The 144,179-nt window shown below is 42.4% G+C and overlaps 2 protein-coding genes across 2 annotated transcripts; one reads left to right on the top strand and one right to left on the bottom strand.

Moving 5' to 3' along the window:
- Positions 1–11,331: 11,331 nt before the first annotated feature.
- On the bottom strand, positions 11,332–12,498 carry LOC104554484 (histone H2B 5). The gene has a single exon (XM_010197547.2). The coding sequence runs from the start codon at positions 12,491–12,493 to the stop codon at positions 12,113–12,115; it is 381 nt and encodes a 126-aa protein (XP_010195849.1). The 5' UTR covers positions 12,494–12,498; the 3' UTR covers positions 11,332–12,112.
- Positions 12,499–27,765: 15,267 nt separating this feature from the next.
- On the top strand, positions 27,766–108,820 carry GRAMD4 (GRAM domain containing 4). Its single transcript, XM_062018484.1, has 19 exons — positions 27,766–28,015; positions 53,292–53,502; positions 62,602–62,722; positions 76,866–76,986; positions 84,626–84,687; positions 86,202–86,331; positions 86,789–86,814; positions 88,762–88,853; positions 90,694–90,785; positions 91,785–91,833; positions 92,701–92,772; positions 94,072–94,115; positions 94,222–94,331; positions 95,599–95,753; positions 100,423–100,570; positions 101,025–101,118; positions 102,247–102,331; positions 104,105–104,173; positions 105,080–108,820. The coding sequence occupies exons 1-19, from the start codon at positions 27,987–27,989 to the stop codon at positions 105,179–105,181; spliced, it is 1,812 nt and encodes a 603-aa protein (XP_061874468.1). The 5' UTR covers positions 27,766–27,986; the 3' UTR covers positions 105,182–108,820.
- Positions 108,821–144,179: the final 35,359 nt, after the last annotated feature.

Raw genomic sequence — 144,179 nt, 5'->3', positions numbered from 1 at the left:
AAAGAAATGTGCATTCCTGGGGTGTAGGTGATTTCATCCCAGAGCAGGTCAGCTGACTGGCAGCATGGAAATTGTTCTACACTCCAGTGAGGAGAGATACCAGCACCTGCACTACTCATCCAGGCAGTGCAGAGTAAAGCAAAGTGATGTTATTTCATCAGTGCTGGTTTTTTTGCAGCTGCCAGTATGTGTGGGGACAACAGCTTCCCTTTCAACTGCACTGCAAGTGTTCAGCCTCCATTGCAGTGGCTTGATGAGCACTCTTTGAGGCCTTTTCACTGTGCTTTGTGGTGAGGGGCTTCGAGACAGATGAAAATCTCATTTCTTCAAGTACAATATACTCCTGGAGATGAGGGCTCAGAGAGAGGGAAATAGTACTTCCTTGCCTGTTAGGGGAGAGCTGGCCAAAACCAGCACTCTGCAGTGCGGAGCAGAAGAAAGAGGAAGTCTTGAGAAAACACTGCAGAAAGGATTTTGAGCCTGACAGAGACCCAGTGAGGCCAGAACTTGTCTGGAGAAGATGGAGAGCTGGGGAGGACAAGATAGGATATAAGCCGCATATCTGCACTGTGGTTTTGTGTTGAGTGAACGGACTGCAACAAGGAGTGTCACACACATGTTAGAGACCTGTAGAATATGAAATAGAGGAGGCCACCAGGATCTTCTCTGAAAACTTCCCCAACACACTAGAGTTGTCAGTGCTAAACCAGAGAGGGGCATCTGTAATTCTAAGCTGGAGGTGGCCAAGTTTAGCTGGATGCCCCATCCTGCTTTACGGATGAACTGGAACAGCCACCAATCCCCCTACCTTCTGAGCCCTACCTACAGCCTGCTGCTATTGCAGACCATGAAATACAGGAGCAGAGGTCATGGACAACACCCTCTAGGGCTAGTTTTGCCTAGAAATCAGCCATTTTTTGTGCTGAACAGACCAGAAGTCACCTACAAACAGCAGCAGGTGGTGGTGTCACAGCCACTCACCACCAGCACAGTATGGAGACAGAGACCTCCTCGGTGGGCACAGCGGGACCTGCCGAGGGCTGAGCAGAGGGCAGTGAGTTGGGAAGGGGCAGACAGTGAGGGCAGCTGAGCCAGGGACAGGCACTTGCCTGCTGCTCCTCTCCTGCTATCTGGCACGCTCCTTTGGCCTCCTCCTTGCTGTGCCCTTGCTGTCCCCCCAGCCCTTCCCTGGGCCGGGCAGCAGCCTCTCTGACATAGAAGCTGTTTTCTTTGCTGTCAAGACCTGCTCTCATTTGAATTGTTTTAGCACTGTTGAAATAAAAATAAAATAATTGGGATGGATGACTTATTCTTTTCAGTTTTATTTCAGGCCTGACACAAGTTGGCCGAGTTTCAAAGAACTGATTTATACCAAATACTGCTCTGCCATATCCACAGATTATCTGTAAGACTGAAAATAACTGTCAGCAGCAGGTTGAAGCCAGCTCATACAGGAGCTGCTGGAAGGAGCTGTGTGTGTGTTGTCCTTCGAGGCTCGGGCTTTGGGCTGGATTGTAGGTGGGTGTATTTTCTGTGCCCAAGGCCTCTCTCCCTGTGTCTATCTCAGTGCCCCAGCTTGTCAGCACAGCATAGGCACTGTTTCAGCTCAGGGTTCAAAATCCAGATGACATCACATCCATTTCGGTAAGGATAAGGTGCTTCCATCTTAGGCTGTGTGACTCAGCACTCTGGTGAAGTGTCTTAGTCACTGACCCTAAGGAGAGAACTGAGCCTCAGACAATGAAAAAGGACTTTTTTCACCTTGATAAAAATAAGTTCAGTTCTCAGTGAAATCTCACTTAATTATAACCTGAGAATCCAAGTAGGATCTCACACTGGAGCTTATGGAGCTTATTGGTGGCCAGACCTCCAGCAAGACACACAGGATATAATACTTGGTGTGGTTTAGACAATACACATCCACAGCATAAATCTTGATTGTGAGTGCCCAGTGACTGAGACAGTGCTGATACAGGAGAACAACAGTCCTGCACAATGAAACACAATCTGATATGTGCTGTGCCATGAAATCCCACAAGTGATCAGAGATGTCAGCTCAACCACACGTCCTCTGATAAATCTTTTACAATATCCAGGCAAAGCTCATACCTGGCTGACTCCAGGGGAATGAGAAAACTGTCTTATATGGCTTCTACATCTTCTGAGTCATCATCTGATAAGTGCAGGAACTTGATATAACCAAGATATGGAGGGGATATTGTTTTCAGGGCTGAAATAATAGCAAGGGTTTTACAGTTAAACTGCCTTCAGAGACAGGCAAAACACCTTTAATGACAGTTAGCAACAAAAAGAGATGCTGCTATCACTAATGCCAGGATCCTCAGACCCAGCTAAGGAGACTTATGTTTTGAATCTAGAACAAGAAATGAAGGTTGGATTTCCACCTGTGTGAAGGAATTTAGCTTTGTTAAAGAGACATGTGGGAGATTTAAGTAATACTGTTGTGCCTAATTTCTAAGGAGTCCTTGCTTTTGCTCCCCTCCTAGATTAACCCCTTGTCCAAAAATATTAGAAAGTGAAACTGTACTTGATGCTGAGCCTGGAGGAGATGACACTGAGGAACAAACTGCTACTACAAGTGATGTGCACTTTTCTACAGACAGAAATTCTTGCTCCTCCTAACAGCTGGGGATCTTATTTCAAGCCCCCTTTTCCACTCATCCAAAAAGAGAGAGGAAAGAAATCAAGATGTGCTCTTTTTTTCCTGAGCTACAGCATGAAGTGAGAAAGCAGTGGCTCCATGCTCTTGCTTTTCTCAAGGTAGCTTGCTAGAGAGAAATTAGAAGAACATCAGGGTTAAATATCATTGCAAAGTTGTTCAGCCTTGTAAAAGCACAGGTGCTTTGGCATCTTTGTGCCCAGAAGCAAAAGTGCAGGTATTTAGGCTGACTACACATTTTCTCAGGTCAATTCTAGAGCTGTTGCTCGCAGGAGTGCATAGCTGGGTGTCAAAGTTATCTACAGCCAGGCTGAGCCCTGAAGAAAACATGAAAGAGATCCAAATGGTAAGCTACAAACACACACAATAAAGGGGAATTTCCAAAAACTGATTCCTTTCTGAACAGTCTGAACTGACTCTGTTCACTCAGGGCATGAACTTCTGGTCTGCCTCTGCCCAAGGGAGGCTGCTTGCCAGGGCTGACAGATCCGGGCTGTTTCTGAGGATGCTGCAAGCCTCGTGGCAGCTGGCAGTGTGGGATAAGCCTCATTCCTGCTGTTCCTTTGTGCCTAGTGTAACTTTTCTATAAAGCAGAGAGCTATTGTTGCTTGCAAACTTGCATCTGTTTAGTCTTTTGTTATTAAAATTCTTCCAGCCATCTATCCACCTCTAATCTCTTTAAAATACAGCTGAGCTCTCTGGGTTGCTGACACCCTTCATCATGGAGGACCTCAGGTTCATCCTTCATGGTGTGCAGCTGCTTGCATCAAACTTTCTGCTGCTGCTGTTCAGTGTTGCTCAGCATCCTGCCCTACAAATGCAGAGTGTCACCAGTGGTGATTAGCTCATGCCACAGAAGATGCTGCTCTGAAAGAGAGATGGTGTATGTGGTGTCCTGTGATTCCTAAGAGCTCTATCTTTTCCATTTAAAGATACTTAAATGCCAGAAGCAGCATTACAAGCATATGTTCAGGGAATTAACAGAATCAGGGGTTTGTAGGTACTTTTGTGCCCTTGTATTTAAAACTTGAGAAGAGGCGTGATGACAAGAGGCACGAGGTGCCTGCTACTGAGCTATACAGGCTTCTTAGTGCTGAATCATCTGGGCTAAAAAGAGCTCTGTCTCTCTCCTGCTAAGTGGTCAGAGGCTGCTGGTGGACCTCACAGAGACAGCTTTTGTTGGCTGATATCAGCTGCAGTGAGAGGTGTCTGGGTCCTTTTGCTACAACACAAGCTGCAAAAGAGGTGGGGCGATGAATTTGAATTTTCCCCTTTTTCTCTCGCACTGAGTTTTCTACCTAAAGCTGCAGTTGGCTCACTGTAGGCCTGGGCCAGCATGCACATTGGCATGGAAGCAGTATGGGCTTAGTTTGAGTTCGTGGATCTGAAGAGTGTTTGTGGAAGAGAGGGGAGGATGCTGCATCTCTGAAGCCGGCACTCAGATGTGACATTTTATTACCTTGATGACAGCAGAAAGGACCTGTGGGATAAACGTTCATTCCAAAAAGGTAACCTCTCAACAAATGCAACTGCCTACCTCTCAAGGTGCTCAGGCAGTCCTTGCTGTGCAGTCTTCCCACTTTCCTAGAACCAAGTCATGCCTCAGAGAGCTTCTGCAAGGACAGGCTTTATTGAGAGGGAGTGGTTCAACAGCCTGTTTCCATCAGTGCCTGCAAGACCAGGCTTCCTGGGATCCCTTGAATACTGCAGCACTCCAAATAAATTGAAAACCTACAAAAAGAAGATGATACATAGCCATAGCAGCCTCACTTTACCTTCGCTTTAGTGAAATTGGATGTGGTGCACTTATGTTCCCTGCTTTTGTTGGTCTTCCCAGACAGTCTCAAAGAGAGAAGACTGGAGCGCTGGAACAGGCTGTCCAGATGGGTTGCTGAGTCTCTTTCTCTGGAGATATTCAAAACCCACCTGGACAAGCTCCTGTGTGACCTACTCTAGGTGGTCCTGCTTTGGCAGGGGGGTTGGATCACATGATCTTTCAGCATCCCTTCGAGCCCTTGGGATTCTGTGATTCTGGGAATGCTTACATCATCCTGGTTTATTTAAAAGGTTGTGCTGGACACTTTTTCCAGTGTTGGCAAATATGGATGCACTTTGTATAAGGAATGTCCTTCACATGTGCACAGCAGGAGGTTCAGTGGCCAGTAATTTGGAGAGGTGCACACAAGATGAGATACTCTACCTGCTCCAAGGCTGGATGCACACAAGTAATAGATGAGCAGCCACCATGTAGCAAACTCAATGCAAGTCTCTATAGGAGAGTGACTTTATCACATTATAGGCAGGGAAATTTATTTTAAAGCAGTATTGATTTGATTCAGTTCTGCTCATATTCTTGCACCCACATACTTAGGACATGGGTATATTCCAGCCATCTGACCAGCATGTAGACACCAGAATGTGTCTGTACATCCTCCTGATGACTTTGAGGGTGAGGGATGGTGCCATCCTGTCCTTATCAAGTTTCCTGGGTTCCTCTTACGTTGGTGACTGTGTGCTGGCTCTGGATATGCCTTTTGTACCCTTTACTGCTGGAAGCAACTCCACTGTCTATCCTTCACCTCTGGAAGATACCTGGATTTACTCCCCGCCCTTCGTTTCCTGTGTCTGAAGCAGCTGTACAATATATGTCTGCTAGTATCTTGGTGGGCTCCTCGTGAAGGTCCCATCAGCACCTTCCACTCTTATAGCATTCACTTACAGTCTCCTGCCTTTGGTCCCTCTGGTGCCTCACACCCAGCCATTGACATTCCTTCCCTGCTCAGATCAATTTTCCCATTTCACAGACTCACAGAATCATTTAGGTTGGAAAACACCTTTAAGGTCATTGAGTCCAACCATTAACCCAGCAGTGCCACTAACCCATGTCCCTCAGCATGACATCTACATGTCTTTTGAATACCTCCAGAGATAGTGACTCCACCACTTCCCTGGGCAGCCTGTTCCAAGGCTTGGCAACCCTTTTGGTGAAGAAAAAATTCCTAATAGCCAACCTAAATCTCCCCTAATGTAGCTTGAGGCCATTTCCTCTTGTCCTATTGCTTTTTACTTGGGAGATGAGATCTACATCCACCTAGCTACAACCTCCTTTCAGCTAGTTGCGGAGTGGTAACATCTCCCCTCAGCTTCCTCTTCTCCAGGCTACACATTCCCAGCTCCCTCAGCCACTCCTCATCAGACTTGTGCTCCAGACCCTTCGCCAGCTTTGTTGCCCCTCTTCGGACATGCTCTAACACCTCAATATCATTCTTGTAGTCAGGGGCCCAAAACTTTTCTCTTTAGAAGACAGTTAAATCAGTATGACATTTTCTTCTGAATGAATTCTGTAAGAGATTTTTTCTGGGGGGAAATTAGCATTATGGACATTAAAAGGCAGGAAGTAGTGTATATTTTTTTAAATCAAATTCTTCAAGGGAGAAAATGAGAAATGTTTTTGAGAACAGCTTTCCTTTATACAAGGAAGCAGAAGCTCCATTCCTCTCTCTTTCTCACACCATCTGTGTTTATTAACTCTATTTTAGAAACAAAACATCTCTCACATCTTTCTTGTACGCTAGGCTAACACAATCCACATAACCATCAAGGCAAGTTGAAGGAGCCACGTAAGAAGGGAAGATAAAAAGCTTTCTTTTATGCTTTTTCTAGGCTTCAGAGGCCAAAGAAAACTGCCTGAAACTCTTCATGCATAGTACATGGCAGACGTGAGTTTATGTAGACAACCTGGACCAGTCCTTTGGTGCATCTAACCAAAAATCTTGTTTCCAGCAATGGCCACGACAGAACATGCAAGAAACACTGTAGGAATAGGGCAGCTACATACAAAACTTCCTCTTAATACTCTCCCAACCTCTAATTATTTTCAGCATAGTTTATATGTTCTTAGCAGCTCTCAATGGTTTTCTCTGCCATTAATTTGTCCTTGAACCAAATTCTAGAATCTCCAGTAGCTGCTAGCAACGGGCTCCACAGGTGGACTGTTCGTTGCATGAAGTGCTGCTCCTCTTATTTTAATCCTTAGTTTAAAAACTTACAGTTTCTTTTGATGCTCCCGAATTCTTCTATCTGGTTCTGCCAACAGCCTTAGCCATGTGACACCTGAGTCCAAGTTACAGTCTTTGAATAATCACTCAATAGTAACTAAATAATAACCGAGTAACTGGAAAAAAATTAAATCAGTTATGTCCCACCACCCTGGAGAAGCATGACCATAGGTTATGGTCTCCCTTTTGTAATCTGTCTTGGGTCTTCTTAAGGCCCAGGTATCAGCTCTGTTATGAAAGTGCATTTTGAGTGCTGCTCTGCAAAGGGGTATTGAAATGGAAATCAGCATTACAAGTAGCATCATTTATTTCCTTGGAAAGAAACACTTCAGATTGTTGTAAGGGGTTTTTTTTTTCTCTCCAATTGCTGCTTTTCCCCAATTACATAAAGCCTATGAGTCTGTCTTTAGAGAGACTCTAAACCTTTTTAGCTCTGATTTCTGTTACACGCCGTATCCAATCCTCCAGCTCACAGCACACGCATTTCCCATTCCAGTGAGTGCATTATGATGCTGAGGTCCAGCAGGTAAGGATTTCACTCAAGTGTATTTACCAATAATTCTTTAAAAGGAAGATCTTTTTCCTCCTGGGGTTTTCAGATGCTATGTCTTATTCTGTGTTTGTTACCTACAAACATGTCTCATAGTCCAAAAAAGATATTTCCAGTGGCAGCAATCAGCTAAATGGTAATTCTGCATGTGTATGGAAAAACACTTTTCCAACCACAGAATCTCACAATGCTTCAGTCTGTACAAGACATAGAACTGTTGCCCCTTGGGGGTTAAATGATGGGTGACTCCCAGCCAGGCTCCATCTCTGCTGGAAGGCTGGCTGCTGTAACCCCAGGTCTGGAGGAAATATGATGGAGAAATAGAAATGCAGGGCTTGGGGGGCCCTGGTGATAGGGCAGAAGCAAAGACATCCCGACAGTTAGGTCTCATCTGTATTCCAACAGGTTGGCATTTACATTTTATTCTTACATTTAACAGAAAACAGGTAATTAGCAGTAAGATAGGTCATAAACCAGCAGTAATATAACATAGATCATACTTGATATAACACTTACTGTCAGAAAAACCGTGTACAGAAGCCCACAAGATACCATGCATGGAGAGTAAGCATGAGAGGTTGCTCCTCAGGTGCTGGTCCCGGGGAACTCTGGACATTCTGGCAGCAAGTGATTTTTATGCTTTAGTTCACATTCTTTCTTTCCCTGTAAACAATTTGGTCTGGATGCAAACTGTCAGGAGATGCTACGATGGGACATACGCTCAGGGCTGTGCAGAAGCCATGCCAAGCTTGACTGCAGGGGTGGCCGGGACTTGGGGCTACCTCTGCGTGGCTGCCTGTCACCAGGGCAGAAGGGCCTGCGGCTCCTCTGCGCAGGGCTCGTCAGCAGCCTCAGCTCAGGCATCCCTTCCCACGACACACAGTGCTGTCCAGCACAGGCACTTGTCCTCCTCACTCGGTTTTACTCGTTTTCCCAATGCTTGACTAAAGCCCTGTGTGTCCTGAGCAGCAGCAAGGCTCTATAACTGTGGCCACTTGGATCTGCTGTAGGCCGAGCTCTGCTGTGAAGGGTGGATGGACTTTAGGCCCTTCTAGGGAAGCAAGGTGGAAAACCAGAAGTAGATCTATAGCAGCTAATTTTGCCTCTTAAATTGTCCATGAAAACAACTCAGTGCAGTGATGCCCGTGAGGTATGAGGTTAATATCAAAGCTGTATTACTCTTTTTCATCTTCCTTTACCAATTTTCAGTCTGCAGTTTATTGTTTAATTGTCAAAACACAGGAATGGCCCAGATGCTTCTGGGATTGCAGCAGGAACCAGGTAGGGACAGTGGGGCTTCGTATAATATCCTGGAAATACATATTTTTTAAAAGCACAGACCCTGAAGTGCAGAACTCCTCTTCAGCAGCAAATCCCCTTACCAAAGAACTGTGCAGTATGCCACAATTTAGCTTACTGAGTGGACAATTGATGCTTGAACTTTTAGACCATTTTCTGCTGCCTCTACTATTATGGCTCCGTCCAAGCAACTGGTGAACCTGCAGCAGCAACAGACAGCTGTGGGAATGGCAGGCTGCCCCATGTGCTGCACGTCTGCTGAACAAGGAGCCTCCAGCCACCACAGCTTAGTGGCTGTATGGGAGCAGAGCGTCCTTCCCAACCTCCTCCCTTTCCCTTGTGCAATGCTCGAGTCCTCCGAGATCTGCAGGAACGGGATGTGCCTGGTTTCCACCATCAGGACTGTTAGACAAGCTGCCTGTGGGACACTGTGGGGGGGTAACACCCGTGGCAGTGTATTTAAAAGCCACATCTTCGTTGGTGCCTGCACCACTGCAGGAGACAGATTCCCTTCTTCACTTTCTCGTGACACTAAGGCTATTGATTTCCCAAATGCTTTCTGCAGCAGTCCTAGCTTATGCCAGCCTGGCCATTCCTGGATCAGCCCTTCCCTTGGCTGGCATGTGTGTCAGGGACAGATCAGAGCAGTCACCAGAGAACTGGGTTAAAACAAAGCTTGCAAGAGAAGAAAAGCCAAAAAGGTTAATTTTAACCTGGATCAGCTCCTCAATCTTGTGCTCCACATTGCCAGGGGCAAGTAAAGCAATGATACAAAGGGAGAGTGAAAAGCAAGTGATGTATGAAATAACATCCTAAACTATAAATGGATGGATGTGACCCAATCTCAGTCACTCATCTTTAGACAATATAAATTCACTGTTTCTCTGGAACAATCTCCAAAAATGGAAAGTGGTAGCAGTGGCAGAAGAAAATGAGACCAGTACTGTAAATACCTGTATGGGGCCAGCAGCTCTCATCTGAGTGCTCAGCCTTGTGCTCAGCTCCCCCAGCTGCCCAGGAAACCCTGAAGGGACAATACCTCATTTTATTTTCTGGACTTTTGCAGCCTGTGTACAGCTCTGCTTGAAAGAGTGAGGATTTAGAGGCTGTGCCAGGTAGTCCTGGGAGATCTGTGTCCTGGTTCACACACACCACTTGGACTGGGGTGGATTTATTCCACTCTGAATTCCTACCTTCAGGAGGACACCTGGAGGGGATGAATTCTAAGCTGCAGCTCAGACTGATGGGAGGAGAAAGCTCCTGCACTACCAACCAGCCCTTTACTCTCTATATTCTCCTTCTGCATCATCTGCTCTTTCTGGTGGGAGAGGGGTCAGTGATGGTGGCTCTAGGTACCTGAAGGTACCTTTTCATCTTTGGCATTGGATTTTGATTATTTGACTGGAAACCAAAAGGAAGCGCTAAGCTGTCACCTCCCAAGTGTCCTGGCCAAGTGGTGCAGGTTACCAGTGCCACTGAGTGCAGGTCCTGCTGCTGGGAGCTGCTTGTTCTGAGTGCTGACACCTGAAGGCTTTTGCTCCTTCTGTAAGACATCGCCAGGGATTCCTGCTGGCATTAGGGTATGAAACGTGGTTGTGTGCCGTCACTGAGGAAAGGCTGGCAGGAAAGTCCCTTGTCCAGTGTGGGGTTTTCAAACACAAAGTAGGAGGATAGGAGCAGACCATAAAGCAACTTAAGCTTCGCTCCAGCAGAGGCCACACGAGACCCTATGCTGTTCTTGGGTTTCTGAGGTGCTCTTGGTTGAGCAGGTCTATGCAGCCCTTTCCTCAGACCAACTGGAAAATGACTGCAATGTTGTTTATAAAAACAAGAAAAAAACCTGAATGTTCTGGAGCTGCAGAGTTCTACAGCTATAAAAGCAATACACAGTTGTCAAGGATCTCACCACTCAATGTGCAAAGAAACAGGATAGGGATAAATGCAGGGGAAAGTGACAGAGGTACTGCAAGGTTACTGTTTCACAGTGTGAATTGACCTTTGAATTAAAAGGAAGGTCTCAGAGTCTGTGGAGAACCTGTGCTTAGTTCTGGATCCTGTGTCTTTGCTGCCTTTTTATTTACAGAATAAGCTCCAGAAAGCAGTTGTTATTTTAGATATGAGTAATTTTTTATCTGAGTGCTATTGCCTACCAGAGATTTTGATTTTTTTTTTCCAAAATGTTGGCTAATTTTGTGTTTTGAGTAGGAAGATTCAATTTCACACCAGTTCTACACATGCTCTTCTGCTATCCAGTAGTTTGGGCAGGATAAACCTGTAACCAAGATTTTCCTCCACTAATCTCTATGGCTTTTATTGGGATTTTATTATTGCTCACCTTACTGTGGACTTTCAAATGTGGGGAGTATCTGAAGTAGTTTAAGATTATTTAGTCTTTAAAATGTCACTGGGATGCAAGCAAGTGTCCCTATATATCCACCCAGCTAGAGTTTTTGCCTTTGCTTTCCAACTGGTGAATAAAGCAGGGAGGGCAGGGCCAAGTGAGCTGCCTGCAGTGGTCTCTGCAGGCAGCCTGCCTGACTGCAAACTGCAATAACCACTTCTGCTCCCACTCCAGATGCCTTTCCAAATCCTCCGTCCCCTCCCAACACCTCTGAGTTGTTTGTCCTGAACAACCTTAATGCTCACAGGAGAGGTGACCACCATGGGAACCACCCCATCTTGCTCACACTTATGGTGAAAGGGAGCCTCCAGACAGCATCGAGGCAGGAAAAGTCTCTGAAAAGCAGCAGCATTAGCAATGTCTTGCACACCAAATTAAGTCCCAAAGCAGGCAAAGCAGCAGCTAGACCCAGCCCAACATCCCTCCGTCTGCCTGGCACAAGTGTGAAGGCACTGGGCAGCGTTGGCACCCTCGGCCTGCTCCACGGCTCATCCACCAGAGCGAGGAGGAGGAATATTTCTCGGTGTCACCCTGGGGAGCTGCCTGCCTCACTCTTTAAAGAAGCTGTCAAACACAGAGAGCTGTTGAATCAGTATGGATTTTACTCTGTAGCCTGTGCCTGGTAGCTGCTGACAGCTTGCCGATGCCTCTTCTGCTGGCACAGACTGGGCTGTGCCGTTGTGCACCAGGACAGATCCAGGCTAGGAGGGAGAGGATACCAGCGCTGGCTCTCTGGTGCTCATCTTGGGTGACTGTGAGAATGCAGCCAAATGGGAAGACTTCAGAGACAACTTTCTGTTGCTGCAGCCAGCCTCTCTCACCAGTGCCAAACATGCATGTTTGCCAAGCACAGAAGAGAGTTTGGATGCAGGACAGCCAGTCCTTCGGATGAGATGTGAAAGCAGCGGCCTCCTCCACTGGCCACATTGAACCCACCGCATGTCCTGAATCAGACGACATCCAGATCATCGCCTCCTCTTCCACCAGGCAGCTTCCCATGCCCGTCCCAAGGCTGTAAATAGCTGTGGATAATGGCTGTGATGTTGATCCAGACCACGGCTGCCTACCCGTGACTGTGCGGAGGGTCTGGTGCTCGACGGCCCCATTGGAGACGTGACGTCTGGCTATTTGGAGCTGGTGTACTTGGTGACGGCCTTGGTGCCCTCTGAGACAGCGTGCTTGGCCAGCTCTCCTGGGAGCAGCAGGCGCACGGCCGTCTGGATCTCCCGCGAGGTGATGGTTGAGCGCTTGTTGTAATGGGCCAGGCGGGACGCTTCCCCAGCAATGCGCTCAAAGATGTCGTTGACGAAGGAGTTCATGATGCCCATGGCCTTGGAAGAGATGCCGGTGTCGGGGTGGACCTGCTTCAGCACCTTGTAGACATAGATGGAGTAACTCTCTTTCCTGCTCTTGTGCCGCTTCTTATCGCCCTTCTTCTGGGTCTTTGTCACAGCCTTCTTGGAGCCCTTTTTGGGAGCAGAGGTGGACTTTGCTGGCTCTGGCATCCTGAGAGCTCTTTCTCCAGGTCTTCAAGCTGTTTGGAAAGAACACCAAAAAAAAAAAAAAGAAATTCTTTTTTGTTGTTCTACAGTATAGTTTTAATGGAAGATGAGAGAGCCTGAGCTGGAGACCAGCCACATCTCTGAATTTGAGATGAACACCCCACGACCCCATGCGAGCACTTCTGAATTGCCAGTGAGAACTGCTCTGGTTTCTGCATGCTTTGTTATTGTTTTCTGTTTAAATTCCCATAAGACTGGCCTTGTAAACATCACTGAACTCAGACCTAATTGTCATCTACTTAGTAAATATGGGCTGGAAGGGGAACATATTTCTGAGAAGAACACTGCAGTTCCAAAGAAAACACTATCTGCAGCACAGATTAAATTAAATCCTCCTGGAATGGGCTGGAGGGATTGTTGCAAGATGTTACTGAAGCCATCTTTATAGGATACTGGTCAAAATACAGTTACTACAATCTTCAAAAGACCCTTATTTTCTTTGCATGTAGGTAAACATCTGTTTTGAGGGTGCTTGCATTTCTGTGGCTATTGTTTTATGTACAGTTTTAAGCTAGCTGCCTGAGCTACAGGAATCTCTCAGTATTCACCTCAGCGACAAAAAATATCAGAGAGTAGAAAAGCTCAGAGGAGGTGGCAGGAATCACCTATCAGAGGAACAAGAATGTGGGCAAGAGGAAAAAAATCAAAGAGCTTTTGGGCCACATGTTGATGGAGATAAGCTACACGGACTGAAATTGTTTCCATCTATTTGGTGCTTACTGCTTTTGAGAGTGAGCCCCCACTGACCAGTTTACATCAAAGATGTCTTAGAATCATAGAATCATAGAATGGCAGGGGTTGGAAGGGACCTTTAGAGATCATCTAGTCCAACTCCCCTGCAGAAGCAGGTCAACCTAGATTAATATAGATCTTCTCTCCAAGTTTTTCTGTTAGGCCACAATGTGCAGAGCCCTGACCTACAGCTGATTGCTGTCATCCAGAAGTACAGTAACAGAAAGACAGTGTATAAACCACTCATAAAACTGGGTGCCTCCCCATACCATAAATTTACATGTGTTTTACTATGTAGGTCAGGGGAGTAACTGTCATAACCTGATGAGCGGTTTTAAGTGTTTCGAAGGACACTTTGAGTGCATCCTTGAGAAGCAAAGCTTCTCCAGGCTTTGCTGGAGGATCGGCTTCCAGCAGCACCCCAGGCCTTGGGCTTCTACTGCTCTGTGCCTCCTTTGAAGATGACCTAAGCGCTGCAGTCTGCTGGCCAAGACAGACTACAAGATAAAAGAGTGCTTCAGGCTGATGGAAAATGGATAAACAGCAGCAAGCTGCAATGTAACATCTGGTCTGTATACACAAAACATCAGAGAGGGACCTAAACAGTGCCTGTGCCAGAGCTGCAGCTGCATGCTCAGCCCTGCCTCTCCACCTTGGGGAGGAGTGAGATGCTGCCCTCCATCCTGGCCTGGTTGCTTCACTGCTGCCCACATCTACAACCAAAGCCAGAAACAACAGCTGCATTACAACCTAGTCTATAAGAAGTTGGTTCCCTGTGGAAGCAGACGTCTTTGATGATGAAGCTTGATTTATGTGTCCACATCTTAGTAGATACCAGCTCCTGCTTTCCAAACTGTGCAAGAAAGCTTGACAGCTTCAAATCCTCAGTAGCTGTCTGCTACCTGCAGCAAGCCCCAAGGCCACCGCTGGCTGCTCTGTCCCACAGGGCACTGACATTGGGCTCTGGCAGGCAATGGGCAAGACTGAGCCCCTTGAGTGAGAGGAACAGCAGCTGCAAGGGCAGGTGGACACTGCTAGGGACGCTGGCCAGTGGGGAGGATGCGGCTCCACCCCCCCGCAGGACAGAAGCAAATGCTAGCACTGCTGTCCTCAGCATGGAGTTCTCCCTCAGGCAAAGCAGTTTTTTCCTTGCCATTAATGTCAGTTTTGCTTATGTGAGGCCTCAGAGACCCATTCAAGTCTCATTTGCTTCACCTTGCAAGAAGCAATATTTTGTCCCTCCTAAACGGGATATTGCCTAACTAGGTGAAAAATGCCAGCATACAGGAAAGCTGCATGCAATAGCAAGCATGCTACCAACTCCTCCCTGCACCAGAACCTCAAGCTACTCACGACTAAAGCATATGAATATTTAAAAAGACCCAGCAAAACTGGGTAAGTACATCTAAAGCCCTCTCAAATCCCTGGAATAACTAACAATCTAACATCAGGTATGGAGAACAAGAAGAAGAAGAAAAGAAAAAAACCCAGACAAATGTGTTGAAAGCTGTTGATCCTTTCTTGTAGTTGGCTTCAGTTTATGAACATCTTCTCCTAGTTTCAGGAAACCTGTACTTGTCACGTACGTGGTTATACGACCTGCCAATCACTGGTGTATTTTGCGGACTCTCTGAAGTGAAACACAGTTCCATAGAAAGACAAAGGGAATGGCCACATTGGAAGAGTGCATCACCTTCAGGTGAGCTCATCTCCTGGCAAAGCTTCATGGCCAAGGGAGCTGAGCTACGTGGAAAACCATGGACAAAGGCCACATTCAGAGACACACAGGACAGTTCTGATCAATGCAGACTCTGACACTTGGCATGGAAAAACGCTCCTTTAGTGCATGTGAGTAAATAGAATCACAGAAACGTCAGAAACTTGCTTCTAGAAGGAGCCTCCAGAGCTCCACTCTTTGCTCTGAGTATGAGGTATTCAGGTGTGCTTTCCTAGATGAATTTCTTACCTCTCCAAAGACATGATTTTGATGTGCTATGTGCTTGACCTTGACACTACATTCCCTTTCTTAATTTTCCTGGGCGTTCCTCTCAACAGAGGTGTTTGGAAGTGCTGATCTGCCCCAAGAGTTCTAGACACCCTTGAAAACTCGAACATTTGCCCCCTTAAACACCACAGCTTCTTCCTCTGGTGAAACCATAATTTTTCTGCCTTTCTTCTTGAGAAGCAATATTGGGAAAAGAAATCCCCTACTGCTCTTGTTTGCAGACTTGAAAATAAGTCTTTTCAATGCAAAGGCATTTTTCCAAAGGAAGAAATAACCACACACTTACTTGCTTCTTTTTCTCTTGAGCTAATTTCCTGACTGAAAATCACCACAACTGAAAAATGTAAATTGCTATTTCTTATGCTTTTATCAAAATGTATCTTTCTAAAATGAGCATTAACTGTTAAGTGCACTTGTACTGTAGCTTTTAAGAAATGAATGCAATGCCCAACAAGTACCAGAGAGATTTCATGACTCCAGAAAAGGTTATGCCTACACAACATCTCTGTCCATTTGACTAGCCAATGCTCTTAGGTAGCACGGCCAGGACCTTACTCTTTTCCCGTGTAGAGTCATAATGAGGGAAGCAATGATGCTAGGGTTCAAGGATTAGCACAAAAGGTTCAGTGCCCTTGATTCCCTCCACCCATTTCTTGCAACCTACTGTTTAAGAGGTAAATAACAGCTTCTTTGGCAACAGGTTGTCTTCCTTCCAGTTGGTTTGGGCAGTGCCTAGCACACAGAGCCTGACTGTGCTTGGCAGGTGCTAAATAAATAATGCTAATAATGGTCAACAGTATCACCAACCCTTCTGTCAACAGTGCAACACAATCCACAAGCAGATGTTGCTCTAATAGGAAAGCAGAAATAGTGGGATTACTGTCTAAGTGTGCATGTGGAGAGTTGGCGAGGGAAAACTAGGTGGCCTTTAAAAAAAAGAGGTTTATTTTTATTAAAATAGTTGTATTTCTTCCTATAAAGCCCCAAATCCAAACCAAACCAAACCTAAAAAAGTTAATTATTATTAGTTTTCATATTTGGAAATGCTGTCATCATGACTGAATTCTCTACTGTGAGGATGACCAAGCACAGGCACAGGTTGTTCAGAGGGGCTGCAGGGTCTCCATCCCTGAAGATAACTCGAAATCCAACTGGACGTGCCTCTGAGCAACCCACAGCAGCCGGCCTTGCTCCAGAGCATGGTCTGGACGAGATGTTCTCCAGAGGCATCCTCAGCCTCAACCATTCTGTGACTCTTGGATACTGAAACGGAGTACCTCTTGCCTAGAACATGCTTTAGGAGCTGTGTTTCCCTGAAGGACATTTCCCATGGCATACCACAGCCAGAGACTTCCATCAGGACTTCTAAGGAGGGAAGCTGGTGCTCATCTCTGGGGCTAAGCCACGGAGGTCCTTGGCACATAGGCTATGGCCATGCAAGAGGAGGCACCCTGAAGCATCATGGTGACATTGGGAAAGTTTCAGGTTTTTGAGGAAAATCTTTGGACACATTTTTTTCTTTATTTTTTTTTTTGTACACTCTGACTTAATCAGGTTTCAGTGCTGGCATTTTTTTCTTTCCTCATAAAATCAACAACAAAGCCAATCACCGTACTTTTTGTAGCCAGCTCCAAGCAGCAGCCTGCCTGCTGCTAGAAACCAGAGTGGTGAGGAGTGACAGATACATCTTCCTTTGTGTTGACACTCCTTTCTTCAGCATCATTAAAAAGAAAATGAACTGAAAACATATTCTAAGATACAAATCACCAAAGTCTCTCAGATCTGAGATGAGAGAGGAGCCCTGCTGAGAAATCCCACGTGAAGCATGATCCTGTCTCTATTTTCCCCAGGCCTGATGTATTGATGGAAAGACAGATGGGCAAGGAAGCTTTTGCAGCACTTAATTTTCAGCCTTGTTGCCAAGTCTGTAGGACCAGTGCCAAGTTGGTACCAGTGGTGTGCATGGGTGACCACAGTTGGACTATTAGCTGATCTTTTGGATCTCTTCTCATTCTGGGATGGAAGCAGCACTTGGATTTCTTTCCTGTAAAAGCCAGTCCATGATGAGCTCTGTAACATTCACTGTAAATCCCTATGTCCATTAGGCTGCTCCCTTGCTGTGATTTCCTAATCAACCATAAAAGTTACATTTCTAGAATCAGCACTTTACTCTTGGGAGGTTTTGGTGAAAAATTAAACATTTGTAGGAAAAACTCAAGCACTCATCTTCTGGACACCCAATAGCCTGGTATTTGCTAATCTTCTGATGATCTATTTTAATCTTGCTAGAGTAAATCATAGCCAACAACACTTGCTGTCTATTCTGCCCCTTAAATAGGAATGTCCCATCAGTTCTGTCCAATTATTGTCCCTCTCCTTAGTTTCTCTTGCTGTATAAAATAAAGAAAAATTGGCTTTAATCCTACACATCAAGAAATGCAAAGTAAACTTGCTGCTGCTTTTTGTTTTACCCTCTCTGAAGCACAAAGGACAACAAATTGGGGAATGTTCCCACCGAAAGGAAAAGGCTTTCTAAAGGCTTCATCTGCTCTGAAATGTTTGTAAGAGCACAGACGGCAGATCTAGTAAATACAGTTTACAAATCACCAGATGTCAGCAGATGACTGCTGTTGGAACACAGTAGTTCTGCAAACTGCAAATCCCCTCCCTTTTATAATGTATGCCCATCTACTTGGAAGTTATTAATCAAGAATTTGCTCATCCAACAGGTAACATTCAATAGTAACAGCTGAGAAAACAAACAGATGTTTTATGGTTATTTGGTAGCAAGCTCTGCCTTAGGTAGTAAAGCTGATCAGAAGTGTGATGAGTCATCATGAGACATCGGTGATGCCGCAAAACCTGATAGTCATATTTTGGACTGGAAAGAATTTTTCTCTTGGCATATTGTCTAGCATGTGATGATGAGGTAATATTAATGAGGAGGAGAATTTCCTAGAATAAAGTAAACTAGGCTGAAATGCCTGATTTCTTCCAATGGTGGAAGGGTGCAGAGATCAGTTTTGGAATCTCAGGTCTCCTTCCTGGTAATCCAGTATTAAAAACACAGTCGCACCCCAATCCCACATGCTCTGTTGCATTTTATATGACTGCTCCTGAAAAGTTATAATTTAAATAGCTAAACCTTGGATATACAGATGCAATTCTTCCTGTGAAGAGACTCATGCTTGAATATTGGACCATGAAAATATATTAAAACTGAAGATATCCCCTCCTCCTTACAATAGAAAGAAATGCTACAATACTCTGTGACACAAACACACTATGTTCAAGGACATCTTCAAAGACATACAAGCAGAACAGAACATTGAGATATACTGGTATCCGAGCTCTCTGACTGATCCTTGCCATTGCTTGTGTCAACACATTGCCTGGGGTTCAGTACAGAACACTCCCTATAGTAACCTTTTCTTTTCTCTTTTATTTTCTAGCATTTCCATTTATGATTTTAGAAAACACATTTTTGATCATTAGCAACAGTTGTAACTTCTTATGCTACTTCTGCCCAAGCTGTAGGTATCTCTCAGGGTTTTGTGGGTATCAGAGATGCTTACGTACAAACTAAGGAGCAGAATCCTAGACCAGAGCTCTCTGCAGAGAAGATATGTATTGAAGTTTTAAAGAAAAGAAAATCTTCTCCATGAGCCAACCAGAGCAACAGAGAGACACAGTGCTGCAAGGAGAAAAACTGTCAGGAGGCTAAATACTCCTGTCATTACTCTGATTAAAGGAGTGCCTGAAGTCAGAGGGGGTTTAACCTGGGTCTGAAACTGCAAATAGGATGTTCAGAGATGCTTAGCACCAACAGCCAACATTGATTTCCACTGGAATCCAGGAGGCTCAGTACTTTATAAAAATCACACTCCATGTTTCATCAAGGTTTTGTTACTGTGAATAGACAAGTATTTAAAAAAGCTTTAGTATGACTTTTATCTGCTCTCTCAAAGAACACCCATTGTCTTCCTGCTTTGGAATATCTCTGATCTTACATGCTGGACCAGTAGAATCTAATAAACACAAAAAAAGAGAAATTATGTTTTCTGTAGATCAATACCTGTTAAATGCTGACAAGAGTACACCCAGTGGCACTACAATTACACTCCTGTCAGTTTTCCCACAGCATGGCAGGGTTTAAGGGAAACCTGTACTATCATGGCCATCATCGGAAGGCCCTCGGTACTAACACAGTCCAACAGAGAACACAGTCAGGCTCACTCCCTTCCTGGAATCCATCAATACATCAAAACCTTAACACAACATAAACTTCAACACACAAGCTTCCTCTCCAAGTTTGACAGTCACCAGGATTTGCTGCTTCTGCCATTAATCCTTTCCTCAAGCAACAGGCTTCTGTTCCCTTCACATCCCACCTCAACTCAGCTGGACTCAGCAACGTTGCTCTGAAGGCAGGGAGAAGTCAGAGCCTTCTAACAGGCAGATGATTTCCAACTGACCTGAAGCAATCCTGCTGGGCAGGAACAAGCAAGACATCAGAACAGCTCAGCTACTTGGCTGCATCACAAGCTCCAGATGCCTTCCTGGTGATTTGAAGAGTACAGACTATCAGAGAAGGGCGAGAGAACAAAAATCACAGGTGACTGGGGTCTGTAATACTAACGACCCATTACACATCAGAAAGGTGCTCTACTTATTCTGTGATGGCCTATGCTACTGAAAAGAAAGTGTGGATTCAAAATAAATTGTTCTGTGTCACATAGAAAACGAAAACCTCTTCTTCTTTGACCTTATCGTTTCAGTTTCTCTGGAAAATCAGAAGACCATAAACTCATCAAGCCTGCTGTATCTAAATAACCCCTTCTACAATGGAGCCATGGTCTCTAAACTAGTAATGACAATAAGCCTAAAGAACTGCTATAGCATTTAAGCAAACTATTTTTAGGGATTTTATGGAGGAACTGAGAATTATCAAAATTTTAGACTATTTTCATTGGTGCTGAAAAAGGCATCTATTAAAAATATGCTAACTCAGCCATGGCCAAAAATATGAGAGAAGCTACAGCCCAATACTTGCAGGCTATAAGGGGAGAGTGGGTGGGAGAGGGAGAAGTAGCAGCCCCAGGAGATGAGTTGCTTCTGAGTTAAGGCGGGAGTTATGTGGGAACCAATGCAGATGTGTGTGGGACTTCTTCCTCCCACACACCTCATCTCTAGGTTTCAGTAAGCTTCTATGACCTTTTTCAGTGCTACAGAAAATTCGTGTAGCAAAAAAGAAATAAAAGCAGGGATCCAGAATGTTTAGTCTGGTTATACCATGTTGACTGGAAATAATACGCATGGATATAAACCCATGCTGAGGTGAAAAGCTATGTTCCCAGATCAGAATGAAGATCAGACCAAGGTCATTGGGGCTTTTAAGCATGATGAGGGATATACTGAGGGATATGGTTTAGTTCAGTCATGGGCTTGGCAGTGTGAGATTAGTGGTTGGACTTGAAGGACTTAAAGGTCTTTTCCAATCCTAATGATTCTAGGATTCTATGTGACAGGCACATTGCAACATGTTACCACATCTCCTCAATGGCGTGGAGAAAATAAGCCCAGCAAAAGATTTTAACAATCTTCCAGTGATGTAGTATGCACAACAGACCTGGGCAGTATCATTAACTCTCACCCAACATGGCGGGAAAAGACCCAGGGGAGGGCATAACATGTGCCACTGTGATCAATCATCACTAAAGTTCCTTCTAAATGAGAGTTTCTAACTTCAATTGTAGTTTCCCAGTTACATTACTCACACTTCACCAAATCCAGAAAATTACTTAAACAAATGAGTGGAAAGTATGCAAATAATGAAAAAGCCTGGAATACGTGAAAGCTGCTTTATCATGGCTGTAAAGCACAGGGGCCTGGGAACACGAAGTGTAAATGCAGAAGTCCTGAGTGTGAGGCAGGTACACCTGAAAGGACTGCACATCCTGCCACAAGCTAAAGGGCAGTGGTAGCAAAGAGTCAGACTTCATTACTACAGGATATACTGAAAATACTGTAATATCTGTATTAATAATTAATTTGTCAGGGTAACAGCAATTTTACTGTAAAATGGAGATGTGTGCCTATTACTGGAGCCTACAGGGAAACAAAGGCACATGTCCTTCCCCAGATCTCCCATCACCCAATAAGCAGGCCTGGAATGCGATCACGACTGCTGACACCTTTCTCTGCTGCAGCCACTGGATCACATTACCACAGGCAGAGAGTCCTCTGAGCATTAGAGGTCATCTTCTGTATGAAGCAGGAAAATGGAGAGCCTGTTGGAAGTAGAGGAGAAAAGTATGGCTGGGACAGCACAGCAAAGCTCTGCCAAATAACGGAGCTGCCTGCCCTTCAGAAATACATGGAGAGGGAGCACTAAGGACAGAAGAGTTATTGAAGGTAAAAGTAAACTCTGGGACAAGAACCAACAATAAACTGTTTTAAAATGTCCACGGATAAATCTGCACTGCCGCTGAGAAGAGGGAACCTGATGTATGTCCTTACTTGGAAGTGGGAGGATGAGGTCAACAGAGGAGGGGGAAGGATGAAGAAATCTACACTTTCCATAGCTCAAACACGAAAACTGATTTTTTTCTTTAAAGGAAGATTTCTAGGCTATGACTCTGGCAATAGCAAGAAACTGCTCTACATTAACCAGACAATGCCTTTCTGTTCCACATTGCTGTGCTACTGGGGTTGGAGTGGATGATCCCTAGAGGTCCCTTCCAACCCCCAGCATTCTCTGATTCTGTGAAGAACTGTTGTCAAAATGTACAGAGGTCCTTCAGTTTGCACTTCTCTTTCCTTTATCCTTTTCTTTACTGTTCCTTCCTTCTTCTCGCACATCCATTACAAGTTCAAGACACTCAAAGCCCCACCAGGTTTCTGGCCACTTGGTCCTGTCCAGCATGTAATATTTATACAGAGACTAACACGTTATTTGAACAGCCACAAAGTTTAAAAGCTTGTCCTTCTCCAGAAAAATTGAAAAAAATGACTTTTAGGTCAGGTTAGCCCATGCCCAGATTCCCTGTCATGAAAATTGCTTGTAAATGGTGTTTCAGTTTAGGTCCAATTTGCGATAGCACCATTATCACAAGGACTTAGTGTGCTTCTCACTATACTGATACAAGCTAAAAAAAGGCCATCCCCCTTCCAGAGAAATCAAAGCATAATTAGGATACACCAATATCTATATCAAGCAAGGGTGCAACAAGCTCTCTGCTGGAGAATCGGTTGCAACTACTGGAACAGCAGTGAAATAGATGGGGGTTGCTGGACAAAATTACAGTCCCAAAAATGCCAGTGGTCCTGGCTAGTTAGTGGCAATCAGAACAATTAAATATAAGGCTTGCTGCTCAAAACATAGAACGTTTTTTAAAGGCAGCAGGTTTCAAATGTCAATGGAGTTCCACAGTATCTGTACCTACCCTACCATTATTTTTAACTATCTGTGGCTCCATCCTCCTACACTCAATTTTCCTTCCACACCTTTAGCTTCCCCACTGACAATAGTCTCACAACCTGTTTCTTCCCTAGATGAAGTCCTTGGCCTTTGCTCTTCTCCCTCCCTGCTGGTGCCTCTCTCAGCAGGCACCCTCTGCAAAGGTCATTAGTGCCTTTACTTCAAGGAGCTCATCTTGGCAGGTGACTCCCAAGGCCTTATCTCGAGCTGTGCAGGCTAATTGATTGGAAGGACCATCCGAGCTGGGCTGAGGACCCACAATGCAGGAGAGGAGATAACATGGGATTAATTCTGGTGTGGCAATAAAAAGGCAGCGTGACAGGAAGGGTGAGACAGCTGCTGCAGCACCTGGATCTTCAGGGCAGACCTGCTGTGACTGCAAAGCATTTTAAGGCTTATACACATCAAGAATGGAAATAGCCCATCCTCATATTGGGTATTGTCAGACAGCTTGTCCCTGATGGGATGGCTCCCTGCCTCCTGTCACATAGCACCCCACTGGTTACTCAATCATTTTCCAGGTCACACAGAGCACTTCTCCCTTTCTGTTAACATGGCAGCAGCCTCCCTACCCTTCCTTCAGCCATATCTGTCAAGGGTTCACTTCAGTTCTTTTGTTTTTTTCCCCTCTTTCCTTCCCATTCCTTGATTCTGCCTACCCTTGTGACATAGAAATGAAGAAATTCTTATCAAATGCTTTCCCTGCCCTCCTTCACACTAAGATTTCTCTTTAAGTGCTGAGGTCCAGAGCAGCCTCAGCTGTTCTTTCCTCTCTGCACCACATTTCAAGAAGTTATTTTGCAAAAAAGGTCACATACTTTTCTGCTCAAGTTTCTTCTTACTTTCCAAGGTAACCCATGTCCCCTTTGTAACTCTTCCTGATCCTCCTGGAGATGGACTTTCTGTTCTTCCTATCCCTTCTTCCATTGCCTCCTGCACACACCATACTCAGCACACTGACACCTTTGTGTCTTCTTATTCCTATCTTCCTTCATGCAGTATTTTCTGCTTGACAAGTACCACTCTACTCTATGCAATCTCTCTCCTCACAAGAGATGGGGATCACACAGGTTATACAAACAGGTTATAAGGAGAGATTTCAGTTGCTCAAAAGCATGTCCATTTTTCATGTCTGTTGGTGTAATGTAAATATTGCCCCTGATGACAAGACTTTTTTCTCTGAAATCCTTGATTATCATGGCTACAACCTCACAGTTTCTTCCTTAGCACACATTTGCAAAGGTATACCTATGGGATGGTCCTCTACCTTAAGTTGATGCTCCTCTACCTTTGGCTGATGCATCTCAACTCTCCAGGTGGCCCAACTCATGTCAGAGATGAGTCCTCTGCAAATGGATACTCTCCCTTCCCTGATCCTGGGGTAAATGCCAGTTCTTAAAAATAACAATCTTATTGCAATGGATTGCCTGTGTATTTTCACTAAATTAGGAAAAAAACCCCCACTATTCTGTAGGAAGGTTTGAGGCTGGTTTGAAACAGAAACAATCCCCTCGACAGATCGTATCTTCAGGAGGGTCGGTGAAATAATATGACAAGGGTGGTGATTAACTCTCACCACAAAGGAAAACGTTGAGTCGATGTAGGTGGCATATAAAATCCCCCACTCTCTTTATGAGTCAGGTAAGCTGCCAGAAAGCGGAGGTGGAACCCGTGGGATGGAGCTGTTTTCGTTCCAGCCAGTTAGTAGTATGCTTTTTGAAAGACAAAAAAATAGTTTAATTATTAAATGTGATTTTTTAATACTAAAAGCCGAATTTAAATAGCAAAATCCAGCATTTGCCCTTTATCCCCAGTGATGCTCTTATTAGTCAGAGACAATCAAGGGGAAATATTATTAAACAACTCCATGCCCTACCCCCTGAGGTTAACAAAGCAGTTTTGGGTAATACATCTATTCAAATATCTACCACCCAAAGCATGAGATCCTGCAGTCACAGCTCTCTCCTCTCTCCCTCTGGCTCCAGAAGAAAAGGAAGCTGACGAGCTGAGATCCCAGTCTCACCCAACACAGGGCCCTTTTCAGAAGCAGTGCTTAGCTTTGAGGAGGAGGAAAGCATTTATCTCCAACAGCTGCCCAAAAATGGCTAAACAAATGTATAAACCAAAATAATCAGCAAAAAAGTATTTTGTGGAGTCTTCTTTTGAATCAGTCCAGGGTTCAAAGGATGATTCAAACAGATGGGCGTGGCCCTTATCTAAAGTTACAGACTCTTTGTTACAAAACTCAGAAATGTGAAGAAAATGCCATTAGTTCCCTGTATTCAGGGGGCTTGCAATCCTCCCCTAGTACTGTCAGCGGGAGCACAAAAACTGCTCAGTTCACAGTGCAGCCTGAGTGAACTGCTTTCTCAAGTCCACTTCTGAATATAGGCACATTTCCTAAATATTTAATTCTTTATCCTACATGTGTTTGAGGATGGGCAGGAGTGGTCTATTTCAGGTGCTGAGAAAGGGATGCAATAAGATCAGACTATTATCATGAATCATTTGTTTCACATGGAGAATGGAAGATCTGGAGTGGAACAGAGATATATGTATACACACACACACACACATATATATATATATATATGTGTCTGTAAATATGTCAGGAGAAAGGATGGAGGAGGACAATGACCAAACAAACAGCAAGACAGAAGGGATGAGTAGACAAAAGGGGAGGGAAGAAGGGAGGTAAAGTAACCAGCACAATGTTTGGCAAGATGGAAATTTTGAGTAAGACTCAGACAGGAGAGACACAGAGGGTCATAAGAAGAGGCAAAGACCTTACACAGCAGTGAAGATGTGAAATAAGCAGTGGGAGGGAAAAAAAAAAACCAATCATGCCATAACTGTAATTCTGAGAGTCACAGGTGAGGGACAGCCAAGCCCTGGGAAGTGACAAGCTAAACCCACGGAGAACAAAGGATAAGGCCAGGAAAAGACAAACTAGGTTGCTGCCTTTTATCTAAGATGAATTCTGAAATGATCATTGATAGTGACACTTAGATTGTATGTCTGAAACTTAAAACCCCCCTTATTTTATCCAACACAATCCTTCTTCTGTCCTGGTGTTGAATTAATTACTGTGCACTCCATGGTTATACCTTCCCACTAGGGAAGAAAACCCCAGACACCATTACGCCTCAAGCAGACTTTGCTCTCTGGCTCCCTTTGCATACAGAGGCTTCTGTGGGAGTAGTTCAGTAGACAAAGCTAGATTTCCTGTAGCTGAAAAATTACCATGCTGTGGTTGGGTATCATTAGCAGGATGGGGAAAGAAAGAGGAAGCAAACAAGAGTGCATGGCTCAGGGCAGAAAAGGCTTTCTTTTCAGTTTTATAATTAGGAAATCTTACCAGTAGAGAGGGGAAAAAAATGCTGCTGTTAAATAAACTGTCACTCCTTTGCAGATCGAATAATGGGAAAGAGGAGGGCATGGGATATATATTCTCATTATCAGATTCTTTCTGTAATTAATATGTGTTCAAGGTAACAAAAACATAATCAGGAAAATAACACACTCTAACAAAAATACTATGCAGGCTATAGAGTAAAAACCCCAGGAAGATCAGTGTTCCCAGGGTAGCACCAGTCTGAGAAATCACAGCTTTATTAGTAGTAACAGAAGCAACATATGGAGATGAATGGAATGCTGTTTGTAAATGTGATATGCAATTGCATGCTCTCGCTTGGCTTTTCCTCTCCACAATCTGACTCAGCCTCCACATGGCTCCACTCCCCCATCTTTTGATTCATAAATCCTTGATCTCAAAAAATAAACTTACAAAGCCAGCATGCAAAGGGCACGCGAAGACGTGACACATGAGGATGCCGGTGAGCACACAACGTGCCACCAGTCACCACCCTGCCAAGGGATAAGCCTGCCGAAGAACAGCGGGGGGCGGTCCGGGGCCGTCCGCTGCGGGGGCTCGCCGGAGGACGCCGCACGGCAAATCGCGGCTCCGCTGCACCAGAGCCACGCACCGAGGCAGACAAACGTATTACAAAGCCGTGTGCTATTGCTTACGCTGCACAGCAGCCGCTCCGTTAGCCAGTCCCTGCACCGCCAAACCCAGGAGACGGGATACGGCATATACCTATGGCATATACTGTCTCTACTTCTTACCCTTGAAAAAGAGAACAGGGTTAACAACGAGCAGTGCAGACCACAGCAAACGGTGCATGGGCAACTGTGTACGACCCTATGTGCTTAATAACTGATTAACAAACAGGCACAGCGTACGCACAGGTCAGACCCGCTCCCCACGGGCCTGAGCTACTCAGTGTGAGCGTAGCGAGGCTGTGGATGCCGGCAGAGCCCAGCGCAGCCACCCGCGGAGGGGCTGCAGCCCCTGGCCCGGCCGCGGGCACCTGACCCGCCTTCGGCCCCCCGGTTAACCGGAGCGCTGTTAGCGCCAGCGATACGAGCCCTAAGGATTACAACACAGGCAGGGCTGCCACCGCAGCCGTGAGTTTGTCAATCCCGGAGCACAACGAAGCCCTGCTCGGGCTGGGCTGAGGATGCGGCCACGACGCACGCTACCGCTACCCGCACACAGCATCGCGGTATAGAATTCACAACGAATAGCATACTTGGACAGCGCAGTCCCCGCTGCAGACTACTCCGGTGTGCAATGCATATAGCAGAGAGCAGCACAGGCTGCACCGCAAACAGCCGCCGCAGTATGGAGGATCTTGCCTGCTAGGCGTCTGGGCTCCCTCCGCAGGCAAGCTCCAGGCACCGGTGCGGCGGTGGAGGCGGTGGAGCCGCTGGCGGCCGCTCGGCGCAGAGCCCGCAAACGCCGCGCCGACCGGGGCACGAAATCCCGGCCCTGGTTGCGGCCGGCAGCACCCCTCACTCTGCGCCGCCGCGCTCCTACGGGCCGCCCATAGGCCACCCCACTGGCCCCGCCCGCCCCCGCCTCTGCGGGCTCCCGCCTTGGTCCCGCCGGGGGCGGGGCGGGCGTGCGGCTCGGGCGTTGCGGCGGTGGCGGCTGCGCAGGGCGCTCGGCACCGGCACGGGCGGCGGACGGGCACCTGCTGCCGGCCTCGCGCGCAGTGGCGCCGCGCTTCGTCCGGGGCTGCGCGGGCGCGTCCGGCCCCGGGGGCGCCCCTTCCCGGACCCTCCCCCTCCTGGCCCAGCCCGGCGCGGCGCGGCGACCGGCGGCTCGTGGGGCGTCACCTCCTCCGGCGGCCTGGGCACGGCGGGGAGCGTGAATGAGAGTTTGCTCCGATTTACGAGCAGGGTGAGTGCCCCAGCGGGCCGCCTCGGGGCTGGTGCTGGGGGTGAAGTGGGCAGGAAGAATAGATATTTTTTTATTCTGTTTTTTTCCTCTTTTTCTTTTTTTTGTCGAGCCTTCCCTCCCCCAGCCTGTTACCGACCTCCCCGAGCCGGGGCGCCGGGAACCCGCTGGCCCCGCGGGCTGGGGGACAGTTGCAGCCCCGCACCCCGGGGCAGGGCTGTGTACGGGTCGTGATGCCTCCTGTCGGACCGGGCAAGGCAGGACAGAGCCCACTGGCTCCCCGGGACCGGCATCCCGGCAAGGGATTGCTAACCCCCGTTCCCTGCGTCGCCTTTTGTTTGGCTCTTCCGAGGTGGCGGGGGGAACGGGAAGAGAGTGGTGGGGAGCGGACTACGAGGATGCGATGTGAGCCACCTGGTAGCTCGGCCAGCGTCTCAGCCTTTTTGGGGCCGCCTTCGTCCTTTTACGGGCAACGGGAGAGCGTCCCTGTGTGCGGAAGGGGTGTCTGTCCGCCCCCCACCCGGGGCCGGGGAGCAGCGCTGCCCTCCCCGTGCCCCTCCCGCACGCAGGGGCCGTGCCGGGCCGCGGGGCAGGTGTGCATCACCGCCGCCATCCCGCTGGCAGGCGGAGCCAGGAACCATGGCCTGGAGTAAACACGGCGCAGGGAAGGGAGGGTGGGCGGTGAGCCCGGGAAAGGTCACATCTTCATGTTCTGGCGCAGCTCGTCCGTCCTGGTCTCCGAGTTGAGGTTGTCTTGGGTACCTTGTTGCGGCTGCTGGTACTGCTGTCCCAGCCGGACCTGCTCCTCGTCTTCACGCTTTGGTCGCGGTAGTATTTCCTGCAGCTGCTTGCAGGGATCTCCCTTGGCGAGAGGGGAGCAGGGGGAGCTGCACCACACCCCTGCTTTGCCTCTTCCCGTTTTCTGGCCAGGGTGGCATCTGGTTTGGAAATAAGACCTGGGAGTGTTGTTTCTGTTGGGAGGTTTGCTTCTGGAGCTTTAGCTGAGTCTGACTGAGTTAAGGGCTGGCTACATGTTTTTGTTAAACAATAGCCAGCAATGTACAGATCTCACACAGTGTGTGGTGGCTGGATGCGTCTTGATGAGGCATGGGAGTGTTGTAGGAGTAGGAACAGAGAGGAGACTGCTGGAGGCTGCTGGAGAGGAGACTGAGAGGGTGGTAGAGCCGCGGTGTCAGGCTGCTTTACAGTCCAGGCAGTCAACCTGCACTCCTTTAGAAGAGGTCTGGTAGGTGTGTGTGTATTTTGTGGGTCTCCACGCTTCTGTGTATCAGAAACACGTGACATACAAGGGGGAAAATCGCTGCTTTTTTCACATTTTTGTGTTATACTTCATTACTGTAGCTGCAGAGTTTTAGGCTGAGTAGATGTGGTACTGTGAAGCTTGTGTGAATGTGGAATGCATGATGGACAAGTTCTCGGGTGTTGCATTTCCAGTGGTGTTTGAGATGTGGGTGGGAAGGGGAAATATTTAATGAAGTAGGGATCTATAATGCCTGTGCCCTGCATCAACTCGTGGTATCCTGCCTTAATTTAACACATGATAAAGTAGTTTCTTTCACCAGCATTAGAACTGTGAACTGTCTTAAAACCTTTTTTTTCCCTCATTTTTATAAATGCCATATCTAGTTATGTTACTCAGAAAGGGAGGGCTTTTTTTAGTCCTAGTCTATGTTCTTCTGAAGCTGAGCTTCTAGCTGTGAAATGGGTGATAAATATGAAATTAATTGATGGTGTTATGATACTGAATTGTGCAAAACTCCCTGAGAGCCCAAGTTATGTTTCACTGTCTTTCATATGGTGGCCACAAATATGTTTGCCTCATCCCTCTGCTATAATAAAGGTGGTTTGGGGCTGAGATGCCAGACTGAATTGAAGATGAGCCATGTCGTGTTTCCAGCTCTGCAGGTAAGCTCTGGGAGATGGTTTTGGTTGGCAGCAGGTGGGATTAACCTGAACTAGCCAGATTGATGGGCTTGTTTGGGTTTTTTTATCTTCTCTCTTAACTGTGGCACTGTATGACCTGGTCTGCTCAGCACGTTGTGGGTCAGAGGGTGACTGTTGAATGATGTGGAGGAGGCGGCACCTTGGCTTGGTATAGCTTCTGCTCTGGGTGGAGGCATCACCCGGGCTTTGACCTTCCTCCTGGCCTGCCTTCCCACTGTGCCAGCATTGCTGTGGCCTGGTGACCTGACGTCAGTGATTGTGGGGGAGGGAGGAATTAAAGGCAGCAGCTGGGAAAAGCCTGTCCTGGCTCAGCTCTTCAGTGGGACCCAGTTTCAGAGAGACTGGCAGAGGGGAGATCCTGATTGAAGCAGGCAAATCAGAGGGCTGACACACAGTCCTGCTGTCTGCCCGGCTGGAAACTAATTCCTGGTGATTTACAGCAGGTAGCCAATGCAGAAGTTGTTCTCTGGCCCTGCCACTTCCCCTCACAGTGTGTGATATTCACAGGTTGTAGGGACTGAAGTTCATGAAAAGAGTGAATGGGGCAATATCGGATGCCAAAGGGGCTCAATGTTGTTTGAAACCTGAGGGAAAAAAAAAAACCTCCAAACAATCCAACTTTAGTATTTTCTTTTGATGAGGGAACTTCTGCAGTGTCAGCAAAGTGATTAATGCTGTTAGAGGTCAGGTGTACTTCTATCTGTGGATATATATGACGTACGTACATACATGTTTTATGCTACAGATGTGTTGTGTCTTCAGCAATGTTCTGATACTTAAGTATTCAGTTCTTAATAGGGAGACTTCAAAGCTAAAGAAGGAACGTTAACTGTGTAGCCCCCAAAGAGATGACAAGTCTCTTGGAAAATCAACAAAGACCCAATTTCACCTCATTTTGTCTGATGAAAAGTCATGCTGTTTTTTGATTTGGTCACCGCCAAATCTATAAGGATTATTGAAGATATGAGAAATGTGTTGTGTGTAACATATGGTCCCATTAACAGTTTTATGGTGACTGTCTTTTTATTTAAAAAGCAATAGATCATGCTTCCTGATGTTTTGTTTCTTATAGGTCTGGAAAACTAATGCTATTCAGGGCAAGTCAAGGGCAACATGCACCTTGCTGAATTTTTTCGGTTAAGGCTATGTAGCTATTCAATGTCTTGTCCTAGTCTCTTCCTCCCCCTCCATACCACCAGTATTTTTCAGTCTTTTCAGTGATACTCACCAACTTGGAAGCTCCCAAAGCCCTGGCTGTTACTAAAATGCCCCAGTATTACATGCAGAAAAATCTGGAGGCTCTCTTGTCTAAACTTGACTGTGCTGGGCACCAATAAAGTATAGGATTTTCTAGCTTTATCCTGTAACACTGTTGCCTTTTATTTCCTGCACAGATTTTTTCCAGATAACTAATACTGGCATGGTAGCATCTGTGCTAGGAGGAGAGATGGCATCCTCTAATGTGTTCACTTTTATGATACAAAATTTGATCAGAGGGAAACCTTAAGACAGCAAGTGTTTAATCAGGGTCTTCCAAAAGAGATTATCTCTCTGCCCACTGTACTGGCCTTGCATAGTGGGAGGTTAATTTGTCAGATAATCTATCTGCTGACATATGACTCTCAAATGTAGCTTTTTGGGTCATAATGTTGAGTGCTTCCAGGGTTTGTGTTTTGGGCTTTCAAGTTTCTGGACAAATCCAAGTTTTCTCTTTTCATCTTATGGTCATTCCCATTGATAAGGGACACATACACACACAGAGACACACAAAACAAAGAAGTTAGGCCTTTTCCTAGGAGGTCAGAGTTGTTAAATCAGTTAAAGTTTAGTGGCAAACTGAGCTTAAAATTTAATGTTAATGCTTCTTTTTGTTATGACATAAGAAAATGAAGTAAGGACTCTTTGAAGCCACTTCAGACTTCATAAATATTAACAGGCTCTGCAGTCTTTACAGAGCGTGAGTTCTGGATGTTTTTTCTTTGCCTTAATAGTACACTTTCTTTTCACAGTAAATCTTCTTGTCTTGACTAAACTGAAAGTGCAGTTATCAGATGCAAACCAAAAATACCATCTTTGTGGTTAGGAGCTCTCTTGTTGGCTTTCGCTGCCTCTCTTTAACACCCAGTCATTTTTCCTGGTGCATAGTCTTGTAGCAGTAAATTTAATTCCATGGCTTACAAGACCAGATCTTCAGAGGTGCTTAAAAGATTGAAGATGCATTTTTTTTTGCTTCTCAAAACAGTGGAAGGGAAAGATTCCCAATGTGTTCACCTGCCTTTGAAAAAAGTTCTTTCTGTTTGCATCTTGGGTTGCCTCATGTGTTTAACAATTGTCTGTGTTAATGAGGTAAAGAAGCTCTGGCAGTATTTTCTAATCATGCCTTGAGAATCATAGAATCCTAGAATGATAGGGGCTGGAAGGGACCTTTAGAAATAATCTAGTCCAACCCCCCTGCTAAAGCAGGTTCACCTAGATCAGGTCACACAGGAATGTGTCCAGGTGGCTTTTGAAGACTTCCAGAGAAGCAGACTCCACACCCTCCCTGGGCAGCCTGTGCTAGGGCTCCCTCGCCCTCACAGTAAAATAGTTTTTTCTTATGTTTAAATGGAACTTTTTATGCTCCAGCTTCATCCCGTTACCCCTTGTCCTGTCACTAGATACAGTAGAAAAAAGTGATGCTCCAACCTCCTGACATCCACCATTTAGATATTTGTAAATATTGATGAGATTTCCCCCCCACAGTCTCCTCTTGTCTCTTCTAATTTAAAAACTACGTCTGTATCTTGATGGAAACTGAAATTCTGTTTAGTTGAGGCTTCTCACAAAAACTGAGTTAGTGCAGCAATTTCTTTGGGGTGGTTTGTGAGGTGCACATCACCTGTTCTAGATACACACATTAACAAGAATGCATCAAATTTACAGTAAAACTTATTCTAGATGTCTCATCAGTGTCTGAAGAGAACTAGTCTTTTTATTTCACAGAATCACAGAGTAGGCGAAGTTGGAAGGGGCCTCTGGAGGTCATTTGGTCCAACTCTCTGCTCAAGCAGGGCTACCTAGAGACAGTTGCCCAGGGCACAGTCTAGACACTTCTTTTAATATCTCCAAGGCTGGAGACTTCACAGCTTTCCTGGGCAACCTGTGCCAATGCTTGCTCACCCTTAAGGTGAAAAAGTGTTCAGAGAGAATGTCCTATGTTCCAGTTTGTGCCCATTGCCTCTGGTCTTGTCAGTGGGCACCACTGAGAAGAGCCTGGCTCTGTCCTCTCTGCACCTTCCTTTTATGTGTTTATATACAGCAATGAGATCTCACTTGAAATTTCTATAGATCTTGCCTGAAAGTAACTGCACAACGTGAAAGGTCTGTACTTATCTTGATTAAAGGGAACAAAGGCATGCACTCCATGCCGGCCTGATGTATGCAATTAGTGACTGAGTGCAATTAGTTTCCAACTGGTAAAACTATCTTATCAGAGCTCTCTATAGGACTTTCAGCGGTTTGTATTAGTAACTAACATTACTAATGCTTGGCATTTTTTACCATGTTGTAAAAGCCACTTGTACCTTCAATAGTTGTTTCAACTATCAGGTTACTTACATACAGAATGTTTCAAATTCACTGGTTTGGAAACCAACCACTTCTCAGAGAGTAAGAGTTAGTACTCTTCAGTGAAAGATACAGTCATCATGAGATCCTCAAAGCAGAGTTTATTTAATAACCTGAAGTTTATAATTAGCTTAAATTATGAAAAGGGGCTACTTCAAGTTAGAAATGTGTATGCAAAAGAAAACTTCTTAAAAGAGTTTTAGCTCTAGATCTACCTTCATAAAAAAGTCCTCCATCCTCCCACCACAGATTTTGCTACCCGAGGCTCCACATCTCTTCTAAATCCAGGAGATGGTTTGCATGTTTTAATTCTTCTCTCTCTGGATCTCATCTCTGCATTCCCAGTGTGCACAATAACTGCATTTTAAAATCACTTACTATGCTTTTCAAGGTTAACAGCATGTTGTAATTCCTGGGGAAATGTAGCAGGGCCATAGAGAGGCATGTTGGATTGCTAACCGTCAGCAGTATTTAAGCAGTGTCGCAGTCATAGGGATGGGGAAATGTGAAGCCTCTAGAGAAGGGTCTCTTAAAACATAGTTTGCAGGCCATGCATAGTCCATGATGCTGCATTATGATCCTGACAAGGATATCTTTTTTCCATCTTACTTTTGTTAGTACCAGATGATGTCTTGCAGCTATACAGCTTCGGGGTCCCTCCTAGTTATGTTAGCACTGACGTGAGTATCTAAATCCATAATTTACTTCAGATCTGAGTCAGTTTACTTCAGATTTGAGTGCTGTGTAGTTGCATGTTTCAGGCACAAGCTGGTTCCCCAGACACTTCTGTAGTAGTGGGACCACTACGAGTAGTAGGTTTTGTTCCAGGGAAAGCATGCTGCCAGGAACAATTTGAGCCTTAGAGACCTCAGAAACATAGATGAGACTCTTCTGAAAATATCCATAACCTGATTCTGGGAGGCAAAGGAACAGTAGCCTGGGCTCTGAGCAGTTTGTAAGATGCAGAACTATTGCAACAAGATAGCATGTTCAGGACCCAAAGATAAAATGCTGTGCATTGCTGGTGAGATGTTGTTTGCATTTACATGGCAGTCAATGAACAGGACCTTGGGTACTGGATTAAAAATCAAGATGCCATATGACCTCTAACTCAGGATCCTGTCTCTGAACTCACTTGGGTTTGGGGCTTTCTTCATCTTTCCTCTCACTCACCTTTTCCCTTGTGGATAAGGGACTAACAGCAAGGGAGTTGCCTGCATATATCATCGTTGAAGATCCTGGCTACTTCCTCTTGCAGCTTGTAACTGAGAGGTTTTATTCCCAGCAGCTGCCATCCTGTTTGTGTGGGGCAGATAGCTGCGAAGCATGGGACCTGAGAGCAACAAAACATCCAAAGCATCCTTGTGTGACTAATATTAGGGCAACTTTGAACTGTGATTGTCATATGCTAGTAAAAACCAGTACCCTAGACTACTGAGTCTTGTATCAGCTTGCAAGGGTCTTGTCATCAGAAGGAACAGGAGTAGAGTGGAGTCTGTATAACTATGTTCGTTATGTAGTCTTAACTTTTCAAAGCATTAAAGCACTCTTAGGCATTACGAACTTGATAATTCTTTGGACTTCTGCAATGCTTTTATCCAATATCTTAATGTTCCTCTTAAAGGCTAATCTGCAAAGCAACCCAAAAGGTATTGCCAAGTGTCTGAGATCATCTTTTGTATGAAAATGTGATGCAGCTTGGTTTTGAGTGAATCCCTGCATGATCTCAGCAGCTCTGTGGGATCCACAGGGATTGTGCAATGAGGAATGTACTTCCCAACAAGCCACAGAGCATCTGGCTGGACACTCTGATCCTTTGGGAGAACCACCAGCTGCTGCAGGGTGCTGTGCTCCCAAGATTTTCTTCAGCTGTAGGAGCTTCGTGGAAGCTTGTGGTAATTAAAACTAGTGTCAAGAGTTTGTAAAACACTGCAGAAATGAGGACTGTGGCCTCTTCTGATTGTCTGGAGCTAGCCCTGTTTTGTTTCAGAGAAACATTCTGAATATAAAGCTTTTGATGCTTACAAAAGTGTCTGGGCCTATTTAGAAGGATTTTTTGCTTTTGCTCCCCAGTGGAGTTGCTTGTAGGGACTGATGAATGTACACATATTCGACAGTTCTAATTTTTACTTTCTGTTATAGGAATAACCAGCCAAAGTGGAATCATCCTAATTTTCCCCACAAAACTCTGTTAACAAACATTTTTACAGCAAACACACTTTTTGTTAAAGCTACTCCTGCTTCTTTTTGTTAAAGCTACTCCTGCTTCTTTTTGTTTTTCCTCCACTAGCAGCTTTTCCTCAGCTTGTGGGCTCTGCCAATGATTTCCTATAATGCTGGATCACTTATCCCTCTACCACAACACATTGAAAGCCAGTGAGGCACAAATACCATTTCTTTTTTTGCCAGAGGAACATGGAGCTCGCTTTGCTTAGAAGTTTGAGTTTTGGTGAAGCTCTCTGGCCCTCAGCAATGCTCTGTTTAAGCAGAGCAGGGACAGCATATGCTTTTTGAATAAGAAACAATGATTGGCATTTTCAGTCGGGTTTTCTTGGTGGAATGCAAGCCTGGCTGTGTGCAGTATCCGCTTCGGATTTCACTTGGATGCATATATCTATCCTGAATGCTGATTATAGGAGCTATTCAAAACTCATTTTCTGTTTTGTTGTTAATACTTAGAAATTGCATAGATTTTTTTTTTCTTTACAGATAAGCTTCAAGGATTAAGCCATTGTCTGTGACTCATTAGTCTACTGTTGGTGACAGTTTATTGTCTTTGTTAAATCATGGAAAATCTTTCTATGTAGTTTGTATTCCTTATTGTCTGAAGCAAACTGCATCTGTTTACTTTAGCCTGAAGGTGGCTTTCTTCTCAGCTGGCTAAAAGTTCATCGTAATATCTGAGAGTTAATATGAAAATACATCAGACCTCACTCATTGCACAAAAAAAATTTAATGTGCATATTTAACTATTGAACAGTGGTATTAGATGAGTTTTGGAAACACTACATGGATTGACACAAAAGAAGATTATCTGTTTGCTTTAAAGATGGTGATTTGCTTTTTAAAAAAATTTTCTCTTTGAAAAGCTCCAGCTGAACCAAGTGTTGGTAGTTACACAGACTGATGTTTTCTAGAGCTTTTTTTTTTTAATTCAGTGATTTAGTTGCTATGAAGTTAATACTGCATTGTTGTGAAAGAACAAAAGCAGGTCAAGACAGAAATACTTACTGGAAATGCTAATAAGGGGCTGTCTGACCACAGATTGCTCGTTCTCTGAAATGGGATATGAAAAACTGTTTTTAGGAAGTAGATGCATCACTGATGTTTCCGAACCAGGGAGGAAATGCCAGACAGCAGCTCTTGAAGTAGATTAGCTACAGACATGCAGATTTCCTTTCTTACAAGTTGATAATAATTTGAAGTAACTTCTTTTTTTTCTTTTTAAATAAAGATGAATCACTAGATTCAACTCTTAAATTAGAAGTGTTTTGTAAAACATGGTTATAACTATTAATATGAGTATTGCCACTGGGGTATTGGGGAGAGAGAGCAAAACACTTTGTCTGGCAAGGTGGAACCTGGTAAAGCTCACTTGGTAGCCAGTCTTGTTAAAGAAAACACCTATAAATAAAGATTTGGGAAGACTGTGACATTCACCAGAAGGCTGTGTTGCCATTCAGTGAGATCTCAACCGGCTTCAGAGTTGGGCACAGAAGACCCTCGTGAGGTTCAACAAGGACAAATGCAGAATGCTGCATCTGGGAAGGAACAACCCCATGCACCAGTACAGCCTGGGGATTGACCTGCTGGAGAGCAACTCTGCAGAGAGAGACCTGAGAGTCCTGATTGATAATAAACTGAACATGAGCCAGCAATGTGCTCTCATGGCCAAGAACTGTGAGAGAGGTGTGGAGCCTCTCTGGAGGTTTTCAAAATCCACCTGGACATGTTCCTTTGTCGCCTGATCTAGGTGGACCTACTTGAGCAAGAGGGCTGAACTAGATGAGGTCCCTTCCAACTCGTATCATTATATGATTCTGTGTGAGTCCTATCATTCCTGAAAAGAGACATTTTCTCCATCCCCTGTGTGTTGTTGTACGCACTGTTGTGTAGGAATTCCAGTATGGTCTGTCATTTTCTGTAGCTTTGTTAACTTACATACCAAACCTAAAGATGTTTTTCTGTACGTGTGTGAGCCCTTAGCCAAAAATCTTAGGGATAGTTACACACCAATTGGACCCAGGTTTCCAATATTACCGTTTGTTGTGATTTCTGGGCATCCAGAAACCATTGCACTGGCTGCAAGAGAGTCTTGTTGATCAGAAAAACTTGTTTTCACGTCTTCTGTGTTGTGTGGCTGCCTCTTCTGATGGAGAGGTTGTAGCAGGGTATGTTTTTTAGTCTGCTTGTTACAATACAGCTCTTGGAGGCCTGATGCCACTGGTATGCTGTTGGGTATCAAAGTTGAATGCGGTAATAAAAACCCAGAACAGCCCTTGTTTAAGAATGCGGTTTAGTTTCTGAAGGTTTTGTACTATCCAATAAATAGAAGGGTTTGGCAGGAGTTTCTGTAGAATATGAACTATCCCTTCATTGTGTATTTATGTCTTTTCACCCTAAAGACAGCCTATCCCTGTTTCTTGTCATGTCATCTTCTATGACTTAGGTCTTGCTTAGAACAGACACCCATTTAGAGCCATCCAAGTCCCTGCTGAAGTTTAGTCAGCCTCCCTGGATCCTGCAGCTGGATGAAGGCCCCAGATGCCTATCACAAAGAAATCCAAAGATGGCATCTTTTTTTTTTCTTTCTTTTTTTCCATCAGTAAATTTGATGCTCTGTAGTTTACTTTTGTGTGCAGATGGGAGCCTCTTGGAATCCCTAAAATATTCAAGAATAATGTGGCACAGTGAGGGGTTTTTTGATGTTTTGTTTGGATTTTTTTAACATCAGTGTCAATTACATAAGTGAGAGTTTGGTCCTAGCTGGTGGTTCAATCATGTCCCGCTGTCTTCAGCAGGCTTCTGTCAGTAATGGAAAAAGTCTCATAATTCCCTCTTCCCATTACTTTGAGAGACTGTATGTGTTGAAACATTATTGTAGTGTAAGCCAAAAGGCTTGTTTCCCTCAACTATCAAATATTTGAGCCAGATTGCTAATTGAACTTGAAAAGGGAAATCCATAGTTTGATTTTTAAAATTCCAAGATATGTGAATATTAATGAGGTATCTGGGAATAAGCTAGAGATGGAAGAAGTCTTGGTTAAGAGACTGAAGGAAGTGTAAAAAATGCTCTCTGCCTTTGTTTCTACTCCTTCCCTCAGATCTTTTAGGGAGTTTTCAGAAAGTCCTTTGGAAATCTGTGGGTGGTCTCTGGGTGTCAGCTGGTGGTAGAGCCTCTCAATTTTTCCGTGAGGCACTACTGGCTTCTCTCTGGCTTTGACTTGGAAAAACAAACCATTTCTTAGGAGTGGTTGTACGAAGAAAGGTGAGATCTCTACACAAATCTCCTTTGTGAACTTTGGAAGCTTTGAACTGGGCACAGCTGAAGAGATTTTATGGTGGCTTGTAGGACAGGTAGGTGTGCACAAGGAAAAACAATCCCTGTTCCTTCCTTCCCTACACCAACAGTAACTGCAAGAAGATGTACTGCCTGTATATAACCCTTTTTCTTAAAGTATTGTGACCTTTGGGCCTTTATCATTGCTAAGTGAAGTGTCGTTGTGGCATAAATAAATCCATCAGCTCAAGTAGTGAAATTTTGGCCATTGTCCCAGTCTTAGAGACAGACGTAGATTCTGGCCTGAAGCTGTTAAGTTGCTTGTTCTGATTGAAATGATGACTGAAACAATCTTATTTCTTCTTCCTTGGTTTCTACACTTCATTACTAAACTCTCCGTCCTGTTATCTTTGCATTAATTTAAATCTGTTTCAAGTCTGAGGACTTAGTGATGCACCAGGTTGCTATTTACTATCATTGCATTTGTATCATTTTAGCAGCCTGACAGGCTTTGTGGCATATTTGTGACATTTTGAGATGAGAAAATACTTTGTTTTGAAATAGAGCATGCAAAAAGTATGGTAATCAGAGTGCTTGTACAGGCTTGGTTAATAAAATGAAGAGCTGATCCATTAATTGCAAACACCATTGGATTCATAGATTGTCTCACGTTTAGGATCAAAAACCCAAACTGGCAGAGATTTTTTTCTGCCTCTTTATGTCCAGTGCATCCCACATTGACATACAGTGGCAACCTTACTAATATGGCTCTATGAAGAGAGGGGCTGGCCTCTCTTGGGAGAAATGCCATGTTTCAGTGATGTTGCCAACAGCAGGCTCTCCCTTGGTAGAGCAGGGGAGCTGGATATGTTACTGTGCCATGGTTTATTTAAAGACGTGCTCTAAGACACCTTGTTAACTCCTGTGTATTTTTTTTTTTCTCCAATTTTCCATCTGCAATTATGAGACAGTAGGATCTAACAAGTGCCATAAAAGTGTCTATTTCCTACAGATATGGCGAAGTCAGTAAGAACTGGGCTAGTTTAAGGTCATAGCCTCAGCTGACTGGTTTACTTGTTTAGGAAGAGGCTTTGTACTTTCCTTACAGACTTATGTAACTTATTTCTGTGCTGTCTTGAAATTGCAGGCTTTTTTTGTTTAATTTTCCTCAACACCATGCATGCTTTAATGAGGAGGCAAAATTGTTCATAGAGTATAGCTATGTATCTCCATCTTTCCTCCCCATTCCTCCATCAATCGTGCATGCAGCCATGTATGCCAGGCTGCTGAAGGTGGGGAGCTGAGCTGCTCTGTGTGTGTCTGGAGATTAGTGGGTTATGACTACTGGCAGAGTTCATTTGTACCAGTATTGAGAGTCTGGATTGAGGAGTTACTTTGGTTTTGTTTGCAGAACGAATTGGTTTCATGAACTTACAAAATTCAGGAGAAAAGACAAGAATGCATGGGAAACTTAACTGGAGCAATGTCTTTTGTTTTCCCCCCATCCCATGTATTTCTCTACAAGTGTGTGACTCGCAGGCTCTGTTGTTCTTTCTGATGCTATTCTACTTCCTGGCATAACCCCAAGCTGTCGTCCCCAGTCTGTAAACTGCTGGTGGAGTGAAGGGACACCCTCTGCTCAACCTCATGTTTGTAGTTCTCTACTGATTGCCTATTTAACTGTCACAACTATTAAGCATGTATGGTAGCCTTTTCCTAGGTTGTACTAGTGTCTACCTTGCATACTCTGCTTAGTGTAGTTAGTAATATCACCAAAATTGGCTTTTTAAACAACAGTTGTTACTATGTATGGAGGTTATTGGGGAAGACTCTGGAGGAGATGCCCAGGCTGCATACGCTTCTTGGAAGAATCAGATTTAATAGCAAAGATTTCCATTTATTTTGCTGTCAAAAACATGTTAAAATCAACATGTGAAATGAAAGATCTGCAGTTTTGGCTGAATACCCAAGCAGTTTACCAAACAAAAGAGTTAACTTGCAGGACTGTGATTATATTCCCTATGGCCCCTCTAGTTTCATATTGGGCTGGACATTCTGCTGCTTGGTGTGGCTATACCATCTTTGGTTTTGTTGTTCTCTTTTTTTTCTTTCTCTTTTTCTTTTTTTTTTTTTTTAAATTCAAAATTACTATTGCAAGTAGGGAGATTATCTTCTATGAAAATAGACTGAGAGAGTCGGGATTGTTCAGCCTGGAGAAGAAAGAGGGCTCCAGGGAGACCTTATAGCAGCCTTCCGTTACCTAAATGGGCCTACAAGAAAGCCGGAGAGGGACCTTTTTACAAGGGCATGGAGTGATAGGAAAAGGCATAATGGCTTCAAACTGAAAGAGGGAGGATTTAGATTAGATATGAGGAAGAAGTTCTTCCCTGTGAGAGTGGTGAGGTACTGGAACAGGTTGCCCAGAGAGGCTGTGGGTGCTCCATCTTTGTTCAAGGCCAGGTTGGATGGAGCTTTGAGCAACCTGGTCTGGTGTAAAGTGTCCCTGCCCATGCCAGGGGAGTTGGAACTAGGTTAGCTTTTAAGGTCCCTTGTAACCCAAACTGTTCTGTGATTCTGTTCTATTGTATGACAAAAATCAGATATTCTGCCTACTGAGGGAATGATGTGGTTTGAAATGTGGGGGGAATAGAGGTTTGCTCCTGTAAGGCAGATTACCTTGAACAGCAGGGCCTTTCAACATTAAGCCTTTCAACATTTCACTATGTTAAGAGAAGTCAGTTAAATAGCCAAATTATTTAAAAAAGTAACTGCGATTAAGAAATCAAAACTGTCTTTCGGGTACAGTGATTCAGTTCTGTTTATAGCAAATGTGCCAACAGTGCAGAGAGACTTACATAAAGGGTTGTGCTCTGAAGAAATGGAGGAGGGTTACATGATACCTAGAGGACAAGTTTGGTCTGTTCCCATGTCATGCAACTTCCTCTGCTGTTTCCAAACTCTGCTACCTGGAGGGAAAAGATCCCTCTCATCTTTTGACAGACTATGTGAGTGGGATGAGAGGCTCTTTACCCAAGTGCTGTTTTCCAGCAGAACTGCTGTCTGCATTTCTGTAGATCTAGTGGAACCTTGACCTTGAGGGTTTTTTTTACTCTGTGATAAGATTTCAAGGAGTAGTTTGTGGCATTTACAAGCGACTAAGTAGTACAGACAGTACCAGAAATGCCGTTGACGCCTGAAGCCGCATTTATTGTATGAAACTTATTGTTTTGCTGTTATTCCTTCATTTAACTTACTTGGATAATTCCCTCCTTTGTGTTACACGGCATAGCAGTCTTTGACACAGTGCTCTTTTATGCAAGTTTTTACACAATACTTTATGGTTTTTTATTTAGAAGTTGGTGTGATGAGGAATTACAACACTACAAACTTGCATAATCCACAGTGGTTTGTTTGTTTTTTTTTTATTCCCGCCCTATCTCTTCTGTGCTTGTAGCACCAACTTCAGGAGCATTTTCATCCTTTTTTTTTTTTTGGAGGGGGGAAAGGGAGGAAGGAACAGAAAGAGCAGCAGCACTGCTAATTGCATGGATATATGTAGAATTTGGGGATTATACACATTCTCTGTAAGGTTAAGGCCAATATATAGGAATGAAATTAAAGATTTATAGTTATAGTGATGGTTGTAGCTGGTGTATGCTAGCTGTATCTTTGTAGTACAAGTATATTCACGTACCAGCAACATTTATTAACCCATCAAAGGAAAAGTTAAAAAACTTGAATTCATTAAAATTATTTTATGATTGGATGTCAGTTGGAGAGCTACTGGTGTTTGGTAAAATACTGAAGTCCTTTGACTGTGTCTTTCTTTGATTTCTGTAGTCACCACATGTGAAGTACTTGGGTTTGATGTGGGTTTTTTTTGCAGCATAGATATTTCAGTGAATTCTCTGATCAGCAGTAGAATTCATGAATTCTCAGATCAGCAGTAGAATAGTTGAAGCTTGGAGAAGCAAGTTGCAAGGTGTTGCACACAAAATCACTGCATCCTGACAACCTTCTACTGAAAACTTCCATCTAGATGGTCTCATGGTAACTTGTTACTCCACAAAGTGTTAACGTCGGCTCCTGCTGAATTATCTCTCTTAATTGAGGGAATCCTGTACTCTGGCCCTTAGCCTTGTTCTCAGTAAGGTGTCCCAACAGCAGAATGATCTGAGTATAAACATGGCCCTGTGGTTGCTTTGTGAGCAAAATGATTGGCAAGCTCATTTTTTTGTTGTTGTTGCATATGTAGCACATCAGTTGTATGTCTGTGGGCTTTTGCCTCATAGCTTTAGTAATCCCTTTTGTATCGCCTTGCCATCAGTGAAACTATAATGCACAGGTATCTTGGCACTGTGGCATGTGTTGGCTGTTGCTCAGACATGCAAGCTACCTACACGTGTTGCTACAGGCTTTTGTTGGTAAGGGCTTCTCTTCACCAGTGGACTACATGCTTTCAACTGTGCTCAGAGGAGGTACGTGCATTGCCAAGGTCAGCAGGGATTAGTCAGGCTACAGTCATTACCTGTGAGCTGCTTCAAATGTGGACCTCATTTCTCTTAAAATGAACAGCAAGTTGAAATCTTGGTTGATTTTAAAAAAGACCAAAAAACATAGTCATTCTTCAAAAACTAGACCACATTACATACCTTTGTTCTGTTTCTGAAGGTTACTGAGAGCCATGAGCAGTCACCCTGAGTAGATGAAGTACTTGCCTGTGGCTGAGTCCGCTCAAAGAAAGACCTGCTAGGCCCAAGCCATTCTGCATAGACCTTGAAAAGCTGTTCTCAAAGTGTCTTTTTCTTCAAGAGCACACTATTTTCTGATTTATCTGTATTTATCATCGAAAGATAATGAATGTGCAATTGAGGTTACAAAAAACACAGTCGTTATCAAACAGATATAGCTGCATTCATCTCAACTTGTGCTTTTTTTACTTGAAGGAATGGCATTAAATTCTTTCTTCAGGGCTGGCAGGGCTCACACTTTTGAGCAGTTAGGCATCAGCTTCCATAATAAGTTTATTAGACTAAATAAGATGTTCTGTACTAGTACATGTACTTCTGACTTGAAATGTTTATTTTACAGCAGATTGTAAAAGGCCATCTTTATTCTGAGTGCCAGGTCAAGCTAGTCCTCTTATACTTCCATTTGAATAGTGGGAGAGGTGACATACACAGTGATAGCCTAACCTTACCCTGTGTTGGTAATGTTCTGTCATTCCCTGCCATCCATCAGCCCCGTGTCTCTCTGTAGGCAGAACTTGTGGTGCTTGCTTACAAACCAGTGCTTCCCCAGTGCCTTAGCTTCTTACTTGGTTGAAGCTCAGACAGACCTGAGCTGTTTGAACCTTCTTGTACATGGAAGCTCTTGCTGAGTTGATGATGTTCATATTCTCGTCTTTACTCTTGGCTACCCTGACCAGTAGACAAAATTCAGAGTGAAGAAGCAGAAAAAGGCCTCTTGTCAGTGCTGAGGTGTGATAGGCTCTTCCCCTATATCCTTTAAAGGAGAGACCAGAGCTCTAGCATGAGACTTTATTTCTGAAATGCATTTTATGGCGGCTTCATGAACAGTCTTTAGGGTGTGGCTTTGCAGTCTTTTAACCTGAGGCAGGTGGTTGCTGTGAAAGGATGCTTTCTCCCATCTACAACCAGAAACATGTTCTGTGCGGGAGGCATGACAACTCTAACAGCTTGTGCAACCCATGACTGAGACTGCATAGCTGTCTGCTCTGATTAGACTGACCTTGCCAGAAAACAAACACAGAAATTAGTTGAATCAGCAATGAGCTAATAAACTGCGTGAGTGCTCAAGTGACATAAAAGCCATGGCAGAAATGGTGTTGCTCCCATTGATGTCTGTGGATCAAGTAGGCTTCAGGCTTCTCTGGAGTCAGGATGGGTACGGAGCAGGAGGGGACAGAGGTGGCGAGGGGAAACTCAATGACTGGGAAGTGAGGGATTCACCTAAAGGGTGATAAGCTTTTATTACTATCACAACATGCGAACACCAGTGCTAAGCAACTACATGCTGCACCATGGCTTGAACTAGTAGTTCCTCCAGCCTGTGTGTGCTGCTTGACTTCCCCTCTGCAGGCAAAGTCATTTTTGCAGGGTTTTTGATGCTGCTGTTCTGTTGATGTAGTAAGTGTTTCTTTTTTTTTTACCACACAGGTTTCTTGAGGGAAAAATGAGCTTTATCTTCCTCTTTGTGGTGTTAAAATTGCCAGTTTGCCAGTTCACAGAGGAATTTAACAAAGCTTGCTAACTTTAGGTTTTGTGATGAAAGTGAGACAGGTGTGTAGAATATCAATGTGTTTGCGGAAGGGCTGTGTTTTTGGAGGTGGTGTGTTTCCAGTGTGATGTTAAGTGCAGGATTAAGTACAAAGTACAACTCCCACAGCTACTGAGCAGAAATAGTCACTGCTATTTCTGCTTCTGTCATGGTTTCTTTCATGACACACTGGTTTGTGACCTGTATAGATACATGTGTGTGGTTTGACGTATTTTTGTGAGCCACTCCAGCCATGATTTGTGAGTGATGATCAAGCCAAGGACACAAATTTCAGCCATTTTGGGCACTATACCTAGCAGTGGGAGCAGAAGCTCCCCTTTCTCCCTCCTTCTGTGAAGGGTCAATGGAGGTGCCACCTCCTCTGTATTCCTGAAGGGCCTGTCCCCAGGTGGTTGAGGAATTAAGACTGATGTCTTGCACAGATCTGAAACTTTGCAGGGACTGAGCAGCTCATTTTGGGAACCTCTGCCTTAAAATATTTGCCAGACAGATCTGAAGTACCCTCTGGCAGGGGAGAGTCCTAAAACTCCGTGCTGCCATGTTCTGTATCTCCCGTCTCTCCCCAACTCCTCATGTCTGCAGCAGCCAGGCTGAAGGTTTGAAGATGAGTCACTTTTATTGTACAACCTCGATTCATCTCCCGGGCAGCTTCATGTTTTGAGCTGAATGACACGTTAGTCTCTTTTAGGGAAAAAAATAATTTTAGTGTAATGCATATTCATGAAGCTGCATTATGGTTGCTGTGACAACCTCACCACTGACAGTCAAGATCTGTACATTGAACTTCTGTCTCCAGTGCCCATGTTGTACTGTACCAAATGTTACACAGCTTTCTCTTTTTTTTTCCCTTCCCTCCTCCTCCCTAGTCAGTGGACAATTTAAATTGTTTCAGAGTTGGTACTTAATTAATAGCTGCATCTAATTAAGTCTGCAACACTGTAGAACAACTTCTTGCCTGTTTCTGACCTGTGTTAATCAAGTGTTGTTTCTGCTAGCAGTGTGTAACCCAGAGGAGATGATTTTGGTGGGATTTTCTTTGTTCATCTCCATTTAAACTCAAGGGAAAAAATAAACCTGAATTACTAAGCATAACATTTCTCCATGCCATAGGTAGTCTAACTGATAACTTCATCGCTCATGAAAAAGCCCCAGCAAAGTCTATCTGCTTAGTTTATCCCTATCTAGTCTGGTCAGTACTTAAAGTTTTAAGGACTTCTGTCCCTGAAAGATTTGGGAGCTTTTAGTAGGTGTTACTCAAAACCGGAAAGTAGTTCGCTCTGTATATGCGTTACCTCATATAATGACCCTGGAGCCAAGGATGACGTAATTGGAGGAAGACTTAACCAGATTGTGCTTCTAAGTTGATGACTAATTTCAGGATGAACCTGTGACAAGTTGATTGTGGGGAGACCTCAACTCTGAAGGTCAAGCCTTGCATGTGTGTTGATGCTGGAAATTGAGGGCACTTGCGCAATGCCTGTAACTTTTGAAGAGTATTTGTAAACTGCTCTTGGCCAGTCCAACTGGATGTTTGGCCCAAAGTGTTGCTGTTTCCTGGTTTCCAATGAGAAGTAAGGACATACAGAGAACTTAACATACCATGGCATCCTGGGTGATTGAAGTCCTACATGGTGCTGTTCATTACAAGGCTGTTACGAGTAAAGTTTGTGTCTTTTCTATGTACTTAAGTGTCTTATTGAATTCATGTATTAATGTAAAGTTTTCTTGAAAGGTACCAGCTTCAGCTGTACAAAATGGCTTCTAGTTGGTCAAGAAGAAATGCTGTGAGTCTGGCTTTCTTCACAGGTGTGGGCCTTCTGGAGAGCAATTTGGGAGAAGTGCATGCACAGGGAGGAGAATAGCTGAGCAGACAAGGAGCTCTCAATTGCAGTCAGTTGATCTTTCTCTGCTTAGTTTCTTAAATATTAATAAGTACAAAGTGTTCAGACAGTGACTTGAGATGAGATTATGTCCATTAAAATGAAAAAGTGGGGGAAAAAAATCATGTAGCAACAGGGAACTTTTTGCACAGCCAGTATGTAGAGCTGGAACGTGAATCTTTTGTAGGCTTAGATATACTCACTGAGGTTTTCAGCTTTAGTTAGACATGTCCAGAAAAGAACATGCCAAGCTTTGTTTTCAGTATCAGGTGGTGTGTGGATGGCCTGAGTGTATCTTGTGTTCCTGCTCTCCTGTCAGCTCTTTAAGGATAAGACACAGGAGCATTTTAGTGGAGTAATGAATACCTAATGTAATCCTGATCTTTCCACTCTCTCAATTTGCACATCTCTCCCTCACAATAAGACCAAAATATCCTAGCGCTGACATGGTGTTCATCCACACACAGCCTTGGTTTTCTGGAATACTGGAACTCTTACCTCTGACTTCTGCAGAAAGACATTTTAAGATTGAAAGGAGAATGTGAGGGAGATGGAGTATAAAGATGAGAACTAGGGATATACTGAATTTGCTTCAACTCCAATATTGTCTTCAGCTTTCTGAAATGCTGTTTTTCAAGCAAAAGGAACATAGGTGCTTTTGAAGGTTCCTTTGCTGTGTCATTATCTTGTATAGCTTATTTGACCTGAGATGAGATCAATCTATGATGTTTTAGTGGAGTGGTTTTGGTGTGGTTTTTTTGCACTTGCTGAGGCTGTGCTGTCTGACTTTTTGTAGCAGGCTTGCGTTTTAACAGCTAAGAAAAACTAGGCTGTTTAGTTGTGAAGCGGAGTCCTTTCTCCCATAAGCACATGTGAAGGTTTAGTTGTTCAATCTCTGCCCAGTCTATCAGGCCATGTGCTCTGATTCAGCATATCTTTGTATAAAAACTAAATGCAACATCAGAAAACCGAAACCTATGAGCCACTTGTAGGAGACTCTGAGGCTTGAGACTTCAGGATAATTTTTACAGGCTGCTGATTTAATTTTTCTGGTTTGACCTCTGCTACTGCAACAAGAGAAATAAATACTGCCTTCTTAAAAACCTAGGTGCATGAATGACCTTGTTTGTAAGCATGTTAAAGTAAGATATCCTTAGTATGACAGAGGACCTGCTAGTATTATTACATCTGGCTGAAGTGCAACACAGTTCGACTTAAGTCAGTCTTGCAGAGTCAGCATCTAGCTTACTGTGCTCTGCAGCACTTTCTTATAGCACTGAATATGGGAAAGATCTCCTGTTGCTTACATTAATTGTAGGGTGTTTATATGCACAAAGAAACTTCATTGGGGATAATTTATTTTATTTTGCTCAAGTTAATAGTATATAAGTATGATAGCAGTGTTAACTCTTGCTTATAGCTTGTTTGTTGTATGGTAGTGAGAACAATTATTGTCATGTGTATGACAGTACAGGGAAATGAGAGCATTTACAATGAATGGAGTTAAAATATTTATGTTTTTATTATAACTTCATAATATTTGTTTATAGTTAGATTGAAAGCAGAGAGAGATGCTGGTCTGCTGTTGCACTCTGAGCTCTGCATGTGCAAAACTGCATGTTGTTTTTTTGTTTTGCTGATGTGGGGAGTTACTAGAAACAGCCTGAAATTTGTAGCAGAACCAGCGGAGTTCAGGATGTGGATAGGTAGTTGTGAAAGGATGAAGAGATGAATAGCTATGATGGTAAAACAGGTGTTTTAATGTTTAGTTACTTTATTTTACAACAAATCTAATTCTATATCAGATTCTGGCCTTACATTTTACAAAAGCTTCCTCAAGCTTATACCTAAATTTGATGTGTCACTTGGAATGCAAAATCTCCAAGAAGCTTTTTTTCCTAGTAAGCCCAAAACTGCTGAAAAGTCACCATATTTATTGATCTTTTTCTAAAAAAAACACCCAAAACTGCTAGTTGCAAGGACAGACTGCTGACAAAAAAAGCCTATCTTAGTTTGCAGATTTGACTGGAGGCCAGATAATGGGTTTCTATAGGAGCTTGTTGGCAAGCTTAGGTTTTTGCTTAGGTTAATCTAATGTCACTGTAATCTCAAAACAATTTTTAGACAACATGATCTTGTTATTTTAAAATTCTGAGTAGATATTTTTATATAATAGCTTCTTGTATTTAAGCACTTAAATAATGCCTAGGAACAGGATTCTTCACTGTTTCCTCTTTTAATAGCCTACTGACTAATACTTAAAAAATATTGATACTGATAACATCTCTTTGCTAGCCTCTGTGTTACAGAATTTAAGCTGACTGTTCAGTCGAGTGATCTTAGTGCTTTAAAAAAAGGTTTGAATTTTCAAAAGGCAGGTGGTAACATGCTTGAGGACAGGTACCTCAGTTTTACTAGTTAAAAAGTACTGTGAATTTATTCTTGGGTACATCTATTGGCCAGGTTATTCTGTGGCCTAGGGCTGAAATACATGAACCATCCTAGGAGGAGGCTGGAGTTAGGACTTTGTGTCCCCCAAGTAGAATCATAGAATGGTAGGGGTTTGAAGGGACCTTTAGAGATCATCTAGTTCAACCGCCCTGCAGAAGCAGGTTCACCTAGATCAGGCCGCATAGGAACATGTCCAGGTGGGTTTTGAAGACCTCCAAGGAAGGAGACTCCACAATCCTTCTGGGCAGCCTGTGCCAGGGCTTCCTCACCCTCACAGTGAAATAGTTTTTTCTTACATTTAAGTGGAACTTTCTGTGTTCCAGCTTCATCCCATTACCCCTTGTCCTGTTGCTAGCTACTATAGAAAAAAGGGATGTCCCAACCTCCTGACACCCACCCTTTAGATATTTGTAAATGTTAATAAGATCTTCCCTCAATCTCCTCTTCTCCAGACTAAACAGCCCCAGTTCCTGCAGCCTTTCCTCATATGAAAGACGCTCCCTTTCCCCTGATCATCTTGGTGGCCCTGTGCTGGACTCTCTCCAGCAGTTCTCTGTCCCTCTTGAGCTGAAGAGTCCAGAACTGGACACAGTACTCGAGATGAGGCCTCACCAGGGCAGAGTAGAAGGGGAGAAGAACCTCCCTTGACCTGCTGGCCACATTCTTCTTGATGCATCCCAGGATGCCATTGGCCTTCTTCGCCATGAGGGCACATTGCTGGCTCATGTTTAGTTTATTATCAACCACGACTCCCAGGTCTCTCTCTGCAGAGCTGCTTTTCAACAGTTCGATCCCCAGCCTGTACTGGTGCATGGGGTTGTTTGTTCCCAGATGCAGGACTCTGCACTTGTCCTTGTTGAACTTCATGAGGTTCCTCTCTGCCCAACTCTCAAGCTGGTCAAGATCCCGCTGAATGGCAGCACAGCCTTCTGGGGAATCAGCCAGTCCTCCCACTTTGGTGTCATCAGGGAACTTGCTGAGTAGTGTCCAACCCAGGCATTCACAGTGCTGGGCCCTTTCAATGGCCTTGTGGGTCTTTTATTCTTCATTGCCTGAAGGCAAATCTTGAAGAGAAGGGTTGGAGATTACTCTCTCTTGAGATGTTTTTGTTCATTCTTGCTTCTTTTCCCTGAGTGAATGTGAAACCACTGTAAGGGGAAAATTGAAATCAGATCTTGAAATGTCCAAATACTGTATATATCAGGTTATAAAAAGAGGCCCAGATCCAGCCCTGATCTTTGGGGAGCAGTGGATAAATGTGGCTTTAACAGGAGAATGCTGAGTACTCCTGATTCTGCCCAGTACAGCAACACTCATCTGCAGCCCTGAGTTAACTGCTTCATTCATAAGAAGGCTTGGGATACGTGCTTGTCCCCCATTGGGATGGGCTGATGAAGGCTGACCAAATAGCATTCTAACATCTTTATTATTTCTTCATGTAGCTGCATTATTAGCAGTGACAGCATGGGTTTTGGTTTATAACTAGTTTGCGTTTGTTCTGACTTACATGGTACGTAAAACTGTTTGAGCATGTGGATGGAGATCTTTGAGATGGGAGGGAGCATGATAAATTGCGCTTATCAGAGGTTTAAACTTCCCTGATAGCATTTGTTCTCTAGTTGCTATTAATAGTAAGGCCTAGGGATATTTCTGGATGTGATAGCTGACAAGTTTCTTCATCAAATAGTCAGTGAATGAGCAAGAAGTGTTTCTATTTTAAACTTAGCTTTGACAATTAATAGAGCTTCAAAGAAGAGCTGTTCGCAGAAATAAGCTTGGTGTGAGTTATCACAAATAGTTCACTTTAAGTGAAAGATTACATAGGGCTGCAACTTTAAACATCTTTGATAAAGGAAGAGGCTTAGAGGTTTTTTTGCCAGCTGCGCTATAGGGTATTTATCTTAGTTTCATACTTCAGTGTTTAAGTGAAGAGTGCTTGTAAACTTTGACAGAGGTGCAAACTAAGGCAGATTTTGAAGGGAAGGATCTTGTGTGAACTTGGTGTTAGTAGTCACTGCCAAAGTGTTAGAATAAGCAGAGAATCTGCAGGGAAAGACGAAAAGCTGTGTTGAAAAGAGGTTTGTGTTAGGAGCTGGGAAATTCCTCAGTTGCAAAGGCTTGGGAACCAGTAGCAAAAGACTCTTCTTTCTTGCTCTTTGTTTATGGTCCTGAAATGATGCATGTCTAAATCTGTCTTTGCTTTTTCATCTCATACTAGCGCCTGGGGTGATGTGCCATGAAGCTATGCATGTTTTTTAATGAAGAGAAGGACAGTGTTGACCGTAGGGGGAAAAATGAATAGTAACAGGAAGAAGTGCCTGAAAATAAATTCTTACCGCTGCAAAAGTCCATTTGGGAGAGCACTATATGAGAGAATTTGGAAGAGAGAAAATTGTGGCTGGTTTGTTATAAACTGCCAGAGTGGTAGCTTATTGCAGTGACAGAATCAAGAAAATAAGGTTTTTTGTTTGTTTTGAGTTGTTTTTTTTAATTTAAAAAAGATAGAGCTTGGTACCTTTGGTACAGTGGGTCATATATGTAGAGCATTGAATCAGACTGATTCAGCGGGTCTGGTATTCATCAGAAATCAGACGAGACAGTGTCTTGCAAAGCTACCATTACAGTGAATTTACATACATTAAGCTTTCCCCTGTTGTGTTTTTTTAAGAAGGAAAATGCTTCTCCCAGTATAATTTATGATTTAGAATTTGAGTGTTGCACAATTCAAGTACTGTCTCTGAAAGTGAAACCTCCTGGGCAGTTCTCTCTCCTTTGGATGCTCCGGCACCCGCACATTCTGTGAAAAAGCTGACTGTGCTGTTTCTCTTCCAGTAAAGTTTTCGTCATGCTGGTTTTACAAAAATTTGAAAGCATCACTAATACAGGGATTCTCCTTTGTGTCTCAAAGGAAATAATAGAAATCTAGCAAAGGTTATGCAAGATTGTTAGTAGGGTAATTTTAAGACCTTTGTCAGTGCACATGGATGTGGTTTATATTTGATTGGGACAATCTCTAGTTTTTGATAGGATCTTCTGTGTGGATCTGTCTGGTGGCTTTCTTTAGTAAACTCTTGGTACTTTGTTTTCTTAGCCTGAAGCAATAGGGAGATATGATAACCTCATGATTTTGCACTAGATTTTCTGAGAATTTAAAGATTGGTTGTGAAGCTGAGTGAATTTTCATGTCTTTAAAAGCATCAGCAAGTTGAAGAGTGTGGACTTATCAGATGAATGTTTTTTTGGTTTCAAGTAACCTGTTAGGAACCGACTTCCTAGCCTGTCTTTGGAGTGCAGGTTGTTAGCTTGTGTCCATTGTCACTTGCTTTAAAAATAGCTTAGAGAAAGAGATCATAATAGTGTGGGAAGATGGTAAATCATCAAATACTGAAAAGCAAATTATGCATCTGTTACACTGTGGGGGAAAAAAAGCCTGTTAAAAAGCTCAGCTGCAGCATGTTTTTCCTCCAGTGGCAGGAAGGCCCTTGAAAGATGGTTAGAAGTAGTTAGGGATTAGAATGTGTGTATCTAGGTTTATTATAAGCTTTCTAAAGTACTCTTGATGTCTTGTTTCTTGCAGAGACTCCAACCGTCATGTTAAGGTAAAGCAGAAAAGTGCAGTGCTGAACATGCTAAAGAAGTTGGACAAAATAAGGTTCAGAGGTCACAAGAGAGATGAGTTCCTTGATTTAGCAGAGTCTCCAAATGCTTCAGACACTGAATGTGGAGATGAAATTCCGGTGAAAATACCCCGGACAACAACTCGAGACAATGAAGAGCTGAGAGACCCTGTAAGTACTTAAGTACTCGTATGTTGTTATGGAGCTGTCAGGCAGAAAAAAAATAACAGAAATCAATAAATCTTTGTGGCTGTATTTTGGATTTAATACTTGAAGATCTATGGACTAGGAAGTAAGCTTCCAGTAATAGGTTTGCATTTTTTTTTGAAAGATCAATGAATTTCTTAGTACTAGATTTCCCTGACCTTACTATTGATTGTAGGTATTGTTGCTTGACAGGTTTGTTAATCCTGGGTGTGCTTCTGAATGCTGTCTGATTTTAATTTGTTTTGTTTTGTTGAATTACTAACGAACACAGCTGAAGGAAAGACTTCTTTTCAGTTTGAGGAACTCAAATAGATCTGCTCAAATGGCACTGGCAAGGACTGCAGGGATAAGACTTCTGGTGGCTTCATTAGAGTTAGTGAGTCCCATGGCTGCCTTCTTCACTGCAGTGTTGTATCCAGTAATGCTTCCATACAATAGAACTGGTTTAAACTTCTGCAGGTTGTGAGCAAGACTCTTCAGGCACTGAAACTCTTTGGTGTTTGTAAGCAGAAACACCCAGATAGACTTACCTTTTTAAAAGACACCATTTCAAGAAAACTTAAATATTGTTTTAAAAAGCTAATAATTCTTTAAGTGTTAAAAAAAATGTCTGTGGATCCTTATAACTTGGAGTGCTAATACCATCTAGGTTAATATTTGTCCATTTAACAGTTATTCTAGAATGTGACTTGAAAGTCAGAATTTGTACTATCCTATTTGGAAGTTCACTGGGCAATTTTTATCTCCAAAATGTGTTCAGGCCATTCTCTCAAAAGCTCATCTCTAGAAGCACAGGGATTGTTCACCTTGAATGTTAAAGACTTCAACCTACTTAAGCATCACCATTTGGGATTGGCAGCTTATGTCTTGTTCAGTAGCTATTAAGGTTTTTAAGTGGGCTCCGATGGTCTCACAGTCCTGCTTATATGATCCTGTTTTGCCAGATTTTTTTCCTGTGATCATGGAACAAATGAGATTATGACAGAGCGTTTTTTGTTCACAAAAAGTGTATTGTATGCCGTTCTTCAAGCTTCTCAGACAAAAAAGTCTGTTGAATGCTTTTCCTTTGCTCTTATTCTACTGAAGACATCTGTCATTTGTTAAGGTGTGAGTATTGTGTATCTTGGAACTAATCTGTGCTGGTGCCCTTATAACATATTTTCTGATTATTTTTGGTAGGTAAATACTGGCTTATTTTGATTAAACTTAAGACATTATATTTTTGTGTGGAGAGCAGGGAATACCATTTGTATCTAATGATAGGCATCTGAGTGGCAGAGCTAGAGGCTCCAGAAAGATTTATCTTAAACCCTAGATACTATTTTTTGTGTTTCTTCAGGAGGACAGTAGCTTCAGGATGGTATGGCTGAGGAAATGGTGAGGTAAACCTACAGTTTTGACTAGCTATTAAAGCCTTACAGCTAAACATCTGCAGTGAAGGCCTCTGTTTTTTCAAGTTGTTGAGCAATGTGTGTAGAGAAAGTTATTTGAAGAGAAACAGTTTTTCGACCAGTTGCATACTGTTAAGTAGATTGTCCAATCCTAAGACCTTAGGATACAGTTAAGTATAGTTCTATAAAACAAGAAGCAAGTCAAGGAGGAAAGCAGCAACAGTGTCAAACTTGTTTTGCCCTGCTCCTGACGTTTGAGTGCTCCAAGTCCAATGTGATGTTGGAACAGTCTAAAAGCAGCAGCTGTGTTACAGATATGAGCAAAATAAGCCAGCTTCTATTAGGAGAAAGGTTTGATGTATAAGAGAAAAATTTAACATAAGAAGTTCGGTGGATCAGCGCTTGACCCTCATGGGCATCTGTCCACTTAGTGGTGATGGCCATCCATAAAACAAAGGCAGAAAAAATAATCCTCTGTGCTTCAGAGGTGCAAGGAGTGTAAAGTAAGTAATGGTTTTATTTCTAAGTCAATATTAAAATAGTGGCTGAGATTGTGTGAACAGAGCAGTTCTGAATTATATCTCTGTTTCTTATTGAGATCATATGGTTGAATTGGGCCTGAATTGTTTCTAATTCAGTTTCTAATTCTAAACCTAATCTTAAGTTGCTTATGCACGGTGGTTTTCTTTTATAGGCTCTGTAATAAACTTAGTAATAACTCTGTAATACACTGTTATTACACTGATTGTGAGAAGACCATATCTTGCTGATTTCTTCCTGTTAAATACCTTTGAGGAACTGTTGAAAGCATACAAAAGTTAATGCAAGTCATGTGCATAAGCTGAAGTTAGGCTGCATGTCTTTTCAGATAGTTGTGAACTGCACTGTGCTTCCACTTCTGTTGCTTTACTGTTTCTATTGAAATCTGGATAAAGAACTTATTGGCTTGAAGAGCAAGATTGGTGGCTTGGAACTTAGCACAGACGTGCAAAATTTGTGTTGTGATCCCCTTATCTGTGTCTTCAATATGTCTCTTATTCCACTGACAGCCATTCTCTTGACAAAGGCTTCATTTCTGCTCCTCTCTGCTGCTGGGTTTTTTTTTTTTTTTTTAAAATCCCAATGTGATGTATTAATCATTACAGAGCCATTAAGGAAAGATCTCTGCCTATTAGAACAGTACAGCACAGTTATATGAATGAAAGGCCCTTCTGTACTGTGCTTCCAGGCACTTAGAGATGTGCCCATCAGGTACTGCCTCTTTATGTATGTGTCTGAACTTGACAAGTGTGTACAAAAACTTGCCAGAAATGGAGGTTTTAGAGTAAAAAGCCTGTCATAAAAGCTCATGATTGCAGAGAAGAGCATCCTGCATTGCACACCTCCAAGAGATGAAGTGAATGTTCATTCGCAGGCCCCAGATACTGCAGTGGGATTTAGTCCCAACACTTCAGACGTTTTACTGAAGTAGCATGTGCAAAATTTATACCACATAGAAGGATACAAAAGATGGCCAGATGAGATCATCTTATATTCTTTGTCTTAAAACTGAGTGCTCTACCTATTTGATTCAATAATAAACTTCCTAACTTGTGTTTGGGCAAAGCACACAACCAGCTCCTGGTAGGAGGGCCTTGGCTTTGGAAGGATTTATTATTTTCCTTTGAATTCTCCTCAGTGGTTTCTGAGACTTGGTTCAGAAGGTGTCTTACTCTTTATTTGAACAGGCTGGCTGTTTGTGTGTGTGTGTACTTTTTCCATTTTCAGTGCCTGATTACCAAGTATGTCTTAAATAGCAAGTACTTTCTTAGATGTCTGTGGATTTTGGGGCACAGTGATCAGATCATTGCCAGCAGTGACACCCACCTGCAGGGTATTGATGGCAAACTCAGAAAATGTAGCAAACCAGAATTTTAATTTTACCCAATAATGTTGTGATTGGAATTGGAAATATATTTTATATACAGTCACAATCAGGGTAAAAATACAGGTTTTCTGTTTAAGTAGGTAGTGGGTTATTTACTACACAGTACTGTAGCTACTACTTATTATTAATTGCATTAACCGCTCAGAGGTAGATTAATGATTAATTATTTTGTAGAGATTACTTGTTTCATAGACAATGGTGTTACCCATATTGATGACAGCGGGTGATTCACTTTCACTCAGTTCCAGAGAATAACCTTGAGGGGTGGCCCTGCTCAAGGGAGGAATTTCTAGACATACTCCAAGGAAGAGTATGTAGGAATCCCCAGCCCCGCAGAAATGGGGCTGGGCTTTTATAGAATAAAGTGATTGGCTGTCAGTCATCTGTTGCTGAATGTACATCTCAGCAAAGCTAGCAGAAACATCTGGTTTCTAGCAACAATGTTATCTCGGAGATGTCTGTTTCCCAGCCCACTAGCTCAGGAATTTTCCTATCCTGCCCAGTTATTCTTGGAGATAGCTGAGTCAGGCTGGTCTGTAACTGCCTTTGCTGCTAAAGACAGCCTGACTTCCTTAGGAGTGTTATCTTTTCACTAGGCAGAGTGCCCTGCTACACAAAGCCATTGTGGTTAACAAATTAACTCTTTGCTAAGCATCTCTTTCAGTACCTGAATGGCTTCTCAGAGTTCTTCCTCCATTCCTTCTTTCTCATAGATAGTTGGTTGAGTTTTTTTTTAAAGCAAGGACATTCAGCATTTTTTGCAGCACTGTTTTTTCTGCACCATTTTGTAAAAACACCAGAATCACAAAATAAGTAGAGAAGGTAACTTCTGGACCATTAGTACTTGCTAATAGTGAATATATTAGCATTTGTCTTGTTGTGGTGTTGGAAATTCAGATAATGCTGCTTGCTTAGTGATTAAAGTCTCATCTATTTAGTGCCATCATAATTTCCTATTCTGTTTCTTCCTGGTAGATCACAATTCTGTACCTAAAAAAAGCTTTAAAACATTGCTCCAGCAACTTGATTTGCTAAGACACAAATGTTCAGGAAATGGAACTGTGCCCTGAAAATTATAGCCCACCCTTGCATTTACCAGTTCTAGCTTGATTTGCCTTATTTCAACTTCTGTCTCGTTGTTTTGTGCTATCAATAAGTCTGTTATTTATTTTCATTTATTACTGTCTTAACATGACAAATGTCCTGGTAGAAAATGCTCAGTACTATGTACAGGTGTATGAATGAACTCTGTGCAGAGAAGGACCTGTCACCTTCAGCAGAGGAGGGAAAAGAATGAACTTGTGTTTAAAACCTGGGAGGTTCTGCGCTAACCTGGCAGTGAGAATTACAAGTCAAAGTGCTCTTGCACCTGGCATGTTGTAGTGAAAAGAGTCTAGTCTGTTTGTGCTACTGCCTTAAATGCTTCTGTATCTATCACTTCATTTACAGTGATTGGAAGATATAATGTATGATGCAAATACTACAGTGAAGATACCAGTCTCTAAACCTGGCTAGTACTAGGTATTTTTTTAAAATGTACATAGAATATATCTGTGTTTTAGGTGCTTGCCAGTATGGATGTGCTTCCAAGAATAGCTACTGAGGATTAACTATTCATGATGATACTTTTGTTCTTGAGCTGTGTTGTTGTATTTTCCCTTTCCTTACATCAGTTAAATGCAGCAGCATTGGAAAACCTTTTTGTAACTTGAAGTACCATGTGAAGTATCATGCATGTGAAGTGTCAGAAACTTGGGAGACTATGACCTCTCTAGACAAGCTCTGTAGTTTGTTGTATTTCTGAAGGCTTCCCCCTTGGCTTTGCTGCTCAGATTGAATGCAAGTTAAATTTTTGTATTTTAAACTACTTTTTCCCAGTATCGTGTCCTGGCCACCAATGGGCCTTGGGGAGTGACTTGAGTGAATGGTTATGCCCCTGGGCTTGACCTGCTGTGGCCTCACTCCTCCCTATGCTGTGTTTGAGAACTGCTTATGTCTAAGTTAATTGGAAACTTGGAAATGAGACCAATGTTTTAGTAGATCATTCCAGGGAAAAGTCATCCATATATGATGTTGTGCAAGTAAAAGAAAAGGAGAGTGTTGACCATTTACATTTCTGTGTGATGCTGAAGATGTGCTGTGCTGCAAGTGGAGAGGACGGATTTGCGTCAGCTTGGTTAAGAAGTGACTTAGACCTCTTCTGTGGTTGTACAGAGACAGTGGCATCAGTGCACAGCACACAGAACAAAATCCCATGGCTCACAGGGTGAAAGAAGGGAGGGAAGGCAGTGAACTCTCAGGCTGAGAGGTGCACTTATGAAAAAACTGAACTACAGATGGCTTGAAGAACACATTTGTGGGCAGATGTGGTTTTTCAAATCCGGTGCTGAATGCATCTGGGAGCAGCAGCTCTGAACTTAGATGGTGGGTTAGAGGCAATCTGTCGTCATTAGAGGTCTTCCTTTAACCCCTCTGTCTCTGACTCCGCTCTCAACTCTGATGTTTCACCGGCTTCCTAGGCACCACCAAACCTAGTGTGTGGTCTTCACTAAATAGTACTGATTGCCAACATTTTAAGAGGGCTCCTGTGTTAAAAACTGTCAAAGCTACAGAGGCAGAAGGAAAAGCAGAAATCTATGGAAGCCTGCACAGGGCTTTTACTGTGAGTCAGAAGCAAGAAAGGGCATCTGTACACTACAGTGACATCAATCTAAACCAATTACTTTTTGAATTCAGAGGCAGGCAGTTGGCCTCCAACAAACCTATACATTTATTTTTTACCTTTTTAACTCATTAATAGCCCTTGACAGAGTGAGATATGTTCATATGGCTGAAACACTTCTGGGACAAAAGAACTGCCTGCTTAAATGCCTCCCATATCACTGTCCTGGCATGCTCAGTTTTCTGGGCACTTCTAAATTGTATTCATGAAAACATGTTACTAATTTTGGAAATTGATTGCCTTATTTTCCACCAGACTTATATCACTGTGTATTGTACTACTCTGGTTAAACCATTTTATTATTACATGATAATTACATGATCTTGCTCCTAGTATTCTTAGCAATTAACCTTCTGTTTTAACTTAATGGACTTGTTTTATTCTTTTTTCTCTAAATTAGAAGATCATTGTAATGTTTTGTGGTTTATTTAATGATGTGTACCTCCTGATTTTTAACCCATCAACTGATGTCAGACGAATCTAATGCTTTAAGAGTTCTAAATATTTGAAAGCTTTCAGAATGAGTCCTGTTAACTTGTAGCACTGTCCCCAGGGCTATGCACTGCTTGCTTTTTCTCGCTTCCGAAGAGCCACAGTCAAGGTATTCTGGCTTTTAATTAGTGACTTAACATCTCTGAAGAAGCAAAAGCAGAACTTTTTCTGCAGGTCCATTTCTGAAGTGTAGCTCCTCTCTGGGTGAAACATCTTGAGTATCTTCAATCAGGATGAAAACTTGAATATGCTTAGATGTCTGCTAGCCCCTTTTTTCTTCTCTTCTGTTACCTCAGCCTCTGTGCTTCTGTCCCCAGCACAGCCCGTGGGTTTGGGGCATGGGGACTAGTTGGGCGGGAGCTGGGTGCTGTCTGAGCCCTGGGCTGATGTACATTCCTGAGCACATTCCTGATGCGTACAGTGTCTCACTCCTTGACCTGTATTTGATTTTATTTGTTTATCTACTTCTTTATCTTTAAGCAGTGGTCCTGTTCTTTAGACAATTTCATATTCACTCCCATGGGCTGGGAGCACAGATAGACCCTTTGTACCAGAAGTAGATACACAATACAGAAAGTCATGCTTTAACGCCTGGGCAACAATCTGTATTCTATTAATGCTTTCATTGTGCCTGCCTGTAGAGTATGTTGAAGTCTGTTTGACTTCAGCTACACCATCCTCCTTGGGCCTCTCTAAGTGTCTGGCAAGTGATAACACTAAATCTTGCAGCATAAATAAATACAACACAGCTCTATAGATAAGAAATCAACACAGAGATTAATTGCCAGCCTGTGTTCATCTAAAAACAGACACCCCTCCTCTTCAGCAGTGGCTGGAGCAGTTGTGAACGACATGTCTTGCTGCACCTCTCTGGCAGGTGTGAAAAGGAAACACGGAGCCCAGGGAGGAAGATGCTGTGCTACAGCTGCCCGTGTGAGGACTGCCCCTGGGTTCTGTCCATCTCTGCTATAGCATGGTTTGTGCTGGCTCCGAAATGGAAAGCAGCACAGAGCTGCTGTTAAGATATCAGCTTCTGTTCCTCATTGGGGCCAGCAGCGTTGGCAGAGTGCTGTGTGGGTGTGTGTTGCTTTTGGGACTGGAAATAGCATCTTTGCTTGGCGCTGTATTGAGCAAGCCCAGGTGGGGAGTTGGTGCCAGGTAAACACTGTGCAGTAAATGCTTAGTGTCCTAATTTGCCTGTATAGACAAGTTCTGAGGCTAGAACTCAGCATTTGTTCAGCTCAAGCAAGAAAAACAGATGTTTAATAGGTATCTCCACTCTGTTTTATCTTCAAAGTGCAGATCATTCCCAACAGTGAAAACACTTTGCTGTCAGTGAGCTTCCTGTGCATCTTTCCTAACACATAAAAAACTATCTTTAATTAACTCTCTCATAGATTAATTGAGTTTATATATGTTTGTAATTTAAGCTGTCATAGTTAAATGTATGTACTCTGACTTTTGAAAGCAATACAGTTCCTGTATGTTGTCAGGGCTCAAACAAGGGGTGGGGGAATGATTAGGATAGGTACTAAATCCTTTTTTGTCTTTACATAATTTCTTAGATACAGATTTCTGTAATCTAGCATTTCAGTTTTGAGCATGAACTGTTGGAGAAGCTCCTGTAATTCTCATTGACAGATTTTATGTGCTTAGTGGGGAATGTAAACAGTGCCTGAAGGACCCTTACCCAGGATAAGCCCTTACTCACCCTTTCCTCTGCTATCTCAAAATGCCCAGTTTGAGAGAAAGACAGCATCACCTGCCTTCTGTTATGTGGGCTCGGGGTTTTTCTGTGCTCACTTTGTGGAGGAGGTGGTTGTTACTGCTCTTCCTAACTAATCAAATCGCTCTTTAATTTCTGCATTCTATGGTATTTCCAGTGCCGAGTTTGTTCACAGGGTGCTGGTAAATCTGTCAAGATACACCACCTCCTGGCTCCATCCTCTCCTGGCCTGCCAGAAAGCTTCTGGGCATCAATGACATCATTCAGCAGTAACTGGGTTGTGCTGGAGGTAGGGGAGTGAGAGACCCCCTCCGTGCAGAGACTGTGTCTTCAGAATTACATGTTTCATAAATGAGTATTAAAATATACAATGTGTGTTTTCTAATAGCTCAGTAAATATCTGGAAAAGTGTTACTTCTGCTAGCTTCATATTTTTGTAAGTAAACTATGTTGCATTGACTGTTCATTTAATGGGAAGAGGAGAGGGACAGTAGAACTACGCCTTTTAAATCAACAGAAGATGCAATAGAACTGGTAAGATGGGGGAAAATATCTTTGTTCTCTCTAACTCTCTGAGGTCTGCAGAATTGTGTTCTGTAAATTTGCATGGTAGAGATGCTGTGCATTTGATTAGCTTCCACTCATTTATTTTGCTAGTTTAATGCTGAATAAGAGGCATGCAAAGTTGTTTGTACTTGCATGTGTCTCACTTGGCTGTGTCTTTAGTGCCTCCTAAGTAAGTTGATCTGTTTAAATGACAAAAAAAATGTGCCTGAGCTGTCAGTGTGTTCTGGCTTTGTTGTAGGCTGGTCCAGGGACCATCATCATGGCATCAGGAGTCCCGGATTTTAACAGAACGGAGTCTGACAGGCTGAATGAGATCAAAGGTCACCTGGAAATAGCCTTACTGGAAAAACACTTTTTACGTAAGTAGAGAAATTAATGCTCTGTGGAAATGAGAGGCTTAAGCCTACTGAAATAAGGCTCCTCTAAATTGCGAAAGCTGGCATCAGAATTTTGAGGTGTGTTGATCTGCAGCTAGCACATGGGCCTCGCTTCTCTAGGAGGAATTTAAAAGCATTCTCAGGGTTTCTGGGTCACTTGGATATTTTTTTTCCTCATTGCATTCCTCACAATGTACCTCACTACATAACAAAAGCTGCTTCACTGCATGATGTTGACATCTTCAGGTTATTTCAGAATTAATCTTAATGTGATTGCTTTTTTTATGTCTAGAAGTAATTGTAAGAAGGAAGAGATTTCTGAAGGGGTAACCAATGCATTTCCTGGACAGCTGTTTCAACAAATAGCGTATCTTAAAACACACATCTCTTAACAGTATATGAAGTTAAGTAGTGTAAGAGATCTGTAGATTTCAGATGTTACTTGTTTGGATTTTATTTGTGAATGTGTATATATGTCACAAAATTGTCATTCATGGCTGTAAGGTTTTTGGGATTTTATTTCATCAGATCTGAACTGATGACTTTTAAGGCAGGATAGTTTAAAAAATAAACCACAAAAAAACAACAAAAAAAGTGCCAAACAACAAAAACAAAATGAAGAGACAAGCATTCTTTTAACTTGATAGATGTAGAGACCTGTGTAATAAACCCATGAGAGTTCTCTGGCTCAATTGTTTCCCAAAAAGGTTGTTTTAATTGATTATTTTGTAACTTCATAATATCAGGGTTGTTTTTATATATTTGAATCTTGTCAGATATTTTCTAAGGGGTAGAAGTAACAAGACTATAGGTTCTACTCAATTTCAAGGCTATAAGATAACAAGAAGACTTGTATTTTCTCTTCAGCATATTCTTAAGGATATAATTTGGCAAGATTTCTTTGGTTTTGGTGCTCGTGGTTTTTTTCCTTGTATGTTAAACGGAGACAAGATAAAGGAGACAGGGCGAGAATTTATAGTGTGCTGCTATCAACTTCCACTGGTATCTGGAAGAGTTAACTTGATTGGAATATCCAGCAAAAACTGAAAGCTCTGTTTGCCTTGTCTTGTTGGTTTCACTGATTTATTTGAATTCTTATTGAAGTGCAGTAGAGAATTACCATGTACTCCTTCCATCCCCAAAGATGTATTGCTTAACCTTCTGTTATCAAATCATTTTTTAAACTAGATGAGATGTTTGTGATGTAATCTGATGTGTAACAGAAACAGTAGGACTTCCCAGAACTGATTTCTAGTTTGAACTATGACATGTATTTTGCTGTAAAAACATTATATTCCCAAACAGTTCTGTGGCTGGTAAATCCATTTTCAGTCCTTAGTATGTGGTTACAGTGATTATTTGAGAGACTTGTTTTTGTAAATATTTTTACTCATCAGGTTTGTGCTGTAGTTTGAAAACTTTCTAATCAATGATGTGACCACTTCTAGCTGAATCTTTTTTGCTTGCACAGACCATTGTAGCAAACTCCAAGGTAAAGAGTAATGAAGCTCACCCTCATGTAGCCTGTGCAGATGGTTGGAGGTTCAGGCCAACAATAGGGTACCTCAGCTGAGTGATGTGAGTCAGCCCTGGGTGACTCCAGTCCTTACTGTCAGGTCAAGAGCCCTTTACCAAAGCCTTAGGTTTGCTTTAGTTGCAATTGTAGTGTTGTCCTGGCAAGTCATTTGCAGCTCTGTACATGAAAAATAGAAGAAAAAAATACCATTTATACCCTTACCCCTGCCCAACCCCTTCAAAATCTGGATCTGGAGTATATGACTGTATTTGTCAGCAGGAGTGAAGGAAGAACTCACTTTTTCATATGGTTCCTGTATTCTTTTCTGCCTTCTTTTCAAGTTATGTTGGGTTTTTATGTACTAAAAATGCTTACTTCTTTTTTTTTACTTTCCAAATGTGAACTGATGGTGACCAGACAAACATTTGTGAAATATGCAGTTTGTTTAATTTGCCATTGGAAGAAAGCCTGATTTTTATTTTTTATAATCCCTATTGCTGCAATAGATATAGTCATTTTCTGAGAAAGCTAGTCACTCTGCTGTATTTGCATACTGTTTTAATTATGAAATTCCTTAAGGACACCTTTCTAGAATTGTATTTTTACATAAGCTGTTTGTCATTTCCTCTTACTCGATTTCCTCCTGCAAGTCATGCAGAAATCAAAGCAACTGCTAATATGGGGGGGAAATATTTAAAGTTCCATGGATTTGCTATTTAACATGTTGTGTTTCTAAAAATATTACTTTGACTAAATAATTATTTCTAATTATTTTTACCTCTGCTATATATATTATTTGTACAGGTGTATTATTAGCCAGGAGGTTTAAGGTGGAGATATTTCCTCCTAGTTATGTAGCATGTATAAATAGACATAGGCAAAACAAGTACAAGTCAGTTTGGGTTTGTAGTTGCAGGTGCCTGGCTACAGAAAGAGCAAACTAGTAGTCTTCTCTAAACTCATAAGCTGCCATTAGCAGGTACAAACAAAAGGTGCAGTTTGGCAAAGTACCATTTTCTGTGAAATGCATCCCAAGCCTAACTGTAGCCTGAGGAAAGCTGGAGCAAATAGTTGCTGGAGACAAATGTCTGTAAAGGAAAAGCATCTTCTTCTAAGATGCCAGATGAATCTCTTCCTTAGCAGAGAGATAATCGAAACATCTGGAGAGGTGAAGATGGAAGGGAAACTGCTTAGCATTCTGCATAGCTGTAAGTGCAAATAAAATGTGACTGGAAATGCAAGGGGTTTAAGCTGCAGACTGACAGGAGGATGAGGCATGCAGAAGAGGGGATCTTGGATAATGATGTCTTAAGTAAGGGAGGGATCATCTGACTCTTTCAGCCAAAAGGGCTAAAGTTGCTTTTTCTGTCCGTACAGGAATGGTCTTAATCTCTAATCTAGTAGCTGATTCCAAGCCATAGTAAGGAATACTGAAAGTAGCAGTACAGAAATGCTGAAAAGGTGTGTGTTGGTCTGAGGAGGCTACTGTGTCGGGTAAAGTCCTGTGGAATAAGACTTGAATGCCTGCTGAATGAAAAGTGCAAAGAGCTTAGTTTGCTGGACCTCTGAATGCACATGGGTGGAAAAAGCTTTGTCTTGGAGCTGTTACCATCAGAATCATCCATTCTAAATGAGTGTGAACGCTGCCTTGGTGCTAGCTGAGGGTTCAGATTGGGAAGGCAGGTACTGAGCTGGGGTGACTGGATAGTTATGCTAAGGTTAGTGGTTTTAATGCTTCAGTTTCAAAATCTGTCTGTGTCTGAACAAGAAAAAAACTTGTGCTTGCTGCTCTTATTTTTGAAAAACTAAGTAATAGCCAGTGTCCTTCTGGGTTTGCACCTCACTCGGGTAAACATTCTGCTTTTTTTCCCTCGCTGTTTGTGCCTGTTTACAGAGGGGGGTTTTGCAGATATCAGCATTCTGGCTGGGTGCTACAGGGTGCTTTGTAAGCATGTGTGCATCCTATGGTTTACATGAAGTATTAGCTAATTCTCACTCAAGGATGTTCCATCTTTTGCAATACTAATTTTAGCAGCTCGGGGAAGAGGAGGTGGTGGTAGCTGCAGCTAAGAGTAACCAAACTGGGGGCTGTTAAAGAGGGTTAGTCATAAGTTGGTAAATTGAAGAAATGTCACATGAGGATGAAAAGCTTCAGGAAAAAATAAAGTTCTGTCCTGTGAGGGTTTTTACATTCCACTCCATATAGCAGGCCATGATAGGAGTCTCCAGGGGCTTACAAAACTGCTGGTTTTGGCTATGGTTTTTATACCAACATTACAAAATAAGTCAAGATTACGCTGCTTTCCCACTGAAATTTCCATTTCCCCACACTTTTTATTCTCATGTGCCTTTTAAAAGCTTGCATGTGACTAACTTCAGTGTTTTCTCTGACTTCTGCTTTTTGGTATAAATGACCAATGATTCTTTGTGAGAGAAGCAACTTAGCAGAATATAGACCTCATGAAAGTAGGGCTCCAGAAAACCATATCTGGTCCTTGGGGGCATATCTGTAGTGTTAGAAAATGATAAACCTTACAGGCAAAGTGTGTGGTGGTGATTGTGACCAGAAAAGACCTGTACTACAAAGTCCTATTCTGTACAGAAATGCTAATACCTCCTAGAGCAGCCCTAGTAATTGTATGCAGGAAATTGACTATAAAACTGAGTCAGAGGCCAATTACCAACTATATCAGAACACCCATGGTGTAATTTCTCCTGGAGAGTCAAACACCTACTGCAGTAGCAGAGCTGGAGAAGAGCAGAGGAACAATTTCAATGCATTGGTTTTGCTGTCTTCTTGCTGACCTGTCAGCCTGTAGTCATCTTTTGGTTCAGAAATCTTGAAGCAGAGTAAAAAGTTGATTTAAGTAGCAGGTGAAGAACTCGGTAAGAGAATTGGTAGCTGCTGTGTATATGAGTGGCAGCCAAATATCAGCTGTGGGCCACAGCAGCCATTCACTACTAGATGGTAAACCCTGGCTGAGGGATCTTGGTGCTGCAGCGTAGGCTTCTAAAGTGTACTGATGCTGGTGAGGATCGAGGTTGCTGCGGTAGTGGAGCTTCACTGGACTTCTCTCACCCTTTATTGCTTCTCCTAAGCCTCCTTTCTTTCAGCTTAAAATCCTGGACTCCCAAATGCTAAACAGGGTGTTCCTGGTAGATCTGCACCTGTCCCTTGAGCTTGCAGAGTTCCTCTGATGAGGGCTGTGGTTTGCATATGGTTGCTGGTGGGCACTCGTCATGAATATTTTCCCTGAGAACCCAGAGAAGCCACAGTAAAATGATGTGAGCTTGGTTGCAGAGCTGTCTGATCACCAGAGCTGCTCTTGCTTGCTTAATACTAACACATTTCCAAAGTTTTTCTGACTGGGAGATTTTTCAAAAACTACAGAAAATTTCTTAAGAGATGTGGGAAAGATTTTGCTTATACCCAGAGATGCTTAGATGATGTACCATGTATATTGAGTTTGGTTCTAGCCTTCCTGGACAAAACACTCTCCAAAACTCTTGACTTCATTTTCCTGGAGACATCGTTGGAAGAAGCAGTTGTGAGCAGGTTACAACATTTGCCTGGTGTTTAAGACGCCTCAGTATGGATGAAGGAGAATTCAGACCACTGTAAGGCTCTGACTGATGGAGGATGGGTTGTGTTCTTTCCTTCTCTCAACTTGGCTTCCAAGAGCACAAGGTACCCAAAATCGGGGAAAAGGGAAAGGATGCCACTCTGGCCCAGTGTGGCAGCAGACTGGAGTCCTGGGCTGGTTCTTGTCCTGGGCCCAGCTCATGCAACCTACTCTCATCATTGGACAAAGCATGTGAAAGGTGGTAAGTTGAAGATGCCAGAATGCTGGAGGACCCAGCCTGGAGGGATCACATGTGTGGTGGCTTAACTCTGGCTAAGTGCCATGTGCCACTCAAAGCCACCATACCACTCCCTTTTCCTAACAAGGCAGGGATATGACTTGCTAATTGACTCAGCCTTGGCCAGCAGTGAGTCCATATCACTGGGGAAGCCTCTAGCAGCTTTTCAAAGAAGCCACCCCTGTAACCTCCCCACTACCAAAACCTGGCCACACAAACTCACGACGATGTAACACCATCCTGCCTTCTTGTGGGGCAGCACTGCACTGAGAGGTATATTGTTTAAGCTCCTCCACCAGCTCAAACAGATGCTACTCGTCATGTTATGTAGGAGGAGTATGCTCTTGCTTCTGCCTTTTTTTGAAGTGCTCAACTTGTGTTCATGAATTGTGGAGTTAGTGTGAGGTCTCAGGCAGGGCAGAGGTCAGCACTGCTGTCCCTATCCCTTTTGTATAACTTGGACAGAGACCTTTGGAGCCTCATGTAGAATCTGCACTTCCCTTCTGGGATTAATAGCACAAAATCCTTGGAAGACCCTGCTGGTATTCCCAAGCCACATGTTATTTCAACATTTATAGGCTGTTTCACTTCTGCCAAAACCAGGGAGTGCAAACTGTTCCTGCGATGACAAAAAAATTATTGCAGTTCCCTGTATTTTAGATGGATTCTTCAACTCCTGTGCCATTTTTAGTCTCTGAAATTACTGAAAATTCATAAAGCAACAGTAATTTTGAATGACTTTCAAGCTGGCAAAAGTGTATCTAGCAATAGAAAGCCTCCCACTTGATGTTTTGAGAAGGGAATCTGTCTCAGTAAGCTATTGATTTTTAAGATAGTTTGCATATTTTCAGGAAGCTTAATTTAAAATCCTTCTGTAATGAAAAGAAACTGATCCTGTTTTTTATATATATATATATATATGTCTGTTATAACACAGTAAAGCTCCATTGAAAAGTCTGTATGTAAATGTAAAGTTACTAATTGGTTGTTGGCATAACTATTTTATACATACTATAGTAATGACATCTTAATTCCAACCTCACCTACTCAAAGTGGGACTGAACAGGAACGAGAGAGGATACTAAACCAGTTTGCATAAAGGAAAAAGATTGTGTCAAATATTATGTGCTTTGTAAATCATTCTCTCTTGTTATGTGAAATAACAGTTTTGTGTGGAATGTTCTTCTGTTGGGGTGAGGAAAACAGTACCAGGAGAATATTAATTACACTGAGAAGCAGAGTGATGGTTCAGGCTCAGCTGTCCCTCCACTGCTTCTGCTGCATCAGTGTTGTCTTATTTCCTATCAGTATAGAGAGAGCCTACGCTGTTCCCTGCTCTGTAGGCATATGCAAAAAGATTCCAGAATTGGTTCTCAAAACCACTGCTTACTGTAAGCACTGGAGCAGGAGCTCTACCTTTGAAAGAGCAAAGAGACCACAACGGAATAATGGAAACTGAAAAAAAAAGTAAAAAGAGGGATTATTTAGCTGCCAAACCTGTTTAAGTTGTTTTGGGGTTTTTTTAGGCAAATTAGCATGACTGTTTCCAAATATAACAGGTCACTTCTTCATTTTAATGTGTGCAGGCAAACCAGACTGAGCTGGAGAGAGGTTATCGTGAATACTCAGTTTTTATGTTTAACTGTTTCACTTCTCCAGTCTACTAAAATGCCTGTGTAGAACAGAGTAGGGAGGAGGAAATGATATACACTGAAAAAATGTGGTTACTTTAATGTTTATCTGCCTTTTTTTTGCCTTTTACGGCACTAATATTCCTGTTAGAGAATATTTTTTCCTTTTTTTCTTTTCTGTGTGAAAGACACATGCAAACATGCAAGAGGCCTGACCACACGGAAAAATCATTCAATTGACAAAGCAAGGTGTTCTTAAATGCAAAAAAGCCTGACTAGTTCTTCCCAGGAAGATGATGGTGCAGAAGGTACTGCCACAAGCCTATCTTCTTGTGCCATTAGGAGAGTACCTCTTTCTGACCACGCCCAACAGCGTGCTGGAATCAGTAACTCTCATTTCACTTGATGTAGCTGCTAAACTTTTTGTATACAACTCTTCATCTCTTCAATGTTGCTTCACAAAATACCATAGCAAGGTAAATAGAATATTAAATAAAATTACTCTCATCTTTGTGCCTGAGTTATCATAACCACGTCTGAGTTAAAGTCTGAGAGTTTCTGCCATCAGCTTGATAGGACATCCTCTTCATCTACTTCTTTTTAAAAACTATAGACATTCAAATGTGGAGTCCACATAAAACATCATTACCAAAACAAATTCTGAGGAAGCACTTGGCAAAAGAGGGATCAGTGATGCTGACACCCATCATTATGCCTCACCAAGTTCTCTTGTGGCTTTTTTAAATTAAAGGGAACAGAAAAATAAAAATCTAGTGTAGGAACATAGATTGACTTTAGTCTTTTGCTGTGAAAGAGTTGCTGAACTTAAAGTCTAAATAATGTGAATTTCTACTTTTCCAGCAAAGAATGATCTCTAGATGATCTCTAAAGGTCCCTTCCAACCCCTACCGTTCTATGATTCTATGAATGTGAGGACAGCGTCAGGAAAAAAACTGTGAGGAACTCTTGCTTAAAATGTGGTCAGTTTTCAGTTTTGTACTGAATTGTCTTGGTAATAGTATCTAGTGTTACTGCAGTAGGAAGGAGTTTCTAAAACTGACCAGATAGTGCCACACTCAAGCTGCATCTCCTACCCTCTTCCCACTGTTGCTGCTGTCTGTGTGCTGAGATGACTCTCCAGACCACTCATCATCCAGCTCTGGGAGAACTATGAGGAACAAGATGGCTGGTATCCATTTTGGAAGTGGCAACCTAACTACACAAGACAAAGGAAGGGTTAGACTGTCAGACTGGGGTTTGAGAGGTGAGGTTTTTAGATTCTTCCTTAAAATGCTATGAATACTCTTTCTAAGCAGGTGAGCTTCATGTTTCACAAGTGAAGTGTAGAAGTCTCAACATGGAAGAGATTGTGAACTTAAGAGGCAACTTGAAGAAGTAGAGCAATGGCTTAGACCGTCTCCTTTCTCAAGCATCTGCATGTAGAATAGAATGTCTTGCCATATCTAGGAACAAAAGCTAATGTTTTATCTGAAGGGTTTTGAATAGATTTGTGGTAAGTCTCTGGCAGCTTCTGTAGTTCTCAAGTCACTGGTGGACAGGACGTAAGCCATGGGGAAGGAGAGTCAGGGGTTTAGAAGAACAGGTAACATAACACACCATTAAGCTGTATCTAGTTATAGCTATGAATTGTGACCTTTTCTCTGGAGAAGTATATGAATTACAAAACAACTGTAAACAGGAAAAAAAAATAGGTTGGAGATGTCTGTTGTGAGTCTTTCCTCTATCCCTGCTTGTTGGTCAGACACTTTGTATGTCTTTGCTTTATCACAAGTGGTGAAGCACTTCTGTGTTCACTGCACTATTATTTGCTGCTGGTGTTTAAAGACTGAAATCTCTTCAATGTCTCTGATTAGTTTTCAGACTCCTAATATCTTGTTAGTAGTATATAGTCAATTTACCTGAGAAAAGTTAAAATATTAGCTTTCTGTAGGAGTTGGGAGCCTGGCAAGAGTAGAAGCTGCTTGTGTTAGAGAAAACTTCTAATGTCTGGCTCCATTAGCACGGCCAGCAAGATCGTTTGACAGCGTGTGGTGGGGATTTAGTGTGTTTTGATACCAATTAAACAACATACTTGAACTCTGGTAATGTTCAAAGGGTTGTAGGGAGATAGCTGTAATTAGCATAGACGTAGAAGGGTTATTTCTGTCCTGTTAAGTACTGGTATTTCCCCATGTAACTATGACAGGGTGCATGTATGCTTTTTGAGATTTCTAGCTATTACTTCGTCTGCTTAGATTTAACACTAAACTTATTGGTAGTTAGAAACAGTGGTCTGCAGTCTCTAGCTATGCTGTGAAAGAAATTTTTGGTCACTTTGTCCCAGAGGGGTATTTTGCAGCATACCTGCAGGCCTGTGAAGGAGTGCTGTTACGTAAAACAGCTACCAGGAGAATCCCTAATCCACCTCCAATCCCCGCATTAAGGGAAACATCCGCTTTACTGCACATGCCGTATTGAATTAGAAATCCAACCTGCTGCCACGCCTTCCTAACCTGATGTGTCCCCCTTCTGTTCTAAACACTACTCAGATTATGTTCACTCTCACCCAAACTAAATGCTTTGGTATGTGAGAGCCTTTTATCAAAACATTTCTTACAAGCTTTTCTATTCTGAGGAGCAAGCTGAATTTTTCGTGTGACTGATGCAGACGATCCAACAAAATGCTCAGCAGCTTGTCTTTTAGAAATTATGTGATATCAACTGAACTTTCTTATCTTCAACCTTATCTTGCACCTTATGTTCCATTTGTCCTCTAGATAAAATGTTGTAGAATAACTGAAATGGGTAAATATTTTACTAACCTTTGAGATACCTCGCTGATGATAGTTTTGCCTGTGGGGTCAGTTCTCCTATGATTCAGTGCAATAATATGCAGGTTAAAGTAGTAGAAACACTATTGCTGTCTTGTCTCACAGACTTCTGAAGCTCATTTTTAAAAGTACAGTAGCATCAAGATACTGTCCTGCTTTTGGACACAAGTTGACTTTGCTAGAGAGATTTTAAAGCATTTTTTCAGGGTCATACCTGGTGTCACGCCCTAAAAGGTTACCCAGACTGCAGATGTGTTGAAATTGTGACTGTGTGATAGTAGGATTCTGTATTACACAAGGGAGACTTTTTACTCTAAATTTCTCTACTTCATTACAGATTGCCACAAATACCAAAATATTGCCACTGGCAACTTTACCTATGACTAATAAAACAGATATATAGATATAGAGATAAATGTAAAAAAACCCCAAAAAACTGTTATAAAATATTGGCAACATCAATAGTATGTCAGCAACCAAGTAGGTGTGTACCATTACAGGTTACTTATCACTAGTGAAGCAAATATCCATACTGTAGCAGCAGAAATACTTATATTACTTATATGCACATGTATGTGTATGTTCACGGTAATACCAGTATCAAGCTTATTAGACAGATCTGAGAAGTTGCCAAATCATCCCAGAAGTGAGGACAAACTGATCTCAGAGGGAGACAACCATCCTAGAAGTGGGAGGACAATCCAAACCCTCCCTGGTGAGTGTACAAGATTTGTTAGAAACTTTGTTTGGAGAGTTCAAACTATTTAGGAAAGGAAAAAGTACGTGCAACATGGGAATTTCTCGGAGTGAAAAGCTCCATTACAGGTAGAAATTGACTTTTTTTTGTCACAGAGAAGTAAAGAGGTATAGGACACAGCCACTTTAAGAAGAACATATGAGAAAAGGCTGCAGGAACTGGGGCTGTTTAGTCTGCAGAAGAGGAGACTGAGGGGAGATCTTACTAACATTTATAAATATATAAAGGGTGGGTGTCAGGAGGTTGGGACATCCCTTTTTTCTATAGTAGCTAGCAACAGGACAAGGGGTAATGGGATGAAGCTGGAACACAAAAAGTTCCTCTTAAATATAAAAGAACCCTATTTCACTGTGAGGGTGAGGGAGCCCTGGCACAGGCTGCCCAGAGGGGTTGTGGAGTCTCCTTCCTTGGAGGTCTTCAAAACCCACCTGGACATGTTCCTATGCAACCTGACCTAGGTGAACCTGCTTCTGCAGGGGGGTTGGACTAGATGTTCTCTAAAGGTTCCTTCCAACCCCTACCATTCTGTGATTCTATGTTTTCCTCTTTTTGCAGACAATTTTTCACCTTTTCAGATTATAAATTGCTGCTACAACTTCTGTAAGCACAAGTTTTGTGCTTACCGGTGGCATTCAGGATTCCAGTTTCTAGGCACCCAGCTGTGTACTTCTAAGAGGCCAGCTGCACTTTTCAAGGATGTTTCTGCTTCCCAGGCCTAGTTTCCCAGGTTGACTGACATTTTCTCTATTTCAGCAGACATTTTCTTCTGTTCAGTAATTTTCCCCTTGTAACCAGGTCATCTTTGCTCACATCACCTGCATGTCCAGTTAAGATATGCACTGTGCTGCTAGTAATATTTTAGAGTTTCTTACCCAGCAGGAAACGTGGAGCTGAGTTTGATACGCCTGGGAGGGAAATTATGGAAACTGATTAATCCTGGACCTTAACTTTGACCTTTTATATTTTACTCTTTCTTGTGTGTGTAGAGGGAGGAATATGTTTGAATTTTGACTGAAGATGAAATCCAAGGAGCACTCTGTTCTCATTGTTAAGGTGGATACTCATCTGTGAAGCTCAGTAGATGAATTTCATAGTGGAATGTTCTTATGGATTCTTCTTAAAAGGTCTGTGACCTGTTCTTTGTACCAGCTTCACTCATTCCACAGGAGGAGCTCTTGGGGACAGAGAAGTGTCCTTTGTAAGTTCAGTTCAGCTTTGCTGTATTGTAGATTATTTCAGGGGAAAGAGCAAGGAAGAACATTTCTTCCCCTCTGTTCCCCTGGCTCCAGTTTCTGTTGCTAAGCAAATTTTATAGGATTTAACTAACCAGACACAATGGTTTTACAATGCTGGACCACACTGCTGTCAAAGGAGCAAAAAATACTGCTTTAAAGAGTTGGAAGGGCCAAAACAATTATAGTGGGGGAGATTTGAATTGCAATTATGTATGTGAAGGTTAGGAAACACAATGAAATGGGAAACTGTGACATTACCTAATTATGAAATGCTGTGCTTTTTGTTTTCATAGTTCTGCCTTGTTTGTGGTGTACCCTTCAACTCTACCTCTTTTCATAAAGATATTCTACATGCCTGGCTCTGCTTATCTTCCTAGTGGTCAAGTTTCTGGGAGTTTTGTTTTGTTTTTAAGAGAACAAGATGTAACGTAATCGGAACAACTGGAATTAAGGATGCTGGAACATCTCAGTAGAGTTTTAAGGGCATTGAGGTTAATTTATACTACTTGTGGTTTTCTTACATACACACAATGCATAGTCACATCCTCTTTAAAAAAAAAGCTTAATGAAGAATTTTTTTACCTTTAATGGTCTTGAGAAGATAACATCTCTGTCGAGCTTTGGAACTTTTTGTGATATAGTCATGATATTGCACAAGTTTGAGTGTATTTGAAGTGCAACAGATGTTTCCTCTCAGTTGTGTCCATGCTGTTGTCCCAAACAACGTGAGCCCTTGAAAGTAGTGTAAAATAATTATAAGCATAGTTTTCTTTTGAGATTTAAAATTCCTGTGGATGCATAATTAGGAACAATTCCATGTATAGGTATGCACATATGTTCCTATCTTTCCCATTATTTACAAGAGGGGCAACGTTTACTGCAACAGGGAAAGTTCCCTACTCTTGGGAATAAATTTCAGTTTTAGTTGCTGGAAGATAATTTTGTTTCTGTACTCCAATGCTTCTTTCTGGGGTCACTAATAAAGCATCAGTGTGGAGATGACAGGACTCTTCTGTTTAGTGGAATTCAGCACGTAGCGTCACAGTGGAAGCTGTTGTGTTGTCCTCTCAATTCATGTATCTTTTTCCTATCTCTCCTAATTCTGTACTCTAAATTTCTTAGTGCTGCAGGAATATAGATAATCTACTACCACCTAACTTGCACAACAGATAAAATGATTAGAGATACTGCACAAGAGCCTTCTGCAGTGGGGAGAGTTTGTCAGTTCTTCTGAATATTTGCACTAGGGCTTCAGACCTCAAAACACATAAGGAGTCACAGAAGCTCAGATATTGAAATTATCTGTTTATCAGTGACTTACAAGGCAATACGTGAAAAGAAACAGAAGAGGTTGCTGAAGGGTAGAACATAACATACAAATCATGCAAAATGACATAAAGCCTGAACGCCTGTGTCTGTGTTGATAGTGGAATTAGCAAGTATTTTCTGTTGTGATTTACTTTAAGCTTGAAGTACACATGCTGTCCTACTACTTTTTGACAATGAGCTTAAAAACCAGCCCAGAGACTAAAAATGTGGAGTAATATAAGGTTGTGAACAACAGTGCTGCCAATAACAAAAAAGCAAGGCTAATTAGTCACAAAAAAAGCCTCATACTAATTTCTCATGCAAAAAGTTTTGAGAGTGTATATATGTACTTGCATAAGTAAATATATATATATGTGTGTGTATTTATATATAAAATCTGAACTTAATTCCTCACTTCATAACCTCTTCTTAAAACTGAAAGATACTCTGGTACATAATATGGCCACTTGACATACAAAAGTAGAAATGTATCAGAAATTGATGCATAGAGAGTTATATGACATCATACAACTTCATGAAAGTGTATGGTTCGGTTTCTTCTACCCATAAACATGGGGAAGGAAAACAGATGATTTTTTTTTCTTATTATGACCACTGGAATTAGCAATAGACAACCTTTCTGCTGATTATTTCTTTACGTATCTCTTTTACATAAAGGTAGCTTGTACCAAGGGTACATTGCATCTTGAGAAGAAAACTTTAAAGTTGTTTTCCCTCTTGTTTCAACAATTGTGACTAAACTGTTTGTACATGATAGAGTGCTTTTGTGAAGTCTTTCTAGCCCTTGATTTCTTTTCTTTTTCCTGGTGAGTATATTTCATATAGCACAGATTTAAAAAAAAACAAAAAAAAACCAAAACACCAAAAACTAAAGCCAAACACCTAATCTGTCATAATTAGGTTTTCATTTTTTTACAGAAATACTTCAGGGTAACTGAATTTTTTTCTTCTCCTTTAATTAACAGAGGAGGAGCTCAGGAAGCTGAGAGAAGAAACAAATGCTGAAACGTTAAGGCAGGAGCTGGAAAAGGAACGACAGAGGAGATTAGAACTAGAACAGAAAGTCAATGAAGTACTTAAAGCAAGGTAAGAGAAATGTCTAAAGCAAAGTAAGAGAGATATCTTCATTGCAGAGCTGAAAGCTGCTTGAGATCTCTGACTGTCTGAAGAGTTCTGGTGAAAGCATCCATTTCCAGCCTGGGCTTTCTTAAAATGATTAAGTCACAGAGGGAGATGCTGTGTATGGGGTTTTTTTTTTGTTAAAAATACATCTTTTACACTCATATACATCTGAATTAGTCGACCACACATACTGTCCTAACTGCAGAGGTTTCCTGATGCTTGTCTAGTGGGAATAATCTTTATTTCACCTTCTCTGATGACTTCCCTTTGGGGTCTCGCATAGCTGGATCTATCGATGTGCACTGTGTGATACTGAATGCCAGAGCCTTTGCCATGCCATTGCATGTATTTTACCTGTTAAAAACCTGTGTCATCTCCAGATGGCCCAATCCATGTTATTTCTGTTCTGGCAGCAGCAAGGACATCCCAGTACCACAGCACAACTCTAAATGTGTGGGAGTGACTGGAGTTTGAGCCTTTTTTGCCACTGCAACAACAAATGGAAACATGCTTTGCTAATACTTCTTAAGTCCTTTCAGTCTTGAGTACACTCACTTTGATGACCCAAAGCGTCATCTTTGATGGTGTCTCTCCTTAATCTGCCTGGCTGCACGGACTTTAGATCTTAAGGCTGTAGCAGCTGCTTGGTGGCCTTTTTGTCTAGATCACTTGCATACATAGCTGCCTGTGTTTATCTTCATCAGCAGTAGCTAAGGTTACTTGATTGAGGAGTAGAATCTATGGGTCACCATCAGCTACTGTCATCAGGAAAAAGTGCAGGCTGAGTTGCTAATTGCATGTGATAAGCACTGACAGTTACTTGGTGACAAGCAAGAACAAACAGATGAAACATTTTACTTGGATATGAAGTTTTCCAATGCTGTACAAACTCTTGCCAGTATGCTGCTTCCTTCTGTACTCATCCTGAGTGTATAAATGCCTTACTAGTCATCCACTAGTATTCTGTAGCAATGGAAATAAGAACCATTCATAGGAAACATGTGACTTCAGTTGGTTTCTGCCGTATGTTTGCCTCTTACTCCTATAGAGTAACAGAATCATTTAGACTGGCAAAGACCATTAAGATTGTCAAGTCCAAATGTTCACCTAACACTGTGAAGCCCACCACTAAACCATATCTCAAATCTACACGTCTTTGAAATACCTCCAGAGATAGTGACTCAACCACTTCCTTGAGCAGCCTGTTCCAATGTTTGGCAACCCTTTAGTTGAAGAAATTCTTTTTCTAATATCCCATCTAAATCTCCTGTGGTGCAACTTGAGGCCATTTCCTCTTGTCTTTGTTACTTGGGAGTAGAGACTGACATCTACTTCACTACAGCCTCCTTTGTAAATACTTTCTAATACTGCAACTATAAAAATAATTCAAGTTGGACTCAGTGATCTTAAAGGGCTTTTCCAACCTAAAGGATTCTGTGATTCTAAGTAGGTCAGTAGATGTAGCTTTGTTCAGCTGTGTAGCAAAGTGTTCAGCAAGGAGAAAGTATTGAGCTAACAATCTAGATTTTTTTATTATTTTCTTTTAGTGAAGAACATAAGCCTCTTTGAGTTGTGTACAGGGAAGAGTGGAAGGAGAGGATTTTTAGTGGTGTTGGTTGCCATTGTGTTCATTGTCTGTGTGCCTGAGTGTTGAGAAGCATGGTGGCCTCTGCTGAAGTTTTCTATAGGTGCACTTTGGGACATCCCAGCATTTGGTATGACAGCTAAAGCTTATGACATTTTACTAGTGTAACAATGCATAAATAATTTGGAATAGTCTTGTGGGAGCAATAGTTGTTTAATGTAAATTGTGGGCTGTTACAGCTTTATTTTATAAATTGTGAGCTAGCTCCATAACAGAGAAGAACAAAAAAGTTTTGCAAGAACACCTACCAGCTGTACTTAAACAAACTTTTTTATTCCTATCATTGTGAACTATTTTTTAAAAGAGCAGATAGACAATGCTTCTCCAAAAGCCACTATTTTTTCTGTGCCACTTACCTCAGTTAACTCTTCCTGACCTCTTATTAAATTATGTCATTTCCACTTGTGCCATGTTTTGAACATGGCTGACTTTGTCAGTTGAGAAGATGCCTCAGCTTGAGATTGCTGTGGAGGCTGGAAGCATTCCTTCCTGGAAGGATCCCTGTCAGGCTGTGACTGCACAGGTAGCAAGAACCTGAGACCTGGGTCAAAAGTATCTTATCTGGCTGCTGTGCTTCTCTGGGCTTGCTGACGTACGTACGTGATTGTTGACATACCTAGTTGACTGAACTTCATGCATGTCTATATTTTTAACTTAATAGATTTGGTGACAGGCTGATTGTAAAGTAGATTCTGTTGAGAGTTTTGTTTTGTTTATATTTTTCTGTCCATGAACAATTAGGTCTTGAACAGCTTTGACTTGATGCATTTCTTCAGAAATCTTCTCTTTGGTTTCAGAAAGTACAAATTAGGACACTAGCCATGTAAAATGTGCATGAGAAGGGCAAAGGCTTCTGAAGTGTTCGGTGTATTTTAAAGGCAAGGAGATGCAAAACACACAAAAAAGTCACAAAACTGAGTAAAGCAGCTCCTTGGGTTAAGAAGCCATACATACCTGGAGGGATGTCTTCAAACTAGGCTGTGAAAATACCTCCTTTAGGCTTATTTTTGCATTTCTGAGGTTGGAAAGTGGAAATGCACACGCTTTTGATGGAAGTGCACACATGTTCACGTTGCCTTGAGCGGTAAGAAGTACAGAACAGACTTGACTGTTTGCCACAAAAGCTGTTGAAAAATTATGATGAGTTGCTTGTGAACCTTGAGTTAGCTTGCAGGAAAAATACTTTTAATATACCTGAGAACATCCTGGCAGTGACTGGACCTGTTGTGTGCAGCAGGTCTGGTCTTCAGGCAGTTGCTGTGAGGAGTCTGTTGATTCACATATGCCTCAACTAATAAGTGTATTCAAAGCCTAACGTGCACAGCCCGAAAATGTTTAAGGTAAATGGCCTTCAGTGGCAATGCTCCCTTAAATTTTGTATCATACTTGCAGATATGAAAACAACACTTTGGTGCCATTATGTGGGGCAGGAATGGCTGGACGCTGCATTAGTCTGTGCTGGTCATTTTTGATCAGTACATGTGTACTGGTCATGAACATCTTTACCTAACTTCATTATAGTCATGCTTCCCTGACTTCAGTATGTTTTAAACAGAAGTGCCTTATTTTTTTCTTCTAGCTTGGATGAGGTTGCTATTATATGTTTTTATCAGTCTGCTGATAATTAGGTGCAATCTCTAGTTGTGGAAACATGACCTACCCCAGGGTGAGAATCCATTGGTGTTACTGCTGTGGGTTGATCCTGGCTGAATTCCAAGTGCCCACCAAAGCAACTCTATCACTCCTGCTCCTCAGCTGGACAGTGGAGAGAAAATACAGCAGAAGGCTCATGAATTAAGATAGGACAGGGAGATCACTCAGCAGTCGCTGTCACAGGCCAAACAAACTCAACGTGGGGAAGATTAGTCCAATCTATTACCAATTGGAATAGAGACAAGTCATGAGACACAAAAACTAAATCTTCAAACACCTTCCCCACCCTGGATCTCCACCTCTTCCACCCCAGCAGTACAGGAGGATGAGCAATGGAGGTTGTGTGGTCAGTTCATCACAGATTGTCTCTGTGACTCCTTCCTCCTGAAGAGGAGGAATCGCCACACTCTTCCTCAGTTCCAGCATGAGGAGCCCTCCCACAGGAGACAGTCCTTCATGAACTTTTTGAATGTGGGTTCTTCCCATGGGCAGAAGTTCTTCCCGAACTGTTCCAGTGTGCGTCTCTTCCATGGGGTGCAGCCCTTCAGGAACAGACTACTAGGTTCCCACAGGGTCACAAGTCCTGACATCAAACCTGCTCCAGTGTGGGCTTCTCTCTGTCCATGGGTTCACTGATCCTGCCAGGAGCTGCTCCAACGTGAGCTTCACACAAGGTCTCAGCCTCCTTTGGGCACCTACCTGCTCCAGTGTGGGATTCTCCCCTGGCTGTAGGTAGATTTCTGCTCCCCTATGACTTCCATGGCTGCAGGGGCAGGGCCTCACTATGGGCTGCACCAGGGACTACCTCTGCTCTGGACCTGGAGCACCTCCTCCTCTCCTCCTTGACTGACATTGGTGTCTACAGAGTTGTTGCTCTCACATTCCCACGTTTTGCTTCTACTGTACTTTACACCTGCATAGCAACTTTTTTTTCCCCATCTCCACTATGTTTATCACAGAGACTCTACCACCATCACTACTCCATTCAGCCTCAGCCAGTGATGGGTCCTTCTTGGAGCCTTCTGGCATTGGCTCTATAACAGATAGAGCTTCTAGCAGCTTCTCACAGAGCCACCCCTGTAGCCTCCCTGCTACCAGAACCTTGCTGGGCAAACCCACAACAATTACCAATCACACTCAGTTTCTAAGTGGAAAACATGGTCTCAGAGGAATTAGTGCAGCCTGATTTCGTGGGTGCAGGTTGCAGTTAGGAGAAGCCCTCTTAGAAACGCAGCCTTTTACATTGTTCTGGGGGGACCATTTAAGTTTTTTTCTAGGCTTTTAACTGATATCTGGCATGAAGAGTAGTAGAGAAACTGTAGAAAGGTAATTCATCCCATCTGTCAGTTGTCTTTATGTACTGACTGGTTCAACATGACCTGGTTTTGGGTTTGAACTTACCAGTGGGTATGCAGGCCTAAACAATGAATTCTGAGCTTCCTGGCCCAAATCTGTCTGAGGTGGCTAATTATAACTTGATTCACAGGTGCCGTAATGAGCTTTCATTAACCTGATGATTCGTAAAGGTCAGGTTCTTCACAGGGAAGGAGTAACAGGCAGATGGCAAGTAAGACACTGCCAAAAACACAAAACAGAAAAGCAGCAGGAAGGCCAAAGGCAAACCATCATGTATTCCTGATGAAGCCCAGTGATTCTGCTTTCCTGAGGAGTCCTTCTTGATGTGATGATTTTTTTTTTTTCCCCGAGAAGCATGGGGAGTAGTGATGCTGTGCTGCTTCTGAAAATATATCTCAGCATGTCAAAGCAATGCTTTGATGACTGGTCGTGGTGGGATCCCGTCTCAGATCTGTCACTGGGGCCATTCAGTTGTGACACCCCCCGGTGCCTTGCACGACTGGAGCAGGTTGAGTCGCTGCCTCCTGCCTGTGTGTATCTGCTTGTGAATGACTTACCTCCTTTCTACCTAAATGTGTCTTCAGCTTCAGTAAAACACAGTGACAGCGACAGACTGTGGATGAAAATGCCTGACAGAATGCTGTAACCTTCTGATATGCTGACAGAAGAAAACAAATCACTGCTGTATAACAATAATTTGAACTGTTTGTTCAAATTTAATTGCATTAAGGACTCTTTGTCTTTAGATAGACAGAGCTGGAAATTAAGAAGATGAAAGGATATGGAGGAAAGAGCAAGAAGAGGAAGAGGAGGGACGTTTTAGGCTAGAAACCCATGGTTTCTGTGGAAACTTGGGAAGAGGTCACGGAAACCAAAGTTAAAGTTTAGCTAGAAGATATAAACTGGAAGAATTTTGGATGGCTTTTGAAAAGAAGAGTTTCTGCAGATAGAGTTGGTATGTGGAAAAGTCCCAAGGAGTTGTGAAAACAAGTGGCTTTGAAAGCAGGAACCTTTGAATTCACTTCTCCATACTGATAGGTGTCCAGTTATGATTTATAAAATAGTAAATTATTTCTGTGTTCCTTTTAAAAATGAACAAGGCTGTGGAAAGCTCATTAAATATGGGGAATGCTGAGGAACAGAGTTTATTAGTTCTGTATTTTCTCCATTCACACTTGTTCATGTATGCTGATGTTGAGACAGCACACATTAGTAATGGCCTTTTCCACGTGCAGATACTACAGCAAGATCTTTCCCTAATATACTTTCTAGAGGAAAAGCAGGATGGAGAACCATATATATGTCCTATTGCTGCAGTCTACGCAGTACAGTGGGATCCCTCTTCTTGCTCTTCATTTGCTGACCTGCATCCCACTTAGTTATCTTTGCTGAGCAGCAAAAGATGAAAGGAACATTTGAAAGCACCTGTATTGTCTGGGAAATGACTGATAATGAAATTGTGTGTCTGACATGTTTTTATTTCAAGCAATAATCTTTTCAATAAGTCAACTCCCTGTCAAGTAAAGCTTGCTGCGGCTGGTGATGTGTTGTCAATGCTGCTGCTTCATTACAAAAATCTTTCTGTAGGATATCTACATGGATAGATGAAGGCTTTTGGACCGAAGCCTGAAGTATTCTCAAGGCGGGTTGGCAATTGGAGACTGTGGATAGTGCAAATGTGATTTGAAGCCTTGCACGTGTGCAGAATGACAAAAGCATTTTCCAAAATCTGTTGACTTTTAATGGATGAGAATATTATTATTATTGACTCATTTTGAAAGCTCAAACCAATGATACCTATACTAGCTATATATTTTTAGAACACTTTTGTCTACATTTTGCAGGCTTAGTTCAATTTTGCAAGTTTTTTTAAAAGATATTTTTACATTTGATTGCTATCTGTTCATTTCTAGAGCTGACAACATAGCATTTTAAATAATTCTTGACACCTCTTCCTCTCTTGTGAAGATAAGTGCTGTTTGACTCCAGTAACAATGGCAGAATTCTAGGTTCATGCATTAAACTGTGGTTTTGTTCCAGTACTATGGTTATCAACGTGTGATATGGAGCTGTTTAGTCTGGAGAAGTGGAGATTGAGAGATCTCATTAACTTTTATAAATATAACATTTATAAATATAACATTTTAACATAATAATGATAATAATTGTTATATATTATAAATATAAATATATATATATATTATAAATGTTAACCTTACTAACATTTATAAATATCTAAAGGGTGGATGTCAGGAGGTTGGGACATCCCTTTTTTCTATAGTAGATAGGACAAGGGGTAATGGGATGAAGCTGGGACACAAAAAGTTCCACTTAAATGTTAGAAAAAACTATTTCACTGTGAAGGTGATGGAGCCCTGGCACAGGCTGCCCAGAGGGGTTGTGAAGTCTCCTTCCTTGGAGGTCTTCAAGACCCACCTGGACATATTCCTATGCAACCTGAACTAGGTGACCCTGCTTCAGCAGGGGGGTTGGACTAGATGATCTCTAAAGGTCCCTTCCAACCCCTACCATTCTGTGATTCTATGATATTGAATCCCCTTTCATTTATCACTGTGAGAAAAGTCAGGGCTCTGAAGAGTTTTCCTGGCAGGCATTGCAATGAGCATACAATACAAAGACATAAATACTGCAAGAGATTTCATACTGAATTATTTAGTAGTTCTAAGATGAAACCAAGCTGTCAGTGACAGGAAATGGCTAAACCCCACCTCTCCTTCCAGGGGATGCTATTTCTCTGGATCCCAAGTGCAATGTGCAATTAATGGTTTGAATCTCACAGAAGGGCAGAAGTTGGGTTTTTTTTTATCTTGTCATTTTGTAGTACCCCAAATAGAGAAACTGTGGACGTTTCAATGCTCCCTTTACTTAAAAGGGAAAAAAAAAAATCTTCATTTGTAGCATTTCACATTGTTTCCATTTTCTTTGTAGGACGGAAGAGGTGCCGGCAGCTCAGCAGCCTGCCAAACCACAGACGCAAGCCAACGGAACAGGTAATCTTGGTCACATCTCTACTAACAGTTTGATTCAGTCAGATTTTTTTTTAATCCCTTTCTTTTGATCCTTAGAAGATCAAACCTTGCTGAAAAACCTTACTGTGTCCTTAAGCTGGCTTCAAGTGAAGCTAAATATGAAGGACCGTTTGAGCAGGTTCTTACATCTCTGTACAGGATTCTGTATTTACTTTTTCTAGCTGACTTTGCATAGTTGAGCAAGGAATTTATTACATACTTGTAAAGCTTTGAGGACTGTGATGAGACCTCTTGCCTGAGTTCATCATTCTTATATGCCTTCCTGATCCTTGACTTAACAGGAAACAGGTGTCATATGTAGAAAAGATGTCCCATTTAAAAAGAAGTGTTGTCTCAGCTGTAAACTGTCACCCAATTCCTTGAGTTTTCTAGGTATCACTGTCATTCATTAATAAATAACTTTATTCTGGTTTTTTAGCACTGTTTACTTTTTCCCACATGCTTAAAAATGTAATTGTGGATGTTTTAGTTGTCTGATTAATCTTTCCTGTCTCTAATTATATATTAATTTTATGGAGATCTGTACTAAGTTCAATCCTGGAGTAGCTGTGACCAATGTCCTCTTTGTGGCATTGCTGTATTGACCCACCTTTCCAAAGAACAGCCTATGTTTCCTTCCCTCTAGACAAAGATTTTTCTAAGTTACAGGCAAAGCAAAAAGTCGTTTTGTTCTCTCTTGTGCTACCTTAAGACCTTTGCCCTTATGTTATTTCCATATACTTATATATTTATGTTATATTTTTCCACGAAAGCTGACAGACTGAAAGTATGCATTACTTCACTACTTTGCCATATAACACTTTCCAGACAATATTGTGATTATATACTCCATATATAGAAAGTGGCATATACAGTGTCATTTCTGTAGCTTGACTTTAGAAAACAAACGTGCATGGTTTTTGTATAGAGAGATAAATACACATAAACACAAATTATTGGGAAGTGGTACTAAAAATGCCTCTGTTAAAAACTTGCTTAAGTTTCCACCTCCCTTTCCTGTCAAATTCGTATGACTGTAAGGCAGTTGTCTTGCTTTCTGCTCAGGAGTGTTTTGCTTTCTACTTACTTCCCTCAAGGTGACCCTTCAGCACAACAGGAGTGCTGAGATTTTACATTGGTCTTTTGTTTATGGGAACCTCTCAACCAGAAAATGTTTTTACAGTGCTTGCTAAAAATTCTTCTTTGTTAGGATGCTTAAGTAATCTCTGTACTTCTGGTAATAAGATACTTCCATGTGCTGTACTTAGAGCAAAACAGGAGTCACCTTTAGTCTTATTTTACCAGCTTAGTGCAGTCAGGGGTTCTGTGCAATGACAGAAGTAAATTGCATAGTGAGCTTCCATGGAGAACTGGTGAAGGACAGGAAGGCTGTACAGTTTTCTTCCTAAGGAAGCAGAGCATGTGGGAGCAGCAGCGGGCTTTGTATGAAGATGTCTTCTCCTATTATCCTGATACTTAGTGTTTCTTTTTCATAGATAAGCGTAACACAGTCTGTTCAAGACTCCAGAAGTGGTTTTGTGACAAATTTGGGGAATATGTTGAGGATTTCAGATTTCAGCCAGAAGAGAATACGGTGGAAACAGAAGAGCCACTTAGTGCAAGAAGGTAGGACTCTAATGTGATTGTGATAAATTGTTGATTTCTTTATAAATTACTTTTTCTTCCTCTTTTCTTTACAATTTTTTGCATGCTTTGAGAAAGTGTTTGCCTAATAAGTAATAAAACTGAAGGTACAGAACTATCTCAGATGGTTTGTGAATGCTTTGGGTGAAACATGAAATTCGAAATTTCTCTGCTGTCTGAGGTAGAATAAGAGTTGTACCAAATTCCATCATTTTGAAAACTGTGGTCAAAGTCTTAGCTAGGCTGGAGAGCTTCTGCATTCTAATTTTTGATCTCATGCAAGTTAGGCTGTAGTAGTTACTAGAAAGACCTTTAATAATAGTCAAGTATGAAGCTTTATGCACAAACATCTATTTTGAGGTGTATGTAAGGGACCAAATGCACACAACTGTGCACTACTTGCCTATTTAACAAGTTGCTTTTATCCATTATTTTTCAGGTTGACTGAAAATATGAGAAGATTAAGTAAGTACTTAGCAGTATTTTATTTTCTAGAAGTAAAAATAGTTCTTAGTAAGCCTATTGAGAGGATTGCTGCATTTTAAAATACAGTGTTTAGAAGTATTTCTGTCAGTTCATAAGCAGAAGTGATTCTGAAATGATGAATTTGTGTATGGAGTGGAAAGTAACTTAGAGGAGCAGTGGTAGGAGCTTGCTTTTAATCTTGAATTACATAGAGCATCTGAGAAATAATGTTAATTAAAATGTGTCAAGATGTCATGAATGAGAACAGACCATTTGTACATTGGCAAAAATAATAGTGTTCATAAGTTTATGCCTGTAGTTTGCCTGCTTGTAGTTTGCTTGCTGCTCTGTTAGCTTATGCTTTGAAAGAAGAAAAGGTTGGACGATGCATACTTTGAGTGAATCTTGCATTTCTTTCTCTTGGATAGCTGATAAATTATTTGGAAGACAGTGGATGCAAGATGACAGGTTAAACAGAGTAGTTAAGCCTTCCAAAATTCTGTACAGGAAAGAGTTGGTAGCCTGAAAAAAAATACGTCTGATTTGTGCCCCAAATTGTTATATTATTGTAGAGGAAAGTTGAAATTGAAATAAGGGTTTGTGTTCTCCATGTAAGGTCAATTTTGTTCTAATAGGGGATGTTCATTCTAGTTTCATTTGCGAGAATACTTGTGACCTGTTCTCCATGGTGGACATGCATTGCCTGCAGGATAGCTTTTAAAAAAGCAGTATTAGGATTAAGTTTTGAGTGGTTCTTGACTTCCACTTGGTGAACCACAAAATCTAGATACTTATTGCCCAGAGATGTCTGATGACCACCTGCAGCTCTCAAGAACCTTCTTGTCACCAGAGGTTTCCAATTGAACCCATCCATGTGGGTTCAGCGTTGGGTGGTGAAACAGAGCAGATAGAAGCAGTGCTTGAGTCAGTGCCTTTCCACTTACTTCATCTGCTGCTTTGATTTTGCCATTGTTGCTCAAGGAGATCTAGTCCTAGCTGTTTAATTACTTCCTGTAGGAAGTGTATTGAGGATAGCTGAATTTCAAGCCAAACATACTAGGACAGCAAGTTGCAGGCTCTCTTGAGGAACGCTTTTCAAAGGCACATGAGCATGGGTGCTTCTGGTATCCCCCATTGCAGGAGTCATCACTCTTCTCAGAGTGAAGGCAACACTGATGTGTTCCAGCAGAGAAAACAAAGGTCTTATTGAAGCAGCCCTCTCCTGTTTTGTTGTAGGCTAGCTAGTTTGCCTAACTGGTAAAAGAGCTTAGAGGAATAGAGTAAAAGACAAGTGGTTTTTAGGGAGCTGAGGAAGCACTTCTGTTGCTGTTGTTGACTGACTGCATGTGTCTGCATGTAGCAGTGCTGCCTCCCAGCAAAGAATCGTGTCCTGTGCAGTGACTGACAGCAAAGGTCTACAGATGTAGGAGACAAACTTCTTCAGGCCGCAAGGTTCTGTGTCTCTTGGCTTAGGAAGCGAAAGCAGCAAAGGGCTACCAATGGATAGACTCCTGCAGGAATGTAGCCAAGGGAGATCTAGCCTGGTTTTAAGCTACCCTGGTCAAGTAGCAGCCTGTTGTTCCTTGGTGGCCTGGAGTGCAGTTAGGCTAATTTATCTTCTTTTACAGTGGGATGAAATGACCTGTGCAGAGGTCTTCGGGATAGAAAGGTCTTATAGGCTCTCCTTAAAAAGGATACTGATTTTTTTTTTTTTTTTCTTTTTCTCTATACTTATGAGTTTAATAACACTTTGGTTTTTGGAAATGCATTGCTTAAGCAACTGCTCAGTTACATTGATGGGTTCAGTTACATTTTTCCTAATTTGGATAAACATCTTTATAATTTTGTGTCTTGAGTATTCCTATTAATTTTTGTAATTTGGATGTTTGTCTTTTACAAGTGATTTAACCACTGCCAATTGATTCTAACAGTTGTGTTTTTGTTTAGAGAGAGGTGCCAAACCTGTTACTAATTTTGTGAAGAATCTTTCTGCCTTATCAGACTGGTATTCTATCTACACTTCTGCTATTGCCTTTATTGTAAGTTGTCCTGTTCCTCCAGGAGTATTAAGAACTTCTAAAATATATTTTTTACTGAAATTGATTGATACTTCCATATCTGAATAGAGGTTATGCTGCAGTTTAAATCAAGCAGTTTAATTTCATTTAACTCAAAATACCAGTAGTTGCCATTTCAATTATATTTCAAAGCCACTAAATTTGTGTATTTTGGGTTTATTGTAGTATATTTATGTGACTGTTAAAATAACTTAGAATTATCTGGGCGTCGTTCTCTCATTTTTCCTGTCTCAGTCCTGTAATTTAATGGTTACTTCAGACTCTGCAAAAGCTGTTGTTGTCTAGGGCTGAAATGCTGACAGCGATTGTGTTTGATAGGAAACCATTGTTCACCATCAGTGCTGTTTGTTGTTTGTTATACTTACTGATGAGAGACAAAAGGCCTTGATTTGGGTATCATTTAATACGTAAACATTGGGTCTGTGAACTAAATTCAAGCATTCCGCTGCTATGTAAGGAGATTTACCTGCCACAAAGTGACATAACTATTTCGTGGAGTTTTGATTTGTTTTCCATGCTCTGGCTTGGGGTCCTCCCTGGGCTGTGGGTGGATCTCTGCTCCCCTGTGGCCTCCATGGCAGCAGGGGGAGGGCCTCGCCATGGGGAACCTCTGCTCTGGACCTGGAGCACTTCCTCCTCTACTTCCTCATTGACTGTGGTGTCTACAGAGTTGTTGCTCTCACATTCTCACTCCTGTCTGGCTTCAGTTCCTGCTGCAGAGCAACTTTTTCCCCTTCTTAAATACATTATCCCAGAAGTGTTACCGCTGTGACTGCTGGGCTGGGCTTTGGCCAGTGGTGGGTCTGTCTTTGCAGCTGGCTGGCATTGGCTCTATCAGACTTGGGGAAAACTTCTAGCAGCTTCTCACGGAAGCCACCTCTGTAGCCCTCTCGCTACCAAAACCTTGACATGCAAACTCAATACATCCTGTTTGGTGAAATGTCACATATCTTTTCATCAAGTCATTCCTCTCTGTAAGTTATAGAGCCTTTTTTAATATTACTTTGCCCAGCCCACTTGACAGAATATTGAGGATGAGATTTCCCCCTCCTGGTGCCCTCTCTCTGTCCCTTCTTCTAATCTACTGATTTTTGTCCCAAAAATCCGCTCCTGACAAACCCATTGTTCAGCTAAAAGAAGGAACTTCAGCTGTTGTTCAGAAAGCTCTGGGACCTCAGAACCAGTGCAATGCTTCATTTTGGGATAATCAGTAAAAAGACTAGTGTCTTTCGGCAGGAGACTGTAATCTCTGTATTTTCAGAAGCTGGGCAGGGGACAGAATACCTTTTGAAGCACTTTATGTCTGTTAGGTAAATAAGACTTATTTTCCTGCAGTCTTTTTAAGCTTGGTAAAAAATTTGGTATTTAGTTGACCTGAAATAATACAACAAGAGTTTATCCCATTATCCTATAAAGGGCAATTTTCTATAACTCTTCAACTGATCTAGGTGAGGTCAGACCATATCATGGTTATGTAGCATATTCACAGACCTTAAGGTTTAATGTTATTTTTCTATACTTTCATATACTTGGAACGTTTGAAATACTCATTCTCTCAAGCACCTGAGCACTATTTAAGTGTCATCTCTAAAAACTTAGTTCAGTCTTACAGTTTTGACTTTACAGTCATAAATGCAGTATTATTGTCTGTCATGGGGTGGCTAAAGTTTATTAACATCTGTGATGTGAGTCGTGTGATTCAGTACAGTAGCAAAAGATATTTCATACAACTCACTGTACCTCAGTTTGTAATCCACATCTCTCTTTTTTTCTTTTCATTTTTTTTCTTCCTGATCTGCAGATTTACATGAATGCTGTATGGCATGGCTGGGCCATTCCTATGTTCTTATTTTTAGCGATTTTGAGGTTGTCCCTAAATTACCTCATAGCCAGGTATTTACATAAATACTAGACTATTCTCTTTTAATGCTTTACTTGAAAGATATTTTATTATTCTTGCACTGATTTGTAAACTGTTACCGTTTCTAACACTGTGAATTAACAAAGTGAAATTCAGATTCTAATACCCTTCATTTCTTCACTCAATTTATAATTTTTTACTGTTCTAAGGAATTATCTTTGTTTCCTGTGTCTTGAGTCATCCTAAGCGATGCTGCATTTTCTCACACAAATCCATCAGCACTTTAAAATTCTAAAATAAAAATATTCTACGGTATTCAGAGTAGTTGGAGATCATCACCTTAAATATTGAACCCTGCTGCTTTTTCCTGGAGAGAATTTTCACCTGGGGCTAAAACTGTGGGTTTGCCATTTTCTGTGGCCTTGATGTGTTTTATCCAAAGTACCTTCAATTTGTATGTTCAGGATACATTTAAAATTAAGCCTTTTCTTCTATTTTTTTTTTAAAAAGTACATTTTCTTAATTGAGAGGATCTTCTGAAAATACTGTTTTAGGCTGATGGTTTCTTGCCCTCTTAAAATGTTTTAAATGGTGGGGAGAATCTTAATGTCAAGATTTAAAAATATTTTTCTCAATTAATACTTCCTGTCTGACAATTGAAAGTTACTGGTAGAAAATAGGCTCCAGAGTAAGTTGATATGATTTCATTCACATGAAAAGTATGCTGAATTATTTACTCTGCACACAGTTCACTTTGGCTGTAAAAGCCACAAGCAGTGATTCTGTGCAGTATTCACCTAGTTAACAGAATTTTGATGTATATGCCTTTGAAGCCGTCTGTGGTTGGTGACTTGTGCTTGTGTTATTTTGTGAGTTCTTTGTTGACTTGGGGATTTTTTTTTTTACAAAATCATTTATTTTTTAAGCCATAAGTCCTTGTTGCACAAAACTACTTCTTAACCTGTTGCAAATAACCCATGTTGGCATGTAGAGAAGTACTTGCTCTCTTTAACGCTTTCCATAACTTCTAGGGGTTGGAGAATACAGTGGAGCATTGTGCCTGAAGTTTCTGAACCCGTGGTAGGTCTTTGATTGGCTTGACCTGTATGCTAATGTTAAAAATTGTGCTTCAGAACCTTCCTTAGTGTTTATGTGGGTAGCTATTACAGCAAGGACGAGGCAGGTGCAAACAGAGATGCTACAGCTTTTTGATTTCTCTTTAAATTTAGAAATCTCTGCTAACAGCACTAGATTTGACTGTTTCACTATAAAATATCCCAAACTTGAATGACATTTCTGGAGTAAATGTTAATATACCAGCTTCAGTCAAGTTAGATACCTTGGAATTGAAGAGGCCTTGCATTCTATTATCTCTGTAATAGTTTTGAAGTCAATATTTGCATATCCTGCTTCCAGCAGGAAGTATTGTTAAGGATTAATGTAAAATGAAGTTCTTTGCATTTCAAACCTTCTACAAAGACTTAGTGAGGCCTTGCTTCCAGGGTAATGTTGTTGTTCTTAAAAGACCAATAATCTATAAAATAAATAAAGTTAGAGATATACAACTTTTTTTATTAAAAAACAAAAGGAAAAAGAAAAGGTGACATTTCTGTGCTAAACCAGAAGTAGGTCAATTTAAGTATGTGGTCATAGCCTGAAAGCTGTTTTAACCATGCTGCTCCCAAAGACGCGCTGTGTCTTTCACAGCCTCATATTACTATGTTGACATATACTGTGAAGGAAAATCACTGACAGCTAAAGAAACCAGCAATGAAAGACATAAACAGCAGATCTGAAATAAGGGAGGAACTTGGCAAATTTAGAGACTGTTTAAAGTGAGAGGATTGTTGCCAAGAACGTTCAGGGGTCATGTTGTCATGACGAGTTTGGTAAAAAAACAGGTTTAACTGAGCTAAAAATTAATGGATTGTCTTTTTCTTGTCCAAGGAACCCCCAAAAGAGGACTTGACAGTGTCTGAAAAGTTTCAACTTGTTCTAGACGTGGCTCAGAAGGCGCAGGTACTCTACTGCTCTTGGACCTCTTTACTGCTTCTTTAGAACAAGGAGGTTCATAGTCCAACTGGTCAAAGTACTGTGTTACGCAGCATGTGGAAAAAAACCCAAAAGTTAAACAAGCAATACTTGCCTTGCATAGGGATCTTTACTCCTGAGCAACAGAGTTATCAGTATGATGCCTGGAGCTTCTAGAATGGCATGATGCTTCAGAGAACTGGTTGAGGTTCTCAAGTCATGGCTCTGAGAAGGTCTGAAGGGGAACAGAAGCAGCTTCTGACAGCTTTTCCCTTAATACATGCAAGTGAGCTTCTGATAATGTAGATCGGGTGATGAGTCTTACCAATGTGCTGGAGTATGGATCCATATCCCACATCTGCTAGTTGCAAAGCTGATGCAAGAGACCCTATTCCTTCAGCTTTGTTAATTCAACAGTTTGCACAGCATCTCTGAAATAGTCTGTTTTAAATGCCACCCCCAGTCCTGACATCTACTTGTGTGGGAGAGGGTGAGGGGAGGTTTTTTCCCAGCTACATCAGTTTGCTGAGCAGCTGAATGACCACCATCCAGCTGACCTGCAGCCTGGTGCCATGTCTAATGCTGTATCCCTGCTTGAAAGCAGCCTACCTTTCTTTTGACAACTGTATATGCTCACTCCCTTCCTTCTGCTGATGGTGGTGCCTATGTTTATATGGACACCTTTGGGAATTTAATGGGAAGGTGAAGTTTGCAAACACTGTGACTGCAAGAATCAGTTAGAGAAGATAGCTGAATAACATTCTTAGTCCTGAGCAGGGATCAGGACTGTTTGCATCATCAGTTGCTGGAATTACATGGAATCCAGTAACTTGGAAGGGTGTGTCAAAAACACCGTAGTTACTAAAAAAACTGAGCCCAACATTTGGTGAACTCAGTAACAACTTACTGCGATTTCAGTGTTCAAAATGCGTGAAGAAACATTCCATTTTATTAGGTACTGACAGTACTTTTAACTTTGACAGCTTAATTTAAAATATTTGCAATAATACAAACACTTTGCAGTTTTGATTGTGAGATCAAACAGCTTCTTCTCTTCTATTAGTCATGAGTTCAGAACAAGGTATTAAATGAGATGGAAGTCATCAAGTATTGCTGTTCTGTTCTGAACTGTGAAGTACATAAATGGCTAAAAATGAGTTAAAAAAATAACTTCTGGAAATTGCTTAGTACCAACAGAATAAGACAGCTCTGTTAGTTGCCATTATTTGGACCAAAAAAACCCAAATCATACAGGACTTAGTTCTAATTCTCCTGCTTCTTGTGCAGAACCTTTTTGGCAAGATGGCAGACATACTGGAAAAAATTAAAAAGTAAGTTATCTGACATGAATCTTCTTTTCCTGTTATAAATCCAAACTTGACCAATGTCTGGAATGCTAGTAATAAAATTTTTTCTTTTTTTTTGTTTTGTTTTCAGCTTGTTCATGTGGGTTCAGCCAGAAATAACACAGAAGCTCTACATTGCTCTATGGGCAGCTTTTATTGCATCTTGCTTTTTGCCCTACAGGATTATTGGGCTTGCAATGGGTAAATACAATAAATAATTGACCTGTTACAGTCTGGGCTTGATGTGTTAAAACTTTGTGACCTTTAGAGAGATAATTTTAGAGTTTGAGAAGGAAAACTCTGCATTAATAAATAATGCTGTGTTCTAAAGTATTTTCATTGCACTTGGTTTTTGAAATGCACATGACAAACGACACCATCTCTGGATACATAATACAATAGAAAAAGTCTGGAGAATGCATTCAGTCCTTGAAGCAGGGAAGTTAATGATGAGCTGTTGGCAAAGGCCTTCAGACTGTCAGGTACAAGGCTTCCAGGAGGTCCTGCATTTTGGAGATTTTTCACTCATACATCCTTGCAAATTAAATATGTGGGGCTACATAGAAGGCATGGAGATGACAGGGTTGGAAATGAATGAAAGGGTTAATGGGACTACTTGTAAGACTTGGAGGATAGGCTGGACAAAATAAACAAATTACTGTGGGTGAAGTTGCAGATACTTAAATTCATAATTGAGGATTGGGAAAAGAGGGTTTTCACTATATGACGAGACTGTCTTTTTTGTAAGATATGAAACTACTTACTTTGAATCAAGAATTGTCATTTTTTTCATTAAAAGTAGTCATAAGATCAAATAAGTATTACTTTTAGTGTTACTTAACTTCAAACTGTGTTAGCTTGAACATAAATGTAGGTTTGCTTGATGTGGCAATTGAATTAGATTTGTGAGGAAATAGCTTTTTATTCTGGCTCTTAGACCTGAATTGCGTTCAGTAAAGTTTTAAGGGAGTGTTCCAAGCCATTTTAATCTGACAGAATACAGGCAAAATCTTGTGAAAGGTAAGAGAACATACTGGACTGGAAGATAGGGTTTAATGCAGTACATGAGAGCCCTCTGTCGCCGTTTAAATTCTTGCAAGGAGCTGCAGAGTTCAATGCTCTGGCATGTTTTCTAGTTTGGAAGTCTAGCATGGTTTCAAAATGCTTCTGGTACTAAGGGATGTATGTTTGAATTATTGGGATGTTTTTCTGCATAATAAGAAGCTATTGAAGTAATTTAAAAGAACTGGGGATGAGGAGGAAGGAATCTGGGCAGCAGAGGAAAAGAAAAGTAATTTCCTGCCTTTGTAAGAAGAATCAGTACTCTACAAGCACAAGAATGATTTAACTGTGTGATTGAAGATACAGGACTTGGCTTCATTCATGAACTTACTAAACCATGATCAAAATGGTGTTGTTCTTAACACCCCTTCAGCATACCTACTAAAATAACCTTTTTTTCTTTCAGGACTCTATGCTGGAATCAAGTTTTTCCTTATTGATTTTATCTTCAAACGATGCCCCAGACTAAGAGCTAAGTATGACACTCCCTATATCATCTGGAAAAGTCTCCCAACAGATCCTCAGCTCAAAGACAGATCTAATGCTACTGTGTCGAGACGGGTAAGAGTAATAAATCTTTTTGTCCCTTTGTTATCAACATCTGAATATCCAATCCCTTTCTCCCTTTGCCTTTTCTCCAGTGACTAGAGCACATTAAAAAGAAGATTAATTAAATCCTAACAGTCAATATTCCTTTTTTTTTTAATGATCCACAGAGGTTTTAGATGGGTTTGTTTCTTGTAAGAAAGGAATCTATTCTTAAAACGTGCATATAGGTATATATGTACTGGAAATTGTGTTAAACAGACAAAAATAACACCATCCTTATTCATATGAATTTCTATTACACACATTCTATATGATTTTATTATCAAAATTAAGTCTTTCTGTATTCCCCTTACCTGTTCTCAGTAGAAATTAATCTGCTTTTATAGACTGAAGAGCAGCTAGTTAAAAAGAGGCGTGAGTATAATGCTCAGCTTACTAATGAGATAAGAGTTAACAGAGGTAATAAAGTAGTTTGCATATTTAGGCATTGTGTCTTATGGTTATTTGTATTAGATGGCCTTTTAACATAGTGGTGATAAATGTCTTTTCACCAGGTTAGTGCACCAACAGTAAATTTTCTTTTGTTAGAGTCTCATAGTTAAATTTTTAAGTGTTGTGTTTTGTGCATCTTTGCAAATTGTTTTGGGGCCTGACATGGTAACTGAAAAGCAAGTTATGCTTTTCCACATCCCTGAATTTTTCAGTGTTTGTTAGCTTAAAAATAATTGTAATAAAACTTCAGTCTGATCCTGTTTTAGTATTTGCTTGATGCCTCCTATCACAATATCTAATTGCTTTCATGGGGTATCTGAGTACTGCCATAAGCTCCCTTACTATGCAACACTCAGCAGTAATTCAGCCTGGGTACACGACTGGAGAGCAAAAGGGATGAACATGTGAGCTCTCGGTGTTTAAGATGTGAAGAAGAAATATGGGATTTTGGGGGTGATGGAGCAGTTGAATGGCTGCAGCATAATCTGAGCATTTCAGAAGGAAGCAGAAGAGAAAGCCAATCTCTGACAGAAAGGGATTCTTTTGCTCCTATTTTCCAAGGAGTGAGAGAGGTGAATGAGCTCTTGGACAGAGCTGTCTATACCCCTATTTCTCTTGCTTGCAAGAAATGGGCTTAAAAGTTCCTGTGTCTCTCAAGCTTACAGGTTATCATTCACATACTGTGGTGGCTGTGACAACTTCTTGCTGGGTCTCTCTGATCTGCCTTAGAGGTGGAAAGGCTCTAAATTGCTGAACTTGAATCCCTAAACTTTGAGAGTAATTGTCCCTTTGGGCTTTTCCTTATGGCTTAAGTTTTGACAAGTACACCTGGGCTTTAGTACTGCTGTGTCTGACTTGTCAGGCTTGGCTTGTCTGCTTGAAAAGGATGTGTAGGGCTGCATTATCTGCTTCCAGATGTCTTTGAAAACATTAACTTGATCTCAATAATATTAGATAAACTTTCTTAACCCTTGAGAAATTTCTGGGAAGCTTGTAGTATAAAAAAACCCCAGTAACAGTTACAAAAGGGTAAAAATCCAATAGGTTTTTCATTTTTTTTAACACAAAAGGCAGAGGCCTTAAGTGTGTGCAGAAATGCCAGTATATGTGCATTTCCTTTGGCTTCTTACCACTAAACAGCAGTGCAACATTCATTGCCTATATCACCAGTAACCCTGTGTCCTTGAGGAACAATCCTGACAGCAGTAACTGATAAGTGAAGGTTGTATGTCAAAAGCTGATGACAGATCAAGTGAAAAGGAATACCTCCAGGTATTTCTACCTCCAGCTTATTGGTCATGTTTTTAGACAGTCAAGACTCTTCCAGCATTACAAATCAAATCATTTCCAGTTAAAGACTTATCAAAGCTGAATGCAGTACTTTTATTAATTGACCATAGGTTGTCTCAAGCCTAGGTGGTTATGGATAAACTAGCTGCTGCTTTTAAGGGCAGAGAGAATATTTGCCTGTGATAGGAAGGACGGGAAGTAAGAGCAGAACTTTCTCATGTCTTCAGCAATCAGGTTGGGTGTTGTACTGAAGTTTAAACACCTTTTTTTAATCTCCTTCTATAGCAGTGTCCTGGTTTAGGTCAGTCTAGGAGCAAAAGACCATGATCATAAGTACCAAGGGCCTTTTCAATGCCCTAAGGACAGGGAGGGCTCAGTTTCTGCTTATGGTCCCAGGCAAAACAGACAAGGGTACTCAACTTGAGGAAAAAAACAAATTAATTTAATCCATCACCAACCAAAAACATAAAACCCCAAAACATAACAAACACAAACCAACACAGAACGGTACAATGATGAAGAGCACAACCAACCTTTTAAGACCACCTTCTGCCCAGCCTGATCCCAGTGTCTCTGTCTCCTGAGCAGCACAGGGGAACATGAGATGGGGGTTTCAGTCATTCCTTTTGTAATGACTCCTGCCACTTGTCTCTCTTCAAGGTAGGAGGGCTCCTCACTAGTCCTCCTTGCTCGTTCGTGGGGTACCTCACACACATGGCAGCCCTGCACGGGCTGCTCCAACGTGCATTCATCCCGAAGGCTGCAGCTCCTCTCTGCCTCTCGTGTGAGTCTGGTCTGCAGCCCACAGGCTCTCCAGCATGGCCTGTGCCATGGCTGCTCCTCACGTGGTCTCTTGCCCATCTGGGCACATTCACCCAGAGCTGCTAGTGGCTCTCAGTCCTGCCGTTGCCCCTCATGTATTGCAAGGACATAGCCTGCATTCTACCTGGGGGCTGCACAGGAGTCTCCAGTCCAGTGCTTCCTCCTCTGACTGTGGGGTCTGCATGGTCACCTCCATCTTGTACCAGTCCTCCATCTCCTGCCAAGCTCTTCAAATTCCCATCCTTAAATAGTGATCACAGAGGCACTAGATTGGCACAGCCAGGCTGGAGGTGGGTGCACCTCAGAGCTGGGAGCGTTCTGAGAAATGCTAACTGAGGCCAGCACTGGAGCTTCCTCCCTCTGTTACCAAGCAGAAAGTGGCTCTACACAAACATGTGACAAGTTGTTAGATAGGAAGCAGTGCAGCAGAGTTAGGAATAATCCTCAATCCAGTGCTAAAAGCATTAGACTTCTTGCCTTGACCTTTTGTATGTTTTGGGCCATGGAGCTTCACCTGGTTACATGGAGCCAAATAATTTATCCAAGAAAGCTTTCAAAACACTCATCTAATCTTTCCTTGCACACAATTTGTTGAAGCGATTATTTTCCTTGGTTCCAGAGACAGTCATTGCTCAGGGTGCCGCAGAGGGACGGTGGCTGAAGCAATAAGTTACAGTTATCATCAACCATTTGCTTTGCATGTCAACTTTCATTATTCTTTTCCCTTGAGGCATCATTGTTATCCAGATGCCCTTAAAGCTGGATATACCCTCTACTGTGCCTTTTTTATCAATCTGGTTTCTAGTCAGCAACAGCAGCATGCATTTTTTCACTTGCTTTGGATTTCTGTTAGTGCTAAATCCTGCGAAGTGTTGAGTGCTGCCAATTTATGTGCAAAAAAACCCAGCAGCAGAGACTGATTGGCCTCTGATAGCATCAGGAGGGCTCAGTCCTGAGCTTGCATGTTGTCATTTTGCCAGTTTAACTGCATGTGTATGGTAGGGCTAAGAATGGCACAGTTAACTCTTCGGTGACAAAAGCAAGCCTTTGGAATCATGTGATGCCCCACCAAGACGAAAAGCAAATGCTGGCAAACTTTCCAAAAGAAACTGCCTGCAGCCCTTCCAGAAGCAAGAGTTGTTTGCTAGAGCAGTTGCTAATGGCTCTGAAGCTCTTTTTTAAAAGTAGGTTTTACTCAAGTACTTTAGTTTTGAGAACTCCATTCCACCTTTCCTCCTCTGCCCAAGGCTACTGACAATCATTCTGATTTTATTTCGTGTGTCAACACTCAAAATTCTGTACAACTTCAAAGCAAAGATCAACAGCAACCTCAGTAAATTGGACTGGTGTGCTCTAACCACTGATAACTCCTCTTTTTTTTAATTGCATTCATTGTGTGTAGTCTCTTGGTTTGTGAGCAAGATCTTGTACTGTCACTTAGTTCATGTTTTATTCTATTTATTATACTGTTAAATAGACTTCACTTTTTTCTTTTTTCACTGTCACATTTGTGTTGTTTGTTTCTTTTCCTGCTAGCTGTCAGGGCATGAAAAGGTATGGATCCTAGTGTGGAAAAACTTCCTTTCAACTACAGCATTTGTATTCATAATGAGTTTATGCAGTTTTGTATGGCTTTTTCTTTGTTTGCTCTTTTTTCTTCCTATTTTGTGCAATAGTATTTTGTGCTTGGTCTCTCTCTTGGTCAGCCAAGTACTAATAATATATTAACTGTCAGTAGTCCAACTAGTATAATAATTAGATCTGTGTGCAATGACTTAGCTGTATCTAATCCTTTACTGTAGAAAAATGGTATTTCAGAATAGATACGTTTAGCACCCTGTGCTTTCACCCCTGCAGAGGATGTCTGTCAAGGGCAGCACTTAGAAAAGTTGTAGCACATTGCTGTAGCACAAAACTAATGATGTAGCACAATAGTCCAAAGTTAACTTTGTTAAAGTAGTTACTGAAAATGGTTGCATTACATGTTTTTTGGTTTTAGGAAGAGTAGCTAGTCAGGTTGTTTTTAAGGGCACAGCTTAAATGTTGCTATTAAAATTTTGTGCTTATTGTTCTGCAGCTTCAAACAGCAGCATCCAGAAGTTATGTGGGCTCAAGCGCCCCAACTGGGATAAGCAAAGATGAAGACACAAGTCGTTTTCATACCACCAAGAGAGGGAATTTCCATGAGGTTTTTAACCTGTCAGAAAATGAGCGCCCTTTGGCAGGTATTATGGAGCAGAAAGGCTACAGTAGTATTTTCTACAAAGCTGAGAATACTTTAAAGTTGAATTCCTTTTCTTTGCAATATACAGGTGTAAGCTTTTGATTAAAAAGGCTTGTTTTACATTAGGATCAATGGAGATAGTCTCATTCCACATCCTTGCAATTCTTTGAAAGAATGCACAGCCTGGTGCGCCCTCTGTGGTAATGCAAATGGAATAGTCAAATTGAAGTAAAAAATTGAGTGGGAGTGTTTTGTTTGTTTGGGTTTTTTAACCTCCCGTTAAAAACAGATGTTTTATCTAAAAACTCATAATTTTGTCTTTTGTTTGTAAACACTTCTAGTTTTAGGTATCTAGAGTTTAATTTTCAGTGTTTGCTGCTGCTTTATAAGGAAACTGTTGAAGGTAATGCCTGTCTCTTTCTTAAAGTATGATTTTTCTTTTATGACTTTGCCAGTGTGTGAGAATGGCTGGCGCTGCTGCTTGATTAACAGAGATAGGAAGATGCCCACAGACTACATCAGGAATGGAGTTCTTTATGTTACAGAAAAGTGAGTCATATCACACCACATACTTCTTAGGGGGGAAATGCAGCAGACATGAAACATTTCTAATCTAAAAGCAATCCTTTAACAATGTTTTGAAACAAAAATGCCTTTTTGTGGTGTTTTAAAACCTCAAGAAAGCATCGTAGGAGAGAGAGGGTTGAATAAAGGGTGTGGTAACACTTAACAAATGTGTTTTTGCCTTGGAAAAGTTTACATGGAAATGGAAAGTAGCTCTATACAGTCAATTGTTAGTAGCTGCAATTCTTGATGTAACATACTAACTGTGTATTTTTTATATATATATGCACATAGTTATATATATACACATACAGTAAAAAACCTAAAAGCTAAATATATCTGAAGAGTTTTGATCAATAGCTATTTGGCAAATTTTTTGATAGCTGTTTGGCAAATTCTTTTAGTTTCTCTTTTTTTAAAAGCAAATTGAATGTATAGCTTCCTTGGAACAATGTGCAACAGGAAATAGAAATTCAAGCCTTGGTTTCAGAGCTAACACTTAATTTTTGTTTTTCTGTAATCCTTACTTACCACTCAGCTTCCCAGGGCTGAATAACTGTCCTCACTACTGTTTGGGTCTTGCACTGGAATTCCTTTGGAGTGTAATGAATGGAAGTAAAACTCATCTGTATGCAATGTCACCTAATGATGGAGAGAGCACTCTTCAACTTTAGAAATCTGAGCTTTTGTCTGCATTCACAATAGCATGGAACTAACGTGGTGTTTTCCATTAATCTTCTGTTAGGATGGTAAAAGAGTTATAAGCTTTTCCAGATTTGGTATTTTGACTGTTTGGGATGTATGTGCTTCCCATGCCATTAAAACACTTGTCAGGTTTAACCATTCAGTGCGGTAATACAAATACAAGATTTTGTGTGTGGGTGGGTACTGTATGTGTGCTCTGGGCTTTCAGACATGTTAGCCAGTTGCTAGAATTTGTGAATATTTACTCAAAGTTAGAAGCCATAACTGAATTGTATATTGTGTGCCTCTTTTTTTGTGGAGCTGATTTTAACCTGTGAGATTTCAAACTTTGGAAGTGATGGGCTGGATATGGAGAACTTTGGTTTAGAATATCGTATCAAAATGAGCATTTTCTTTTCTTGTCTTCAGCTACTTGTGCTTTGAAAGCTCCAAATCTGGCTCATCTAAAAGAAATAAAGTGATAAAGCTAACGGATATAACAGATATTCAGAAGGTATGTCTGTTTTGTGTTGCAAATAGGGGAGAAAGATGGTTTTCTGTTTAGCTGGTTGTGGGGAATTTATTGCTTATGTTATTTTTAAAAAGCACTGATATATTGATAATTTGTATTAAGTAAAATGTAATTCTTTGATCAAAAGTATTTCCCAGAATGGCTTGTTTAGCCATTTGGACTCTGCACAAGCAAATTCACTGAGCATAAAGCCACAGTATTTTACTAAACCCTTACATTTCTGAATTATTATATTTTTAAAGTTGTCTTATTTCTTAACTTCTGTGTTGGTAAGAGCTACGTAGGCTTTAAGAAGATTTATTGTTAGCAGAAATGGTATAATACTAGCTTCAGATTGGGTATTGAAATGAGTAGATTCACCATGTTAAAAGCAGGTGCCTCAGAGAGATGATGGATTATTGTCACTAGAGAAAGGTGAATTATTAGAATAGCCAGACTGGATCAGATTGGAGTTTCATCTAATTGGGATCCCATCACTAACAGCAACAAGAAGTGATTAGAAGCATGTCAAGTACAATGTGATCCTTCCTCTGGCTGAGTTTTATCCACCTCCAGTCACCAATAGCTTTATTGGTGCCTTGCATCATCCTATATGGTGTTTAATGTCACCTTTTTTTACCCTTTCTGAATTTATGCTTCTCTTAAAACATAGGCACCACTGTTTTCTGCCACATCCTGTGGCTGTGCCACAAGTTGTGCTGTGCAGAGAAACACCTCAGCCAGATGTCTACTGCTGAAGTGCCTCCAGACTTTCAAATTAGTTCCTTCTGTTTATATCACATGTCTATAGAGCAGACAACTTACCTGTAACTTAAACCTTCCCATTGGAATTAATAATTCCGTACATCATACTTGATGTATGATACTTGAGGCTGCTGGCTTGTTGTTTACTAAGTCTTTCATAGGATCTTAGAATGGTAGGGATTGGAAGTGAGCTCCAGAGATCATGTACTCCAACCCCCGCTAAAGCAGGTTCACCTCAGTCAGGTCACACAGGAACGTGTCCAGGTGTGTTTGGAAACCTCCACAGAAGGAGACTTTTTAATGAAGATGAGACAAAGATCATGCAGCCAAGCAAAAAAGTATATAGTGCCTGGTTGTATTTGGAGGTGGGAAAGAGGCCAGAGGTGGGATCTCTTCCCCTTTGGGGAGGATATTCTCCAGTGCAGCCAGCTTTATTCCTTCTTAGCATTACAGATGTTCTTTGGAAAAACCCAGACAATGTATACATACCCTGTTTGTCTCCTTAACTTGGAAAAAGCAGGTTTTTCTGGTCTGCTTGCTGAATGTGACCTTTAGGGAACCCTCAAGGTGATCTGAGCACACTCTCAGGTGCCTCCATGCAGGTGGGACTGGGGTGTCCTATGGGCCCGTAGCACCCAGCTCCAGCCAGGCCCCTGCCACGTGGCTGGACCAGCTCCCCTGCGGCACTCAGTGGCCCCACAGCGCCTGGTGGCAGCACAGCCCCTGCCACATGAGTGGACCAGCTCCCCCTCACCGCAGTGGACCTGGGGTGCTCGGTGCAGGGCCCAGCCTGTTCTGCAGGCAGGGAACGTTCTTGCTGCATGGGCTACGCTGTACCCATTGGCTCTGGGGACGAAGAGGAGCATCTGGATTCTTTGTGTTTTTTGTGGAGGTCTGTTAGTTGTGGCTGGGAGGATACCGCAGCAGTGAGTTGTGTAACCTCCTCAGCACCTTTTGCAATTGTTCTGTATGTAAGATGGCTTTGATATGTGGATTTATTTTTCTTTTCAGTATAAAGTACTCTCCGTTCTCCCGGGATCAGGGATGGGCATTGCTGTATCAACACCATCTACACAAAAAGTAAGTAGTTGGATCTGCATTGCTGTGAAGTGAGCTTCATGCCCTTTTGTCTTCCTACTCCAGCTAGCACCAACATAAAGGCTTTTATTTTCATTATGCCACTGGAGGGGAGAGTGTTGTCTTGTATTTTTTTTTTAATTCAGTTGTCTATTATTTGGCATATTTGTCTGCAGATTTTAATTTAAACATTTAGCCTGTTCTAGTGCATCTAGGTGATTTTACTATGACACTTCAGAAAGATTTGCTGGAATGAAAAGCTGATGGCTTGAGAGTATCTGTGGGTGAGGAGGCTTTGGAGGGGAAGGGCCTGACCCTCAGATGCAGTTTTCCTATTTTTCTTATGGTGCTAGAGATTTGAGCTTTTCTAATCCTTAGATACAATTTAGGCCACTGAAGCTTTCCCTAACATATGACAAAACTTCATTTTAAACTAGTTGCGTTATAAATAACTTTTCTCAAGTCATACAACTGTTGTACCAAGCTTTCTACTCATTGCCTGATATTGAGAAGCACTTCTTCATTCCGAGGTTGGAAATGTTCATCTACCTAAGTGAGTATTAGATGAGGCAAAACAAAGAGGCACAGATAAAGATTTATAGAAGTATTTAGTGGAGACAGAGGTCAATCAGGAAAATGTGCACTGGGCAGGTGGAGAGGAAGGAGAGCTGAAGTGTTCTCCATTGCTAATACTCTGTGCAGATACCCTTTGTGCAGTGCTTGTTTTAAGAAGAAGGTGGAGAAGTGAAAAAACTCTTAGAAACGCTGCCATGTATCCAAGAGTTTAGTAGAGAAAATGATTCCTTTGTTTTCATTAATGCACTTGGAGTACAGTTCTTCTCCTGTTCCTGTTGATTTGTTGATTTTTTTCATTACCAGACTGATGTGATCTTTTCTTCTATCATTTAGCCTTTGGTGTTTGGTGCCATGGTACACAGAGATGAAGCTTTTGAGACAATTTTCAACCAGTATGTGAAAATAACCTCTGCATCATCAAGCAGTGAGAGCTAGTATCTCGTCTTAGAAGATCTAAAGGAAACTTTCTTATTTTACAACTTGGTAGTGAAAAAAAATGAACATCCTCATCTATTTTGCAATAATTTTTCTTGTCTGGTGGTTTATATTCTATCTGTTACATAAATCAAGTGTATTTTATATATGCCTTCATGTTTGTTTTTAAGGTTTTTGTAAAAAACAGAAAACAAAAAACAAAATGAAACAAAACAGTGAAAGTGCTATTGTCACTATTAGCCTTGCACATTAAGCACTTTTAATGTTTATTTACTGACATTAAAAGTTGAGAGGATATTTGGAGAACTGACTAGACAATGAAGTGAAAGAGAATGATCCCTTTAACTCCACTGATACCACTAGGGATAAGTTTATCCCTGTTCTCTTCGTTGTTTTTCCCTGAGATGTGAGAATGATGACTGCAGCAGTCTGAAATGTCTTTCTCCAGCTCAGAGTTTCTAATTGGTTTCTTTGTTAAAACTGAGCAACACCAAGGAAGCATTGTCATCTTACTATTTCCATATTTATAGCTGCACTTGAAATAACTCCTTGCTAATTCCTGCATTGCATAAGGATATTTTACCAGTTGATTAGGTTCAGTTTTTCCCCACATAGACATTTAAATCCCTTGTGCAGTGAATTGGAGGAGAAAGTTTGTAACTATATCTTCCTTTCCTAATTAACCAAAGTAAGAGGAAGGAAGGCAGGCAGATACTTTTTATAAAAGAGGGCACCAAAATGTTGTTCCTAAAATATTAGGCATCATATATTTGTATTTCTGTAGATACTTGCCATAGAAGGGCTCAACTACTGTACATGTTGTATGTACGAGGTGTTTGTATGTTACTGCATTAAAGACTTGCAGGCTTTTTCTGTTGGGGAGGTGGGAATAATTAAACTGAACTGGGGAATCACTCTTCTTTTTTTTAATTTGGCTTTTTCTCTTGAGTTACCTTGTAATAAAATAACACTATAGTGGCTGAAAGCCCTAGTTCCTTTCCAAAGCAAGATTTCAAAGGCACTGATATGTTGCTGTCTGTCCCTTTGCCAAATTAAAGAAACAATTAGACCCAGCTGCCAGGTAAAACAGGAAGGCTGTGCTCCTTCTCTAAACTCTCTCAGGCCTTTCTAGCAGCAAAGCACATATTGACCTTTGTCTTTTAATATTAGAAAGCTTTTATACTCTATATAATAGCACCCATCTGAGAGGTTTAGAATATTATTTGCATTTTCATGAAAGCACAGTGGGAGTTGTGCAAAGCCTTCCAGTATGTCTTTTCCTTGGCTGTGTCTTTTGAGTAGTATGGATGTCTCCAGACATTATATGAATGTCCCCTCTGAAAAGCAATGGAGATGCAAATTCTTAGGTAAAAATGGGACTTAATTTTTCTTCTCTCTTTTTTTTCTTTAAACAGGAATTTTCTTTCTATATAGGGAAAGGGGTAAAGTGAAGGAGGGAGAGAGGAGACAAACACCAAAGGGTGTTTAACTTTTAGCACAGTTTTTAATTGAAGTCTCTCAACAAATGCAGCAGTAATGAAGAAGATGGCAGTTGAACTGCACAAACCATATTTCAGTCTGGCCACAAAGAGGTATGGCAAGAAGAACATAACATGAACTTGATATGAAGAAGTACTTTTGAATACTGTACTTTTGAATTGGGTATTGTAAAGTGAAACACTGATGAGGAAACTGTATGCTCTGGGTGGGAATGTGAACAAGGATGGGGGAGAACCCACCATAATGGCTAAAATGCTCTTTTTGAGCTCTCCCATTAGAGTAGCACTGGAACTTGTCTTTATGTGACCTGAAAAAGGGAGACATTTCTAACACCGCTTTAGGTATAGTGTAACTCAGGGTCTGAAGACTTAAAATATAAGTAAAGCTGTTGGGAAATCCATTTTAACACAGTCTAAAATGGATGTAGCTTGACAGTTTATGCTTTCTCCACTTTACACACGCAGGTTTTATGTTTATGTAAAAATCCCTATCTTAATCTTTTTTTTCCTCAAACTTACTTCAGAATCAGTCTTTCAGCAGTTGCTGTGTATAATCATTTGACTTTCCTTTCTAGAAGCATCCTTGAGTGTGGCTAACAAATAAGCATTAAAATTGCTTAATGTTATATAAATCTTAATCAGATTCATTCGTTTTACATCTTAAGATAAAAATCCCTTGGATGTGTTTAAGGTTATTCATTTTTTTTTTAAGAAACAGAAAACTATATTTTTTACAGAGAGCATGCTCTTTTTTTTTTTGTATCATTTTTTCAAGTATAATTTATACTTTTACTCTGATCATAACAGCAGTTGGTTGACCTGCACTTATTACCTTCCCCTCCTCCCATCCTTCACTGTTTGACCCTGATATATAGGGTTGTCCTAGATTCTGGTTCCTGGAGGAGCTGTAGGCCCTGTGCCAGGGCAATTAACCACAACAGGGCTTTGGAGAGGGACAAAAGACATCATTATCCTTTTCCCAGACAGAAATGCCTCCTGTGTACAATATGCTCCTAACTTTTTTTTTTTCTGGACAAATAAATTAGAAACTTCTTCTAAAACCTAATGTGTTGGTGGCTGAAATGAATCTGCACTTTAACAGTGTGAACTTAAAAGTTAGCAATTCCTTAAAGCAGTAAACCTAGTGCAAACTGCAATGCAACATGTTTTCATTCTGATGTATAGAAAACAGACTGGATTGTTGGGGTTTTTTTTAAATAGAGCTGTAATATAGCTGACAAACATCTGTGTACAAGTTCCTGCTACATCTCTTCTCCTCTGGCGTATGTGGCTTCAGAGACACAAGAAGGAAACCTCAGTGTGTTTACTCTTGCTACAGCCTCCCAGGTCTGGAGGGCAGCGAGTAAGCCTGTACTTGTATAACTAACTACACTGAAGCTCTCGCCTTAAGTTTCTATCTTCCTACACAGCTTTGCAGTACAGCCTGCTGTACTTCAGTGACAGTCTGGGTCATACCACTTACTGTAAAGTGCTGCTGTCTAATAGCAGAAAGTGATGTTCTTGTTGTTGTCTGTCTGTCTGCTGTTTATACTTGCAGTTCTGTTCATATCCCTGGTTCATTGCTGGATCATTCAGGCATAATTGGATTTAACTTCGTTAGTAGTTCAGCAGTTAGTTTGAGTCCCTTTAAGGAGGAAAAAAAAACCAAAAGGGGAGATGAAAACTGACTGCTTTAATTCTGTGTCAGTGGCCATTTAAATTCAAAAGGCAAAAAAAGCTGAAATATGAAATCATGCCTTTCCATGCACTGAAGCTTTTGTGAGGCAAGATTGAATGAAACAAGCTATTTACTCGTAGCAACGTCACCCAGGACGCCAACAGCAGCACCGAACCCTTGTTCCTGCAGACAAAGAACAAAGAGATTTTACTCAATCGCGAAGAGATGAAAGGATGTACTTTTTTTTGACTACTTGTATTAAAAACATTGGTAGTTTTTATTGAATTCTGTACATTTTGGCAGATGTTTCATTTCTACTTATCATTGAAAGATAATGGATGTTGAAATTTTTATGTCTGAAGTTTGAGTCTATATTTTGCAGTTGTAAATAATTCATTATCAGTGTAACTTTTGTTTGACAAAAGACTTATACTGTATGAAGAACTGAAATAATGAAATGATTTGCCCTGTACATTTTTTAAGAAGACCTTGTTTGTTCAAAAAGTCTTGTATAAATTATAATTTTTATTTAAATAAACTTAAAAAGGCTTTGTGCTAACGCTTCTTACAAAAGTTAATAACGTGTCTGTTGAAACTGCACCTCATCTTTTGTAACGGGTGTGGTGCTTTTTATCAGGTTCACAGCCACCTCAAGCCCATCACGGCAGGGGCAGGCAGGTGGGTTTTGCTTCTCACTGCTTTGGAAGACTGAGGAACGTGCTTTGACTTTAAATAATCCTGTCAGTGTATTGGAGAGCATGTCCACGCTTATGGTTAGATGTTTGTCTCTCAAGTACCTCTGTCACTTTGTCATCATATGGTTAAGGGATGAAAAAGCAGCCAGTGGCTTCTAAGATGTCGCCACTGCAGGAGAGCACAGGTGACTGTTGGTAGGAGTACAAACCTGTTTCTGGCTTTCACAGGCCTTTGTCTGCCCTTGGGAACGTACTACCAGGAGTGAGCTGCCTGGTCATCTAATCCAGACCTGTTTGTTTGCCTCTATAGTACTCTTTTCTGTGCTTTGCTCAGCTGGAATGGATCAGTCTGTGACAGGCCCACCAGCCATGAATGTGTGCTACTCTATTTATTTCAATATTTAGTTTTCTCATGATGGCAGCAACACATCTGGCAGTGCAGTGATGCTTTTAAGGTGATATTTCATGTGTTACAGCACTACTGAACTTCACACTTGCAGTACTTGAATGCATATTTCATCAGGTGCATCTGCAGCAGTATTCACAGACACTGTGTCCAACCCTGCCTGCCTGAAGCCTCGTGGGAGGTGTGCGGAGCCTGGAAGCATTATTTCAGCTCTAGACTGCATGGTAGGAGACTTGGTAGGAGTGGATGGTCACTCTGAAAATGCCACTTGCTTCCTCAAGCTTGGTGTAGCAGCCCATGAAAATAATGGAGTTGAATTGAGTGAGCTGTTTACCTGCCCTCAGTATCAACTCTTGGGCCCATGCAAGGAAAGGTCTGCAGGGAGTCAGCAGCACATGCAGGCAGAGTGCAGGTGAGCAGAAACAAGCTGCACCTGGATTAATGCTAAAGGACAGTTGCAGCATTCAGCTTGCAGAAGCAGGAGTTCTTTGCTATTACTTTTCAGTAACCTTTGAGTTCCTCTACTGAATCCCTGGATTCACAAAAGTCCACTGTTTTAGGGTAAGCTAAATGAAATCTGACCTGTGAGTTATTTGCTTATCTCAGATCTCCAGTATTTTCCTACATCACGAGTAAATACTGACGATGTGAAGTGTTCCTTTTCTGTGTTGGAGAAGTCAGATAGATCATTGCAAAGCGAAGACTCCCTTGCATCAACCATCCTCCCTGGGCTGTGGATGCTTTAAAAGTTCAGTTGGCTTAGTGCACTGCCTTAAGGATGTAGTAGTTGTGAACATGTCTGTGATATATTTAGCCTGAACTGATGCTGTATGTGGCCAGGTTGGATTTATTTGGGAGATGGGGAAGATGAGAGGAAGATAAATACCTGTTTTTGTGTTCAAATAGACGGCTTTTTTTCTCTACCTTGTGAGCTCCACAGCCTATTTGAGTTATAAATTAGGTAAAATCGCTGCTTTTGCATCTTCTACTGAAGCTCTATCTTTACCAGTTTCCATGGAAAATAGTTGTATATGGAGAACAATTTCTTTCAGTCTTTTTTCACTATGTTTTTCTATATAATGCCAAATTGATCTATTCTATAGCTTCTGCCTTATGCTTCACCCTCCCCTGGTTCTCTATATTTGTTTTCCTTTTTGTTTTTTTTTCTTGCTTCTCATACATATACAAACCTTCCAAAACCACTTGGCCCATTTGGCTTACTGCATCTCTTTTCTTTATCACCTGGTTTTTATTTCATCTCTGGATAATCTCGTGTGACTAAATAAAATCCTGCTAGCACGTGCATGCCTAGACCAGAAGTTTCTCTTTGTCCTCACTTCATTTAGTAATTTGTGTCTGGCTTTTACCTCAGAGTTTAGCTGAAAGTTCAAGCTGAGTTATGTCTGAAGAGAAGTTGCTCTTTTCTCATTCCTAAACTGCCCAAACTTCTAATTCACTGTTTGTGTGACTACTCAGTGTTTTGAATTGAGAGCTTCCCTCAGTTTCCTCTTACCTGGGTTTTTCTGCCTCAGTGTTGTTCCAGTTTTCTTCGTCTGGCAAAAATGCCTTCATACTCTCAGCCCTGATAATTTGGAATTACTGACTGCTTGTGTCCTGATGAACCTGTCACAGGTTCACTAAAGCTGTTTTGCACCTGCTCCTGCTTCCATTTTGTATAAATTGGAGATACATTACTCTCTGCTGGTTTGGGTGACTTGGTGGCTTCCATTTTCTCACACTGGTGTGTCATGCCTTTGCTGCTGATGACCTGCACAACTGAAGGGAGAGGAACCGCTGTGACCGCTGAGCAAGCTCTTCAAAGCAGACAATTTCATCTTGACAAAGCCAGTTTGCTTAGTGGTGCAAGCCTATATTAAACACAAGATGTTTGTAGAGGAATAAATGTAGAATTAGCTGCCTGCTGCAAAATGATACTTGGGAAGGACTGAACCTAAGCCAGTATTTGCTCAGGCGTCTCCTTGCTACTCTTGAGCACAGGAGTGAGCTTTTAAGCTCTCACAGCGAAGTCAGTAAGAACTTCTGAAAATGCTTTTAGATCTGATAAGTATTTGGGAAGGAGTGCTCCTCATATAAAGTGGTAAATCAAACAACTGTATTCAGGACTATGTTTAATTTGTGAAAAATGTTCTCTGACCAGAAATGTCATTAGCTACTGACAAATGGTAACTTGCTACGCAACAGGAATAAGGAGTAAGGCTCACATGACCTGTTTCTAAACCAAATAATCCATACAAGTATCATGCAAAGCTATACATCTACAGAGCGTTTTTTGCATAGATAATTTTTGTTTGAGAAGAATTTGGGAAGAAAAGCAGCTATGCAAAGAGGCTGGAGTGGGAATGATCAAATGGACATTTCTTCATGGAGTGTTTGTGTAATGGTAGCATTTACCTTTCTTTGTTCTCAGGGTAAGGGTTTAGTATATTAATACAGGACTTTCCTGTATTCAGATGGGTTTTTATTGCAATACCCTGTGGGCAGTAGGTTAAGAGAGTGACACTTGAACAGAGACCAAGTATCTTGGGCCCCTTTATCCTCTAGTACCCTGTCCCATGGGATTTCCCCTAGCAATTGGTTGAAAAGGCCAAAGTTGGCCCCGCTAAAGTCCAGAGTTGTGATCCTGCTTGGTATTCTGTACTTACTACACAAGATCCTGAACTCCATCAACTTGTTGCTGCAGGCTCTGGGCACTTTCCAATACAAGCAAAGCACACTGAGGGGAGTTAAGCCCTGGGCTTGGTCTAGGTGATGCAGGACCAAAGTGGTGTCTGCTGGAAGGGAGGACAGATGAAATGTGGGAGAGCTTTGAGTCCAAAACTGGACTGGTGATGGCTGTGGGTGCTCCCCTGCTATCTGTGTCACCACCGAGTTCAGAAAGGAAAGAGGGAAATACTGTCTTCAGAGACACCTATGCTTGTTGAGTCTCTGCTTTTAAATACTCCAAGTAGTATGTGAAAAATATGGCTTTATTGTATTGTCCTAACAGCTGTTTTAAAATATGATCACCACGGTCTTCATGCAAGGTCACTGGTGAATATCAGTTGCATTTGGTGACTTTTGGGGAAAATGAACACACATAAAATACTTGGCAAACAACCTGGACTGATTGCTCTACTAACATATGGTTCCTGCTATTTGAGTTGGCTTATTGGTTTATATTCTTGAAATGCTGAACTGCTTGGTGGAGCACCATTCAGCTTTCTCCTTACTTGTAGATGGCAGGAAGCCTTCAACACCTGCCTTTATACAAGTGTGCCAGCCTCCAGGTCCAGCTGGGTAAACACTGTCTTGAAAAGCTTGAACTCTGACCTCTGCTTAAGCAAACATTTTAAGCTGACAATGCTTTCATGCCAAACTAAGAGCTCCCTGCCACCTGCCACTTGCCTTATGCCAGCACCAGGGCTCACCAGACCTTCCTAAAATGTCAGGAGTGCAGTAGAGGACCTCAGAGCAAGGAGCAGAGCACACCTCCCTTTCCAGCACAGCAAGCTGTTAAAGGCTGTCTCAGCTGCCCCTGGGTCTGCAGCTGAACCCCTGGTTTTGGTGTCCGTTACAGAGCTGAGAGATGCTTCCGTTGTCTTCTGTAGTTCCCGAAGTGCAGGAATTACCTAGCCTCTCCTTTTTGGAGGCTGGCTGCACATCAGAAGCACCACCAGCAGAGCAGGGATACCATGCTGTGCCAGGCCAGCCTGGGCTCAGGGGCCCTTGCTTCATTTCCCCTTTGCTATTGTTGTGGCGGAGGTGTCTGAAAACCCTTTCCCTCTGTTAACTTGTTGCTGAAATACAGCTGAGTAAGACTTTTAACCAGTTTAAAGGGAAACCCTTGCAAGAAGTGAAGCTGATGTGCATTTGCCAGACGTGGTTTTGATGCTCTCTTTAGGGAGAGCTATATATTGTATTCTGTCTGATTTTATATGTTTTTAATGAGTAGCTTTGTCACCAGTGCCTGAGTATTGGCTGCTGCAATGAGTAATGTGAGGGAGTTTGTTGAGCTGTGAGGGTGATGTGGTCCTGTGCAAATGATGGGTAAGAGCTGCTCACCCCCACATGGTGCAAAGATTGCTACCTGTGCCAGAGCTGGAAGTCTCCATTACCAGAGCACTGCTCAGCTGGGCACTTTGAGAATGGGTGTTTTAGCCAATGTATTTCCCTGTAAGCTCTTGCCTGATGCCTCTTACTGCATTTAGCTCATGGTTAAAGATGCCCTGCCTCCTTCTGATCACACAAGGTTAAAGGTGCCCTGCATCCTTCTGGCACAGCTAGGGACAGCCCAAAGCTAAGTCCACCTGCTGCTGTTTACTGATGGAGAGGGGCACAGAGGAAGTGTACTGCTTTGGGTCTGCTCCTTGGCTGTTTCTACACGCTTGTCAGCAGTGAGGTGAAAACAGCACGTGGCTGCAGATCAGCGTGCAGGCCTTGGGAAAGGTCAGCATACCCAGTGATTACAGTGGCATTGGAATGTGCAGTTTTGACATGCACTCACACCCCTTATAAGAAGAAAACTGTTTGTGCCTTATGAGAAGTGATGCAGTTGATCCAGGTGTTCTGTGATACTGAAATGCTCTTGCAATGTGGAGGAGGCTGAAGGCTGAAGTAGCACCATGTCTCACACCTCCTGGTGCAGAAGTCTGGCAGCTGTAGGCAGGCTGGGGAGGGATGGAGAGGCCTTGTCTCTGGCAGGATCTGTGCAGCTTCCTTGGGCTCTGGCAAGGCCAACAGACTGGAAACAGCAGGGAAGGATCTTTGTCTTCAAGGGTGAAATGTCTGTTGTGTTGAGTCGCTAACTTGAGTAGTGTGTGACTGGCCACCGTGGCTGGGGATACCTGCCTACTGCTCCCAGCCCATCCTTTGCCCGTAGCTCACTCCTGGGCTCCCGAGCCTGTGGGATATGTTGCCTCATGCCTTGGCCGTCAGGGCTTGGTCCTGTGCTGTGTGGCACTGTGGCATGCCAAGGGACAGCCCCTCCAAAGCACAAAAGGCTCATCACTGACTTTTTATAAGGTTGGAAGGGACTACGTACTGCAAAACCCTGTTCTCTAAGGCTGCTAAACAATGTATGCAGGTAGGTGTCTTGCCTGTGCCTGCCACCTATTTTGCCTATTTAGTGCCTAAATAGAGCAACTGCTCTCAGGCCTTTTGAGGAAGAAGAGCTCTCTTTTGGGAAGTCCCGAGCCCTGCTGTGGTCAGTTGCTTGACAAGATAATGTAAGTAGGGAGAAGGATCTAGCCAGCAAGAAACTGGCCTTTGGTTTCCCTCTTGTTTCTCAGCCCACGTCCCAGAACTGCTGTGTGCAGGTGAAGGGCTCGTGGCAGAGGAACATCCCAGCATTCCGACCTCAGCTGCAGCTGGCCCAGTTTTTGCAAGAGAAGCTTTTATCCAGATAATTTGTTGGGCATATCTTCAGATATGAGTCAATATTTAATAAATAAATAAATGGCCTTTTAAACAGTTTTGATCTGTCCCTCTGAGTGAATTTGCTTCTTCCTGAGACCTATCAAGTCTTCCAGAAGCAGGGAAGGGCAGGAAAGAGACAACAGACAATGACAACTATTTCAATGCCATTGCTTTTTGTAGACAGTTCTAAACTTTTAAAGGCAGCCAGTAGCACGCTTTTGTTAAAAATGTTTATATCTCACCTCTAATATGATTAGGTGTGGTTGTCAGTGCCAAAGGAACAACTAAAATAACTCCGTTAGACTATGACATATACCATGACACGTCATTTTAAGGGTCTGTCAGTGGTTACCAATGGAAGAAGGAGGCAGAATCAGGAAAAGTCACTATAAAAAACCAAAGCCCAAAGCCTAAAGTACAGCAAGACACTGTGGTCTTCTTCCAGGCCTCAGTTACTTGCTTTCCTAGGTGTAATGTTGCTTTTTTGCTGCTGGAATGCTTTATTTGCCTGATACTTAAATCCTTCCTGATGTACTAATTTTTACTTGCTTCTCTTTTTATACTCCTTTAACTGTGCATCAATAAGTAAAAAGTGTAGATTTGGGGGTATTCGGTGCTTTCATGAGAATGTTCATATTTTCTTCCTGTTTCTTTCTGGTCTGTCACGAGATTCCAAATCAGAAGAAACCCAGGTTTCATTGAAGAGGTGTAAAAAACCCACATTCCCTTTTAAGATACCAAATTCTCATGATAGTAGTTCTCCTGACTGCTGCTTTGTTGCTATGGTGATTGCTAGTCCATTTAAGCCACTTTAAAATGGTAATAATGAGCAAGAAAACTAGCTTCATAGCAATGTCATTAGCATAGCCATTTTTGTGTGTTTCCTGAGGTTAGGAAATCGCTGAATGGTGAGCAGGTGAGTTAGTAGCCTGGTTTATTTTCCATTTTTATGGATGATTAATGATTCAGTGGCAAACAGATCTGATGCAGCCTGCCATTGGATGCATCAGCTCAGAGCTCTGTCATGACAATAAAGCTATGGGATCTTTGTGATCCTCTGTGGTAGAATAAGCCAACTTCAGGTAATTAAAATACCTTCAGGGACATCCTCCATCACACGTGCTCTATGAGGAATCTGGCAGCACTGCGGCAATACCAGGGAAGGGAAACCTCTGAAGATGTTAATATGGTCCCAAAACATTTTGGATTCTCAAGTCCTCACAGTCATGAAGCTGAGTGGTGAGATGCCACATGCTCTCTTCTTCAGCACTTCAGCTGAAGCTGCAGGGCTCAAAAGGAGAACAGACAAGAGAACAGACCTTGGCACTCACCACAGACCACCTCTCTGCCCGTCAGGACATACATGTGTTACGGGAATCTAAAATGGATGAAAGGCATCATCAGTACTGGAGTGTGAGGGGCCTGAGGAGCCTCACAGGGCTGCCAGCTGCGGAGGAGGGCATGGAGGAGGGCACAGGGGACGAGCCATGGGGCGGGTGGACAGGGCAGGAGCAGGAGAGGAACCTTTGAGTAGCACCAGTAGGGGAAGCTCACCGTGCACCCACACACACCTGCATTTCTTTTGGTCTTTTGGATACTCTTTCAAAATATGATGATGTACTTAGCTCTTTAGTGAATAAAGCAGATATGTTTCTTATCCATAGGAATCATTGCATGAGGCAGAGTTGGTTATTGATGCCACCTGGAGCTCTGATGGCCTCCAGCATTTGGAAGGGTGCTTCCACCCTACTGCAGGCCTTGTATGGGGAGAGATGATACTGTACCAATGAGAGGTGGCTGGCACAGGCTGGTGACAGCCCCCGCTCCTTGGCCACCAGCAAGTGGGACACGAAAACAAGCCTGATCCAGGGATGGATGCACCCTGTAGTGACACTTCCCAACAAACTGGGTCCATTACAAATCCATCCTTACTGAGCTCATACATCAAGGCTGTGGCTCCAAAATCTCTTGTTTAATAGAATGCATATCACATAAAAGAGATTTTAGTGATGAAGAATCTTTATAAAGTATTGGCACAGGGAGAGAAATGGAAAAGTTAAGGTAACAAAATAAAGTAAAAAAGATGAAGTGACAGACTGTGCTGCTGGTGCTGCTGATATTACTTTGACTTAAGATTTGTATGAGATGAGAGGAGTCTGAAGTCTCAGATACGAGACAGGAGTTGGTTATAAAGTTACTACGAGGATTTTTATGAAGCACCTGAACTCTAAAAGCCCCTCTCACCTGTCAGGAGAAGAAAAAAAGAAAAGTTTAAACTGAAATATAAAGATATCACCTGCTATTTGAGGCCAAACTAGATTTTACTTCTAAAAATGAGAATCCTGGCTCACTTCACAAAAGAGGAAACTCTGATTTCAGAAGCAGAAGGCTGCTGCAGCAGCCTTTGCATGGCAACAGGCATGACTGGAAATACTCTTGTCCCAGCACCTGGTTCTATCTGCCACTGGTTTCAGTAGTAATAAATGATGCAAAAAAAGAAAAAAAAAGGCTAGATATTGATTTTATGGTGTTTTTTTTCCCGACTTTCCTCCCTTTACCTGAGGAAACATATGTTAGTTGTTCATGAACACGTGGTGCTGACAGCCTGACTGGCAGTATTGTAGTGGGATGTCCAGCTCTGGCAAACAGGCTTTGCAAAGCCAGGCGTCAAGCAGTACACCCCTGACAACTCTCGGTGTTATTGGGGCCCAGTAATGCCTTGCTGATGCAAGACGTGCTCCTGGGCCCACCTTCTGTAAGAGATACTTCAAGTGCTTTTAGTAAATCCCAAATTGAGATTGAGACTGGCACACTTTCCTTCCTTTGCTTCAGAATATACATATATGTATATATATATAAATAAATAAAATACACTTTCCCATATGTTAAATGAAATCACCTTGTCAAAAAGGCTCCTATAGATTGCAGGCTCACTTTCCACAACCTTAAGAGCACTGGTGTGCCTCTACTCACTGCCTCAGAAAGAAGTCAATGCCTTTGCAAGCCTTCCAGATCAGTTTGAAAAAGGAAGCCAAGATACACTTTTAGCATTTTTATACTGGACCTAGGAAATACTTGTAATTTAATACCAACATCTGCCTACCCCAGCAGACTGCTGCCCACCCTGGCAGAAACCAGCACACTGGTTTCTGTGCTGGTTGCATTTGGCTGCTGCTTGTTGGTGTCACAGAGATGCCCATCCCTCTGGTTCGTGCAGCCCCAAGGAGCTGGAGGTGCCATTTGGGGAGCACGATGACCAGGGACATGTTGGTAGGCTTGTGGGGAGGAAGTATATTTGAACAAGAAGTCTGCTTTGAGGACACGAAGAGTTACTACAGTTATCCCAACTGTTGCAGTCTGAAATCTTTGCTGCTTTCACTGGCAAAGATAAAATCAGTCAGTAACTCCTCTTGGAAAAAGCAGGAGAAATGCAGGATTTTCCTACAAGACAAAAATGGGATGCAAGAATGGTATTTTAATTCAAAGCCTGACACCTGACATTTTCCATTTTCTCTTACATCCATATGTGGCTTCCATGTGAATAGCAACATAAGAAAAACAACATCAACATTAAAAAGAAAGCAATAATATTTTTGGCCTGCAGAAATTTCATCAAACACTTCATCATTGAAGTGATGAGAGAAGACAGACTCAGCTTGTCATTTTGGATGCAGGGAAAGGAGAAGGTAAATGAAAGACAAAGAATGAAGGTGTTGGGTCACTATCTGTAATAACACATCTAATTCTGTTGTTATTCCATCTCCAGGTTGATCTGGGGAATTTGTTGAACTGTGAATTTCTGTACACATATAAAGTTCATGCTTCAGTGCACAGTTCTGATTGCTCATCAGGGGCCTGTGAGTGAAGGCAGCTACTGCAGAAATTCAGTTCTCCTTCTGTAATGAGCTTGTCTAAAATAAAGAAGAAAAAGGATTAAAGTCGGTTATAAATTGTGTGTGTTATTTCCCATTATAATCTTCCTTTGCACACATCTGAGGTTTCCCCTGTATGACTTCGGTACAAATTAATATTTTGTTGTTGTTGCTCATTTAAACATAACACCAGATGAATTCTGTTTTTTACAGACATGCAATAATCAAGAGAACAAACGAAACCCCACTGAATGTTTATTTATTGCCCGTGATGTTTCAATGTGGAAAGCTTTCCTGTTACCAAATTAGCCATCCTCCCCTCTCTCTTTATTTGACTAACAGATGAACAAGTCAGCAAGACTGAAAGAATTTGCCATTGCGTCTTCTGCCTAGTAATGAATCAGTGTGGAATGAACTCCACTGCAAGCCAGCAAATGCTTGCAGAGAAGCACTATGCTTGCAGGGGGTCTACTAGCTGCGGCACTGCTATTAATGTGAGATGTGTCTCTCTTTCCAGGAGGGACATTCAGCACAGCAAAAACGAACTTTTAAACAAATGGACCATTGAGAAACCATTCACACAAATGGGATGAGTCTTAGAGTGTGTTTTAGAGCAGTAGCAAGGACGAAGAGTTTGATCGGAACCGTTTTGTGTTCATCTGCTAGCCTGTTCAAGGCTATTAATTACTTCTTATTGGAACACTCATTGAGGACAGCTGAATCCTCTTCAGCTCTGCAACGATGGCTTTCTATTTACTTGTGACAAAGTGAAAATCTTTCTAAGAAGGTTCATGGTAAACAATTCTTTAAAGTAAGATGAAACTCTACTGGTTTTAGTGCAATACCTTGCCAGTCCTACCCGTGTAATCTCTGCTGAGTTCATCTTCCAGGAACTGGCTGCTGCTTCGCTTCACAGCAGCTGTCCCTCCGCACAGTGAGGGATGGGAAACTGCTTTAGACCCCTTTCCCCTTCCACCAGTGGTGGCAATACATTTTGTTTCCTCTATCTCAAAAGCACTTCTATTTAGTTTTCATTAGGTCTTCGTTTTGGCCTGAGAGTAAAACCAGATAGCTCTATAAAATACATCTCATCACGATAGTATTTTCTATCCTGTGCGTCCCTTAAGTGCTCGCCTTAGTCTTGTTTATCTCCAAAAGTAATATCAGCAAAGGTTGGGGTCTCAAAGCCCAGCTGCTCTTCAGAATTGCTTTTCTCCCTACACTGCAAAGTCAAGTAGTGGCTTTTTTTGATTGCTTATAGAAGCCATTAAAAAGTCGATGTTTGCCAGTTCTTACCACAGGTATAGTCTGCTTTTAATTAAGCCTCTAAGCTACTGCAGGTTGTTTATTTTCCACAGCCAAGAAGAAATTAGGTTTTTCATCCCAGGGGAAAAATGAGTTCTTCAACATTTGCTGTGTTGTCCTAATGCAGGATGGAATATTCACGTGAGTGCACACAAAAATCTGAACAAATTGTTCAAAAACCCCTCATCTAATTTGGAAACATCTAGACATTTTTGCTTCAAGCTGCTATCCAGAACATGTACCCGTCACTGCAGCTACAGTCTATGGGAGTGTGAGTTTACACACTCTTTGCTCCCATTATGCCCTATGGCGTTAGTCTTCAGCCTTTACTTCCTCATAGCCAAAAATCCCGGAGAAGAAATACCAGTTAAGCAGCAACCTACTTTCCTTTGTCTCATTTACCTCTGTGGTTCCTTGTGTTCCTCCTGAGAGCACGTGAAGGGCTGAGGGTCTGGGTGTCCACTCTTTGGTGGAATTACATCTCCTATCATTTACCCACAGTCACGGCAAATCACAAAATCCTTTCAAGAGCAAGCTCCTGATAAGCTTTATAAACCTGTTTGTAATGACGCCAAATTTCCAGCTTGAGAAAGGAGACTCATGCAAGACATCACATTTCTATGTGGTGACTTTTACCTGAGCTGTGTTACCTTCAGGAGCTGTGTTGCTCTCACGTTAGACATGGCCCAATGAATGTTTTACGTGTAATCAGGCACTATGAAATGACTGAATTGATTTCTGAGTAAAATCACCTGGGAAGCAAGCAAGCATTCTTCACAGCTAAAGTCAAAGCAAGGTTTGTTTTCCTTTACCTCACTTGTTTTAAAGCCCAGATCTGCTAAGGCCTTGGAGCATCCACCACATCCATCACCTGTCAGTGATCCAGAAACGTGATTAAAAATGCAGAGAGAGTGATTGACATGATTCTTGGAGTTTCTAAAAGTGTAGGAAAGGCACAAACCAAAGAGGAACATGATGAAGAGCTCCTGAAGAAGCTTGGTGTAATGCAGTACAGGAAAGGACATCGATGGGTGTTCATCTGACACACGCTTAGCCTGATTCTGAGCAGCAATCACAGTAGTGTTATTCAGATACTTAAGCATGTGCAACATACATTTTAGTGTATTGGAAGTTAAATTATGTGATATTTATGAATGCTATTATGAGTCGCTGTGTTGTTAGAGGTTCATTATCTTAATAGAAAGCGAGAAGCAGTTAGCTCATGAACATAAGTAAGTTGTTTGGCTGTGGTTTTGACTAGGGCTGTTGTACAATATTTTCCCGTGTCAATATAGTATTTTGTTTCAGGACAAATGTATATATTGTACCACACAACCACAAATTGCTGAGGCTGGAAGCACTTATGGAGCCAGCCTACTCCTTCCCCTGTGCAGAACTGGGTCAGTCACAGCAGGTTGCTCTGGACCATGTCCAGTCAGGCTTTGAATATCTCCAGTGATGAAGACTCTACAACCTTTCTGGGCAGCCTGTTCCAGCATTTGACTTCCACACACTAAAAAAGAAGTGGTCAAGTGACCACTTCAAGTGGTCAAGTTCTGGCTTCCTTAAATCACCATACAGTAACAAAATAGACATCAGTTTATATACACAAATATACATTGTTCCTTAAGTAAATTTTCACCAAAACGTATTACATCATTGCAATGCAGAAAATTATGCTAGCTGGTAAACCTCAAAAGCATGAAGATGATGGGTGGATACATAAAGCTACTTAGGTAACTCATACCCAAATAGCCAAAGGAGTTTGCAGAGCTTCAAAAATACAATCTGAATGACTTGACCAGTGTTGGGGTTCAGCTTGACTCTCCATAAACATTCCATTTTACCTACTCCATCTTCTCTGAACCTCCTCACGAGGCCTGACATAGCAGTTTTGGCCTTTGTAAAGCCCCACATGATTTATTCCTCACAGAATTAAGACTTTCAGACTTAGTGATATGAGTATAGTGTGGGAGTAACATTGGTTTTTTGCTGCTACATGGATTGTTCATTATGAACCTCACACGACATTTTGTGAAATATGAAACATTTAGATATTTTAAAATTAAAATCTTTACTCCTTTAGTTTCCTTAGGTGTTGTATAAACATGTGCAGGTCTTATCAAATGTTATTTTTGTCAAAATAAAAAGAAATCATAAATCATCCTGATAAGATGGATACTTTTCAAGTATTGTGCTTTATCTGTCAGAGAAGCAGAAGTAGCACACTCTGCACACTCTCGGGCTACAAAATGCAAAGCAAATCGTGTGCAGAGAATTTAAAAGAACAACCAGCAGATTAACATCTTAAAACCAAAGCAAACAATTATTTAAAGTACTCATCATGAAGCCTCTTCTCTTTGCCACCTGCAAAACAGCAGCTCAAATCAGCCCCCTCCAATGCTGGGCAAACCCTTACCTGCAGGGTTTGAAATTAGGAGCCCCATCATTATGGAGCTGTCAGCACAGCCAGATACCGCAGCGTTTCAAAACACCAAGCGATGTGCTGCCTTATTGCTGTAAAATACCTGTAGCACTTTTTTTTTTCCTCTCTGCAAATGAGGTCAGTGAATTCGTTAAGAGCCAAATGCTCGCTCTTTTGGGTAGCTTTCAGCAGCGGATGGCGGCGTCATATCTCACAGAAGCACTGGATGGCAGTAAATGCACAACAAAACCGAGGCAGACAAAGGCAATTAAATAAAGCAAGGCAGAGAAAACCTGGAAACTTCAACTGCTTCAATGATCACTTCCTTACAAATGGCTATTATATAATATAATAAGTAACTGTAGTTTTACTTATTCATTAGAGAGTTTTGTGCATGACTACAATCCATCTGCTTTAAGTGGCTTGAGAGTGAAATTAGCTGTCTCAGATGTTATGGGAGTTGCTGAATATCAGGAAGGAGTAAAAACCATTCTGTTTTCAGGAATACTGCAAAGCAGATGAACTGGAGATTTTTCTTTGAAAATTTAAACAACTGAATATATTTTCTTATTTGCTGAGGTTTTACAGACTGATTTATTTTCTGTATGCACAGGCAAATGGGTGCAGAGCGGTATTTCTGTTCAACTTGATATTGCTTTTGTCTCTGAAATGCAGTTTGAAGGATAAAAGTAACAGCATTGCCAAACTCAGCACCCTTTAGGTATTTTGTTTGCTAACACATGACATTCGGGTAAAAAACCAACCATTTCTGTACACAAGGCAATACAAAGTCCCATCACAAGTCTCAGAAGTCAGCTAATGGACAGATCTCAGGAAGTAATTATACCTGAGAAACCAGTCTCCCAGTGGAGTGTGCTCACTGGGACTGCACAAAGTGCCTACTCGTGGCCCCATTCTTGTCAACGTCCCCCCACAGATGGGCTGCAAATACACCCTAGTGAGCCTGGCTGAAAACACGTGGAGGGGACAGGTGATAAAAGGGCAGCCCTTCAGAGTTATCTGATGGTACAGCAGTCTAGGCTTCCTTGAATAATATGTCTTTTAACGTCAGGCTGAACTGCCAGGGACAGGACTGGGGACTGTATTTCAGCAAGCAAATGGTTTCACGGTGGATAGCTGACTGCTGATGGGCTCCTGGTCTAGCCAAGTGCTAAAGCAATCCTTGGCTACATGGGAAGAAAATACTAATGAGAGGCAAGAAGAGAAATTATCACTCTGTGAGGCATTAGCAAGAGCATTACTGGAACAAACTGACCACTACTTGGATCCTCAGTTTAAAGAGTATGCTGATAAATTGGAACGGATTCAGAAAAGTACTGCAAGAGTGATTTGAAGTCTGGAAAAGCTTAGAGAATGCCAAGAGCTCAATATAATTTATCCAGAAGAAGCTTAAATGCCTTGGTCATGGCCCTACCCGGGGAAAAGGTTTCTGAAGTTTCTGAGTCTCTGCAATGTAGCAGAGGAATGCTGGAACTGGGGCCAGAGCAAGGTTGAGGATCTAAGCTGGAGGACAATGGCTTTTTCAAAGCATTTGTACATTATCCATCAGGACCCTGGGTTCAGCCATGCAGGGACAGCTGTGATGGAAAAAAATGAGTGTTCTGCAGATGACTTTCTCCTCTGGTACAGCACTGGCTATCTAGATGAGCAACTTAAGTCAACAGTTGTTTTAGATTTATTCAAGCATAAATAAGAGCAGATTTTTGTCTGCCCTTCACTAGGCAAACTGTAATGTTCCTAATTTTTCACAGCAATATTAAAACAGAGAGAACTGTGTTGCCATAAAGCGGATTGCATAGCGCTCAGAAACAATATGCCATAGACATCAAGGTCCTTAGGATAAACAGATATCTCTGTTGCAAATACAACAGAGCTCCTCTTATATAAAGAAAACCAGAGATATATCAGAGAAAAGCCTCAGTACATAGCTAGATAACGGACCATATTCAATAAGTTTTCTAAACATCTTGTTCTGTCTGTCAGATCTAATGATGACTGGTGCCTAGACACTTCAGCAAAATGCTGCTTTGCTATTTATTTCTCATTTATTCTCCTGAGAAATCTCAAAACATTTCCAATTTGATTTAAGGAAGTTTCCCAAAGTCAATTGAACATGTTACAGAAAACAGTTCACTTTCATGGTCAATATACAGTCTGTAAGGAACAATAAGGAAAAGGTAATTTCATTTTGATGATGCTAACCTTGTATGTTTATGCTCTGCATGGATCTTAATCCTCCTGTCACTTGCTCTGAAACTTGTTTTGTGTTGAATCCTTTTGTCACGTCCAAATATTCAAGGAAATAGAATATAAGGATGGACCTAAAGTTTACTTGTATGAAGGCCAATTTAATCAGTGTCTGGGGAGCATGGGACTTCTGCTCTCAGCTTGCCTTGTCCCACGTCCACAAAGATGTCTGTCCTAGTTAAGCACTGCCTTCACTGCATTTAAAGATGTCACCAGGGAATTTAACTCTTTTTGCCAAAGAGAATGGTATGGTAAATCACTGTCTACCTCAAGCACTGAAGTTTCTCAAGCCACTAAGTGTCCTTCTACACTGACATCATTGATCTTTTAGACCACCTTCAAATCCATCCCAATCTTATGGCCTGCAAAGGTGTAGGTCTGATCACCAGTGTCCAGAAGAGATGTCTGCAAACTTCAGTTGTAATTATAGCTGTCTATGGAAATTGCCATTCTAGAAGACATCAAAAGGTCTATGTTTAACCTGGAAAAACATGGACTGAGGTGGGATATGCTCACTGCAAATACAGTATTCAGGGAAAGAGCCTTAGGAAGATTGGATTTGAAGGACAAATTAGGTATGAGACATAAACTAGTCTTGAATAAACATAGCCTGAAAATTACCATGAGGATACCAGTCTATTAATGAATAAGATCTGAGAACAGTGTCCTAGCTGAGGAAATGCAATTATCTAAGTAAATTTAAGGTGGCCCTAGATCTGTTTATGCTGATCACACCATCTGACTGCTGAGATGGCAAAGGCTGATCTCCATGAGCAGGGAGGCCCCACAGCCTCCTGCTTTTTTGTTGGCATGACCCGCTTGTCCAGGTTGATCCCTGACTTCCCAAACGTCTGGGGCCAAATGGCAGCCCTGGTGCTTTTCTGTTCTCTCCCTCCCACACACTGGGTTTATGCAAAATGATGACAAGAAATCTTCAGTCTGTCATTTCCAGACACCGTGGGTAGAGTTAAAAACAAACCCAAACAACCAAGCAATAGTTTTACAATGAATTTCAGGCCTGCCATACTCATCTGATGGATTGTTGCCAGACTAACTTTTTTATTTCTAACAAGCGTTATAATTCCATGATTTAAGACTGTGAAATCTGTACGTGCGGACAAGCCAGCTCTGTGTTTTAATGCTATCTATGGATATGGAATTTTAATGAAGATTACCTTTGGTGGGCCATTCATCTAATCAAGACTACGTAAAACGCTTCATTTTCTGTGGAGTCTGAGGAGCAGTGACAGACAAGCATTTGTCCCGCCAGCATGCAATTAATAGCGTGATATCTTCCGTCTGTAACCAGACAGGTGAAACGCAGATGGACCTGTGCTCCTGGGGAGCAGGAGGCAGTGGCTTGGGAAAGCTGCTGTCGTCTGAGGGTCAGGAAAGGCTGGCAGAGCTTCAGATGTGCTGCTCCAAGAGGACCAAAGGACACTGAGCCCCAAAGATCTCTGGGCTAGAGTTTCTTTACTCATCATATACAGAAATGCAGCACATTGGGATATGTTGCTAATTCCTTTTTGCACTTCCCTCACCTCTAGTGTTAAATAACATAATTTCATGATAACATTCACAGGGTCCTTAGCTCTTGACAAATAACTCAAAGACTCTGTAGCCTTTTGTGGTGCTGGCAGTAGCCTGTTAATAGCAGTGCCTGTGCTTTGGTAGAGCCCTGGGCTCAGGGACACTGTCCTGGGTAGCAGGCAAGGCTGTGAGGCTTGTGGATGCTGACAGCAGCAGATCCTTTCCCCAGCCTCCTCCCTCCCCTCCAGGGAAGAGGAAAGCCTGTTTTTCCTGGGCTTGGAGCAGGGGCTGCTTCCTGCCTCCCACCTTGCCTTGTGACAGGCTTAGGTGACACACTATCTACCTGCTGAATCAGAACCCTCAGTGGGTCCTTTTAGGGTCTGTTCTGTCTTATTTCCGTAGAGATGAACATCGTCTCTGCCTCCACATCTTCCCTCTCAAACATCACACCCATGTGCTTTCCTGGCTAACTGCTCTTCACACATTCACGGGAGGGCTGTTGCAAGGCTGACTGCACCACCACACCGATACACTGAGGGTTCTTCCACAGATGCACAGTACCTGTTGTTTTTAATGTTTCTAAGGGAGAGTAATAGACCTACATCTGAGGAGAGAGCTCCTTCAGCGAGAAGTAGCTGAAACCATGTGCCAAGCCACCTTCCTGCATCTCTCTGCTTCCTCCTGGTTTCACGTTCAGTTTAAGTGTTGAGTTGCAAACAGGAGATGTAAAAGGAGAAAATATTGGCACCGGATGTGTATTTGGCTTGAATAATATGTTTTCCTTGCATTTTCTGGCAGTCAATGGAGGGCTGACATTAAGAAAAATCATTTTGATAACTCCTCAAGTTAAATTCTTCTGCAAATCCAAAATCTGATGCTCTTATCCTTCAGGATGCTGAAACCCCACTCTCCCCATGGGAACTGAAGCTTCCCAGAACTTTGCAGGGGAAGAACTTACTGCCACGCTGGAACAGAAATGCTGTCTCACAGAAAAGCTGGAGCTGAGTGATCAGACAGACAAGTACCTTGCTACCTCCGAACCAATTTTAAGCTGTGGCAGGCTGTTCATTGTCAGGATGCTTACTGAGTTTGGTACTGAAGGAGTTAAGAGTGGCAGCCCTCCATGGCTGTGGCAGAGGGCTGGAAAACACACTTTTTTAGTGTAACAGTGCTTTGCCCCCTGAGCAGATTCGAGATCAATCATATTTCTGTTTTAAATTCACATCCTTGCCTTAACAATAGGCTTTGCCTCCATCTCCATGGAAATGCTGGTGGTGTACAGCGTTTGTTCGCAGCCAGGACCAATGGCAGGTGATGCGTTTTCTCCCTGCAACTCACAGGCCCAGCTCCTGCTGCAGCTGCCAGGGCCTCCCCGCTGCTGTTTGCTCATTCACTACCACAACTTGGCTTTAAATGTTTTCAAACAGCAGCTCTCCAGCCTTTTGCCTTCTCAGAACAGCTTTGAGACATCTGACGTTGCATCAGAGCACGGGCTGGTGTGAGGTACCTGCAGCAGGTACAAAACTCAGGGTGAGGCTTCTGCCCCTTACCCGGCAGTGTTCCAACACCTTGTGAGTGTGTGTGGCTGCTGAAGTGACTAACGAAGGGGGGCTCTGAGAGCATCCCCTGCCATAGAATAGAGTGGCTTCACTCCTCCTTTTCCCCTGTGTATAGGTCTTTTTTCTCTGTGTGCATGGGGCATCTATTAAAAAACCACATACAAACCTGGAAGTCTGCTTTATTAACACTTTTGATAATTGACTGTTTCCTTTTTTACCAGCAGGAGGTAGAGAAGGATCTCTTCAGGCTGCTCATCTTCAGAAGCTGGTTTAGTACTGGGAAAATGCCCTTACCTAAGAGAGCTCTTTCCTTCCAGCCCCTCATCCATTGCTAGTTTCCCCAGCAGCATCTCCTCCCCAGCAGCTGCTCCCACCCTCTTAGTGTTGGTCCCTGTGCCGTTAGCAGGGAAGGGAGGTGGAGAGAAAAAGCCCAGCACAGCTTAGGCACAGCAGGATGAGCGGTGCTGAGGCCAGTGTGAGAGCTGGCAGCCATGGGAGGCTGGTGGGATGTGCCTGGGTGAGCCTGGCTACGTCCCATCTCCTTTCAGGAGAACATGGAGAATGGCAGTAATGTCCTTTTGAGGGAGTGCTTTGAAATCTACAGATGAAAAGCCACTACATAAAGGCTAAGTACTGTTATTGCTACTTCCATTCACACAGTATGTTCTTGAAGTGCTCTCCTGTGTCTGCTCTCATTTTTATCACAAATAGGAGGGAAAAAATTACATTTAAGAGGATGGCCAGCCTATGGTGAGCTATCTTATATGAAACTGTGGTTGTTTGAATGAGATGATGTTTTCCTGGGACCTGCTCAAGCTCCTGCTGGCATCGGCCACATTAGTTCCCTCCCAATGCCTCCTCACTTGCATCCCTGGGGCAGCGGCCACGGGGCTGCAGGTAATGGGCACCTGTCACCTCCTCTCTGGGCAGACTGGGGAGAAGAGAGCAGTTTTCCTTCCACTAAGCTATTGGTTCGAGAAGGGTTTGTGGCAGAAAAGACTAAATAAGGCATGGGACCAGCCACAGATGTTCTATCAGATCAAAGCTAAATAAATAGCTTGGATCTTAAGGGGCTTGTAGTGTGTGGCCAAGACATCAAACAGGCAAGAAACCCCTGGCACTGGGTTTTGTTGCAGTGGCTGTCACTGCTCATAGCAACACAGATTTGTATTTTGATGTAAATTTGTGTACTTTGTAATAAAGAGCTTGGTCAGCCCATTTGAGACCAGCCTATGGGCTGTTGCGTGCTACTTCTGCAGTAACATTATGTGCCACGAGCAGCACCCCCACAGCCCCCTTTCACCCTCCCAAATGAAGCAAGTTAAGCAGCTTCACCATAATGCCATGAGGAATGATGGTAGTGCCCAGAAAAGGCCAGGCCTGCAGAGCAAGCAACGGGGAAAACCAGACCAGAGATGAGTAATCAGTGGTAACGAGCCAGGAGGATGCTTGCCTTGCATTTACCTGAGTATCCAACAAATGCTGCAGAGGAAAAGGCTTTAAAGGCTGCTGGATGGAGAGAAACTAGGCTTTTTAAAATTGATAAGCAAATACAAGCTAATGCACAGTGAGAAAAGCTGCTTATATAAGGATGAATATGGTATCACATATAACAAGGAATTATTGGGTTTATTTTAAGCTGATTTATTTTAAAATAACTTCTGAGCTCCTGAGGAACTACATAAACATTTTTCATAGTATTTTACAGCAATAGCAACAGATCTGAGTAATAGCAAAAGATCTAGGTTTTTAACAGAGCTTAAATTTTGTCTCCAAACCCTACTAGTTTTGTCTATTTGCTGGGCAGCCAACACACTTCGACTGTTTAACAAACCCAACCCAAAAATGAACTGCTAATAACAAAATAACTCTTAGAATAAATGCCTGGAATATTTTAACCACCTTCAGTTGGACTCACCCAGTGACACTGGCAGCCTGGATTCTCCTCACCAAGGGAAGACCTGAAGAGGTTTTAGCTACAATGTTCTGGATGTCCACAATGGCAAGTGACTGCATCTGAGTGAGCCTCTGTGGTTCCTTTGGTCACAGGGAAGACAAACTGTCTGGGCTTTAGCCACAACAACCCCCAGCAGTGCTACAGGCTTGGGGAGGAGTGGCTGGAAAGCTGCCAGGCAGAGAGAGACCTGGGAGTGATGATTGACAGCAGCTGAACATGAGCCAGCAGAGTGCCCAGGTGGCCAAGAAGGCCAATGGCATCCTGGCCTGGATCAGGAACAGTGCTGTCAGCTGGAGGAGGGAGGTGATCATTCCCCTGTACTTGGCTTTGACGAGGCCACACCTCAAATACTGTGTCCAGTTTTGGGCCTCTCTCTACAAGAATGACACTGAGGTGATGGAGAGGATACAGGACAGGCTACCAAGCTAGGAATGGATCTGGAGCACATCTCATATGAGGAACGGCTGAGGGACTTGGGGCTGTTTAGCCTGGAGAAAAGAAGGCTCACGGGAGACTTTATTGCTCTCTACAACTACCTGAAAGGAAGATGTAGCAAGGTGGTGGTCAGTCTGTTCTCCCTAGCAATAGAACAAGAGGAAACGGCCTCAAGTTGCACCAGGCGAGGTTCAGGCTGGATCTGAGGAGGATTTTCTTTCCTGCAAAGGTTGTCCGGCATTGGAACGGGCTGCCCAGGGAGGTGCTGGAGTCACCGTCCCTGGAGGTGTTTAAGAGATGGGTGGATGTTGCACTTAGGGAAATGGTCTAGTGGTTGACAGGGCTGGGACAAAGGCTGGACTCAGTGATCTTAAAGGTCTCTTCCAGCTGAAATGATTCTATGATTCTATGATTTCACCTTACAGATGCTTCAGATGTCTGACTTGCCCTGAAGAATCTCCAACAGATGGCACTGCTCCAGTCAAATAAAATGGGGAGATTGACACTGTGACCCTGCAAAGAGCATCTCCAGGTGGTAGAGAACATCTCATCTTTGAAATGCCCCATCCTGTTAAAAGAGACAATCCTACTGGGAGGTTCAGCCTCTGTGGTCATGCTGGGTCATTTGCTGAGCCTTGTAGGAGGGAATGGGCTCCAAAAAGCCAGTCTGAAGTGCTCAAAGATGTCACTTGGTCTCTCAAGATGCTTCCCTGGCTGTGAAGTAGAAAATGCCACACTGACTCTGTCCAGATTTTGAGAAGTTTGGGGCAACTGATTCCCAAAGATGGGCTATTCTTGTGATTTCTATCACTGGCAGTCCCAAGGTTATTACAAATGCAGAAATTAACACTTTTTCTCTTTATAGTGTGTAAAAAACTTGATGGAGTTATTTTTATAAATGAGTTGCATATTTTTATGGGCTTAACCTTTTATCCTGAAACTTCTCATAACTGTTTTATTAATGCTCAAGAGATCTGAAGTACAAATTGCTCAGCTTCAATAGTGTAGGAAATTTAAATTACAGTTAAGACTTGGCAGGAAAATTAACCTGAGCCACAGTTGCAGTTTGGAACAAGTGGCTGGTGGGTTAGGCACCTGTCACCGACCATCTGCCTGGATAACCTCAATTGTGTACCTTCAGGTGTAAATGAGGGGTGATGCAGCAGAGAGTGAAGGACCTGAACTGCTGTAACCAAGATGCACTTGGGATCTCCTTGTTCCATGTTCTCCTTTTCAATGAGATGTGCCCAGGGACACACTGGGGCTGTGGGAGCCCCAAACCCTTCCTGGACTTTCCCATGTGCTGTGTTCCTGGATCCTCAATTAGAGCTCTGTGGAAGACTTCATTCCTCTGGTGCTGGGAAGGAAATAGTGTCTCAGCTTTGTGCTAGGCTGAATTTTGGCAGAGGCAGGAGCTCATTTTGCTCTGAAGAGGAAACTCTTCTTTCATTAAAAGGTGCAGCACTGAGAGAGCAAATTAAATAAGAGACATTCCAGTCTCACTTGATTATTAAATTAGAGGTGACCTCTAACTTCCAAGTTCTTCACCTGGTTTTTCAAATGCCATGTTAATGTTATAATTGATATTTGTTTTTAGAAAGCCATGAAGGTTCACCTTACTCTCATTCTGAAGATGAGCACTTTGGGAAAGAATTAAAGCCATGATCTTCTCCAAAAGGATAGGCACAAGGATAAAGCCAGCAGTAGATGTTTCTGTGTCTTGGGTGAGGAAGAAGAGGCAGAGAGCAGCAATGTGGCTCGGAGGTAGGTGGCATGTGCAGGGGACAGACATGGCATGCAAGGCTGGGCAGAGGAGTGCCCTGTTCTCTGTGAGCAGTGAAAAAGCAAATGAGGAATGGACTGAGCCCAGGAAGAAAGGTTGAACAGAGACAGCCAAAGGGCTCCTATGAATCCAGAAGAACACAAGCAAGGATTTTAGAAAAAGTGAGAGGTTTACAACATGAAAGCAAAAGATGGCTTCTCTTTCCTTCTTCATATGGATGTAGAACTTTAGTGAGCATCTTTAGAAGCACACAGCATTCAAATATCAGCCTGGGGGAATCACGTGGCTTAATTCTCCTGCAATTTTGGACCAAACTGCAGTCACCAAGACTAGCATTGGTGATATAGTCAGGTAGAAAAAGGTCTGCATAAACCTATTTCTTGGCTGATATTACAAAACTCAGGTGAGAGGCTTGTGCCAGTTGAGTTCACGTGTGGGCTCACAGAGTTAAGATTGGCAGGGTTGTCTGGGCACATCTGCCTCAATTCTGTAACCAAAGCAGGGCCAGCTTCAAGGTTAGCTTCAACTTCAAGGCTAGAGCACATTGCTCAAGGTCATATCCTGAGGTCCGTGTCACATACCACATAGTTCACCTAACCATACGGTTCAGTGAGGCATGGGAAACCAGGTGATGAAATCTTAGGAACTCTTTCTGCCACCAGTCTCCAAGGAGGACTGGTGCCAACAGGCCGTGTCTTACAGTTCATTGATGCTGCTACCAGGTTCACAGTTAGGTTTTCACTAGGGCTTGGGAAGTCCAGGACTGGAAAATTAGTAATGTAATAAATCCCACAAAATATGCAGCTTTGTCTGGGTTTGGTGCTACTGGCATCATGCACACTGAAAAGGAGTTATGTGGTGGATGTGAAATGCCCATGCCATTGCTGTGTCCTGCAGGGCCTGTTTGCTGAGATGAGGAACAGTGTTCACTGGGATGACTAATTTGCTTTAGGACTGGTTGCACTTCTTTCTTTGTCAGGGGATGACATAGATAGATAGATAGATAGATAGATAGATAGATAGATAGATATGGGGTAAGATTTAGAAATCAGGGGCTGAACAATTAATTTTTCTGTAATCACTGCACAACATGTTGTGCTGCTATCAAGTTTAGAAAGAGCTCTGATCTGTTTGCCCCATTTCATACAAACTCGTTCCTGCCTGCAGTCACTGCAGACCTTCAGTCAGGCCAAAGGAATCACTGCTCACTTGCCCTTAAACAGAGTCCATCTGTCCTACCACAGCAGTCTGACATGTCTAGTTGTTTCCTTCTCCTTGCAGAAGAGACTTTTGTCTCTGTTGTGAATCTAACACAGAGTTCAACTATTCAGTGTAGTTAAGGCCACAGGTAAATAAATCACTGAATTGTCCACTGGAGCCTATCCCAACCTAAATCCGGCAAGTATTGCGGGACACGGGAGAAACCTTAAATTCATCAACTTGTGAGCTTCCCACTCACAGCCTGAACTGAAAGCTTAGCCTTTATCCTCCCAGCTACAATCATAGCCTACCAACACATAGCTGCACGACCCTGAATCCTAATTCTAAAGTCTGTATGTGTTACAAGGAGTCGGGTCATTTCATTCAAAACAACTCCAGTATATGTTAATTCCAGAGTACAGCAGCCTTACCGTCAGCCCTGATTGCCTTCCCAGAAGCCACCAGGAAGCCTACTTATCTACCTCCTGTGGTCCTTAGCCCTAGCTCTAGCTGGAGCATTGGCCCTTAAGTAAAGCATAGTTCATGACTGGGGATCAGGGCTGTCATTCAGAGGGGCCTTGAAAACATGGAAGAACATGAAGATCATGACGTTTAGCGTGGTCATCATAGAGATGACAAATTCAACAGCATCTCAAAGATATGGACTGGAAAGACAAGAAGTGATTCTCACAGGCTGCAGTAAGGGAAATACCAACTTAATATAAGGACATTTTTGAAAGGCTGGTTATATCCTGGAGCAGGGTGGCCAAGTCTGTTGCAGAGTCCCACCCTGGGCAAGGTTCAGGGCAATATGCTTTGCTTGGAGGCTGGCTCTGCTTTGAGCAGCATGTAGGACCAAAGGCTTTTGGTTGGATATCCTTTCTCATCTAAACTGCTCTGCAATTACCTGGTTTTACTTTTTCAATCCTAGAACTTAATTTCCAGCAACAATGTTTACAACAGGGACCCAGGAAATGAATTGTTTATTGTTTATCCACGTTGTACTCTGCCAAATGCTCCAGACTAGAATCAAGACTGGAGCCTGAGGCTTGAATGACTTGTATTTTGTCCAGCAAAGTTATTGTTTATGGCATTACAATTAAGACAGAGATGGAGTGGGATGAAGAACATGCTTTCTGATCTTGGGACCTGCAGGGCCGTATTTATTACCTTATCTCTGGCTGTATCTATACTAGTAAACCAAACAGAGTCAGGATATGTGATTGACCACATTGTTTACTTGTTAGCACAGGGCACTGGATGGAACTGACTGGCTCAGACACTGCCTGCACACTGCTGGGGCTTAGCACCATAGAGCTGGGGGGGACATCCAGACATGCCGACAGGCTGGAGTGAGGGTTCTTTCCTCTGGGATGCACATGTTTGCACATTGTGTGTCTGGTTTAAAACTGAGGTCAACTTAGAAGTCAGAAATTAAGGGCCTGAGGAGGGTTGTATACTGACATCTTTGCGAAGCTCCTGTGGGCTGGTGTGCACCACTGTGTATTTCTGTCAGAAATGGTATTACTAGGCAGGAAACCTGCACTGCTGTGGGCACGGGTCTTCACCCCAGCCCTTGAAGGCATGAAACGTAAATCTAGCTTTTCAGTTGCCTCCTCACACTGACACACTAACCCTGACCAAACCATGAGGCCTTTAGGATTAAAGACATGGTTTGGTTTAGCATCACAGTAGGAAGCACGAAATACTAAAACAAGAGATGAAACTTGGGCAAATATCTTCTGGTTAGTGATAAGCTATGCTTATTTCTGCATCCTGAAAGAGTCATCATTCCTAGAGCAAGGGCAGTACGAGTATGGAATCACTGACATTTAGCTCTGGAGACAGACATATTGCTGGGCTGAGTTTAAAGTTAGAACTGGGGCTGACAGCTAGAGCTAGTGAAGTGAAGTCTTGACATATTTACAGGATCCTGCAAAAGCCATAAAGTCAAAACAAGGCATGACTCTCCCATGAACGTCTGAATTAGAGTTAGGTAATAATTTATTGTTCTGATAAGTTTAGAGTTAGTGCTAGGCTTGAGGATTGTGAGGGCAGAGAGTTTTACATCTGCTGTTGGATCCTGTGAGATCCCAAGGGAGAAAATGAGGCTGGCATGGTTATGGGTAAATGCATGGTAATACCCCTTCTAGCAAAAGTAGGTAAATAGGTAAAATGGGGAGCTACACAAGAAGGCATGCTATGGAATAGAAAGGAATACAAAGCAGTGAGAGTATGGCAAGGGCTGCAAAGCACAAAGCAGAGGGCAGCCTATCTGTGCAAAAGAACGTGTCCAGGTGGGTTTTGAAAACTGCCAGAGAAGGAGACTGCACACCCTCCCTGGGCAGCCTGTGCCAGGGCTCCCTCACCTGAACAGGAAAATAGATTTTATCTTATGTTTAAATGGAACCTTTTGTGTTCCAGCTTCATCCCATTACCCCTTGTCCTGTTGCTAGATACAACAGAAAAAAGGGATGTCCCAGACTCCTGACACCCATCATTTAGATATTTGTAAATGTTAATAAGACCCCACCTCAGTCTCCTCTTCTCCAGGCTAAACAGCCCCAGTTCCTACAGCCTTTCCTCATAAGGAAGATGCTTCAGTTCCCTGATCATCTTGGTGGCCCTGTGCTGGAACTCTCCAGAAGTTCCCTGTCTCTCTTGAGCTGAGGAACCCACAACTAGACACAGGACTTCAGATGAGGCCTCACCAGGGCAGAGTAGAGGAGAAGCAGAACCTCCCTCGACCTGTTGGCCCCATTCTTCTTGATGCATCCCAGGAGATGCCATTGGCCTTCTTGGCCACGAGGGCACATTCCTGGCTCATGGTTAGTTTATTGTCAATCAGGACTCCCAGGTTTCTCTCTGCAGAGCTGCTCCCCAGCAGGTCAATCCCCAGCCTGTGCTGTGCATGAAATTGTTCCTTCCCAGACACAGGACTCTGCACTTGTCCTTGTTGAACCTCATGAGATTTCTCTCTGCCCAACTCTCCAGCCAGTCAAGATCCCGCTGAATGGCAGCGCAGCCTTCTGGGGAATCAGCCAGTCCTCCCAGTTTGGTGTCATCAGCCAACTTGCTGAGGGTACACTCTGTCCCCTCATCCAGGTCATTGATTAAAGATGTTGAGTAAAACTGGCCCCAGAACCAATCCCTGTGGAACTCCATTGGCCACAGGCCTCCAACTCGATTCTGTGCCATTGATCAGCCCCCTCTGGGCTCTGTCATTCAGCCAGCTCTTAATCCACCTCAACATCCCCTCATCCAAGCCACACTGCTTGAGCTTTCTGATGAGGATGTTATTTGAGACAGTGTCAAAAGCCTTGCTGAAGTCAAGGTAGATGATGTTTGCTGCTCTCCCCTCATTTAGCCAGCCAGTTGTGCCCTCATAGAAGGTTATCAGTTTGGTCAAACAGGATTTCCCCTTGGTGAATCCACATTGACTCCCTGAGTCTTTTCCTTCATATGTTTATTGACAACATTCAGGATGAGTTGTTCCATCACTTTTCCAGGGAAGGAGGTGAGGCTGACCAGCCTGTAGTTTCCCAGGTCATCCTTCCTGCCCTTTTTGAAGACTGGAGTGACATTGGCCTTTCTCCAGTCCTCAGGCACCTCACCTGTCCTCCATGAGTGTTCAAAAATGATGGAGAGTGGCTTAGCAATCACATCAGCCAGCTGCCTCAGCATGCTCAGGGCATCCCATCAGGACTTGTGAGTGTTAAGCTTGCCCAGCAACTCTTTAATGTCTTTCTCACCCACCTGGTGCAAGTCCTCTGTTGTCCAGGCCATCCTGCTATCCTTGCTGGACTGGGCTTCCAGTAGGCTGGCTTTGCCTGTAAAGACTGAAAGAGAGAAGGCATTCAGTAGTTCAGCCTTCTCTGAATCCTCTGTCACCAGGGCACCCTCTATATCTTGCAGTACACCCATATTGCCCCTAATCTTCCTTTTGCTGCTGAATTACCTGAAAAACCTCTTCTGTTTTTTCCTTTACTTTCTTGGCCAGGTTTAATTCTAAAAGTGCTTTAGCTTTGCTGGTTGTGCCTCTGCATATTCTGGCAAAGTTCTTTCCCAAGAATCCAGGCCCTTTTTTCACCTCTCATAGCTGGCTGCTTTCTCCTTGAGTCGGCCCAGCAGATCTTTGCTCATCCATGGAGGCCTCCTACCTTCTTTTCCCCCTTTTCTACTTGTGGAGACACACTGATCCTGGGCTTGGAAGAAATGGCACTTGAAGATTGACTGGTTCTCTTGGGCACTTCTGTCATCTAGGATCATATCCCATGAGATCTCTTCCACTCTTTGAAGAGGTCAAAGTCATCTCACCTGAAATCCAGGGTCACAGTCCTGCTTTGTGTCCTGCCTCTTCCACATAGGATCTTGAACTCTATCATCTCATGGTTGCTGCAGCCAAGGTTGCCTCCAATCTTCACATCCCCAACCAGACCTTCTTTATTTGATAGCACAAGGCCCAGCATCACACCCCTCCTCATTTATTCCTCAATCACCTGCAACAGGAAGGTGTCGTCAACAATCTGTAGGAACCTCCTGGACTGTGTGTGCTTGGCTGTGTGGCTGTCCCAGCAAATATCAGGGTGGTTGAAGTCACCCATGAGGACCAGGGACTGTGATCGTGAGGCAGCTCTCAGCTGTTCGTAGAAGGTCTCATTCACTTCCTCCTCCTGATCAGGTGGCCTGTAGCAAACTCCCACAACATCACCTACATCACCCTGCCCCTTAATTTTCTACATCTCATCATGGTATGCAGCTGAGGAACACTCATTGTTGCATTCCCTGCCCTACCTGTTTCCCTGTTGGATAGGATGATTTGTTCTCTGCCATTTCTTCCCCCACCTCCCAAGTCCTTGAATTTAAAGCCCTCTTGATCAAGTTGGCCAACTTATTCCCAAATATTCCAGTGGTCTTGCGAAATGGAAGCCTTCATGTGGCAACTTTCATATGGCTCCTACTGTAATTTTCCTGACCACAGAGGGCAATGTTTAATATTCGTGCTTTGGATGTATTAAAAGATAAAATATGAATCAAATAGCATGACTGGAAGCTGATTTGTTTCAGAAGAAAGTAGAAGTTAAAACTTTTATGCATCAGCACATCAAAGTGTTATTACTAGCTAAGGTTTCTTTTATAATTTAAGCCCATATCTGAATCGAATTTCAATGGGCTGGTTTGTGCAGGGTACTCCAATCTCCATATCAGTCAAATTTGATGAACACCCTGAAGCTCAGTGGCTGAGAAAAAGAGAAGAAAAGGCATGCCTAGGAACATCAAATGGGAGTGCAGGCCTGATATCTTTTGTCAGTAGAAAGATTGTTTTAATACCCTGTCGGTCACAGTAATAACCTTAAACAAATAGATCACTTGTATTTACTTTGTAATATCAGTGCTTTTACAAGATTGACTACCTAGTGGGATTGTCTGTACAAATTCCACAGTTGTCCCCAGGCAGCTCTGTGAAGAGGACACTTTAACTCCATAGCCACAGAAAGATGCCTTCGGTGATGCTCCATGAATTAATCATATCCCTGGGGGCTGAGGGAGGATAATGGCAGAAGAACCCTGCTGGAGTGACTCCGGTGAGCGCTCGCAGCACCTGGCCAATTTGTGCAGCGGGGAACAGCTCTGTCACACAGGCTGCAGCTGGGCCGGATGGGTGGGCTGAGCTGCACCAGGCTGCCAGGGAGAGCGGGACAGGAGCCACCCGCGTGGCCCCCGTGTCAGGGCACGACAGGAGCTCAGGAAAAGGCCGATAAACAGTTATCTACCAGATTACTCTTTTTCCCCCCCTAATCCCCAGCACTGCTCTTGAGTTGCAGAGGCATTGTAAGCACGAGCTGTGCGCACTGTCTTTTTGTCGATAAAATTGCTAAGCAGTGAGCTGAAGATTTTGATGAACAAGTAGGTGTTTTCTTTATCGGTTACCTGTTGCTTATTCTCAACTTCTAAGACCCCCTCCTCAAACCCATGGCTATGCCCAGCCATTCCCAGACAGCATTGCACATACACAGCATGTTCATCCCAGGAAGGTGGGGATAACTGCTTGTAATGAAAAGGTAAAGTTACCACCAGGACCACTTTATGGTTTATATTCTTGTTTTTTTATTTGTTTGTTTTTTTTCCCAGCAAGACATGTCAGATTTGGTTTCATTTTCTTTTGCCTTTTCTGGCCGACAGAAGTTTTCTTTTCCCGTGAACATAACTAAAACCCTTTTGGAGTAATGACGTTTTTGTAGAGGGTGTGTTAACCTATAGGAGTGTGAAGTAGCTTTATATTCAGAGAACAGCACGTGCATCAGCGTTATTCACTCCCAACCCCTCCCCCCGCTATGTGAGACCTTTTCCTCTTTTGTTTCCATTTGAGTGAGGTGCCAGTTCATTACTTCCAGACGTTTAAAATACATCAAGTGGAAGTAATGCATTGTGGGGTTTTTTTCCTGAATGCTTTTTCACTTGTAATGTTTGTACTGTATTTTAAACCTGTTTTTCCCTGTCAAGACAAATCTTGCCCAGGCAAATATGAGCATAGCTCTCATTTTGTACATCCTTGCACCTGACTCTCAATTTAGCAAGATCCTGGCTGCTGGGTCTGATTAACCTCTTTGACCGTGCCAAGGGACTCCCAGGAGACCACTGGAGAAACTCTTGATTTACAGCCATAGGAGAAAGCAGGAGATCAGATCACTGCTTTAGACATGCCAGGCACGATTCCTCTGACCACACAGATGTTTGAATGGCCAGAATAGTAAGGCAGATCTGCAAGGTTCCAAACCCCACTCTGCCCTAAACCTGCCTGTTTCTGCTAATCAGTCGGTATAAGAGAAGCTTTGCTGTGAGTAGCTAGGGTGCAGCCCTCCACCCTTCAGGCAGCTCCAGAACCATGAATGAATTTCCCATCTTCCCTTTTCCCAGACGGTCAGTCTACTTTCATGCAGAAAATTGTTACCTTTTAAGGACCTGAAAACCAGACTCCATCATATCCAAGATGTAGCAGCTTAAAGAGAAGTTCATCAAATGCTGTTGGTTGGTCATCTGATTCATAGCTCCAGCCAACACATTCTGGCATCAATGGGCAGGGAAGACCTCTTTATATTCCCATGTCAAGCTCCACAGGCCAGGGCTTGGCCTGCCAGGGCAGTTAGGAAGGAGCTAGATGTGCTCTGAGATTTAAGAGAAGGTTTCAGAAATCATTGCTGCCAGTTAACCTCACACTTCTTGTTTTCATACAGCTACTGAACAGCTTGGCCACTTTCCAGGGACAGCTGATGGCAGGGCCAGATTCATCCTATTAGGTGCTGAACGGGTCTACATCCTAACTGAAGTTACTCTGTGTTTTCCACCTGCCCCGACAGAAGAACCAAGAAAACCTTTTTCCCAAGTTGCACTGTAGGAATCTATCTTCTACAGGATTTGACAGGAGCTGTGTTGTCTTAAAATCTTGACAGATCTGACCTTTTACCTCTCATGTCCTCTCTGAGATTTGTCTCGTTTCTTTTCTGCATTCTGTTGAACTGGAGTGTGCTTTGGACTGGGCAGACACACATAATTCATTTTACTTCTACTGTGAGTAAAAATCTTAAACTGTTTAGTCAACACATGTCTTCTCTAGAGAAATGCCTCATTGCCTGGCTGTTTCATTTTGAAGCCTTGTAGCCATGAAATCAGCTGGGAGAGTGCAAACAGTTGTGATTGCTGACAGCTCCAGGAAATGGCACAGAGAAAGAATCTCTCTTTGAGATAAAAGCACTGATTGCAAGTGGAGGCTGCAGGCAGATCTTTGAAAGTTCTCCATGACTTTTGGGGTCTCTGGAGCACCAAATGAGGGGATGCCCTCCCAGTCTGCCCCACTGGGCAATGGTGATTTGACAATGCTTTTACACTGAGCTGAGAGTCATTGGTTTTGTTAAGCTGAGTGTGATTGGGAGTGTCTGTAGGTGTGATACTGTTATTCTTCCTTAACATAGCCACGCTATTACACAGAGGCTCTTAATAATACTGAAGAGCCCTTGATCTTCTCTGTGCTGTATGTGCCCCTCCCGAGAAGCAAGTCCTGACCCACAGTCTAAATATAGAGGAAGTGTAGATAAGGGCACGTGGGGTGTTTTGCTCTGTGCCAAGCAGAAAACCTGTCCAAAGGAGTCAGATTTTGGAGTGGTAAACCCCAAATTCCTCCTCACAGCTATGGCTGAGACAAGCTGCATTTGTGTTTGGTTGTTTTGAAGCTCAGCCCACTGGGACTGTGGAAGGCACTTTCAGATGCTGCTTTAGCAGTGGGAAATCCAGAGAAGTGTTACTTCCTGAAAGTCTACTTGCTATCTCATCAAACTCTCCTTGGTGTCAGTTTGGAAGACTAAATTTACAAATCTCCTGTTTCGTTTTTTCTCTCTCATCCCCGTCTCTTGTTTGTCAATGTATTAGTCCCTCTTGCAAATGCTTTCACAAGCAGTGAGCCTGTGGGTTTCTCAGCCACAGACCATTCGTCTACAGATCTGTTCACAATCCTTTTCTCCCGCAGCCTGCCCCTTTCCCTCCCTTACACTTTTCTATACCTTGGTCTTTCCCTTCCACTTTTTTTTCCCCAAGATCTGTTATCCATCACAGTCTCCAAGCCATTTGTTACCAGACTACAAAGGGCCTTATGCACTCGCCCATTCTCTTTTCCTTTTCCTGCTCTCTCTCCTCGTTTCTTCTTATTTCTCCATCCTCAAAATTACTTTCACCATGAGCCACAGATTCTACCTGCACATCTTTGTGCATGTGACCATGCACCCTTCATGCCGCAGGCAGTACGGGAAGACAATCCAATCCTGCAGAAATTCCCACACTACAAACTCTGTGTGAATATAAGCAAAGCCCAGCCTTTTACTCTTGGCAAGTAGCAATGGTAAATCTCGTGGAGGGATAACAGCAAGTTGACTGGTGACACCAAACTGGGAGGACTGGCTGATTCCCCAGAAGGCTGTGCTGCCATTCAGTGGGATCTCGACCGGCTGGAGAGTTGGGCAGAGAGAAACCTCATGAGGTTCAACAAGGACAAGTGCAGAGTCCTGTATCTGGGAACAAACAACCCCATGCACCAGTACAGGCTGGGGATTGACCTCCTGGGAAGCAGCTCTACAGAGAGAGACCTGGAAGTCCTGGTTGACAACAAACTAATCATGAGGCAGCAATGTGCCCTCGTGGCCAAGAAGGCCAATGGTATCCTGGCATGCATCAAGAAGAGTGTGGCCAGCAGGTCCAGGGAGGTTCTTCTCCCTCTCTACTCTGCCCTGGTGAGGTCTCATCTGGAGTCCTGTGTCCAGTTCTGGGCTCCTCAGCTCAAGAGGGACAGGGAAGTGCTGGAGAGAGTCCAGCGCAGGGCCACCAAGATGATCAGGGGACTGGAACATCTTTCATATGAGGAAAGGCTGCAGGAACTGGGGCTGTTTAGTCTGGAGAAGAGGAGATTGAGGGGAGATCTTATTAACATTTATAAATATCTAAAGGGTGGGTGTCAGGAGGTTGGGATATCCCTTTTTTTCTGTTGTATCTAGCAACAGGACAAGGGGTAATGGGGTGAAACTGGAACACAAAAAGTTCCACTTAAATATAAGAAAAAGCTATTTTACTGTGAGGGTGACGGAGCCCTTACACAGGCTGCCCAGAGGGGTTGTGGAGTCTCCTTCCTTGGAGGTCTTCAAAACCCACCTGGACATGTTCCTATGCGACCTGATCTAGGTGACCCTGCTTCTGCAGGGGAGGGTTGGACTAGATGATCTCTAAAGGTCCCTTCCAACCCCTACCATTCTATGAGTCTATGATTCTACAACTTAAAATACCTGGCTGTTATGCTTTTGTTGGGTTTGCTGTTGAAGAATGCCATGTTTGAGCTGCAGAAAGCCAGGGGCAGAGGCATGTGTGTCCATGGGGCAGAGCCTGGTCAGGGCAGCCACGGATTATGGGCTCCCTGTGCAAGCCTGGCTGCTGCAGAGCAGTGCTGGGCCAGCGTGCTGCTTTTTTACCAACTACCTATAATCATGGTTAGGCTGTGGAGCTGTGAAAAATCAGGACTGAATAAAGGAAGCCAAGTGCTGAACTGCTCCTACCCCACTGCATGACACTGGTAACTCAGCCCTATGCTATGCTCACCCTGTGGCTGCTCTGATTTCATTTGCATCTAAATCTCCTGACAGCACAGTCCCAAGCAGTGATGCTAGAGCACAGAGCACTGCTCTCTTTCAGTAGCCCAGGCCATTATTAAACAGGAGAGGAAAAAAACCATAAATTTCTGTGGACTCACTTGGATTTGAGACCTAACATAGGTAGCACTCAGCTTTAAATTCTACTGTCCTGGAAAATATCCTCCTGAGATTTTTGGACAGGAAAGCCAGAGATATTACAAAACGGATTGTTTGCTTGAGATTTCTACCACTTCTGGGCAAAAATCCCATGAGAACAGTTATTCTTGTGAGTTTTCATCTGCATCTGAACAAGAAAGAAAATATGGTCTCTCAGTCAGATCCACAGCAGAGTAGTGTATCTGAAAAAGCAATTCCAACACTTGATGAAGACCGAAAAATGAAGTGGGTTGAACTGTGTGAGACTTCTTTTACCCCTTGGCACACCCACAATATCCCCCATATGTGGGACGGGCAGTGCTCAGCTGTGCTGCCTGACACAGACAAGCACCTCAGCCCAGAGGTGGCATGGTGCAACAGGACTACTGAGTGAGATGACAGGTCCTTTGCAGGCCCACAGCCAGCATGACTGCAGAAGAGGCCATTGCCTCTGTGTATTCTACATTGCCCCAAGAATGAGCAAGAGTCTGGACCAAGCAACCAGAGGTGGCCATGGCCTAGCACATTGTGACAAACTGTAAGGGAAGAATGATATTTTCAACTGGTTTTGCAGAAAGAAGGGGAGGAAAAGCACAGTTTCATAGCTATTGTGTGTGAAGCATTCAGGTACGTTGGATTCTGAGCATTC

Source organism: Colius striatus, chromosome 1, assembly GCF_028858725.1.
Source record: "Colius striatus isolate bColStr4 chromosome 1, bColStr4.1.hap1, whole genome shotgun sequence".
NCBI classification, from domain to species: Eukaryota; Metazoa; Chordata; class Aves; order Coliiformes; family Coliidae; genus Colius; species Colius striatus.
This window is presented reverse-complemented; position numbering and strand designations above follow the sequence as displayed.

Coding starts and splice junctions, on each gene's coding strand:
- LOC104554484 (XM_010197547.2), bottom strand. CDS start 12,493: ATGCCAGAGCCAGCAAAGTCCACCTCTGCTCCCAAAAAGGGCTCCAAG.
- GRAMD4 (XM_062018484.1), top strand. CDS start 27,987: ATGAGAGTTTGCTCCGATTTACGAGCAGG. Junction 88,854..90,693: donor CTTCTGCTATTGCCTTTATT/GTAAGTTGTCCT, acceptor CCTGATCTGCAG/ATTTACATGAATGCTGTATG. Junction 104,174..105,079: donor CAACACCATCTACACAAAAA/GTAAGTAGTTGG, acceptor TCTATCATTTAG/CCTTTGGTGTTTGGTGCCAT.